The sequence below is a fragment of the Manis javanica genome, chromosome 8, assembly GCF_040802235.1.
Source record: "Manis javanica isolate MJ-LG chromosome 8, MJ_LKY, whole genome shotgun sequence".
In the NCBI taxonomy this organism is placed as follows: domain Eukaryota; kingdom Metazoa; phylum Chordata; class Mammalia; order Pholidota; family Manidae; genus Manis; species Manis javanica.
Genome location: NC_133163.1, coordinates 118,056,584 through 118,200,762, shown reverse-complemented (window position 1 = coordinate 118,200,762; position 144,179 = coordinate 118,056,584). Strand labels below are relative to the sequence as shown.

At 48.9% G+C, this 144,179-nt stretch overlaps 1 pseudogene; it reads left to right on the top strand.

Moving 5' to 3' along the window:
* Nucleotides 1–1,026, top strand: part of LOC108397782 (ER degradation-enhancing alpha-mannosidase-like protein 1 pseudogene) — a 4,363-nt pseudogene extending 3,337 nt beyond the window's left edge.
* The last annotated feature ends 143,153 nt before the right edge of the window (nucleotides 1,027–144,179 follow it).

Here is a 144,179-nt window from a genome sequence, read left to right as displayed (position 1 = left end):
GAGGGCTGTGATGAGAGGCACAGCAGGAGCTGCTCCCCTTCCTGTGGAATTTGGGATTCTCAGCAGACTGTTGGGGGATTGGACTTTGGAGTGGGTGGCCAGACAGGCCCTTTGGAACCTCGGGAGTAGTGATACAGGATTATTAGGCAATGTCGTGGACTTTCAGGCTGGCAGAGTTTCTTGGGTGCTGAACTGGACCTCTTGAAATCTTCCATTCTTTTTGGAGAAAATGAAGACCTGGGAATATTTAATGCTGCATATCAAGTATTCAGAACTACTTAAGAAGAGGCCAGGAAGCCTATAGAAGGAGAAGGAGACCCACCCCTCTACGTCAATGTGAACATGTTCCCTGGGCAGCCGACAAACACTTGGACTGACTCTGCAGGCCTTCTCTGGACTGAAGGTTCTGATAGGACATGGGGAAGATGCCCTTGGCCTCCAGGCCTTTTACTCCATATGCTATGTGGTAATGATATGGGGCCCTTCCCGAGAGCTTTAGCTGCCAGCGACAGGCCCCTGGCAAGCTTACTCTCCAGTGAGACTGGAGTTAGTGAATCTACATATCTCCTCTACCAGGCAACCAACAATCTCTTCTACGTCCATGTAGGAATAGACATTCTACAGGGCTGGAAAAGTACACAAAAGCCGAGTGTCACGTCATCACTACACTGCATCCCGCCATAGACACACCCAGAGACGACCAGGTGGAGAGTTTCCTTCTCAGTGAGACCCGTAAACACTTATATCTGCTATTTGATGAGGAGAATCCAGTACACAAATCTGGAACCAAATACATATTTACAACTGAAGGATACAATGTATTTGTAGACAAACATCTTCGGGAATCATCCTAGAAGGAATTCTTTTCTGAAGAGGGAAGGCAAAGTAAGTGTTCACAAATCTCACAAGTTAAACATCATCAGCTCCAGCGCCAAATGCAGTCATGTCCCTGACAAGAGGAGCTACACCCTGACCTTAAAGAGCATCTACATGCAGCGCATAGACCAGATGGTTGGATTGATTTGATCCGCTTTCCTCCATGTGGCCTTAGGTGAAACTGGATCAAAAAAGCTGAGCATGGAGATCCAGGCTGAGGCAGAAGAGGAGGTCTGGCTGCCCACCCTTCTGCAGGAATTTCTGTCTAGCTCTTTGCCACATCTGGTATATTTTTGCATAGTTTAGTGTTTCTCTTCTACTCAATAAAATGCCCTTGTTTCTTAAGAGGGTGGGGGAGAAGGAATGACTGAATCTCTGAGACAGGAAGTAAGTCTCCAACCTCTGCTCTGCCCAGGTAACGCCTTTACTTGCCTGCAAAGGGTATCTCTGGCCCACCCTGTCACCTGGAACAACTTGGGGTGGCCTGACCCCAGGAGAGACTGGAGGGAAGGTGCCAATTTAATCAGGCATTAATCCTGGTGGGAGCTGCAGGGATGACTGGACTGCTCCCTGGACCTGAGGTGTTCTCAGACAGATAATGGCCATGTGCCATTCTCACAAGCCACCATAACACAAGGCGGAAAGGGAAGTGCACCCTCCAGCACGAAGCATGCATGACGTTTTGTGCAGGTGTTAGCCGTACCATTTTGGCTTTCTAGGCACCTCCTGAAACCAAGCTTCAAAATAGTTCCGTAACAGGCAATGCAATTGCAACCAGGCGTCTCAAAAATGGATAATATAACTACTATTTCTAAGTAAAATTTTTATAGAAAAACAGAAGAGCAGTCCATTTGGAGCAGTGAAAAAGATCAGAAAAGTGGTGTAATTGGGTAAGTCATAAGAATGATCATATGACTCAATTCGGGTTGATTTGAGGGGACTTGAGGAAATGTCTTTTGAGCCTTGGAAAAGGTTTCTTAAAAATGGACAGAAGGGTTTTCTTGTAAGGTAGTAAAAATGCTTGGGAATTTGATATAGGACAACATTATGACTGTACTATATACCACTAACTTGTACCTTTTAAAATAGTTAATTTTATGTCTTATAAATTTCACCTCAAAAAAAAAAAAGGACGCTAAGAAGGGTCACTTGCCCTTCTGGCCTTTTGCTAATGCCATGTGAGCATGCCAGCCTGGAGCTTCAGCAGCCATCTTGTGACCATGAGGGCACTAGGCTGGCAACAATCACTGGTATACAGAAGATGGCAGAGAGAAAGACGAAAACATTTAGCCTTGATTGCATAGAGAAGCTGTGAATTAGTTAACCCTCAAATAGTCTTGTTTTCGGATCTATTATGTAAGATATTAAATAACTGGTTTGCTGTAGCTGTTTGGAGTCAAATTTCACCAAAAAATTTTGTATTACCTGCAGCAGAAAGCACCCCCATTTTATGTGGTTCCAGTCTGTTTCCTCCAGTCCAAGAAGGCAGGGATCTCCTCTCTGCTCAGCACCCTATTGTCACAGCCCCATAGTCATGTCTAGCATAGTGTAGATACTCAGTAAGTATTTGCAGAATGAATGGTAATTTTATCTAAATTATTTCATTGACTTTTTATAACACTGAAAGATAGATGGAACCAGCTGATTTTAAAGCAGAGGACGCTGAGTCTCAGAGAGATTAAGTAAGTTGCCTAAAGTCACAGAGAAATAAATTCAAATCTGTCTGACTGCTGTGTTCCCTGCAGCCTTCAAGTGCAAGACCATGGACAAAGACACGGCTGCAGCTTGTGTCTGTGCAACTGATTATGCAGTTAGATAGAAGATTTAGCTTTGAAAAAGCGCAGGCTCACATGGCAGCTCACATGGTCACCCACCCAGCTCCCACGTGTATGGTCTTGGGACACTTACAGCGTACTCTGACACAAACCTTCTGGGATTCTCCTGCAGCTCTGAAAGGAGGGTGAGAGGTGGAATTGCTTATATTTTAGAGATGAGGGTGATGTATGGAGAGAAGGAAAATAAGATGAATTTCCTCCCTTATTATTGTGAAAGTGGATGAGTAGAAAGAAAGTCATCCATGAGCTGTAAGACACTGTACATAGTAGGTGATTTGCTGGAGCCCCAGGAAAGGGAATTGCAAAGTAAAAGGCTTATGATTACAGTAACAGCAAGCAATTATTAGGCCCCTACTATGTGCCAGGCACTGCATTAAGCATTTTATTATGAATTATTTAATTCTTACAGTATTATTAAGCAAATACGATTATTATCTCAGATCTACACATAAGCCAATGGAAGCCCAGAAAGGTTAAGTGATTCTACCAAAGTCACACAGCCATACTCGGAGGAGCTGGGACTTGGGTCCAGGCAGTCTGACTACAGTCTGAACTGATCAGTACAGTGAACTGTCCACCTGTTCCTGAGTCTTTGATGGGAACTATAATCTCCAATACAACCAACCAGACAGAACATTATATACCTTTTCCATCACCTTCAAAGATGACCAAAAAATGGCCCCAAATGAGGCATGTCTCTATGGAGTGGTTTAGACCCATTATAGCTTAGCTTTTCATTGCTAAAGACAATTAATCATAAGAATTGTCCTATTCAATAAGACAGCCACCTGGGAAGGGTAGTCTTGTTAACTCACATAAGTTATCTCTTTAGTTAATAGATGATGAAAGTGTCACATGAGAGAGTCAAACATCCCTGCTCACAGGTGCACAAAGGCATGAGAGGAAATTTTAAGCATAGCTTCTGCATGGGGTGGATGAGGTGGGGGACTCGTGTGCTCACTTATGCAACCTAGAAATGGCATAAATATAGACTCAGTGGTCACATACGTGGAGTAGATTTTCTCTTCTGTGAAAAGTGGAGGAGGTCTACAAGACCCTCCAATCACCAAAATGCCAAGAGAAAGAGATGGTCGTTCTATACCAGGCACCTGCAGGAGGCCTGACGGCCAAGTTGGCGGACACTCACATCTCCGGCTTTTGCAGCAGCTCTAAATAGGAGCAAAAGCAGGCAAAGCTTTGGAGATGCAGCTGGTGAAGACCCCCCACCCCTCCAATTGTGTGAATTTTGCACAATTCTAGAGTGAGAACTCTTCACTACTGTCAGATCAGCCCTGATGCAGAGGAGTGAACACCTGGTACAGGGTGGACTGTCAGGACTAGAGTCGGGGTGGGCGTGGAGAAGCAGGGACAATCCCTGGCCCGGATGTCAGAAGCCAACCAGGGCAGTGGTAGAGCCTTACCTTACCTAGCTGAGTAAGGGGCTTCTTCCTCACTCATGCCACCCGGGAGGTGAGATTGCCATTAACACAAGATCCCAGAGTAGCTATAGTTACATGCAATTTTTTATTTCAGATCCATATTTAAGCTTAAAAATTGGGCTAGAAACTCTACAGTTGAGTCTATGGCCTGCATTCAGTCCTTAGCCAATTCCCTTGCTTTTTATAAAACCCAACAATCATTCCTGGCACTACTAAGGAGAGGGAATCCATCCAGGCAGACCCTAAAGCCATTGCAGTTAACGATCTGGTGCTTATCATGTAAAATGTTGGTAGACATGTGAATTGCTGCAAGCCAGTTGGATGGCAACTGAACTCCATGGATCAAAGTCTTTCATACTTCTTAACCATACTTCATTCTTCCAAAAATATATACTAAAATCATCCAATATATGGTGATGTTCCATGCATATCTTTTATAACTTCAACAATCTGGAAACAAGTGTAATGTCCAACAATAGGGGAGTGCCCAGGTAAAGTGGTACCTCCACTTAGGGGACTAGTAGGGAGCTGTCAGGAATTATACTTACAAAGACTGTGATAACATGGACACGCTTACAATGGCATTCAAAAGAGTGAAAAACAGCATTCAAAATTGAATGCACACTGATTATACTCAATAAAAAAATAATAACCCTGTATACTGGAGTGAAGTCAGAGCCTGAGTCATATGTGTGAGGATCCAGATGTTTCTAAGCATGCTTGGTCTTCTCGTGGGATGGCCTCCTAGGGGCATACCTGCATGTACTGGCTTGGCTGAGGGCTTGAGGGAGGTGCCCTTCAAATGTATGTATGAGCCCCCAAGGATCAGGGCACTGGGAAACTGGCGTCTGCCTTCAGCATACTGTTCCCTGGTCCGGCTCCACAGGCTAAGAGCCAGGGAGCAAGGGCTGCAGGAGGGACACCAGATGCTCTTTCATGAGGCACCCAGGTGACCAACTGTTACGTAGAATGGAGAACAGGCATGCTCTCCGCCTTCAGGACAGAAACCCACGTGGTGTCTTCGTTTCTGGCTGGCTGCAGCATCCCTCTGGCACCTTGAAGTGTTGGAGGTGATAGTGAGGCACTGTCACCCTGGGGAGGCCTCAAATGTAGGCCGCACCAAGGGCAGCACTGGAGCCCAACAGACGCTGCATAGTTTGGGCTGGCCTGGTTTGTGAGCACATGCCAGGTCCTCCGGGTGACTCCAGTGAGTGTGGGGTGTGTGTGTGTGTGTGTGTGTGTGTGTATGATTGACAGGCGGGACAGAGCCAGAGAAACCAAGTGACTGCTTGATCGGGGGTAGCCTGCAGCCGTCTGAGTGACCCATACCAATGTCTGGAGAAAACCTGTCAAAACGCTAACAAGGAGAGAAGGGAAAAAAGAATTCTGGAACCGAGTAGACAGATGACTTTAACAGCACCCCTTAGAGGTAACACATAGAGGGTCTGTTTGTGTGCTACAAAAGTCCTCGAACTAACTGCCATCCACGTAAAGGATGACCAGTAACAGCTTCCCGCATTCCTCCTATACTCAGCTCCCAGCCTCATCCAGATACTGTCACAGGGACAAGATGACATACTGGCCCACCCTGACCTCCCAGGAGCTCCCGTCCAGTGCAAGCCCCCGCCTCCCTCTCTGACCCCAGCCCTGCCCCTCTCACCCTCACACTGTGCTCCTGTCATTCTGGCTTTCTTCCAGCTCCCTGGCTTCGTACGTACTGTTGCTTTTGATCAGAAAACTCATTTTTCCTTCCTCCTGGTTAGCTCCTTCTCTTGGTCCAGGTCTCATCTTGTATACCTCCTCCTCACAGGGTTCATCCCGGCACCACTCCAGCAGCCCCTCGGCTCTGCACGTTCATCACGCCTTATCATCTTAGACGTAAGTCATCGATGGCATTGGTGTCCAGGTCCCCTGCTGGACGGTGAGCTTCAGTGGGTGCAGGGCTGTGCATGATGGCTCAGCATTGTGTCTCAGAGCCCAGCACAGCACTCACCTGGCAGGCACTGAGCAAATATTTGTCAGACAGATGGATGGATGGACAAATCAATGAGGTGTGAAGGGACATGATAAGAAGAGTGAGAGGTCGAGCCTGACAGCAGGGAAGAGTGTGCAAAATGACCCTGGGGGGTAAGGAGGAGCCAGATTAGACAGTGGCTGGTAGGTCATGCTGAGAACAATATGGAGTCACCAGGAGTTTTAGGGAAGAAATTAAGGGGACTAGGTTAGAGTTGGGGCAGAGAGGAGGGGACAGCCAGGAGACAATGGGGAGACATGGGCCACAGGTCTCTATGTGTCTGTCCATCCTCTAGAACTCCAAGCTGGACCATCTGCAACCCCAGGCCAGGCCACCTGGGACCGATTCCAGGGCACTCCAGACCCCCAAGGCTGGCAGGCCCTTCCTGGCCCTGATGTGTGCCTGAAATGACACCCAGCTCTCGACTCTGTGTTGGCCTGTGGTGCCCTTGGGAAGCTGGCTCAGGGTTCCTGGTTATGCCTACTGGATCCTGGCCTAGACTCCCTTTCAAGATCCTGGGTGGATGCCCTGGCCAAGTCCCTAAAAGCTAAGCCCCGAGGCCCGGAGCTAGTGGACATTGTAGAAGAGAAACCTCTCTGCCGCTGGAACCTTTATCTGGGTGAGTACTGCCTCTTGAACACAGCCTGGGGCCAGAGCTGGAGGACTGGCTTTCTCTCACGGGGGACCTCAGAGCATCTGAAGGCCCGTCCCCCGTGGGAGACCCAGAGCGCATCACAGCTGGCCAGCCCCTGTTCTAGCGTGCTCAGGCCACCATAACGAAGCCCCACGGACTGGCTAGCTCCAACAGCAGCAATCTGTTTCCTCCCAGGGCTGGAGGCTGGGATGCTGAGAGCAAGGGGCTGGCGGGGTCGGTTTCTTCGGAGATGTGTTCGCTTACTTGTAGACGGCCATCTTCTCCACATGGCCTTCCCTCTGGGTGTGTGCGTGTCCAAATCTCCTCCTCTTATAAGGACACCAGTCACATTGGATCAGGACTGACTCTACAAAGCTTATTTTAACTTAATTACCTCATTAAAGGTCCCATCTTCAAATATGGTCACACTCTGAAATCCTGGGGGTTAGGACTTCAACATAGGAATTTGGGGGGGACACAAGTCAGTCTATGCCAAAAACCCAGGATCAGCATGTAGAGGTGCCAGGGCTCCCCCTGATGTAGACGGACCCAGGGCTGGCACCACAGGGCAGGAGGGGAAGGGAAATCTAGGCAAGCTGGGGCTGCCTCCTGCGGGAACACAGTAGGGAGGCAGTCCTGACCCTTGGGGCCTCCCCTCCAGCCCTTGCAGGGACCCGCTCTCCCTGGCGGCCAGCTCTCCGGCAGCAGCCACACTAATTGCTTGGCAGGCGTGCCACAGGCAGACAGAAAAGGCCTCCAGCAGGCTTTGAGCTCCTCCGAGATAGGGAGGCTCCAACCCAGAGCTTATCAGCGCACTGCTGGGGCAGGATCCAATAATTAGAATGACATTCCCAGAGCACTTCGGTGGAGCGTTCGCCCTTCCATTCACGCCAGCCAGACGGGGCCTCTGGTTTGTAGCTTCAGAAAAACAGGAAATTCCAGTAAGGGATTAATGACTTAATTATAAATGCGGCTTGGAAATGCAAAGGTTATTAAGAAGGGGAAAAGATACATGCTAATCAGACACACACTATTAACAACAGAATAAAGATTCATTGTTGGCGCCGCGGTGAAGTTTTCCAAGTTGGGTAATAAAAACCACCTGGCCTGCAGAGGGGTGGCTGCCATGGTGACAGAACCGCAGCCCTGGGGCTGTCTCGCGAAGCCGTTCCGTTCTTCATGCCTCTGATCATGGTCCCTGCAGGACCTGGGCTTCCTGGTAAAACTGGCCAATAGGCCTCACACCACCTCAGAAAGTGCTGGGCCTGTGCCCATTTGTCAGAGGAGCACGTGGAGGGTTAGGGAAGCCTTCAGGTATTGTCAGACCGGTAGGATGTCTGACTCTCAGAGCATCTGCAGACCCATCAGTGGGAGAACCAGGGATTAAAACTGGGATTCCAGGAAGAGACTTCAGCCATTTCAGGTCAAAGTCAGCATCTTCCCATCCATGGTGATGAAGACATCCCCCTGAGCTCCCAACATCACTACTGTGTCTGTGTGTTGGAATGGAGTCAGTCTGTGTGCCGGGGGTCATGCAAGGTGCTGTGTTGCATGAAGTTATTTAATCTTTGCAATCATCTTGCAAAGCATTGTTTTCACGTTTCACTGACAAAGAAACAGAGGTTCAGAGAGGTTAAAAAATTTACTCAGTGTCATGAGCTGGCAAGTGGCAGAGCAGGGAGATTCAAAACCAAGGCCCTTCTGAGGAGGGTGGAAGGAGGGGTTGGAAGGACCCCAGGGCATGGAGCTCTATTCCCATTTGGACTAGAAGCTTCTAGAGGGCAGGAACAGGTGTTCCCCACATGCTCCCCAGACACGGGGCTCAAATTCCAAAACCTGGAGCAACTTCATGAAGACCTGTGTCACCAAGTCAGGCTCTTCTTCCAACTACGCAGCAGTGCTCACGTGTCCCTCTCCAGGGCCACCAGGCTTCCGGCTCGCCCACTGCATATGCTCAGGAAGTGGCTTCCCTGAGTTTCCTAGTGGATTAATTGCTCCAGATAATTATTTGAGGGCTGTCAGGGTGTGGGCAGGAGGAGAAGGGAAGAACAGCTGGTCCTGGGGGGGGGGCGGGGGCAGAGTTTCTGGACCCAGACCCTGCTGGGTTTGAGTCTAGTCTCTGCTCCTTCCAGCCTCTTCTGAGCCTCAGTTTTCTCATCTGTAAAGTGGTGATAATGCTTCATTTGTAGGGTTGCTATGGAGACAAAAGGAGATAATGTTTGTAATTGTCTGGCATATAGTAGATAGTCAACCGATGTTATCTAGTGTTATTGTTATTTTAAATATGCTTTTTACTGCTCCTGCCATCTGAGGGAGGGGACCTGGGGTCTTTGTTTTGTTTGTTTGTTAACCAAGCGGGTTTTTAAAGAGACCTTTAGAACCTGCTGGGAGCCCCAGCCCCAAACCAGACCTCAGTGTCCCTCCCCTCCGGGAGGCGTGCAACCCCTCACTCTAAGGCTGTGCCTGTCCTCTAGCCAACTTCAGACCAAAGCAGGACAACCCTTTGGTCTATCAGCCACCCCAGAGAGAAAAGGGGTCCTGGGGGGAGGGGAGGCAACCCAACCATGAAGGAAGAAGGTGGGTGAGAGCCGCGGAGGGGCCTGGGGAGGGAGACGGCTCATTTAAAATAGGAAAACTAATGAAGAAATCTCCGTCTAATTAAGACAGGCTGCAGTTTTAATCAGAGTTTCCTTGGCAAAACCTGTTTGCATGTTTTCTGTCATTCAGCCAACGTGTTAATTAGGCAAATAATATTAATAATGATATTCACTTTGGGAAAGTTAGGAGGGGAGGGAAAAGGTGGAAGTGACAGGTTGGAGGAGGGAGGGCAGGGGAGGGGAACACGAGATAGTGGAAGGGATGTGGCCTGGAGAGGGCTGTGCCCCGGGCAGGCCCCAGCTGAGCCCTGTCGCCGAGCTCCCGCCCCTTTCTGAAGCTCAGTCTCCCCACCTGTACAATGGGAGTGATGACACGTCGTCCCCTCCTCACCCGTGGCGGGAGGATTACACAGGATGAGGTGTGTGCTGCCCAGAGGCTGTGTGCAGCCTCCCAGAGCAGGTGGGCGGGGCTGCCTCCCGATTCCCGCCCTGCCTGCATTCACGGCCCACCCATGACCTGCTCCTCTGCCCCCTCTGGAGTCCTCACGGCCGCATCGGAGGTGGGATGGGGAAGTGAGGGGCTTTGAGCCCCACTAAACGCCTTGCCTGGCTTCCCGGAGCCCCACATAGGGGCCACCTCAGCCAGGTGCATCCCGTCCCCACAGCCTTAGGCTGGCCTCCGACCCTCCTTTCCTGTCGGATGAGTCCAGGAGCTGGGATGAGAGGCTCCTTGAAGCCTCCTTGCTGCTGCCTTGAAGCCCAGCCTGTCCAAAGTCAGCTTTCTCCCTGGCTCCCCCGGCACCCCAGATCAGAAGAGGCCTGCAGGAATTAGGGGCGGGGCCCCAGCTGCATACCCTCCACACCAGGTTCCTCGGGGGGATCTTCCTCCTGACTCACGATCTCATGTCACAGAAGGAACCTCAGACATCAGCCAGTGGTCCCCCTTCCTCCCGGGACTTGGAGCCCCTCCATGGCATCCCACTCAGTCTATCTCAGACACACCTGTGGTGGGGCGCTCACACCCACTGATGCTGCCTGACCAACAGGCAATTTGGGTACCTCTTTACTTTCGGTTAAAATACTGCTGTTTGTAATGTTTGGTCAACATTCAGAAAGGCCCGGTTCTGCCCTCAGTCCAGCCGCTCTCCCCCATGGTCTTCTCTCTCGGGACTGTGGCCGCGGCCTCCAGGCAGATCCCGGCAGACTCGGTACTGTATCTTTGAGAGCTGATTGAACACCTACTATGTGCCAGGCACTGAGCCCATATATCTACTACACAGTATGTCTGCCATTTAATCCTCCCAGCAAGTTGGTGAGATAGAGCTCCGTACCCCCACTTTACAGATGAGAAAACTAAAGCTCAGAGCCATGAAAGTCACCCAAGGTTTCTCAGTAATTTAATCACCGAAGAGAGACTAGTGCTCAAGTCTTAATATTGTACCCCATGATCTTTCTAGAAGAAACCTCAGGAATGGTTCATGCACAACTCACTTTTCCTCATTAAACCCTATTAGAGAAGCGCTGTCACCCTCCCCATTCTGCAGGTGAGGGAACCTGAGCCTCAGAGAAGTCGCATAAATTGCCCTTGTGCACATGTGCACATGACTGCCAGGATATATAGCTTGTCCACGTCTGCCCCTCTGCACTCCAGGCAGGAAGACCCAGACTATTCTGGGCTTCACAAGGCACCGTCCACCAGTCCACGGCCTTATGCTGGGTCATTACATTTGCAGTGCGGCCATGGGGCTGGCACCCCAGTGGTTAATGCCTCCTACTCCCCATTAAAATCCTCAACCTGTCTTTACAGTTCACCTTCAGGGAGAGGCTGGTGAACCCTTTAAACTGCAGCCAGAGAACTTGGCTATGTTCTCTTGCCTGGGGTCAGACGCATTGCACACCTCCCAGCCAGCCGTGAACAAGGTGATTATGAGCTAATAACCTTTGGTTCCATAACTCCAAGTGAGCACCGAATGGGGGTAACCCCGAAGGTCACTCTCAGGGAGGCATGGGAATGGTGACTTACCTCGCCTCTGCAGCCACAAAAGAGGAATTCTCTTTTTAATGGCAGTGTCCTGACTCCACTCTCGGCATACTGTCATTCCTCAGCAGCTGGAACAGTGCCTGGACCACAGCAGGTCATGCTCAGGCCCCACATGTTGCAGAAAAGGAGACAAGCCCCGAAATGGGATGCGATATATTCAAGGTCTGAGGGTTAGTGGCAGGCAGGGCCAGCTGGAAATCCCAGCCATCCACCAGTGCACCTCTCAGCCTCGCCTTATCAGCTCTCAGAATCTGCAGAGGGTTTGGTTTGTTTGTTTGGGGGTGCAGCCCTCTACACAGGCCACCAGCCTATTGTCATCTTCTTCTAGACACTCCAGGTCTCTTCCTTTAGTAATATTACCTAGAATTTAGATGCCGGCTCTGGTTCCTGAGGGGTGCAGAGCAACACACTGCTGCCTTGGGAGGGCCAAGCCAAGGTGAGAAAGGAAAAGCACACGGTAGGCAAGAACAGGTTGGGGGTGGTGGGGGGCCTGCAAAGGAGCCCCGCAGGCAACAGCATTAACTTGTTATGTAAATACCTATTCAGTTATTCCTCCTCCTCCTCCAACACAGTCAGCTAATCACTCATGCCTGGATAGTTCATGAACATTAAGCCCGACTCCCCCACCAGAGTGCCTAGTGGTGGAAAGCCTGTGGCCTCCGGGGGAAAGGAAAGTGGGAGCCCCAGTCCCATCTTTAGTGAGCCCTGAAGCCTCAAAGGGAAGCCGTGGGCACCTCATTCCACACAATCGTAGCCTACCTTTGGACAATCAGTCCCCCAAGATGCTGAATGCCTGCTCCTGTGGAGACGCTAGGCTAGACTCAGCCTCAAAAGGCTGTGTGCCCTGAGGCAAATGATTCAGCTTCTCTGGGCATCAGTGTCCTCACCTGTCAAATGGGGTAGCAACCTCATCAGTGGTTCTGATTCCTGAACCCATATATGTATAATGTGCCTGTACCACGCATACAGTTAGGAACTCCCAACTGAATCCTCCTTTCATGACACAGACCCCAAGTTCGCCCTCAGGGAGCCCACATCCTGGTCTCCATGGTCATCTGCTGAGGAGGAAGGCGCCCAAGGCCCAAGGCTGAGCTAAGAGAGGACCCACGGCCGGGGTCAGGTGTGGAGGGCTTCCTGGCAGGGTTCGGCATGGCATGGACTGTAAAGATTTTATGCATTCACTCACCCATCCAGTACATATTTACTGAGCAAGGCACTCGGAACAGAGCCGTGCACAAAACGCTCTGAAGACCTGCCTTCAGGAAGCAGTTGAGATGGCCACACGTTCTCTGGGACTCCTCCCACTGAGAGGTGGTCTGCTCCCCACCCTTGAGTGCACGCCGGCCTCAGCGATTTGTTTGGCCAATGGTCTGAGGCAGACGTGATGCTCTGCGGCTAGATCAGAACAAGTCTGCAGCTTCCACTTGAAAAGCTCACTGCAGGAGCCCTGGGCCTCCTTGAGTAAAGCCTGCCTCCACCCACGTGGAGAGGCCTTGTGTGGCGCTCCTGACCTGCTGAGCACAGCCTTCCCACCCTCCTCCATGAGGCAGGCAAGCAAAGAGAGCTCTGAAGCGAGCTTGGGTGCCCCATCCCCAGCCACCAGCTGGAGCCCCCACAGCAGCTTCCAGTGCCAGCAGGTGAGATGCTGCCACACTGAGCCTCAGGGCCTCAATCACAAAAGTGTGAGATGTAATAAGAGGTTTGCTGTTTCAGGCTATTACATTTCTAGGAAGTGTGTCATACAGCAACAGGTAACAAGAATATTATAGTGGGGAGACACACTAAACAAACAATCAAACCAGTAACGAGTGTATGTGGTGGTGGTAAATGCTGAAGAGGAAAATAAGTCAGGGGATCGGGAGTGTGTGTGAGTATGTGTGTGTGTACAAACACACGCAGTATCAGCGTGCCCAAGGCAGCACTCCCTGAGGCTGGCGTCTTGAGCAAATGCCCCTATCTAGAAGAAGAGAGTTGCAGGTAGCAGAAACAGCTAGTGCAAAGGCCCTGAGCTGTGGGCACACCTGGCTCATAAAAGGAGCAGCCTGGGGCCGGTGAGGCTGGCATGGAAGGAGCAGCAGCCTGCCTGCCCACAGAGTGTCTGCCTCCTCAGCAGCGATCCAGCGCAGAGCCTGCTGTCCGGATCTGCATGCGCTGCGAGCACTAGGCATTCCCCAACCTCAGCATTTCCATTCTGCAGACTGGGAAACCCAGGCCCAGGAGACGAGGAGCCCACGGACCACGGCTTAGCGGGAAACGCCGGGGGAGAAGCCCTTCTGCGATTCCGTGGCCAGGATTTTCCAGCTGGAAAATCGTCTTCTGCTCTTGCCAGTCCTTCCAGAAGCCCTCGTCCCCCACCCTGCTCCTCGATGCCTGCGTTCTTCTCTGCCTGCCCCTCCTCTGGCTCCTCAGCCTCCCGAGCAGCCCTGCCTGCTGAAGCGTTGTCCTCATACGGACCCTCTAAGGGGATTCCAGAAAGTCCGCCCTGAACACCCACTCCCACCCGCTACTTCCCCTGTTCCTACATGGAGATTTTAAAGCCATCTGATCACCAAGAGGTCAATGAGAGGGAAGCTGTGAGCATCAGAAGTGAGAGGAAGGAGCTCTTGCGGACTGAGCATCTACCAGAGAGGTAGAGACCCTCCCCTGGGAGGTAAGACTCATCATAGCTGGCACTGAGTGGGCACTGACTGGGTGCCAGGCCAGGCTGGCCCCTTTATATCATTAGCACTCACCCTTCTGAGGTCATGCCATCATGTCCCATTTCAAAGATGAGGACACTGGGCACAGAGAGACTAAATATTTTTTCCGAGGTCATTGAGTGGGGAGGCAGAGGTGGGCACCGTGGGCCACAGTTCGTAGCCGAAAGCCCCTGAAGCAGTTTCCTAATATCAGAAATAAACGTTAATCCCAGTGTAAGGGTTGCTATGAATGGTGGGGTCTCTGTCACCACTAGATAGCAGATGAAAAGATGAGAGAAGACTCTCAGAGCTCTTCAAATTATGCCATGAAAGGGACACGTTCATCCTCCACAGCCATGTGGAGATCAGCCCCCAGGGAGCCCACTGTCTGGAGGAAGAACAGGGAATCAGGATAGACACTTGCAGGACTGTGGGGTTGATAGTTCAGGAGCTGCTGATGCCATTGACCCCAGGCAGTGAGAGGAAAGGGAGAGTGGGAAGGGTCCAGAAAGAACTGTTCTCTGTGCGCCCGCTCTCCAAGAGCTCAGAATGGGGGGAGAGAGAGATTGTCATTATGGTTATGAGCAGATAAATAATTTATTAAGGATGATCATAACATGGTCAACCCTGACTGAACCCTCACCCTGCACCAGCCTTTCAACACAGCTCATTAACTCCTCACCATGAACGGAGAAACAGTAACATCTGCTTTGTGTAGAAGGACACTGTGGCTCAGAGGGGTTAAGTAATCTGCCCAGAGTCACACAGCCAGTAAGTACACTGAACCCAGCTCTTTTCAGTTCCAAGGCCCAAGCTCTGAACCACTGCATTGTGTATGGAACAACTCACAGAAGCCTAGCCCATGCATAAGGGGGTCTGCATCCAGCTTTATGTCAGCCTTGAAGGATGTCGTCTATTGGTAGAATTTCAGGCACCAGCATTCAGGATTTAACAACTTACAGAAGGCTCCAGTTTTATCTGTACATAGTCTCATTTGAGCCTCACAACAGGTCCTTGAAGTTGACATCACTCTTAGTTTCTACAAGTAGTAAACCAATAGCCACGACTACCTAAACAGAATCTCAGAGAGTTAGCTGTGCAGTTGGGACTTGACCCTGGCTGCCTCCCTGCAGCTGGGGAGCGCTGCCCGCGGGCCTAGCCCTGCATTCCCCACGGGGCAGGTGGGCTCCCAGCTGGTGCCTGTTACAGGCACCCTTCACGCAGCTCTGGCCACACTTACCACCAGAGCGATGTGCCCACCGGGAGGCTGAGTGGAGGGAAGGACAGGCCCTGCAGAAGGTCTCCGCCCGGGGTCTGCAAGGCAGGCACTCGCTGTGTCTGAGTGGAGGGAAGGACAGGCCCTGCAGAAGGTCTCCGCCCGGGGTCTGCAAGCCAGGCACTCGCTGTGAGTTTGTTCTAATCTGAGAGCTGGATGGTGCGGAGGCCTATAGTTGGGGCTTTCATGTTCATTTTATACCCTTTTGCACTGCTGCATTTTTAAACCATGCAAATGCCTTCCTTCCCTTTTTTTTCAATAAAAAACCAAAATTACTTAATAAAAGAAAAGAGAAGAATGGGCAGAGGTCTTGATGTAGCACTTCAAAGAACAGTGCCAAGCTGATCAACCTCACTAATAATTAAGGAAAGGAAATAATAAAAAGGTGCTTTCATTTACCTGTTTGGCAGAGAGTTAAAAGACAATACTCAGGGTTGGCAGGGGGATGTTAATGGAGAAACAGCCACTTATGAAATATTCATTGGAGAATAAGCTGGCCATCCATTTGGATGACCAGACTGGCAATATAAGCTAAATGTAAAATATTCATACTCTTTCATCCAGCAATTCTACTTCTAGGAATGTACCCAACAACTGTTCAAATGCACAAGGATATCTATGCAAGGATGTTAGTTGCAGTGATGTTTACAACTGGAAAATTAGGCAGTCCTAAACATTGATTGATGAGGAACCCATTAAATTAGTTCAGTGGAGTAATATATACATAGTTATGGAAAAAATGTGGTTTATCTCTATACAGTGGCATATAATAGGCATGTAAAAGTAAGGGCATGCAACTATTCGCTGCGGGGCTGGGATATGTCACAAAATAGTATATTTGGAATAACTATCCTATTGTTTCAAAGTGTATTTTTTAAAATTTATTTACATGCTGATTTCTAAAACCTAAACTTAAACACATCAGGCTATTTTGCTATTTTGGAGGTGAATCACAGACAAAAGGAGTTTTCTGTTTTCTGTGCTGTTATGTTTGAAAATGTTTACTCTGCCTTCTTTTATATTTGTAAGCAGAAGAAAAATATGGCTAATGAATAAATCATGCATTTAAAAAATTCATTCATTTGAATGAAAAGAGGGTAGGATCTGTGATGCCAGAGAGCAGGGGAAAGGTGTTCTGGGCAGGGGGGAGGAGGATGGGGAAGGCAGGGCTGCAAAGACACCTGAGTCTAGAGACAGCAGAGAAAGGGCTTGTGGGCGTCTCTGAGCACTAGGGACAGGGCATCTGAGAAGCTCAGGCCCCTCTGCACTTTGTGGAGGGACTTCCAGGGGAGAAGACAAGATGGGAAGGAGGGGAAGGGAACTGGCTTCACAGAATAGAGCAGAAGGGGAGAGGAGGAGCCCCCCACCCAGGGGAAGAACTGGGACCAGAAGGGATGTCCCGAAGTGTAGAGTCTTAAGCTTGAAAGACATTCCCACCACAGAGGCCTGGAACAGAGAAGGCAGGACACCTCGAGGGCATGCAGGAAGTCTGACCAGTGTAGCGGAGCAGCCTGCTGGGACCTGGGGTGGTGGTGGAAGGGGCGGGGGTTGGCACTGGATAGAGAGTAAGCCCAAGTGCAGAAGCCCATGATCTTAGGGCCTTAGAGCCCACCTAGACCTTAGATGCAGCTCTCCTCCAAGGAACTCCAGACCCTCACGTCCAAATCATTAAGGGTCTGGTCCCAGAACCTTCATTTTAATTCAATTCTCCCACGAATGTCAGGCACTCTGAAGCTGGAGAACCAACAGTTGAGAAATTATAAAGCCCACCCTCTTTATTTAAAAATGGGAACACTAAGGCACAGAGAGGCTGAGCCACTTGTCAAAGGTCACACAGCCAGTACATGGCAAAGCATACAAGAAGGCAGGTGCTTTGCCCCTAGAGAATCCAGGGCTCTGTCTCTTTCCATCCTTCCACCCTGACAGAAGACTGGGCCAGGCTATGGAATCACTGGGACCACTTGTGATCCCTGCAGCACCAGGTTATCTATAGGCCACCTTGTTATTTGTTCAGCTCGCTTCCCACCAAGCAAATCCTGGGGATAGAGCTCTCAGGCCATAGACTTAGGTCTTGTATCTCAACTGGGTTTCCCTTAAACCAGTATCTTTAAATCAATTTGGAATCTATTTTGGCAAAAATATTAGCTGGTCAGTTCAGAGTCTTCTCAATCGTTCCAGTGTTTTGTCAGCCATGTCAGGGTTTCCCCAGCCCTCCCCACCCCACCTTCCCAGGGGTTGATCTAAGATTGATGAAGGTGGTGGTATATAGACAAAGGCCAGCCAACCTCTACCAGGCCCTCTCCGCACCGCCAGGCCCCACCAGCTGCCTTACCTCTGCTCTCCAAGGCCCAGGTACCGCTGGCTCTGCTGGGATGCTCAGGGCTGGGAAATGCCATGGAATGCCTGGTCCCACCTATTTAGACACCACAGTCAATCACCTCCCCTGCCCCACTGCCCAGCCCACACTTGTGCTGCATGGCTGCAGCCAGAAGTTCCCCAGGCTTATCTGAGGGGTGGGATCCACCATCACTAGCTCCTTTTAGTGCAGAGTTGATTAGAGAGGTGGGCCACCGGACCCCTGCTCCTCCAAGAACCAAAGCCAGCAGCCTCTCACTTGCTTTTCTCTCAGCATCTTCTGCTCCACAACCACTCCTCCTCCCCTACCAACCTCACAACCAGAATCTCTGTTCCCCCTCAGGTGGGGAACAAAAACAGCTCAGCAAGCATCCCCTCCAAATTTAGTGTTTGCAACTCTTGAAGCTCAGAAAGCCAAGACCTGGTCCCTGTCACACACTGGTTCTGCAGCCACAAGCCCACAGCAGTGACCTGACTGCCCTGAAGAATTCAGGCCATGGGGGGAGAAGGAGGGGAGGGACAGATGGACCAAGGCTATGCAAATTCAGCCTTCCCCCAGCCTTCAGGACACTCTAGACCCTTGTGGCCCACTGCAGGAGCAGCCCACTTCTCTTTGCCTGCTCCCCTCCCCCCATGGGACCAGACCAAGGGCTGCATCCCCAAGTTGCTCCTGATTGCTCTAGGAACCCCTCTTCAGAGCTCCTGGAATCCTGGTCTACTCAACGGGCACTGCTCACCTTGTTATTTTATGGTTCCCAAGGTGTCCCAAGTGTGTGTGTGCACACACTTATGCACATGTGTGCATGTGTGCACACTCATGTCTTACCTACCCCACTAAACTGGGGTTGCAGTACTTCCTAATTGTTCTAGAGCCTAGCTGCATGCTATCAGTGTTGGCTGGGGTACAGTGGAGGCACCCAGCCAGGAGATCAGGCCAGGGCTGGGGGTGCCAACCCAGATTCACTGTGCAAATCTGGGGGAGTTGGTTCCTTTTCTGGCCAGTTTCCTAGTCTACAAAATTAGGAAGGTAGACCCTATGTCCGCAAGGTCCCTTCAGGCTACATGATTCATCTAAAGATAGTACCATAATTGTGATATCCTGAATCCCTGTCCCCTCTCACCCCTGCAGCCTCTGTGCTGGGCAATTGAGAATTCAATAAATATTTAGCTGATTGATGTAAGCAAAGCGTTAAAGTCACTGAAAGCGATGGGAAGCTTCCAAGACACACTGGAACCTTCTATGGTATCTCTCTCTTGTGAATTCTCTCAGAGGGCAGAAAGCGTAAATAAAGTAGGCAGCCAATGTCTTTTTCTCTTTAAAGTTAAAGACCCATAAATCATGCATGTGCAAATTCATTTCATAATTAACATCACTGGGTATATGTCTGTGAAAGTTGTGTTTCAGCTGGGTGAGATATTCTGCTAATTAAAGGCTTATTTTGTGATGGGAATCATTTTGTGGAAGCTACTTCACACGCACGAACATAGACTTTTTTTTTTAATGACCCATAGGCTCTGCAAAGTGAGTCAACTGATGGCACTGAGCAGCTCACGGCTTACCAGACAGTAGCACCGCCTGCACTCCAGAGCCTCCGTGTTCAAATGCAGCCAACGGCGAGTGTGTTCTCAGAGTCACAAAGAACACACACGCAGAGATCCTCTGAGCAGGAAGAAAACCTAGCAGGGCTTTGACATAACAGAGGCCTAGAGAGGGAAGCAGAAGGCCTCCCCGCAGACTGGAAGAGTTTGAGAACCCCATTTCTCACCAGTCCCCAAACCTTCATCTGCTCTCCCTTGTCCCCACGCAGGACATGCCCACGTGACCCTTAGTTGTCTTGGGAGCTCTGGATTCAATTGCTGTGCTTGCCTCGCGCTGAAGGGGTGCTCAGCAGGTAAGGCTGCTCACCGCTTTGCTGAGCACCCCCCAGAAGCAAGAAAATTGGAGAGAGACAGCTGGGATCGAGTCTTAACTATTTTAATAATGTTCGCTACCATGGCTGTTGCTGGGAGATTAGGGGAAATGTAACGGTGTATAATTTTTCCTAAGAATTCCATTAACAAAATCAAATGGGCAGACGGAGGTGGGAGTCGGGGTTGGGGAATGGAGAGCTTTCTGGAAGCTTCCTTGGAAGAGAGTTTCTAGTCTCAGGATCTCAGCCAAAGCTCTGGGTGTGACTTACAGGTTCCCGCGGACCCTCTCTCATTTTTCCTTTCCCTGTCTCTCATCCGTGTGGAGAACACAGAGACTGGGTTCAAATCTCTATCCTATACTTTCTCACTGTGTGGCTTTAGTAAGTGGCTTAACCTCTCTGAGTGTCCGCTTCCTCACCTGTGAGTAGGGATAACCATGCACTGCTCTTCTGTGGATCGGAGATGATGCAAAGTGGCCTGGATGAAGGCATGTCATTGGCTAACTCTCCAAATGTCCACTCCCCAGCCCGCCCATATCTATACCACGCTCCGTTCCTGTTCCAGTTTCTATATCTGTAGCATTCTTTCTGCAGGCCAGGGTTGAGTGCCAAGGATAATGTCAGAGAAGGCACAACATGGACCCTGCCCTCTGGGAGCTTACAGGTTGTTGAAGAGGCCAGGTATTTACATCCACTCCTTGCTAGCCTGATGACAAACTCAAGATGTGCTGCAGAGTGGGCTCCCAGCCAGTATCATACAGATCTAGCTCAAAACTCTGGGGAAAGGGGCTATCATGCCCATTTTACAGATGAGGAAACTGAGGCTCGGGTTGTCATTTGCCTCAAGCCACACAATTAGTCAGTAGCAGAGTTAAAAATGCAGCCCAAATATCCATATTTAAAATCCCAGATTCTTTCTCCAATACCCCATGCCTGGATCTGTCCCATCTAGTTTCACTTATTATTTTCTAATTTTCTATTTGGTCTGGTCTTGCACTATCAGTTAGACTGTAACCCCCCTGAGAGCAGACATTTATTAGGTGATTCCAGGAGACATGGCACACAGTAGGTGCTCAAATAAGACATGCAACCTCACAGAGACCCTGTGACACTATTTCTTTAACAAATCCCGACTCTGAGTTATCCCTTTCTCTTGTCCTCCAGTCCACACACACACACACACACACACACACACACACACACACACACACACACACACACAGCTTGCAAAATCTAATAACAACCAGTTTTAAAACATACTAAAAACAGAAAATTTATGTAGCATGACCCAAATTGAATTATACATTACAGCACTATAATTGATTTTTTAGAAGAGAGATTAAATTTATTTTATGCCTCACTAACTAACAGCTAGATTTACCTAATTGCTTGGAGTGCAGAGTTAGTATGATTCATTAAACGCCATACATGCTTGGGTACACTGCACACTGAGTAAAGCTTCCCTGCTCACAGCAATTAACGAGGAGACACCCAGGGCCGCGCCAGTAATTGACGAGAACAATTCAGCCTGAAGTTTGCTCTGGATGTTTTATTAAGTTCTTTGAGCAAAACGCAGATTCTGTGCATTCTGGGAAAGCAGTTCTAACAAATCAAAGACAACTCATTCTGTCTCTCTCTCTCAACTCTGCTGTGATGGAGAGGGAAGGAAGAAAAGAGAAGAGGAGAAAAGGCAAAATATAAGCCTTGTCTCAATTTAATTACAACCATCAGAGCAGTTTTTTAACAAATCTCACCAGCATCTGACAGCATGCAGGCAAAGGCAGCCAGCCTAACAAAGAGAGAGTTTGAGTGGAACCAAGGAGCAGTCAGTAATTATATACACATCATCAAAAAGGTAGCAATTTAGGAAAATGGAAAAAAATATGCTAATTTTTGATAGCAAGAGAATATTAGAACTCTGTGAGCTATTTATTTATTAATTATTATTAATAATAAAGAACATCTAAAGTGGCATACCTTCAAATAACAAGTGTGCTTTCTTTTATTGGTGCCTGCCTGGGTGTGTTTATGGGGTCTGTAGACATCACACACACACACACACACACACACACACACACACACATCCTCCTCATTCAAAGGCACGGCACACTTGGATTTTTTAAACTTGCTCCTGGGCCCTGTGAGATGCGTGTTTCGATGGGTCTGTCTATAAGATGGATGAAATTGCTCTGCCCACATCAGACTTTAAGTTGTAGACTTTTTGCAGCTGTGGAAACAAAGAAAGAAATGCTCTCACACCCCCTGGCCAGATCTTTAGAGCCCAGTGCCTATATTTCAGGGTTGAAGCAATTTGCTTTTCTCTGGGAGAGATGTTTAAAAATATAAAAATATCGGCCATAGCTTTTATCTTCCAGGAATGGACAGTATAACTGGGGAGGCAAGATGTCCTAGACATCAGTTATGCTGCCATGATACTCCAGCTTCCCTCTCTTTGGAATCCTCCCAAGATGCACAAGGGGCTTCCTGCAGCTCCGCCTGACATTGATTGGGCAGGGATGGACACCGCATCCCAGCTGGCCAATTACGTTCTCTCTTCTGGGGATCTGACACTGAATGAGAGCCACGGAGACTGGCAGCTAATTGGAGTCAGGGCACATCGGAGGCAGCACTCCAGAGAGATGTTCCACCAACTCCCTCTTCTGAGGTCCCCAAAGTTCCTGACGTCCAGTGGTTCTGCACATCCCGCAGTTCTGTGGCTGCCCCAGCCTTTCTCCTCCAAACCCTCCTTCTGTCTTAAGTCATCCAGGGTCATTTCCACTATCTGCACCCAAAGATCCTTACCTGTTACCTAAGGTCAAGGAAATAACCACACACGGCAGAGGGGAAGGCTGGCTGACCCGTCAGGCACTCCGCTTGTGCCACCCCTGCCAAAGGATCCAGGAACCGGGAATGCTGTTGCTGACTGGGCCTCAAAGAGCTCTCTTCCACAGGTTTGCAGATTCGGTTCCCAGGAGCAGCCTTCATGAGACTACGGCAGGCCGACTCCATCGAGAGCAGCGATGGCATCGGCTGGTAGACATTTCTGCCTCTGGGGAGTTTCAAAGCATCTGCTGTGGAACACACCCCACTTTGGAAAACCACAGCTCTAAGTGAAGCCCATCATTGACAGATTGTAAAACTGAGGGCAGAGGAGCTTTAAGTGACTTCTTCAAGGTTACAGAGCTGAACTGAGACAGAAGTGACTTGAACCCATGTTTTCAGACATTGACACCATTTTCAATTTTGCTTCCACTGCACCATGAGGCATTTCCAAAAATCCTAGTGCAGTCCCCACTCTAGCCCCATAAGGACATGCTGCCACGCCTGGCCACGTTTCACAGGATATATGCGTGAGCCGGGAGGTCGTCTTCCTTATGTCTTGTTGTCCAAGGGCAGGCCCTCTGGGATCCCCCTCATGCCCACAGTGTGCCCCAAGTGTCAGGGGCTTGGGAACAACTCTTTAAGTTGCTAAGGGACAATTCCCAGGAAAGCCTCCATTAGTCAGTGGCAGGTTGTCCTCACAGTAAAGGCAGGAACATGGGGCATCAGGATCCCTGTCCGCTCTCCTCACAACAGATCCCAGCCTGGAGGCAGCAGGCAAGGGCCCACAAGACATCAGTCTCCCCCAAGACACTCAGTCCTGCCAGGGACGATGCTGAAAGGCATGGGGCCCCAAAAGGCAGCCCCATCAGCCTCATTTGTCAGATGGGCAAACGGGGGCTCAGAAAGCCAAGGCATTGCCTTGGGTCAGAAAGCTAGAAAGCGGCAGAATCTGGGTCCATCTGACTCAAAGGAAGTGCCACTACTTTCCTCTGTGACAGCCATGGACTGAGCGCAGACTCCTGGGGAGCCGGTGCCCCAGGGGCCTGGCCAGAGTTGCCTCCAGGGCCAGGTCCCCGTGGGGCTTCTGGGGTTTCAGCCCTGTCTGAGGAGCGTGAGAGGAAGACCCAGCCAGTCCTCTAGACTAAGCAGGGAAACATGCTGAACGCCCTGGGGCCCTTCCGCCCTGCTGACCACCCCTCCCCCAGCGCATCCACAGTGACCACCAGCCCACCTCACCCAGGAGCTGCCTCCCGGGTGTTCTCACAGAGGGGACCTGTACCTCAGGAACAGTGCATAAAAAGGGAGCTCCCAGGGATGAGAAATCTCCCCCAAGTCCAATTCATCCACTCATTCAGTAAGCATTTGTGGAGCCCAAGCTGTCACACAGGTGCTAGGTGGACCCTGGGGATCCCAGAGTCACCACCTCTGTCCCCGAGGAAGCACAGAGTCCAGGAGAACTTGCACTGGTTGGCAAGGCCAACGCCAAGGAGCCGATAAAGCAGCACACAAAATGCCCTGCACTGGAGGCTGGAGACCCAGTCTGGGGTCCTCTCTGCCATTATCTCTTGGTACATCACCTTCCAGACCTCAGGTTTTCACATCTGCAAACAAAAAGGTAGAATAAGGAGAGGATCGGGTCTAGCTCAAAAGCTGTTCAGATGCACAGACTGCCTAGCAGACCACAGAGGACAGGTGAGGATTTTCGAGAGGAGGCATTCCTTCACTCCCCGTGGTGGGAGGGCGAGCCTGCGGCTCCCCTGAGGAGCTCCAGGTGATTTTGCAGCTACTAAGCTGACCCCATTGCCCCCTTTCTGCCTCCCTCCCAGGTGACCCAGTTCTAGGGCTAAGGATGGATCATTGGTCATGCCAGGGTAGCAGGAAAGCCAGATTAGCACTTTGTTGGACCACCTTAGCATCAGGTGCACACAAGCAGAGCTAATTGTTTCTGGGCCTCGCAGCCTGGCCCTCCTCCTATGAGGCTCCGTCCTTTACTGCTGGGTCCACACACCCTGCCAGCAGCTCATCTGTCTCTGCCCCTGTGCGGTGTATGCTGAGAGCGCCGTTTCAACAAGACTTCCTAGCTGGATGGCTCAGGGTGGTGGGGAGGGGTGCCACAGCTCTGCTTCCTGAATGTCCCTAGATTCCCACATGGCAGTCACCCTAGCCACGAAGACTGCCAGCTGGATCAGATGGTCAGCATAGAATCCTGGCGAAGACCCAGCTCCGACTCGTATCTGTCCTAGATTATGTGACCCTGGGAAAGTCATTTCATTGCTCTGAGCTGCCAGCTTGGGCACAAGGAGGACTAAAATGATTATTTTACAGGGCTTATGTGAAGATTAAATGACACATGTATTTCAAATGTCGAAATTATTAGCTATTTTTAACATTAGTAATCTATTTTTCACAACCTTCCTTCTCACCCCAGAAAGGTTCCAGAAAGCTTGTCAACATACCTGCTGATCAGCAGTGAGAGCCTGTCAGTTTAGCATCTTCAGGGTGTCAGAGATTTCAACACATCCCAGTCATTTATGCTGGAAGGACATGAAGCTCATCTTACGCCATCACTACCCGAGTCTTATCAGGGGAACAGGGAGCTCTCAGCGCCAAGGGCTCCGCAGATATAATCAGTGCTTCAGCGACAGAAACCAGATTTTTGGCATGTCCCTCCCTAAAAACCAGCCAGATTCTGAGCTTTAATGTAACTGACCCAATTCTTTCTAAGGTGGTATCCTTCAAGCCAAACTGGGAGTCTCTTCACCTTCCTCAGAAGACTGGGGGTCTTTCTTCCCCAGGTCCTGGTCCCCCCGGGGCTGCGAGAGATTTCTTTAGTTCACTCCCCCGGGGACCCCGAAGCCTCTGATGCAAATCCTTTGGGAAAAAGGTGAACACACAAACTATGATGTAGTCTTTTGGACAGAAAGAACATTCTGGAAGTTCCTCGGTTCTTCCTGGTATGAACATTAATTGTGATCCAGACTAAAATATCAGAGAAGTGAACAGATGGGAGCAGACAGAGCGGGCAGATGATAGTGACACCTTTCGTCTGTGTAGAGCTGCATAGTTCCTAGGATACTTGCATCTTCCATTTCGTTCCCAGAGCAACCCTGTGGGCAGATGAGGCACTTTGCCCAAGACCCCTTCACCTAGCCAGTGACCCCAAGAGTTCTGGTGTTGAACTCCATGCACTTTCCCTATAGCGATGCCACATTCAGGTAGATGGGGCTGAACACGGCAGAAGGAAGGGACCTCAAACACTGTGTGATTGACTTTGGATTTCAATGAGAAATCACCTGAACAGCAAGGCCTTTGTACTATCGCACACCTGGAAAGTCAAGCTGAATGGGGAGCTTTTCTATGTGAAATCAAACCATGGTTCACTGCACATTAACATCCCCAGCACAAAGATTCATTGGCGGCATAAACAAACCCAAATCACTGGTGAATGGGGGAAATTTCAGGCATAAATTCTGTTTTCTGTTCACAGGCTTGGCATAACTGAAATCCATTTGCTCTGAAAGAGGAGGTAGCTAAGAGTCGAAGTAACATTTAAAGAAAGTCTCAGAAATCTCTTTATTTTGTCCCTTGGTCCTTGGTGAAGCCATAGCAGTAAAGATATCTAAATTGGCCCTATTTATATCCTTCTAAAGGTAGTTTCCCCATTTGGCAGAAACTCCAGCCTAGTAAGTAATGGTTTGGGGGAATCTTGTGGAGGCCTTTGATGACTGCATGGAAACCTGGGGGCGCCACTGATAGAGAATGCAGGGAGGGGGCCAGAAGTGAGTCGCTATCCAAAGGGGTTTGACTGAACTTGTACTAGCTGATGAATGCACTTAATGGGAATAGTGTTGGATGTCAATGCAACATAACGATAATCTATTTGGCTAGATTTGTGTGGCTTTTGAGGAGGAAAGAAAGAAGGACCTGCATGAGCAGTTAATCACTTTGTCTTTAGCCAACTTCATTTAAAATTTCACCATGTTCTCTCAACTGTGCCAAGGGGTGGTGTCACATGTTTCAGTGAATCATTTGTCACCACATTTAAAACAAGCAGGGAACCGAGCTTTTTTTTTTTCCTCTTATTTTTGAGACTGTATTTCTGGTGACATGTGATTCGGAGCAATGGTAGGGCCTGATCAAAAAGTAATGGTGGTGACTTCTATGCCTGGCTCCATCCTAAGCACTCCTAGAGAGGTAGAGATTGATGGGGAAACTGAGGCCCAGAGCAATAAGGAGACTTGCTCGAGGTGGTCGCAGAGACAGAGCGGGGCTCCAAAGCTTACTGTGGTGCTGCAGTCTGACCTTGTTCGCTCCGAAGCTTGTTCTTCCCTCTATAATGCTAACCAGCCCAGGCAGCAGATCCCCAGGGAAGAGGATGACGCTGCCTCCGTCCTTACTGGGAACACGCTCTGCTGTGCCCTCCCTGTTAGCCGGGCCTGCAGCACAAGTGGCGGCTGCCATAGGGAAGCCCCCGCTCTGCCCGCTTTCACTTAAGCGCCACAGGCAACCCTATCCACCTCAGGGTGGGCTCCCAGGGTTGACCCATTCCACATGAGGGGAAAATAGACCCAGAAAGGTAAAGATTTGCTGAATTCAGCACGAGATTTCATCTACAGATTCCAACATTCCTGCTCTTTCCCTCCCACCACATAGACTGTGGAGGAAAAGCAACTATTTGTATTATCTACATTTGACAGGGCAACTGCAGCCCAGCAGGTAAAGAAGCGCAGGCTAGCGCTCTGAGATAATGGATGTTTAAGTAACGGGAAGTTTAATAAGCAGATGCCGCCTGATGAACAATGGCCGACCACAGATAAAATCACACACACTTCCAAATGCACACTTACACTCACCTCCAGGAATGAATGATGAAACTTTAACTAGGACATGGGGTGTCAGAGAAGGATGTGTGTCTTTTTTCTTTCTTCTCTTACTCATTTCTCCTCTCTCTTTCTCTCTCTCTCTCTCTCTCTCTCTCTCTCTCTCTCTCTCTCTCTCTTTCTCTCTCTCAGGAAGCTGAGCTCAGAGATAGTAAAAAATGTGCTTTTCAGCGCTTGTGCTGGGAATGGAGCCCAGGCCGGTTTGGCCGTGGCCTAGAATGCCATTTCCCAAGCTGGGTTCCATTCTTATCCTATGTGACACCCTTGCTATGAGCTCCTGTGAGCTTTCTCCATCCTTACGGTAGCTTTCCACCTGTCTTAAGTGGCATTCGCAGCCCTCGCTGACCAACTCAACCTCATTCTCTCAAAGGGGGAGCCCGACTTCCTACCCAGAGGAAATTCTCCAAATGGAATTTCAAATTGATTTAAAAACCAGATTCCCATGTGGAACCAGGAGTGTCACACTCTGCCTGGCTCCTCATGAGCTAAGTGTTACTTAACATTTGCACTCTGACCCCAGTCTGGTTTTCCTGAGGACATCCGCCAAAGGACACCAGCTGCACAGCCAGGGACCCTTGGACCCTGTCGCCTGGTGACGTTCTTCCAGCCAGCACTCAGAGTAAAGCCAGCCCTGCCATGAACACTTACTTTGAGGGCTGGAGGAGGTGAGGGAGAGGACAGGGAGTAGGGACTGAGGGGGAGGGCAAGAGATCAACACACACCCTCTTCTTGGCACAGAAGCCGGGTGACACCAACAGGTGTCGGCTTTTCTGGGCCTGGAGGCTGAGGAGCCCAGCACAGGGCTTGTGGCCCACATGCTCGCTGCACCGACCTTGTCAGCTCTGCTCTGGGCATGGCAGGTCTGCCCGCAAGGACCCTGACATGCAGCCTTTGGCAAAACGTGAGGGTGGGAGAAGGGAGGCCAACAGAACGGAAGCCTCGACTCCAGCGGTAGGAGTCAACAAGCCTCCCCTCTTAGGAGAAGATGAAGATATATCTACGTATCACAAATAAAACATATGTTTGATTATAAATCTATTTACACATATGAAACGTATATATATATATATATATATTTATATAATTAAGCCAGACGATGCTATCTCAGTGAGGAGGGACAATTCTCTGCCCTCCAAAACATCAGCTTGTTCTAGTGGATGGAAAATGAGGGAGTGTTGACAGAGGCACCCAAGATAGCACTTAACAGGCTCATTGTCATCACACCAGAGCAGGGGAGATTCAGGGCAAAGCAGCAGGTGCTGACAGACACGGAGAACCCAGCTGCAGGGCTGCTTGGACGTGCTTCCATCTGAGGGCTCACTTCTCGGGCCTGTGTGCCACCGGGGACCTCGGCTGTGTTCACAACTCCCCACCCACTATCCTCGACGAAATTCTAGGAAACGGAAGATCATTCTCTACTGACAACGAAGAGTCTCCTTGGTGCCAGGTTCCACCTCCCAGAATTGGTCCTCAGCCCTCTGCTTCCCCCAGCCTCACCTGTCTCTCAAGAATCAGCACCCAGCCTCCCTCCCCTCCCTCAGGAAGCCGTCTGACTGCGTCTGTCCCACCTGGCCTCCTTCTGTGCCTGCTCAGCTCAGCACATTGTGCCAGAACCACCCTCTGGACTATGAAGCCAGTTAGTGCGACTCCCTCCCAAGACTGTAGACGGCTGGGTGGAAGCACATATTTCTGTATATTCTTGATGCTACTGTCAGGGCTGCATCGATTGAGGGAGTCTAGGTTTATTTAAATCCCCAAATGTAGTCTGAGTAACTCTTTTGGCATTATGTTTGAGTTATCCAGACACTTCCAAAACTATGCTCTCCCACTACCTGCTCTGTGACCCTGTATCATGTTTCCCACTCCTAGATGAGGAAGCTAAGATGTGGAGAATCAAGACTTGCTCACAAGTACCTGATGAGGAAGCGGCAGATCTGGGCCTTGAACCCGGGCTGCTCGTGAGCATCAGTGTTTTCCCCACCAGCAGCCTCCATCTGCCATGCACGCACACCCTGTCTGGGTTCAGGCAGAGCACACCCTGTGCACAACTCCCTCCACAGTGCATTCTGAGGAAAGGTGAGAAGAACCTCCCGAATGGAAAGCCAGAGCCCTCATAAACCTACTCCTGGCCCAATGCTCTGGTGAAACAGCTAGTCACAGAGGCCACACCCACATCCCTCTTGGTCCTCTGCTGAGTTCTGGGCACCCCTGGGCTCTTGCTGTGATCTAAAATTATTTCCAGAAGGAATTGTCTAAAGACTAAAACAGCAATAAAAGATTCTTACTTTTACATTTCCACATGTCCAGATGGGCTGCATGGGGCTCCCAGCATCCCTGCCTCAGGCCAAGTCACAGATAACTTAGCAATTTTTCCCCTGGAAGGCCTGGTTTCACATGGAGGTGGCCCATGTCACTGCCCAGAGGCTCCTCCTTGCTGGTCTGCCAGGCTGTCTGGGGCCTTAATGTGTAGAGGAAAAATATGGGTTTTGAAGACAGACTTTGGACAGATGCAGGTAAAGCACCCACTATGTGCCAGGAATGGTATCTGGGGACAAGAAAAGGAAAGACATTGAAATCCAGTGGGGTAGGCCAACAGGCCACTAGACAAGAATGCACAGTGCTGCAGGAGCATAGAGGAGTGGGGGCTGGTAGTCTCAGTGTCCTGGAAGGCTTCTTGGAGGAGGTCAAGTCTGAGTGGAGAATATGGGAGTACTGAATATGCAAATGCATGGAAGCCAGGTTGTATATTAGGGTTCTCCAGAGAAACAGAACAAATAGGACAGATGGGTGGAAGGATAGATAGGTAGATAGGTAGATAGATGATTGATTAATAGATAGATAGATAGATAGATAGATAGATAGATAGATAGATAGATAGATAGATAGATAAAGATAGATGATAGGTAGATAGATAGAGAGAGAGAGAGAGAGAGAGAGAGAGAGAGAGAGAGAGAGAGAGAGAGATGGATAGATAGAAGAGATTTATTATAGGAATTGGCTCCCATGGTTAAGTAATTCAATCTGAGTCCAAAGGCCTAAAAACCAAGAGTGTTGATGTCCAAGGGCAGAAGAAGCTCAAGCTTGACTCTGTTTTTCTCAGTTTAAGCAGAGAGTGAATTTACCCTTCCTCTTTGGTTTTCTTCTATTCAGGCCCTTGGTGATTAGATGATGCCCACCACCTTGGCAAGACTCCCAACCCAGTCTGCTGATTAAAATGCTAATCTCTTCCAGAGACACCCTCATAGACAAACCCAGAGAGACTGTTTCATCTGCTTTGTGGGCATCCCTTAGCCCAACAAGTGCACATATAAAATTAGCCATCAGAGAGCGAATGCTGTGGCAGGTTGAAAACACCTCCACACGGCTGGAACACAGGACAGTGGCTTTACGTGGGGAGGGACCAGTAAACCCAGAACCAGGCAGGCCAGGGTCACACCAGGCTCCAGGAGTCATTCTCGCTGTGACCTGGGGGAGCACCTTCAATCTTTGAGGGTCCACTTGCCCATCTTGACAATAATTCCCACCTTACAGGCTGGAGAGTTGATTCAGCATGACCACGTCATACTAAGTGTCCGCATGGCGCAGGCACACACCAAGGCCAGCCCCAGCCCACTCCCGCCCTCCCAGGTCTGGCTCCGCAGCAGGCACAGAGCCCAGCCTGGCTGCGTCGGTCTGGCCCAAGCTTGACATGCGTGCGGCAGGAGACCCAAAATCAGTTCTCCTGCCCCGCGGTGCTGCTCCTGTGCCTGCCCCACCACCTTCCCAGTCCTGCCCTGTGTTCTGCTCATCTCTGGACCTGGACACCCCTCCACCTGCTTCCTGAAAGTCCCCTGGTGCCCTTCCCAAGAGTCGGCCCTTCCTGGACTTCAACAAGCTTTTACAGAACCCTGCCCCATGCCCAGCCTTATCTGACCAGGATCATCCAAAATTGTTTTCACTGCCCTAAACATTTCTAACAAAGAAGAGACAAAAATAGTAGTAAATGAGGTAGGAGGAGGGATCAGAATGCAGGGTGCAGGGCCTATCTGGGGTCAGCCAGCCCTCCCTTGCACACTCCCCATCTCCAGCCAGAGAGCGGGACAGAGGGACAGAAAGAATTCCCAGTCAGACGTGTCCCTGAGGCTCCCTGTACTCTGCAGACAGCGAAGGTCAGCCAAGCACAGCCCGGACTGTGACTAAGGTGATTTGGGGGAGTTGAAAACAAATTCTTCTGATTCTCAAAGTTACCCACGAGAGGGTAGATTGCGATTTTGCTGACAGAACTCAAATCATCCCTCTTTTGAAGGTTTTGTGGAGTTTCATGGCTCAGTTCAGAGCACTGTCAGGCCCCACACACTGCCCTGTCTTTGGGCTTCCTTCATCACTCCTCACATCCAGCATTTCAATTTATCTGCCTCCGATGTTGTCCCTTCCCGCCACCCCCAAAGCCACCGCTCTCAGCCCTGGCTTCCACCTTTCTCCCTGGATTCTTGCCTCCTAGCAGGCCTCTTTCATTCTCTCTCCCCGACCTTGGAAGGGTCCTCTGTACTGAAGCCAAGGTCATGCCGACAGTCTAACTGGAGAGCTGGGCTTTTGAGAACTCTAAGTCAAGGCCCCGCAGTTGGAAACTCTCAGGCTAGCGCAGGGGACCTGCAGTAGCTAGTTGGGGTTGGAACTTAGGACTCTGTAGGGTAAATCCAGGGAACCCAAAGTTTAGAACCCAACCACAGAAGGCATTGATGTCAGGCTGTGGAAGGCTGTCCCGCATGTCCAGACCATTGGCTGTCACTCTGCTGCCTGGAGCCCAGGGCTTCTGCAGAATCCCCAGGTCTGCTGCAGGGTGAGGGGTGGGGCTGCCGCGTCCTGAACCCCCCCACCCCCACTGCAGCTGCAGAGACTCCACTCCTCTGGGTTCCACACCATCTGCAGTGCAGGGCTGGCACATGGAGACCATGTGAGGAAGAGGCGCCTTTGAAAGTTGTCAAAGACAAATGAGTTGGCTGTTAAAAGACCCTTAGCAGGAGAGGAGGCTGCTCTGGGCTGATTTGGGGGACAGGGTCTGTGGTGGATTAGAGAGGCTGGGTCACTGTCAATAGTTTACGGAAATAGAACACATAAGAGCCAACTGATTCCCGACAAGGTTGGAGGCTCTAGAGAAGAGGTGGAGCCCATACTCCAGAGGCAGAATAAAATGCTGCCACTTGGAAGTAGGTGGGATGCAGACCTTATCTCCCCTGGGTGGTTACTTGAGGATAAGAACCATGGCCCATACACTTTTCTGACTGTCAGAGTGTCAGTATGAACAGTGCCTTGAAAGGCTTAAGTGCTTCCTACGCACCTACTAGGGGATCATAAAAGGGCCCAGGTCCTGCAATCCCCAAATATAACTTCTATGGAAACAAAGGAGAGGGTCATGACTTCCATTCAAGGGTCCCATAAGAATGTGGGTAAGGGCATAAACTCTGCAACAAAGAGTTCAATCCTAACCCCTCTTTCTGCTAGTTGCATGACCTTGGGCAAGTAATTTAACCTCAGGGTGGTTCCATTTCTTACCTGTAAAGTGCGAATAATGAGTATATATTTCATAAAGTTGTGAGGACTATGCTATGGACAGAATGTGTTCTCCACAAATTCAAGCATTGAAGCCTAACCCTCAATGCCACAGTATCTGGAGGTGGGGACTTCAGGGATAATTAGTTTTAGATGAAATAGTAAGGGTGAAGCCCTTGAGGTGGGATTAATGCTTATTAGAACTCACTCTCTCTCTCTCTCTCTCTCTCTCTCTCCCCCCCATGTGAGGACATGGCAAGAAGTCATTATGCAGGCCAGGAAGAGAATTCTCACCAAGAACAGAATTAGTGGGCACCCTAATCTTAGACTCCCAGCCTCCAGGACTGTGAGAAATAAATATCTGTTGTTCAAGCCCCCAGGTCTATGGTATTTTGTTATAGTAGTCTGAGCTAAGACAGACTGCATACATATAAATAATGTGCTTAGAACAATGCCTGGGAGCACAGGTATGTTAAGATTTTAATAAAGGGAATATGGCATGGATCCTGCAGCCAGGCTACGTGGATTCCTACCCGGCACTACTGCTTGAGCTGTGTGTCCAGGGGCAGACTTCCTGACCTCTCTCTTTGCTCACCTGTGGGAGGGGTTGATAATTTATCTGTTTCCAGAACAGGTATATAACAATATTCAACTGCTCTTTACAACAATGCAGCCATGCTTATGGCTAAAATATTGAGATATTTCCCCATCAGTTGGGAACAATCAGCTCCTCATCTCCCTGAGAGCCACCCAAGACCCACCCACACATTCCCCACAATCTAGCCACTGAAGAATTCATAACCAGCACAAGGGACTGCTCTTCTAACTGGGTTCATCATGAATTAAAAAGAGTTCTAAACATGCCCTAAGAGATGACATCATTGCTTTTACTCATCCATTTATTCAGTAAATGTTTATTGACTACCTCCAGTTGTTACAAATGACAGGGCCTGGGGATCTAAGGAGAAAGAAAGCCTGGTCTCTCAGGAGACCCACAACGTAGTGGGGAAAAAATCATCAGAAAATAAAGGGCTGTGTAAGGATGCCGCGGTCTTGGAGGCTCTCACAAGGTGACAGAGACAAACTCCACCCAGGAATTAAGGTGTGACTTTTTTTGGTGGTCCTTTACTTTATACTCAGCCTGCTTATATAGAGTTGCCAGATACAGCAAATAAAAATTCAGGGCACTCAGTTAAATGTGAATTTCAGATGAACAACGGAGAACTTTTTTTTTAGTGTAATGTTTTGGGGCACACTTCCACTGGAAAAGTTTTCCTTGTTTACCTGAAACTCACATTTGTGTGAGTGTGCTGTATTTTTACGTAGCAACCCCATTCCTCTGTCAGTTCTGACCAGTCCCCCTTGAACTGTCAAATGGGACCCTGACACTTCTTCCTGAAAGACCACCTCAGATACAGGTTTGCTTCCTGGAGAGAACAAGAGGACAGAGCAGAGAGGAAAATGACAGAAGGGGCCCAGGAAATGGAGGTGCCACAGGAAAGGCGGAGGGAAGCGAGGGAAGGAAGCCAGTGCCGGGCAGACGGAGGGAGGGAGCGTCACACTGGCTGCGGCTGCCTCCCCCAGCCATGTGCCGGGAGGCGTGGGTGCGATCTGGGAACCTGAGTATGCTCTCTGAAATGTCAGCAGAAATAAACCTGGCTAATCCTCCACGATGGCCCGTCACATTAATATCCCTGAAATTCCAAGCGGATTAAAATAACCACGAGCATGACACCATTTGGAAGGCCAGGGATTTACTTGGAAGCGGCGCCCCGCTGGCAAGCATTCCTCTAATTGCTGCTTCATATAAATAGAGGGTTCTTTAGTATCACCAGCAGCCCTGGCTGACAGATTTAGATGGGAGCTGTCGAAGTCATTAGTGCCCGGGCCGTGGTAAACCGAGGCGCTCTGTTCAGGCTGTAAATGGGATTCTCGTGGGCCGATCAATCTTACCAAAGCCGTCAGCGTTGCCTGTTGATCTGCAAGGTCCTGAGTGGCTACAGCGTCCCAGAAATGTGCTTGCATCTGTCAGAATTATAAGCAGCTGGCAGCTGACACAAAGGGCAGATTTGCTGCTAGTGTGGAAACAGAATCTCCTCAGTACAAGAAATGCTACATTACAGTGTATCAATTGCAGGCGGATCATTAAACGAGGTGTATGCGTGTGTGTGCGCGTGCGTGTGCGCGCATGTGTATGTACTACAGCCTTGGTTGACTGGAACTCACTTCCTCTCTAAGTTTACATTGGGCACAAAAGCAGGTGCTCAGATGAATAGAGTTAAATAACAATTAGTTCCCTGTGAACATTTTAGCATGATCGTCATCTGGCATTTGTCATTCTGCCATCTAACCCGTATTCCTTGAGAGCTCTGCTAACTCAGGCACTGTTTCAGGTACCGTGTAGAGACTGGGTTACGACCTCTCTTATGCGTGGGTTGTGTGGCTCTGGACATGTTGCTTACGAGCCTCTCTGAGCCTCAGGTTTGCCATCTTTAAAGTAATCCCTACTTCACAGAGTACTGAGAAAGCTTGGGGAGGTCAGATCCCTGATGTGCTGGGACTGACCACACTCCGTGTGTGTTAGCCAGCGGTGGCAATGGTAACGTAAGTCAGATGGCCATCTAGGAGGGTGGCAGTGGAGGCAAGGGAGCCAGGAAAGGACAGGCGCAGACCCAGAGGGTGCACACCAGTAGTGGACACTCCATAATGGGTGATTAAAGGTCTAGATCTCACATCCGAAGCTAGGGGGACTCATACTCCGTCCGAGGGGCAGATCTGATTTGGGGGAGGGTTTCATAGCAAAGGTAGTTTCCAGTCTGTGCCTATTCGACCACCATTTGATTGGGACACATCCCTAGTCAAGAATGGGGCCCCAGGGAAGTGGATCCTGTCCCACCCAGGGAGAGGGGCAGGCGACAGGGGGGCCCCAGAGCCTCCTGCAGCACCGGACTCGGGGCAGAGCCCACCCAGGGAGAGCCCAAGCAGTTTTCTGGACTTTGTTTTGGTTCAAATCACCTTCTAGAAGGCTCCTCAGATCTCCAACAAAACTGCAACCTGGTTTTGCTCTCAGATCCCCCAAATTATTGGGCATTCTAGTGTCCCCTCAGTTCCAGGGTGTGGGACATAAGAGTGTGGGGCAGGACCATTCCCAGGGATCCGTGTCAGCGTCTAATTCTCTTTCCTTCTGAGGCCTCCTTCTGTTTGCTCAGAGAAGCACTCATCCAATCTGGGTAAGTGGGTCCCCCCGTACTAGTCCTCCTGAGCTCTGCACGCTCCCGATTCAGATGCTCAAAAAGCAAGATCTGGAGACTCTCAAACTCTTGCCTCTGCCACGAAAACCCGAAAGCTACATGCCCACCTTTTTCCCTCTCTGATTTCTGCTGCAATAAACTGTACCATGAGGTCAGTGAGTAAAGCATGGCGAAGGGCAGGAAACACCGGGGAGGACAGTCTAGGTGAATGTTTCAAATAATTTCAAGATTGTATCCTTCATGATGAGTAGCCACCTATCAAGGACCATGTAGTTAATCAAATCAGGACTTTAAATATTTATAAAAGAGATACTTGGTTGTATCCGATGAACTAGGAGGCAGGGAGTCTTGGTGGAAGACAGACTCCAGGCTTCAGCTGCAGAGGCCAAAAACAGACAGACACCTGACAGCTGGGTGGGGGCACAGGGCCTGTGTTCAGCCCATCGGCTCCTTCCGCGAATAGCACACCAAGCCATGGGTGAGTGTCTAACGCATCGTGGCCCGAGCTGAAGCAGCCTAACCTGACTTTGGGGCCTGGTCTGGTCATGTGCTCTAGCAGCCCACCTTCCCAAGGCTCCTGCTTGTTTTTGAGCCTGGTTCTCCAGGCTTCCCATGGGTATGGCGGGCTCCCTGACATACCCCTATCAACCCTTCTTCCCATAGGTTATCCAGCATGTGGCATCTGTGGTTACAGACAAGAACCATGACTGGTGACAGTGAGTGACTCAATTCCCCTCTGTGGACCTCAGTGGTCCTCTCTATAAAACGAGGTGTTTAAACCAGATGAACTCTGAGATTTTACAATCTACCTAATGCTTTAAATGCTCTGGGGTGAATCACACAGCCTACTTGGCTGATTCACTCAGCCATGCCCCAAACTCCACCATCCTCTAGGTGGCCCTGTCCACATTTGGGGGAGTAGTCACCGTCAGCACAGAGGGCCTCACACCTCATTCCATGCAGCAGGGAGGTGATCCATCCAAGGTGAATTCTGTGATCATTCAGTCAGCCAGGCGCCTTTACCTCAGGACTTCTCAGGGCCTTTAATATGCTTGTGTGCATTGTGATCCTTCAGGACAGGACCACAGGGTACATAAATGATTCCCAGATTAATTTTGCTGCACATACATTTCCTTGCTGCCCATTTCAAGAATTAGAATACAATGAAACACACTTGGAGAAGCAGTGCTGTAGAAAAATAAATAGCAAATGTCACACGAGGAGAAACAGCATCTTGCACGACTTATAAATTCTCTCTGTCTCTCTCTCTCTCTCACACACACACACACACACACACACACACACAGAAATTCCGTGATCCAGCCTGACTTCATTTTCTTTCTTGTATTTTTTTTTTCTTAGCTTCCTGGATGTACAGCTATAAGCAGCGTTAAACGCCTTCAGCTGGAGTCCTCTGCCTGAAGACGCCGTCAGCTCTGACTCAGAGCTTGGGGTTTCCACACCCCACGTGGCTCTTTCCTCCTCTGTGCCACTCCAGATACAGCAGGTGCGGAAACACGTGTGCTTCCCTAAGCCCCGGGGCCCCAGCCGGGAAGTGGCCAAGGGCAGCCGCCTGCCTCACTGGGTCCCTGACAGACAGGCCCCGTGGGGTGGTGAGCACCCCGCCCTGGTGCCCACGCCAGCCTCTCAGGGGGCCCTGGCTTGGCCCCAAGGGAGAGTGTGGGGGCCTCCCCACCACCACCTCACGGCCAGAGACAGCCCCCTGCATACCACAGCCCCTCTCCAGTTCTAGAACAGAATTGCCCCTCAGGAACATTTCAAAACCTTTTGAAACCATTTCTATTTTCAAGTTTTACGTTTTACCCTCTCTGGAAAGAAGGCTGCCCTCACTCAGTGCTGGGGGCGCTCCTCAGGTGTCCATCAAGGGCCAGGGAAGAGCCTGCCTCCCCCCCGCCCCCGCCCCCAGGAACCTGTGGCAGCGCGTCCGCCCGTTTGGCGGGGGCATGAGCATTGGCCGCTATAGCCTCTTTCCAAACGGAAGAAGCATTATTTCAATACAGTATTTATTGGGGATTTTTCTTGTTGATTTGATTTTTTTTTAACAAAGCATGCTTATTACAAAAAGGTAAGAAAATGACATAAAACATATAAAGAGAGAAATAAAAATAACCATAATCCTGCCACCCAAAGCTAATACTGTAAACATTTAGGAATTTACCCTCCTTAGATGTGGTTCTTTTTTCCCAGTCCTGTAATCACACCTGCATAAATGAGAACTCACTGTTCTTCAGGTGACTGATATTTTGACTCAAATGAGATTTAAACATAGAAGAGAATGTACGGGTTCTCACTGCTGAGAGACCCAAGAGGATCCATCTTCAGGCAAGGCTGGACCAGGAGCTCTCTGGCATCCCCAGGATACGGCTTCCTTCCAGTTCCCGGCGTCAGTCTCAGGCTCTAGGATGCCATTCTGGGCTCAGCTCACAAGACTTCAGGCTCAGGTCTAGAGGGGAAACCTGAGCATCCTTTCCGGGGGTTTCCACTAAAGCCCTGAACCTCATTCTGATTGTGTCAGCCTCCAGGGACATGCCCACCCCTGGACCACTCACTGTGGCTAGTGAAAGTGAACTGCTGACTGGTTAGGATCAGTCATGTGATCTGCTGCCAGAGCCTCACACAGGCCACCCAGACTAAGAGAGGGCTGGTGCCCAAGTGGAAAACCAGAAACTGTTGGTGGAAAATGAAGATATCAATGCAGGGGAGGGATTAAACAGTACTAAAAATTGGAGATGAGATGTCTAGCTCGAAATAGTGAGTGGCTCACCAGGTAGCCTCTAAAACTTCTCACTAAATATGTCTAGGAATGCAGACAAACGGAGCATTCCCAGCAGTATCATGTAAGCTACCCAGGATGTCCTTCATCAAGCAGAGGCCCCCAGGAGAAGGTGGAACTTCCCACCACGTCTCTCATCTGCCCTGTCTCAGCACTCAGGGTTGCACCCGCCAGAAATGGGGCCGGCCACTCCTCTCCATCTCTTAAGAACTGATCTTTGAAGCAGGGTCTTGTTACCTCTCCTCAAAGCAGCACCCCTCTTTCTTTGTCACCACCTGTTTACAACCAAGCAAGAAACAGCAAATTACAGAAAATAGAAAGTCAAGGGCAGGTGGGGAAGTGCACTCTGAGTTGCCCTTCTCAGTGGAAGGCCGGGGCTAGACACAGGGGGAAAAAGCAGGAACGGCCAGAGCATTGGGAAAGCACTTTCACCCCCAACAGCAGCTAAGAGTGCCCCAAACCCAGGCAGGGGTGATGGGGTCCCCACCCAGAAGAGCACAGATAAACAGGAATGAGGGGCTGAGCTGGGAACCCTCCCTCCAACGTGCCTGAGCTGGAGACAGGAGAAGAACATTTGCCCACCTTCCCAAGAGCTCCATGCAAGAGAGGGCATGACCTGTTTGAACGAGAAGCAGGAAGTCTTAGGGAGAAAATAGACATTTCATTTCTGGATGAAATAACAAAGACATATGAAAAGGAGTAAGAAATTCAAGGATTAGGATTACAAATAACAGAAAAAACATAATAGCTGAATTAAAAAACACTTCGGAAGTAGGTAGTAAAATATAGACTTCATGACCCAGCAAAATAAATCAGCCAAGTAGAGAAAGAACTCGGCCAGCTCTCTTGAGACGCCAAGAGAAAGGATGAGGACGTAAGTTTTGAGGAAGAAGAGGAGAGACACTCAGGGGACTTGAGAGGTGAAAGCCAGAACTGCATCTTGAGCAGACCAACCAAGCCGACCAACAAACCCCGGGCGAGGCTCCTCAGGAAGACAGGGAGAGGCACAGCACGGCAGAGGAGAAGGGGCATCTCGCGGGGGGCCTGGCATCGCCGGTTTACGAGGAGAGCTGGGAATTCCATGAGCTGTGTTGTGCCTGAGTTTTTCTCTGCCTGGCTTCACCCACCTGCAGACTCAGTTTTTAGTGTTGTTGTGAACTTTTGTCTTTTTTTTTTTTTCTTGGACTATATTCTCTATGCTGCACTTTTATCCCTACAATGAATTTATATTAAAATTGAGATTTTTGTGCCTCTTTATCCCCTTCACCTGTTTTGTCATTCCCCCCAACTTTGTCTCTATCTGCAACATCGTGGAGCTGAGGTGAGGTGTGGGGGGTGGCCTCACTGGGGGGTCCTAATGCCTGTACAAGGTACCAGGAGTTGGGGGGAAACTGGGGCACTGTAAGGGCACTGGCCTGCAAGGTCAAAAGGGAGGTGAGTGTGCTGTGGGGCAGAAACATGGAAAACGCACCATGATTAACTTTTCCTGCCTATGATGAAAAAAACTGAGATATAAACAATATAGTAAGAATAGGAGGGACTTGATCTTAAGGCCAAGATTCCATTTTAAAAACCAGGAAGTTAGGAGGTAAGATTCTTAATGTATTCTTGGTAGTCAGACACTAACCCACCCAATCTTAAGGCAGGGCAAGCAGTCTTAACTGGTATGTTCTCAGTGCTTAAGGGAAACCACTATCTTGGAGAGGAACTGGAACAATAAATTCCTTGTGTTAAGCTTATCTTACAGAATTATCTAGAGGACTGGCTGTGGGTGGTGACATAATGTCTCTCATCAGAGAGAGACGTCATGAGACTACAAGTCAAGACTACACCCAACAACCCCAACCCCTGCCCTTTGCTCCGTTCTTGAAAGCCTTAAAAGACAGAATCTTAAGGCCTTAAGCACACCTCCTCTCTGAGGTTGCCCGCACTCCCCTTTCTTCAAGTGTGTATTTTTCAATAAAGCCTTCTCACTGCTCGACTGACTGTGTTTTGTCTCTGTGATCTTCCAGTGCTAAGTGTGTTTATCACTTCATTATTTCATTCTGTTTCTAGACTTTAATACAAGTCTTCACTCTCTCTTTCTCACTTCAGCTTCTTTGCTCTCCGCTGCCTGCATGGCAGCTGCCATTCCCTGCTACTCTTGCCCTAATGAGTTTCTGACCTGCTCAAGGGTTCAGAGTCAAGAACCCTCCCCTGTCCAGGTTGAGGTTTCACCTGCTGTGCAGGAGAGACCTCCCCAGACACAGCTGCCTGGCAACAAGTGGACAACAAAGACAACCACCTTCCTAATTTTGCCAAGGGCAGGTGCAGGGGGTACTGGTAGCACCACCACCCGCTTAAGAGAAGTGGTCCATGAAGCAATGGTTGTGCCTGGCATACTAATGCATTCAGGACAACTCGGAAAAATAAAGAGTGATCAGCCCAGAGATCCAGCAATTCTGCTGAAGTAGATTCAGCAAGAGGATGGATCACAGTGTTCAGGAGGGGCGGAGAGTAGCTGACGTAAGAGGGGACGTCTGGCTGGTTGGCAGTGGCCCTGCACACTCTCAAACCAGCCCCCACATCACCCAGAGCCCAGCGCCAGGGTGGCCCCCAAGAAAGCTTGCTGAGTCTCAGGATCCATCTCCTGCCCACTTGGGCAGCGGAGCAGGCATTGATTTGGGAGTTGGAATTCTTGAAGTTCTGACGTTGGCGTGCTCCCTGAGTCCCTTACATGTGGGGCCATGGTCTCTGCAGAGGAGGAATCCCCTAGGCCTGGCCCTGTGTCCCTCCCAGAGCACCATGGCATCCCACTGAGACCTTCAGTGAGAGAGTGCTCGGAGAAGGAGAAAATGATCCAGTGATCAAGGTCTGGAGAATTCTAAGGACCTGGAGAGTGGAAAGAGAGAACCTAAGGGAGAATATTCTGGAAAGGGAGGCAGTAATGCCAGAAAGTCAGTATTCTACTTATAAGAAAAAAAGAAAAAAAAAAAAAACCTTTGGGGCTTTTTAGTAAGAAGGAAAGATTCCAAAGGTATAGCTAAGTCCTGCGTCTGACACTAGCTCTGGGACCAGCCCCAAGTCCCTGTCTGTCCCTCTCTCTCTACTCTGGGTGATGTGTGTCATCATCAGCTTTGACATGATTGGATATGAGGCTCAAGAAGAAAATCCCAAAGTTTTATATATATAAATATATGACATTTAATGTATATATTAAGTGAAGAAAAAGGACAATTTTCAAGCAGGTTGAGATGGCGCCCTGTTGAAGGAGGACAGAATCAGAGTAAAAAGGAAATAGTTCTGTGGCTGTACATCTGCTAATGCAGCCCTGTTCTGTCATCTATGTTTTCATTCCCAAAGAATATTTCTTACAGGCAAGAAGCAGCCCTTCAATGTACAGTCATTGGAACCAGATGTCACAGAGAAGGGTCCTGGACCCAGAGACAGGAAATCCAGAAGCCATCGACACTTCCTGTGTGCCTTGCTCACGTGCCTGCCCCTGGGCCTCAGTTTCCCCCCCTGCACTAGAAGGGGGAGAATAAGATACTCATCTGTCCATCACCATTCTTTAACAAACAGAGCTGTAGTAGAACAAATCTGGGAAAGGGAGTTTTTAGAAAAAAATATTTTATTCATTTTCTTTTTCGATATACTCTGCAAATATATTAACTCTTGAAGTGCATAAATGAGGTCTTAGGCACATGTGATCATCTTCGTTTTTACTTTTCCTTTTTGCTTGGCTCTCCTTCCTCTGGAGGATCTTTTATGACATTTCTGGCTCTGTTGGCTCATATTTCTGGGGCCCTAAAAATTCCAGGACAAGGTGAAAGGAAAACAAATGGTGGCCAGGGGGCCACGGCTCTGCCTGGGGCTATGACAGTGAGCCAGGCTCCCTGGGGGGCGGGCCTTGCCTGCCCCAGGAGCACAGTGGGTGCTCCTTTCCTCTGCCTTTTTAGCCCCCTGTCCCCTGCGTCTGACAGTCAGTCACCCCACCCAAATTCCAGAACAGGTCAGAACTCAGATCTGGAAGCCAGGCCATATCTGAGCTTGGCCTCCAAATTCCCAATCTTTCATGACACCTGGGGAGCAGAGAAACCCCCAGAATCCTTTGGTCCAGCTCTCTCTTCAAGGCAAGAAGTTGTCTATTCCCCCTAAAACTCTCTATGGAAAGCTGCCCCGCCTATGTCCCTTCAGGGGGTGGAGGCTGGCACATTCCCAGATCTTTCAGGCTGACTGGCTCCTTTCCTTCCACCTCAAAAACCTCTGGAAACTAGGATGCCCACATCCTGGCTCAACTCTTAGCCATCAGTTCAGCCAGGAACTACTCCTTCCAGCCAAGAAAAAGCAAAAGCCAATACAGAAAGGTCAGCCTGGAGGAACAAGCAATTCACAGAAGAAAACAGAAGAAGCCAAGAAACACTTGAAAATATTTTCGATCTCAGTAAAAACTAAATAATTGCTAAATAAATCAGCAATGATATTTTCATGTTTGGCAAAGATGAAAGGTGAAGGTAATATCCTGTGGGGACAGGGCTGTGGAGAAGTGGGCATCTGTCCGGACCAACAGACCCTCTGTGTGGAGACAGGCACGGAGAGCAACGTCTCTGGGGGAAAACGTGCTTATCAGCTGCTTGCCTTTGGACTTAGCAATTCTATGTCTGGGAATCCGTCTCAATGGAATAATAAAGATTGGACACGAATATCTGAACTCAAGAATGCTCATAGAAATTAGAAAGAACACACTCTTCCATCAGGAGGGGATTGGTTGAATAGTAGTACATCTATGCAAGGGAATTCTCTTAGAATTAAAGCTATAAAAATGTATACATTATCATAAAAAGATGGTTCTGATATATTATTGGATGGGAAAAGTACTTAGCATTCGCAACATCTATACAATAGCATGACATTTCATTTCTGTTAAAAAGTACGATTTATAGCATGACAGATCATAAATAGACTCCTGGATCACTTGAAAGTATTTCAGCTACATTTTCTGATTTTTCTGTATAAACAGGCATTACTTATGGGTCATAAAAAAGACAAAGCCAGTCCAAGGAAAGGGCTCCTTGTCCCAAGGGGAAGGGTGGTCTGAAAAAGCAGCTGAGCTTTAGATCTTTCTCACAAAAACTTCCCATACTGGTGGGAAAGAAGAGGTGAATGTTCAGGCATATATCCTAGAGCCCACGCCTTTTCCTTTTCCCTGCGCTGTCCAGGAGACCCCCTTCTCCCCCAGTCCCCTGTGGCCCTGTTGTTCCCCACTGTTCCCCCTCCTTCCTCCTTCCCCCACCTCACGTGCCAAGAACACAGCTCACTACCTGGATCTGAACTCAGCAAGGCCACTTCCCAGCACTGTGGCCTTGAGCCATCAGAAAATGCCTTTTTATGCCTCAGTTCCTCAGTTATTGTGACTTTTAAAAGTAAAAAGAAAGGGAAGGAGGGAGGGAGGGAGGGAGGGAGGAAAAAAGAAAAGAAGGTAAAAAGCTTATGAATGTGATGTGATATCTTGGACTTTCTCCTGAAACGGGAAAAGGACATTAGTGAAAAAACTGGGGAAATCTAAATAAAGTCCATAGTTTAGTTAATAATCATATACTAATGTTAATTTCTTGGTTGTGACAAATGTACCACATTTGGGCATAGGGGAACTCTTTGAACTCTCTTTGCAACTTTTCTGGAAGTCTAAAATTACTCCAAGATAAAACTGTAATCTAAAAGAGTACAGTGCTTAAAGTAAGGCCTGGTACAAAGTAAATATTCAGTGACTAGTGACTATTATTTCATTCTATTTTAACTATCATCATCCGATCATTAATTATTTTTTGAGGCTTTATTAAACTATTTTGCATATTGTAAGTTGGTTCAAAATTCTTTGGAAATAGTCAGGATATCAATATGAATAAAAACATTCCGAAATGAAATCAATCTATTGGTTGCCGGCACTGCACACACAGGCCAAAGCCTTTATATAAGGTCTTGGGAAGAACAGAAGAGCTATGTTTGTGAGTCCCAGCCCTGCGTCTGTGGGCTGTGTGACAACGGGCAAGTCACACCGGATGAAATGGGGGTTGGGAGCTGCCCCTCCTTCTCTGGGTGCCCTGAGGATTCTCTAAAATAATGCTTGTGAAAGCCCCTGGCAAAGCTCCGGATTACTGGCCACTCTCCCTCTGCAGCCCAGAGTCCAGTAGTCAATTTTCACCCACAGGGACACCCAGGCCTGGGACCAGATCCTGCCCAACAGGACTTGCTTCTCTGGGGTCAACCACTGCTCAGTCACGCATGCCCCCCCACCCCCACCACAGCATCACCCACACCAGGCTAGTGCAGTTGCCTAACACGGGCCAGAAGCCAGCCTCTGTGGCATCACCCTGCCCAGGCTGGCCCTTCCCAGCATGCCAGTGGCCCTGTCAGGCCTGACCAACCCCCTGCATTGCTGTGTGGCTACTCCAACCTCAGGAGAAAGCTACCATCTCACCTCTGCCTCCCTAGGGGATGGCTGCAGCCCCCATGTGCGTTTGGGTGGGGAATGACACATGAGTAAGTACCTCTGGGCTCCAGGGGCTGAGGGAGGAAGGGGCTAGAGATGTGAAAGGAGCCCTTGGGCAAATCCCACCATGAGCTCGGGAGCTTGGGCCCTCATCCCAGGAGAGAAGGAGGCCCAGAAACACCCTCTTACCTGCATTGGCCTGGGCATATGCTTAGTTCATCCTATTTTTGTGGGGGAGAAAGAGGTGCTTCAGGAGGGGGAGAACTCAAGATGAGGTCTTCATCCATCCAAAACTGGTGACCTCTCTGTTTTCTAACCCCAGGGGAATGAGAGCAGGTGGGAAGGGGAAGCTGCCCAGACGTGTTTCCTACTTTGGCTGATGCCACCCATTCAATTCTTGATCCCTCATTTGCTCTCCAAGTCAGTCCTTAGACATTTCAAGTTCAGGTTTACGGGCTCACGTCGTTCATGGGCATCTCCATCATGCTCCTGCTCATGTCCAAAAGCATGCTCAGGTCCGTGCCCATGTTGGCAGCAGCCATCCTACAGGCCTGGGCAGTGTCTTCTTCCACCTGCTCAGGTAACCATGCTCTGAGGGAGGTCAGCAGGCATGCACTTCATTGCACAGGTGAAGAGGCTGAGGCTCGGAGAAATGAAATATTGGCCGTCAACACCCCACCATCTAGGACAGCCCTCTAAATCCAATGTCCTTCCGCGGCACGTCACAGCACTGCCTGTGAACTCAGATGTGTTGGTGCGTCCACAGGTCTCTAAACTGCTGCAGCTCACATGGACTGTCGGCATCAGAGGGCTCCAAAGTCAAGTCCTACCAGGTTTCTGCGGGCCCCTGTGGGGTCCTCCCCAACCAGGAGGCATCCTGCCCAGCTGCTGAGAAGGCACCTCTCTTGTTGAGGTGTCCCAAGGCGGTGAAGATGCTGTGAAGGAGACCCTGCCGTTGGCAGCTGGAGGGTCCAACTTCGGGGCAGGGTGGGCGAGGTCCTTCTTCGGTGCCCCAGCTGCTCAGGAGGGACTCCATGGGGAGGCTGGCCAGGCAGGCCCCCCAGTGGTGCTGGCAAATGAGAACTGTGACATGAAGACCACAGAGAGGACTCTCAAGAAACCCCGTGGGTTCCCTGGTGGGGCCTTCATCTCTCCTCCAAGAGTCTGGCTTCTGTTCCCTGACATTTTCCCTCCTAGAAGACAGATAGAACAGGTCCATTTTTTGTTTGTTTCGATCCTATTTGACAGAAGAGGAGACTGGCCCGGATAAATGAAGTTCTAGCCAGTTAGGAAAGCGCTGCAGTGAACACAGAAGTCTCGCGAGTTCGGAGCCCAGCTGCCCAGTGCTGTGACCCAGCCCTGTCCCCCAGCTCCGGGCCCTGCCTGAAGGCTCTGTTGGCCCAGAGGAGACAGAATGTGGCTCTGAGACCACCCTTGTGAATGCTTGGTTTGTAGACCCTCAGCTTTACCCCAGAGCCTTGGGCTTCCAGAAAGGGTAGGGTTGGGGGATTTCCAAGGCTTTGACCTGGAAGGAATTCCAGGAGATGGGCTGCCTCCACCAGCAGCCCGATAAAATCTCCCTGACACAAGTACTCTCCCAGATCCCACTAGCGAGGATTGCCCCAAGCCACCCCCTCCGTTCCTTCTCTTTCTCTCTCTCCAGTCCTCATGCCCGTCCTGAAGTTTGCAAAGGGCCACAGCAGCCAAATTCCACAACATTTAAATCACAGTTCCATTTCACTCTGGTAAATGGCATTTTCACAGAATGACAGAATGTGAAAAGTCGAATGTATCTGACTGATGGTTCTGGCCCCTTCTCTTTTTCAATAGACGAGGAAGATGAAAGTGGAGAGGGAGACGGCCCGTCCAGGTCAGTCGGCGAGCCAGCATAGGGCCCGGGCTACAACCAGGTCCCAGGCTTCCTAGACACGTCAGTTGCTCTACATGAGCTCGCCTCCCACTCCGCAGCCTGAGTCACGCAGTGCCAGCGCAGGAAGCCTGTGGTCAGGGTGGGAGCTGGGGGCAAACCCGAGTGCCACAGGGGCTACAGGGTCACGTCAAAGGAAGAGGAGAGCCAGGATTCAGGAGGTGACTGCCCTACCGACTATCATCCTGTAGGCCTGGGATCTCTGGACATTCTGACGTTTTTAAGGAATGTCTTCAAAATGCAATTTTTAATGTAAAATCGTCTAACTTTTCAATAAACGATTCAAGTTTAAAAATAAAACACCCAGGACTAACTTGTAATGTTAGATTGCAATAGATGACGAAACTGAGCAGTGGCCCATCAGAGAGCTGTACACACAAAGACCGACATCCAGTGCAAGAGTCGCTTCCAGGGGATGCCACCTCTGGGCCGCCTGTCCCGTCAGCACTAACCACGAGGTGACATTTCCATGAGAGCAAAACCACGAGTACCTGCACCCCAGCCCTGACTCCACAGGCCCGATGTGACCCGCCTTGGGTGACCTTGGCCTTCTATTATGCCCTCCCTGTGGTCTATATTCCCAAAATCTTTTGGAGTAATTTTTCCTTGGCATATCCCTTTAAGACTCCAAAGTGGGCCAGAACATTCTGAGACCCTGCTGGAGGCTGGCAAAGGCTGCAGACGCCCTTACCCTCTGCCAAGCCCTTCCCACATGCCATTCCCCTTGCCTCTGGACATTCTGCTCTTTGTGGCCCGGCTCAAAACAGCACAGCTGACGCTCCAAAAAGAATCTCATAAAGCCGAATTAGGAACATGTCAGCAGAAGGGGAAAATGAGATCATGGCTACCCTGCCACTTTCCCTGACTGGCTAAATCTGTCAGCGGGCTGTCAGTTGTCAAGCCCTCCCTGACCCCTCCTTCATGTCCAGTCCTGTGCCTGAGATGGGGCCTGGGGCAGTTAAGAGAGGAGATGACACACAGTCTCATAAAACCATGGGAGCAAGTCAAGTGCTAAGATGAGCATTACAGATAATAAGGGTTTGGTGAGCTGTGAAAAAGAGGTGGCCAAAAAACAATGGCTTATCAGAGAAAATGGGTCTGGAGCTGTCTCAAGGAATAGACAGAACTGGTTTGAATGGAGAGGAGGGGAGAAGACAGTCAAGGTGCTAGGCGGGCACAGAGGTGGGGCGGGGCGTGGCATGCTGGGAGAGAGTGATGGCTTAGTGGCCCCAGCTGCCCCAGCTCTTGGGTGAGGCCCTTGATTGCTCTGAGCTCTGCTTCCCCATCCACAAAGGGAGGCTTGGGCCAGACGAGCCCAATGTTTTCTTTCTCCTTTAGCAGAAAACCTGTGTTTTGTTCTCCCAGCACCTAGCTTATGCTTCACACATGCACTCTTTGAATGAATGAATCATTTAACATAAAGTCAACCCAATGAGAAAAGTATGAGAATGGATACCCAAGTAAGATACTTGAGTATTTTACATTTTTTGAGGCATTCCCCACCACTGTCTGTGTCATCCCCACACCAACTTTGGAGGCACATAGTGTTGGTTTCATTAATCCCATTTGACAAGGGAACGATGGAGCGTGTTAGGAGGGATCAATGACTTAACTGAGTGACTTTGGGAAGGAATGGAGCCCAGTGGCTTTACCCTGCTGGCTTCTCCCTCTTGGGGACCTGCCTGCAGGGAGCTGCCCTCAGCCCTACTCCTGAGAATGGGGCCTGTGGTCAGCCCATTGGGTCTGTACCTGGGTGGGAAAGTGGCTGATTCAAGAAGTGTGTGTGCAGCCCACCTACCCTCAGACCTGAGCTTCATCTGCACGTGCAGCACTTAACACAGAATAAAGCTGACATTTTTTATCACCATCTGAGTGACCTGCAGCTCAGTGTGATTCAAGCAGGGACAGAGGAGTGCTGTTTATTGTTTCTCCAAAACCCTGAAGGACGTGTTAAGCAACTTGTTCAGATAATCCACGATCGGGATTGCCAGGCAATCGGGCTTCTCGTCTTTCCAGCTGGAGAAACCCTGTCATCAAGGAATGTAAGGCATGAGAGAGGTAGCCAGACACACAAGACTGTTCTCTGTTCATGCGCATTCGGGAAACAGCAGTGGTTCAAAATCCCATCAGGTTCTATTCTGTGAACTCTTATCAGAACCATCAATATGCTTCCATGCTCTCTTGAGGCCCTCCAAGTGGAGATAGACAGGACATGTATCACTTTCCAAGCTTTCCAAGCTTATGTTCTTTTCTCATGGATCAAGGCAAGGGTCTAATGTTCCATTGTTCCATGTTTTGGGAAAGGTTGCTGGAGACACCCACTTGTTTCTTGGGAGGTGGCATGTGGGGAAGACAAAAGGCCTAGCTTCACTACCTGTGGGTTGGCTAAATTGGACAAATTCCCGAGCTCCAGTTTCCCATCTTTCCAACAGGGATAGTATGCTGATCTCATTATGTTGATGCGAGAATAAAATGAGATAACAGGTGCCCACAGCGGATTCCTCCAGCCAAGCCAAGGAGAGTGGGATGAAGCTTCACATGAAAAAATAACAGAAAAGTAACTTTTCATTTGACCAAGGGATTCTCTAAATTGCACAGTGACCCACAGGTTTCTTTAAGTTGTGAGCGCCTGCTGGTCTCTTTCTTCCAAGCTCATTTAAAATAGGGTGCAATTATAAATACTTTGACTTATCAGAAATGGGTCTATTTAGAAAACAAAATTTGGGTGTGGAATTCTTGGAATTCATTCCCAGGCTCACCAAGGTCCCTTAACAGCCTCTGTGGTCTCTGGACAAGATGCCTGATGAGTCTTCCTGGTAAGTAAGGCCCCGTGTCTCCAATGGTCTCCACTAGTTCTCTCACAGTTACCCTTCATGAACTCCTCACAGACTCAGGCCCTCATCACCAAACTCAGGTCAAGTTCATGCCAATCTCCCACTGCCTGGGATTGGCTCCTTTTGGGGACAAAGCCTGCTGGGGAACCATTTCCTGCATGGTCTTTAGTAATAGAACCAAACACTATCCCCAGGCTCACTTGCTGGAGGTTGGTGTGGCCACCAGACAAAGTTCTACCAGTGAGATCTGAGGCCAAGTGTATGTACGAGTTCTGGGTCATGCCTGTCCTTAAGGAAATGGCATTTGTCAGTTTCCACTTTTCTTCTTTCTATAGTCGGAACTCATGATACGATGGCAGGTGCTGCAGCAACTATTTTGGACCATGGGATAAAAGCTGCTGATTGAGAATGGCAGCACAATAAGATAGGTGGATCCTGGGTCTCCAAAACCAAGAAGCTGCCATCTTAGCCCTGGGATGCTTAAATTAATATTGTTACATGAAGTAGAAAAAAACTTCCAGTGTATTTAAGCTCTGTTATTTTGCTTTTTAGTTACAGCAGCTGACTTCACTTGGCATAAGTACTTCTAACCATTCTTCAAAACCTACCTGAAGGCCACCTCCCCAGGAAGTATCCTCTGATTATGCCAATGATATCTGTCCTCACACACCATATCACCTATTGCAGAACATATTGCCAAAACCAAATTTTAATGCACTGAATTCTACTTTATTTAAAATCATTCACTCCAATACAGAGTGTGGCCACATCAGCAAGGCATGGAAAGATAATTATTGAGTTGGCTTGTATGACCTTCCCTTGTTCATGGTTGGTTTGGTGTCTCTTTTGCAGGTATAGTACCTTCCAGACAGTGCTGAATGCCCTGGAGAGCAGGGACAGGTCACAGACCTCTGTCACCACCATTCATGGCGTGTAACACTCAACTGTGACTCAGGGTTTGACCTACATGTTACCAAAGAAACTGATGGAGAAATAAGGCCAGCCAAGGCTAGTGGAGTGTAGCAGGGGACAGTCCTGGCGCCGAGATTTTAAATACAGCCTGATGTCAGAGAACTCTGTGACATGTATCCCAAGAAAAGACCTGCTATAATCAGATTCTTCCGATGTGGAAAAACAAGGCAGGCTGACTGCCGCCACCATGGAGAAGTGACAAATGTTTGACTTTGGGTGCGAGGATGACTGACTGATTCCGTGCTGTCACAGTGAGAAATGTACACCTGTTCCAGCTGGAATACAGTCAACCCTGACCAGCTGCCCCCAGACCAGCTGGAATCCTGGAAAAAAATCAGTCATGCTAGCAGATACACAACAAAGCTATTGAGCAGCTGCCCAAGATAGAATAGATTGCTTCATGAGATAGTGAGCTCCCTGGCACTAGAGGTAATCAAGCCCTATGGCCCCTGGTGGGAATACTTTAAGGGGATTCCAGCCTCAGGATGGGGAAGGAGGTTACTCTGGGTGACCTGAGGTTTTATGATACTGTGATTTTTTTTCAGTCTGTAGTGTGAGTCACCTTTCCATTGATTCCATCTCAATGTTTCTCCTTGGAGCCTACCATAGGACCTAAAGTTTTACTATTAGAGATTTATTCACTGAAAGGAAGATGCTATGATCTCTTGGCAAGGTCAGTTAAATAAAGGATGCTCCATAATGTCATAGTTATTGACTCTCCTTTGTCAATTCACTGAGCAGACCCTTCTCCCAGATGGCTGGAGGCACTGGTCACATAGCAGGGGCTCTGACCATCCAGAAGGCAACAGGAAGGCAGCAGGTGCTTGGTGTGACAGGGTGGTGGGAGAGCTGAGGGTACACTAGGATCTGAGAAAGCAGATGAAGTGGTATACATGCACCACCAAAACCACTTCCATCCAGTTCCATCCAGTTCACAACGGGGCTCCGGCTGGCTCTGCCTGGTTCCAGAGCCCAGCACTGCACAGCACCTTCCCCTTCCCAATGGGAGCAGCAGGGGCCTAGGAGTCCAGAGGCCTGGCCCTGACCGTGGCTGGGCCACTCCCCAACAGTGGGCCTCGCCTATGTCGCCATGCCCCCTGCAGAACTCAACCCACTCCCCTGCCAAGTTAAAGGAGGCATGTGCTGATCTCCAAGGGACCTTCCCACGGATGGACTGTGGGGCCCGGACCCCAGACTTAGTTACAAGGCCCAGCTCTGCCTTTCCTATTTTATTTGAGGCCTTGAGCAAGTTACTTAAGATTTCGGAGCCTCAGTCTCTAACTCTGTAAAATCGGGACAGTAATACTTGCTTCACAGGTTTGTTAAGAGGATGAAATATAAGATGACTGACTTGCAAAGTGATGCCCTTTATTCATCATGTCATTTTATAAGTTAATGCCCCTGTGAGAGATTGTAGGCTTTGCCAGTAGAAGGCCAGTGGGACTGGGATTCAGACCCAGCTGCCAGACTTTGTCATCTTCCCAGGAAAGCAGGGAGCTCTGAGCTCCTGTGGGTTTGGACACTGGCTGTCTTTCTTCCTTCTGGCAGAACTGTTCAGAAGAAGCCGTGGTTTTAACGGGCCTTATATGCCTCTGAGCTGCAGGCATGGGAAGCCTGGGGTCTCCTCCCAATTTCCTTTTCCCTCACTGGTTGTCCTCACAAAGTGGCCTCCACTGGCTGGGCTCTCTACCCATTCAGGGCCCAGGCCTCCAGCCTGGGACCAGATGTTAAGGTTGGCATGCCCACCCATGCTGTCCCTCCACTGCCCCGGAGAGGTGGGAGGGAAGCTCATGTGCTTAGAGGTCAGGCAGCTGCGGGCTTGAAAGCCTGCCCAGCCACTAACCACTGTGAGCTCTAGACTGCATACTTTGGATCTCTGAGCATCAGTTTCTTCATCTGTAAAATGAGCATAAGCAGCTCTATTTCTTGAGGGCCCTGGGGACATCTAAACATGCCAGTCAGTGGGCAGCACATCGTGGGTCCTTCACCAGCAGGTGGGATTGCCTTTCTCCCCCGTGGCTTGTAAGTGGATGTCTGTAAGCACTTGTTCTTATATCTTTATAGAGAAATCGTCAAAGGGCTTGTGAGCAGAGGTTCACAGAGAGGAATCCAGACAACTTTGAAACAGATGGAAAGATACAGAGCCTCAGTCATAATCAAGAAATGCAAAATAAAACAAGTGATATTTTTCACTTGCCAGATTAGCTAAGGTCACTTTGGGTGAGAACCCAGGGAAGCGAGTCCGCCCCACTCTGCGGGTGATTTGTAACATCTATCAGAACGGAAAATGTCTGTGCCCTTTGACACGGCCACTCTGCTTCCAGGAATTTATCCTCAGATATAATTGTGCATTGTTCATATGCAAAAAGGGGCTGTGTGGTGTGTTTATTGTGATGTTACCTCTCTTAGCAAATGATTAGCAGCCAAGTCTTCAGTAGGAGGCTGATTAAGTAAATCATGGGGCATTCCTATGATGGAATACTCTGCTCAAAAGGAGTGATCTCAAAGACATATTTATAAGTTATAAAGTCAAGATGAAGAGCAAAGTACATAATAGCTTATTGTTGTAAGAAGAAAATGTGATTTGTATGTATACCTCTGGTGTCCCTGGGGAGAGAGATTGGGATAATGAAGATCTGCATTAGAGTCATATTTTGTTGTTTATACTGTTTTACTGTTGGGTTATTTAATCATGTTCATGTTCATGTGTTACATTTTCAATTTTGACATGGAATTAAAAAATAAATACCCATTGAATTAATCATTGGAGTAGGAAGCCACAGAGAGGCATTTGGATGTGATGAGATGTGCCCTAGGGAGCCACTGCTGGTTCCTGAGTAGGGGAGGGCAGCAGGAGAGTGGTTCTTACCCAGGAGCACCCAGGAGAATGGCAGGGAGAGGCTGAGAGCTGGAGAAGAGTGACCAGATGGATCAACAGAGCCGCCAGCCATCAGGTGGACAGGTCGCCTACAGGGGCATCTAGCGGGCTTCTCCATCAGTGGCCTCTCATTCTACTCAGTTCCCACCCCCAACACATTCCACACGTTTCCCAGGTGATTTATGGAATGACGGTCAGTCTTTCGACAGTGTAGATATTTACTTACTTAACCTAGAGTTTCCTATTTAACCTCTCTTGGGTTCCCCTCTAGCGTCACCTGCTGTGTTAGTTCCCTGGTCCTCCTCTCTCTTACACTCCCTGAGCTCCTGTCAACAACTGTGCTTGCTGTCGCCCTGCATGCCGCCTTTCCACACCTTTTACCTCCCCCATCTCTTAGCCACACAGCCCCCCTCCCCCCAAAAACACACACAGCGCTCCACCTCTTACCTGGCTCAGCCACTCTGGGCCCTGGCTTTTCTGGGAGGAGCCTCCCAGCCTCCTTGCAGTGTGTCCACAGCCTGCTGTGAGAGAGGTTGCAAACAGCCTTCTTCCTCAAGGCTTTAAAGGGTCTTAAGCCCCAGGAAGAGGGTTGTGGGAAGGGGAGTGGGAGGGAGATTAGGATTTGAGGGGAAGGATAAGACCCTGTCCTCCCTTATAATACTGCCCTTACTTTCATACTAGATACTGTTTCAATTATCGACCACAGAGTGAAATGAATGCTCCTGGAGATGCCCCAAACGGATCCATTTAACCCACAGTCCAGGATTTCTCAGCCTCAGCACTATTGACATTTTGGGCTGGATAACTCTTTGTTGTTCTGTGCATGATAGAATGTGGAGCAGCATCCCTGGCCCCTTCCCTTAAGATGCCAGTTGCACTACCCCTTTCAGTTGTAACAAACAAAAATGCTACCAGACTTTGCCAAATGTTCCCTGAGGGCAAAATCACCCTAGGGAGCCACTACTGTGGTTTCATGTGTCCCCTAGTATAGTACCATGTGCCAGTGGGGGAGGCACTGGTACGCCTTTATTGGTCTTCGCCTGAATCATAATGGGGAGTTTTCAGCATTGTGGGGAAGGCCACTTGCTGCTGGCTTGATGCCCTATTAATCACAGCAGAGACAACCTCTACTTGGCCACTTGTCCCCTCTTAGAGCACTAACCTGGAACCCCATCCTGAATCACTTCCCAAATCCTGAGATTCTCAACCTCTGTCTAACCAGATTCTTTTTGGTTCTTGAGTTTTTCACCCAGAACCACCAATAGTTTGGCCTCTTAGACTCTTTTATTGTTAGGTCTACAAGAGCAATAAAAAGCCTGAAAGAGTTTCTGGGACATCAAATAGCTCCTTTTAAATTAAAAAGAAAGAAAGGGGAAAGGGAGACCTCCAACTTTTGTATTTTGTTACACAAGTGAATTAGACACATATGGAATATGTTTCCTTCTGGCTGGGCACTATTTTAAAAACTAAGGAGATTGCCCTTAAAATATTTCCCAGCCTTTATTACTGTCTAGGATTTTAGAGAAATTGGTCTGGGTGTTGCCAGTTGCATAGGATGTAGCCCAGGGTTCTGGAGGGGTTGGCTTGCCCGTGAGGAGGAGCCCTGGGCAGCATGGCCCAGGATGGATATTGTACTGTGAGCTGAAGTGGTCAGAGAGGACTTTGAAAGAAAACAGTCTGGATATGTTTACAGTTCTCAACATTTTCTGAATAGGAGATGCATTTTCAGCTTTATGAGTCTTTGCTCAAGCTTCTCTCTCTGCCTAGAAAGCCCCATCTCTTTTATGTATTTATTGTTGCCTTACTCTTTCAAAGTACCTCGAAATCTCCCCTTTTCCTTTCCTAATATAATAACAGACAAATGAGCAAAGATACATATAAATCTATGTATGTATGTATGTGTGATGAATATATATATACATTTCATTACAATGTGACTTATAGTGATTTAAAAAAGTGGAAATAGGCTAAAATACACAGTTATAGGGGATTGGTTAAATAAATTATCATATAGTCATGCAAAGTCACTCAGCCATCCAAAATTGAAGACACAAATGACTATTGATTAGATGAAAAGAAATGAAAAACAGCATATATGATCTTATTTTTAAAAAACATACTACGTAAGGAGGATTCTGAGAATACCTGGGAGTAGCAAGCATTAGGAATTGGTCTCACCACTTAGGCAACAACTGCAGAATCTATCATGGAACTACTTTGGAACTCTGGAGGAAATTGAATGCCTACAATCTCCAGGGGAAGGCAGGAATGGTAAACTTCAGTTAATTTTAATCACCTCCAGCTTTCAGTTGCAGCTACCCATCCCCTACCCCCGACTGCATGGCAGACAGCTGTGTACATGTTCACACAGCTTGTGGAAACAGGGCTGGCAATGAAGACCTGTTCTCAACCAGGAACCCTATTCCTGCAAAATTGTCCTTCAAAACTGAGGGAGAAATTAAGACATTTATAGATAAATATAGACCAAGCATCAAGGACCTGTGCTGTGATTGCAGAACACTGCTTTTGATCACAGAGGTACAGACAATTGTTGCACCTGCCCTTGTTGTTGCAAGCCCCTCCACTACCAGCTGAAGGAACTTCTAGGGAATTTGAAGGATCCAAACCCTTTTCCTCCCCCTGCATTTTTCTTTTCTCCCTGTTTTGCTAACTAGACATTAAAGATTACAACATTCAAAACCAACTGTAGTCATGGGGGAAAGGAGAAAGTCACTGAAGCATACCAAAGGAAATGCAAAGGACTAGACTTTAAGTTTATACCTCAGACTGATCCTCAGTGCACAGACAGCTTAGAACCATCAAAACAAAGATAAAAAACAGTAAATCCTGGAGGTAGGGAGATCTGATTTCCAGAGTTACTACATTACTAGATTTAAATGACCACTTTTCAACAACAAAAAAATCACAAGACATTCAGAGAAACTGGAAAATATGGCTCATTGAAAGGAAAAGATAAGTCAACAGGAGCTGTCAGTGAAAAAAAGACCAAAAGGTGGACCTACTAGACAAAGACTTTAAAATAACTGTCTCAAAGATGACCAAAGAACTAAAGGAAATGTGGAGAAAGTCAATAAAACTATTTGTGAACAATATGGAAATATCAATAAAGAGAAAATCTAAAAAGAAACCAAAAAGGAATTCTAGAGCTGAAATTAAATTTCATCAACTAAAATGAAAAACTCACAAGGACTCAAAGACTTAGTTGAGCAGGCATAAGAAAGAATCAGTAAACTTAAAGATAGAAAAACTGAAATTATTGAGTCTATAGAACAGAAAGAAAAATGAACAGTCTAACAGTCCTCTGGGATGCAATCAGGTACATCAATATATGTGTTACGAGAGTCCCAGAAAGAAGAGAGAGAGTGAGAAAGAGGCAGAGAGATTATTTGAAGAAAGAAATTGTCAAAAACTTCCTATGTTTAATGAAAAAAAAAATGAATATAAACATCCAAGAACCTAACAAACTCCAAATGAGAAGAACTCAGAGAAAGACTTACACAATGACATAATCAAACTATCAAAATACAAAGACTAAACAAAAGAGAATTTTGAAAGCAGCTAGAGAGAAATTACTCCTCACACACAAACAATTCACAGTAAGATTAGCAGTGGATTTCTCATTAGAGACTGGAGACCAGAGGCAGTATACTGATATATTCAAAGTGCTAAAATAAAAAAAACTGTCAACCAAGAATCCTATATCTGGCAAAACTGTCCTTCAAAAGTGAGGGAGAAATTGAAACATTTTTAGATAAATGAAAGTTGAGGAGGTTTGTTACTACAATACCTGCCCTGTAAGAAGTGCTCAAGGAAGTCCTGCAGGTTGAAATGAAGGGTCACTAGATAATAACTCTAAGCTGCAAAAAGAAATAAAGATCTCAGTAAAGGTAAATATATAGACAATTATCAAAGTTAATATTATTGTAAGTAGTTTGTAACATCACTTTGTTTTTTACATGATTTAAGAGAATAATACATTTTTTTAATTATTAGTATAAAGCTAATATTGCAATTTTGATTCATAATTCCATATTATGTTAACCATATAATTTAATAATGCACTAAAAATAACTACTAGTTTATGTTTTTGGATATGCAATGTATAAACATGTAATTTTGTGATATCTATAAGTGAAAGGGATAGTAATGTTGTTATGAAGGAGCAATGCCATTATAAAATTTTTGTATGTTATTGAAGTTAAGCTAGTATCAATTCAAATTAGAATATTATAATGTTAGAATGTTAATGTAATCCCCATGGTAATCACAAAGAAAAGAGGAATAGTATATTTACAAAATGAAATGAGAAAGGAATGGAAAGATTTCACTACCAAAAAAAGAAAAGAAGACAGTAATGCAGGAAATGAGGAACAAAAAGCTATAAAGCATATGAGAGAAGTAAATCTCATTTTAGCAATATTAAATATAAATGGGTTAAACTCACCAATGAAAATACAGATATTGGCAGAATGGATTAAAAAAACATGATCCAACAATATGCTGTCGAGAGGAAATTGACTTTATATCCAAAGACACACAATAGGTTGAAAGTGAAAAGGTGGAAAAACATATTCCATGCATATAGAAAGCAAAAGAGAACTGGGGTGGCTCTATTAATAAAGGGCTCAATATGTCAAGAAGTATCGAGAAGATATAATATTTGTAAGCATTTACACACCTAATAACAGACTATCAAAACATGTGAGGCAAAATCTGACACAACTGAAAGGAGAAATAGAAAACGTTACAACAATAATTGGAGGCATCAATACGCTACTCTCAATAGATAGAATAACCAGACAGAAGATAAATAAAGAAATAGAGGACTTAACCAATACAATAAAGCAACTAGATCCAACAGGCACAAACAGAATACTCCATCCAATAATAGTATACGCATCCTTCCTATGAGCACATGGAACATTTTCCAAGATAGACCATATGTTAGGTCATAAATCAAGCCTCAATAGACTTATGTATTATATCTTTATAAGATCTATAACGATAGATATTATACAAAGTCTCTTCACAATGGGATGAAGTTAAAAATCAGTAACAGAAGGAAAACTGGGAAATACACAAACTTGTGGAAATTAAACAACACACTCTTAAACATCCAATGGACCAAAGAAGAAATCATAAGAGAAATTAGAAAGAATATTCAGACAAATGAAATAAAAAACAGCACATACAAAAACTTATGGAAAACAGTGAAAGCAGTGCTAAGGGAGAAATTCAGAGCTATAAATACATGAAAAAAAAACAAATAAGAAAGCTACTAAGTCAACAACCTAATTTACAACTTAAAGGAACTAGGAAAAGAAGAACTAAACTCAAAGCTGGCAGAAGGAAAGAAATAATAAAGATTAGAGCAGAGAAAAACACAACTGAGAATAGAAAAACAGTAGAGAAAATTATCAAAACCAAAAGTTGGTTCTTCAAGAAATCAACAAAATTGACAAACCTTTAGCTAGAGTGACTAAGACAAAAAGAAGTCTGAAATTACTAAAATCAGAAACGAAAGTGGGAATATTGCTACCAATTCTATAGGAAGAAAAAGTATTCTAAGATACTACTATGAAAAATTGTATGTGAATAAATTGGATAACTTAGATGAAATGAATAAATCCCCAGAAATATATAATCCTCCAAGACTGAATCACACTGAAATAGAAAATCTGAATAGACTTATAACTATTAAGGGAGTTGAGCCAAGCTAAGAGGGAATCTAGGACAAGATAACCCTAGACATGGTCTGCACTGTCTGATCCCTGGAAGCCAGACCATGAAACAGAGCCTGGACCTCAGCCAGGGCTATTCCCTCTCTCACTGGGAAGGGCTTCACAAGGCAGGAAGCACCCTTCAGCCCCTGCCCTCTCTGACCCCCATGTCCCTCCCCTCTCCCCTTAGCCTAAGTGTTGGTACCCTGCCTACACACAGATTAAGCAGCTCCTTCTTGGGTGTGAAATGAGATGAAGCCATACATTTCTCCATCCCAAGCCCCGGAGTTCCCCATTGTCAATGTACCGAGTAGAGGTAAGCATTACCCTCTCTAGGTTCATCTTTCTAAAAGCACGTTCCCCTGGGAAGAGAAAGCATGTTAATGTCCATGGATCCTAGTGTAAATAACCTGAGCTGTTGGCTGGTTCTGTTCTGTGCTCTGTGTGGAGGAGCCCATGGAGATGAGAGCCCAGCACCTGGAGTCAGACAGCCAGCACAGGACAGCTGGGGAAGGACAAGGCGTGGGGCAAAACCACGGATGTCATGACTGGATCAGGTGCCAGCTCTGTCTAGGATCTCACTTCCTGAAGATTCACAAAACCCCAAAAGGACTCTTGGGTCCAACTTCATCACTAGACAAATAGAGAAACTGAGGCTCACAGAGGCAAAGGAGATTCCGTGGCTATCAATGGCATAATTGGGATTAGAACCTGGGTATATTACTCCAAGCCTGGAGTTTTTCTTTTTTCATGAAAGATTTCTAGAATTCTAAGTCTGGGAGAGTAAGGAACCTTAGCGATCATCTAATTTAGACTTTTGTCAAAGATGGGTACGTTCTAGAACTCAGCCACCCAGTTCAGATGACAGGCCTGCGCTATGGCCATCTCTGGAGAACAAACCTGCTGTGAAATTTGCATCCAGCTGCATCCAGGTGATACCAGATTAAAAATCTGACCAGGGTTATTGAGGGACTCAAGGCCAGAAAGTTGACGGAAATCACTTCAATCTATATTTTGAACTGTCCATTGAGAACCATGATTGTCCACACCTAATGATGGAACACGCTGAGGATCAGAGAGGTAAGTAATGCATTTAGAGTCAGTAAGCTGAGAATATGGGATTTGAAACCAGGTCTATGAGACTTGAAAGATCATTAACTCATCATGGGCTGTTCAAGCGTGTGTGCGTGTGTGTGTGTGTGTGTGTGTGTGTGTGGAGAGAGAGAGATTGAGTTTTAAAAAAAAGGGGAAAGTTTTACCCTGTTACCCTCCCTAGCCTCTCAGAAAATGAAGGTGATGGTGCTAAGCAGGCTGAATGTACAGTCCTCAGACTCACTCATATTTTAGTATTAGCCCCTGAACGCCCTCCTGGACTACCCCAGGCTCTCCTGTTGCCTGCCTGCTCTCAGAGTACCCCACATCTTCCTCCACAGTGCTTGTCACAGTAACAATTCAGTTACCCACGTCATTATTGGTTCAATAGACTGTAAGTCTCTTGAGGGCACGGACAGTGTCTGTCTTGGTCACCACCTTATCATTTTGCACGTAGCACAGGGCGTCATATTGTTGAGCAAACAGATGAATGGTTGGATGGAAGGATGCGTGGATGGATGCTCAGATAGTGAGATAATTGAATCTCATGTCACTGGAGATCTGAGATGGGCCGTGACCCAGAGCCCTAGGCCTGGGCTCTTGCCTGAGAGTCACAGCAGACCAGGATGGTATCTGTTCCCAAACTCTGCCTGTGTGGTGAGTCACCCAGTGTCTGAAAACCACATGCTTATTCCACAACAAGGCTGCCCAGAGGGGCCTCCCAGCCTCAAAGAGAGTCAGGAAAACTCCGCTCACACACACAATTCCTGCCCGCCCCTTATCGTGCTGTTTCTTTGATGTGCTCCTTGTGAGTCAGAGCGGCTGTTACCTCAATGCTGTTCCTGTTTCAGCAGCACTCGGACATTTTTAAAAGAAAAAAGTCCGAAGTGGCAGACTCTGTCTTTGGGCTTCGGCTGCACGCAGCCCTTTGATTTGATTATTCCTTGATTTAATCATAAACAGACTTGGGGCTGAAGGGGACAAGGATGTCCAAGTGGAAATGGAGGGCCCCTCCCTCCTCGGGTAAAACAGAGAAAGGCTCCCAGCTCTGGAAGAAACCACCCCCACCTCCTCCTTTTCTCCAGCAGATCCACTGTATGCACCCCATTCTGCTTAGATTAGGGTATTGCTGTTTCCTGACACACCTGGAACTCTCTCACTGCCTTTCTGACTTACACGTTTCCTCTTGCCAAGAAAGCCACCCCTTCTCCCAAACACCGTGCTGCCTCTGGGGTGCCACGCACTCCTCTCTCCGGTCACACAGCCGCTAGCCTCCTGGCTTGCCTGCTCTCTGAGCTCCTGTAACATTCACTTGCCATGTGACAGTTACTATCTATTGAGAATGAGCATTTTCTTCAGTGTTCTGTGGCAGCTGACAGGAAGAAAGCTGTGGAGTCTCAGGGACAATGGCACTCTTGGGGTCAAAAGAAAGAATCTGGGACCCACCGCAGCTACTTTCTTCCTATGTGATCTCAGATAGTTATTACTGTCAGTTTGTTCATCACTAAAATGGTGGGGGGGTTGTTTTGATAACCTTGAATATTACGTAAGATAGACAATGGCCACAAACATGCTTTGTAGACCGTGCGCAGCGCTATGCCTGACAACCAGCGTATCACCGTTCCCATCCTTGCCATTGTCTCCAGCGTCATCACCATCACCGTCACCACCATCACTGGACTGCTCTTTCACTTCCCACTCAGAAATGTGTGACCTTCCAAACTGGACAGTGAGCCTCTCATGGTTAGGGACTCACCTCCTTCCACACTGAGCACGGGCCTGGGGACACAGTTGGTGTCCAGTGACTATTTCTTAATCAACCGATGAATTTAGAAGAGAATAAATCAAAGGGAGAAGGTTGCATTTGACAAAGATGTCTTCAAGAGATCCTGTTTGTTACTTCCTCTGTCTAAACAGATGGAACAAAGCAATATTTGTCTAGAACCAATAGAAAGCAGGGGTATTACAAAAGTCAGAAACCCGTCTACTTGACAAGGATTGTCTTGGACATTCTTTGCCATGCTCCAAAATAGCACCAGGGCACTTCCCATCCCATAGTTTCATCCAGCCTTCAAGAGAATCCTAAGAAACAGGATAGGGAAGCACAGGTGCTTGAGCATCCCATTGCACAGTCAGGCAAGTTGAGGCCCAGCAAGGCCCCGTGTCCCGCTCACTCCAAGGTGGGACAGTGAGTCATTGGTAAAACCCGGCCTATGATGCAGACTCCTGACCCCTGGCCCCTGGATCTTTTCAGGGGGACACTCATTCCACTGAAAGAGAATTCCTACCACTAATTACGAGCTACTTTATAAATGTTACATGGTTTATTCCTCATGCTGTGCTTGCCAGTGACCCATCATCACCCCCACTTCATGCATGAGGAAACTGAAGCTCTGAGAGGTGAAATGACCGGCCTAAGCTCAGAGAGAGAAGGTGGGGCCAGGTCCTCACTTCCCAATACCCACTGAGCACATTCTAGGCATGTGGGCTGAGCCTACTGCTGGGGCAGATTCAGAACCTACTCTCTGGTTCCCCCATTCACAGGAAGTTTGGGTCAACCACATCCTACCACGTCCTTGCCGATGAGATAATGATTCCCACCGCCACCGTCCTTTGTTCCGCCACAGCCCAGCCCAGCCCAGCAAAGGCAGACGGGCTTCCTTCACTCTGCTGACAACCACTGAATGTCAGAGCCGGAGGAGACCCAATTCTGTGCTCCTGGGCGTGTCCTCCTTCAGAATCATCTGGGGCACTTGTGAATACCCCAGAATCCCCAAGAGTTTGAGACATCCTTAGAGTTTGACCCAAAGTAGGGCTCTAGGGACCTGCAGTTTAAATAAGCACCCTGAGTGTCAAGTTTGGAAAACCACTGGTCCAACCCTCTCATTTTAAGAGAGGCAAACCAAAGCCCAGTGGGGAGGAGGGGCTCTGCCCACCCGCCCAACGGTGCACGTTAGCTGCCTCTTCTGCCTGCCTGCTGAATCTCTTAAGGACCCCTGAATGCTCTTCAATTCATGCTTTGCCATTCGGGAAACAGGTTGGGAAAGTTAATTAAGCCAGCTTGGGATCTAATCCATCTAGCTCCACAGAAGCCAAAGGCACGATGCTAGGTGGAGGGTGAGAAAGACATTTGGAGACCCTCGGGAAGAACTCCTATATTCAAGGCTGAATCCACAAACAGTTTGAAGGTGCTCTCTGGGAGTCATCTGGAGCTGACGTCCAGGCCGGAAGCATTAGCACTTTCGCCGGCTACTGCCTGCAGGTCAAATCTGGCCCACTGCCTATTTCTGTGAAGTGTTTCTGGAACATAGCCACACCCACTTATTTATATGTTGTTTATGGCTGCTTTTGTGCTACAATGTTGAAACCCTAGACTATTTACTCTGGCCCTTTACAGGAAGAGTTTGCCAATCCCTGCTTTAGCACATCAATCAACCAGGAAAACTTCATTCCTGCAACTATTCCAGGTCTGTGGTTTTCCCACTCCTGTATTCCTAGTAGCACAGTGCTGGGCACATTATAGGTACTAAGAAAAAAAATTGTTGAACAAATAAGCCACCGCAATGCTACTTTAATTCCAATTAAACAAATGAGAAAACCACAGTTTTTAGAAAAAGAAAGTATATAGTGCAAGTTCTCAAATTTAGAAAGTGCTAGAATTAGAATTTGTTTTGATTCATGGCATAGTATTTTCCCCTTGAATCAAGAGTCGGGTAGAATCTTGCCAGAAATCTTCAAAAATGGAGCCAAGGGTACATCTTTAGGAAGAAGGGGCTGGATCAAGGGGTTGGGACAGGTGCAAAGACCCTAGGAAACCAAAAGGGATTGGCTGAAGGGATAAGAAGACCTGGTTCTGCTGGGAAAACTGATACCTTGCGATTATACTAAGCTAATTTATACTACAGTGTCAGCTTCGTTCTGGACCTGCTTTCTTCTAAACTAATGGTGAGTAATGAGCTTTTGTCCTCTAGGGAAAGGAGGGCTCTTCAAGAAGCATAGAAAAGGGGAGATGAGAATGAGGCAAGCATGCTAACCAGAATACAATTCAAAATGAGCCGGGGTCTGGTCTCAGTGGTGTTGAGTCGCTGGGGTATTCACAGAGAGCCTGGGCAGCCATGTGGCAGTGGGGCTGTGGTGGCCATGCCTCTTCAACCTCTGGAAGGTACTAAGAATTAGGCTCTCACCCTATTTATGTGGCTTGATTCAGCCCTGACACACTCCTCTTCTAGTTCATAGAAAAATATTAAAAGTACAGAACATGCCCTATAGAATCTGATTAGATACGGCTTTATCAGGGTCACTTGGCCCAAACAGTCCTAGAAAGTGGGATGCATTTGAGTTAGCTCATTGGAATTCTTTGTTATCTTTTCCAAATAAACCACACCCACAAAGTATCATTGACAATTTCTAGCCTCTGTTTCTTTAAAATGGGGAACATAAAGCTAAATGCCAAAGACGCAGTTTTCACTTTTTTCTTCTAACCTTTACAGTCATCTCACTTACATCCAATTCCCCAGAAAGTTGTTTAACTATCCATGTATTTGATTCTCTCCAAAGCATTCAACCTGGCATGCAAAGAAACAACTCTGTTTTTTTGCACTCCTATTTCATTGCATTACAGAGTTATAATGGTATTATTTAGTTAGAGTCATAGCTACAGATTAAGAACAAACACAAATAACACTTGAGAAGCATGCACAGTTCAACTGATGGGAACAGATGAGCTCAGGAAAAGTGGAGAATGGCCTGCTAGCTTCAAGGATCTGGTGTGTCCCGGGCATAGGCACAGTGTTTGCCAAGGGGCACAGAGAGCCTGCAGCAATCTCGTGAGCTGGTTAATTGAAGATTGTTTAAGAGGGTTTCTGCTATTCAACCACATATGCCACAGCCCTTCATCACGTGCAAAGCACTACCCTGTGTAAGCCTCATGACCCTCTGAGGCAGACAAAGAAGATTTTCATACAGGGAAAATGAAGCTCAGGGACATCAAGTGACTTACTCAAGGATAAATGTGCAGTAATATCTCCCTTGTGTCTGTACTGGAGGACAGTCCATACTGAGCCCAGCACAGAGTGGACAGAATAAAGGACTGTTTGAAGGGATAAGAAAACCCTGTTGTGCTAGGAAAATTGATACCTTGAGATTATACTAAGCTAATTTATACTACAGTGTTAACTTCTTTCTGGACCTGCTATCTTCTTAACTAAAGGTGAGTAATGGAGCTTTTTCTCCACTGTTTATGTGACACAAGTGGTAAAGCTAGGCCCGAACCCAGGAATATCTGTGAGATCCCAAGTTCTTCCAGTTTGCTTCTAAAGCATGTGTGAAATGCACACCCAATGACAAGCTCTGCTATGCCTATGCCAGGCTTGGGTATCAAAGATGGAGCCTGTTACTTCTCACCTGCTTAGGGTCTTGTGCTTCCTAATTCTCATTCCTCTCCCCCACCTTTCCTCCAGGGGAAAAAATAGTTTAATTGTTCTGTGTCCTTTGGTGTTACTGTTAGATTCTCCTGCAAAGTGGTGCAGGAAGAAACAATTGAGTTGCATGAGGATTATGCCAAAGCTCTCCAAGCTTCCCACACTCATGCAAACGGTCCTGCCCTGTCTCTTGTGAGCTCTAGGGGAAACCCTTAACCTCAGAGTGAAATTAAGGGACCCATTTGCCCAGGGAAATTAGACACAAACAAGCCTGGGGTGAACCGCTGGGCCAGAACCATTCCTCCAGATTAGTCACAGGGTTACCCACTCACGAACGTCCCTCCCCCGGGTCCCCTTCAGCCCCAGTGAATCTGGAAGGCTGGCCTGGTTACAAGCATGGCCAGAGGAACAGGAGGTGAAGAGGGGGACCCAGGGGAGGGACATTCACCAAAGAAACCACAGCGACCTTCCGTCTGGGTGGGGCTTCTCTTCTTTTAACCTCCAGCGAAACTGCTCTGAACTGCTTGTCAGCACCTCCGTTTCCTGCCAATGCTGCCGGGAGAGCTTTACAAATTTAATAGGAGGGGGGTGGTGCCCCATCCCCATCTTCACTCCTCAGAGAAGGCAGCAACGTTCGTGGGGCTTACATCTCAGAAAATATTTATTAAAGCTTGTTTTCTGCCAGGTACATGTTAACCATGGAGCTGACGGTCAGTAAAGCAAAGCCATCAAATAACCCCTAAATAATATGCTCACTTCTCTGAGGGTGGGGGTTTCTGTCTATGCAGTTCATGGATATATGGTCAAGGCTAGGGAGAGTGTGGCCTGGAACAGACTCTCAGGAGTCCCTGCTGAGTGAATGAAAGACAAAGAATTGCAGATGTCACACCGAGTGCCAGAGTTCAAAGTACCCTGGGCCGTGAAAATGTGTCATGGGATTTTTAATCTCCTTTGAGTCCAGGGAAGGTTTCTTTGCAGAAATGATGCCCCGGCTGAGATCCAAAGGGTGAGTAGGAACCTGCTAAAGGAAGGAAAGATGGTAGCGGGAAGAGTGGTCCGGGAAGAGGGAAGAGCATGTGTGAAGGTCCTGAGGCAGCAGAGAGCACATTCATGAGGGGCTGACTGAAGGAGGTCTCTGGAGCTGGGGGATGGGTGCCAAATGGGGGTGGGCAAGGTGACTCTGAAGAGTACAGCAGAGCAAGCCTAGAGGGCTAAGTGGGGGATGCCAGCTTCTTCCTCATAAAGCTTGTTCAGCAGGAATTGATGTGGCCATATTTGTATTAACGTCACGAGTTCAAATGCTTCTGGTTCAATATGTTTGGGAGTCTCTAGGTACATATGACAATGGGGAGCTGGTGAATTCACCTCAGCTGTGGCCCATGCACTTCCAGTCCCCTACAAGTTTACCTTCATGTCGCTAAGCAATGTATTTTATTTCACAAATACCAATATTGCATTACGGCATGCCAGATGCCACTCTAAGGGCATCGCAAACATTCACCCATTTAATCCTCACAGTGACCTTGTGATGTTGGTGCTCGTATCATCCTGTTTAAAAGATGAGACAACTCGGGTGGGGCATGAAGACAGACAACAGATGGCAGTGCCAGAATCTTCCTCAATTCCCGTGGGGCATGGAAGGCTCCAGAAATCTCCACTGCTTTGTGGAGGGACTGGGAGAGACTGGCCCAGGAGCTGCAGGGGGAGTGACTCAGGAAGCCAGATAGCGCTGGAACCAGAGTCAGTCAGCTGTCAGTCAGGGCACTGGCAGCCCCGGCCACAGTAAGGTGGGGCCTCGAGGGCAGGAAGAGACGGCTCTCTGTGCCTGCGTGGGTCACGGCTGCGATCCTGGCATCTCTCCACGTCATCTTAGGGACCTCTTCACCTTCTCCCCTGCTGGATTAGCTGTGTCATGGACCCCGCATCTGCCTCTTTTCTTGGTCGACTCCCTCATTTTAGCAGAACACTCCCTCCCTGAGAATTCTGAGATAGGGAAAACAGAGGGCAAATTTAGGAGGAACTTGCATTTAAAACATGTCTTCAGAGCCTCTGCTCGACTGTTATTTGGATGGGTACGAACTCTACTTTGCCAATCCCTTTTCTTCAGAATTTTGAAGATGTGGCTTCTTTGCCCACAGTTGATTAATAGTTTGTCTGGATAGAGAAGTCTAGGCTATAAATCAACCTCCAGAACTGTTGTTGAGGTATCCAGTGCCATCCTGTACCCTGAGCCTTTATATATGTCTGTTTGGGATTTTGTTTTGTTTCTCATCCTGCCTTCTGGAAGCTTTCAATATCTTCCCTTTATCCATGGTATATTATGAAATTGCACAATAATTTTCCTTGATGTGGGTCTTTTTGTCATTTGCTGTGTTGAGCATGTGGTGGATACAGACATGGAAACTCATGATTTCAGTTCTGGGAATTTTATTTTTGTATTATTTCCTTGAATAGTGCCTCCCCTATGTCTTCACCATTTTTCTCTTTTTGGAACTCATACTATCTGGAAGCTGAAGATCCTAGATGAATCCTCCAATTTTCTTATCTTCCCTTCCTATTTTTAGTCTGCTTTATCTTTGTTTTACTCTCTGAGAAGCCTCTTCATATTCAAATGTTGTGTTATTTAAAATTTTCCTGGTCTGTAAATTTTAATTTTCAAGAGCTCTGTATTGTTCTACGTTTGATCCCCCATTGTGTTTTTTGTATCTTCAATTTTGGGTTTTTTTTGGATGCAATAACTTGTCATCTCTTTGATAATACGTTTTTGAAGTCCATCCTATGCAAAATGGGTCACTAAAGATCAAATGAAAAGCTCTGTGGGGTTGAATGGGGCTTGTCGGTAAATCCACTACAAGGTGATCATGTGGGGAACTAGCCATTTCACTGAAAGACCTCCAATCATCAGGGATATCCCCATTTTGCAGATGGGAGAACAGTCACTGAGAAAATAAGTAACTCATCCAAGTTCACCCAGCTAACTGGTATAGCCGAGATTCACACCAAGGATATCTCACACCAGAGGTGGGGTTGGAAACCTCTATGCTTCACTGCCTCCTGGGGCAGCAACAGCTGGCATTTATCAAGTGCTTTCTGTATACCAGGCATAGTTCAGTGCCCCTAAAAACATTACATTAATTTAATCCTCACAACGACCCTTTGAAGTAGGTACTGTTACTAGACCCAGCATTGACAAGCAATCTGAGACACAGAGATGCTAAGCAACTTGCTCAAGATCACACAGCTGGTAAGTGTTAGTGGCAGGACAGACTCCTAGGCTCTCTGGCCCTCCAGCCCTCCCCTTTAGTCCCCCAGTTTCAGGCTCCCTGCCTGATGAGTGGCAGTGTGATTCCTAACTCACAGTTATTTTGACACATGTAAGAAACATGTACATAATCGATTCTCAACAAATGTTATTTTCATTAAGAAACATTCCTTCCCACCCCCACCTCCCCAGCGCTTCAATTTCTTTAAAACCAGGAGCAGCAGACTGGGGCTCTCTAAGGTTCCCCCGTACTGTGAACTTGCATGGTTCCAACAGCTGCGCTGCAAAGTTAGGGGAATCCAACCTGGAGGGGCACGCTGGGGTGGGAGCGGGGGTGAGGGCGGGTGGGAGGCATCAAACCTCAAGGGGTAGCGGAAGAAAAAAATCAGAAGGCAGCAGCAGCGAGTGTGCCATGTTCCAGATGGTGCCGTTTCCCAGCATGGGCCCAGAGCAGCACCCCTGTGCCCCCAAATAGCTGCGAAGTTCAATAACAGACTCCAACTGACGCATAAAAAGGAACACATGTAACCACTTACAGGCCAATTAATATTGGGGCGGGGAGAAACCACGGGGCTGGGGGCCACTGCGGGTGAAGCCAGCGCAAGAAGGATGGCGTGCTTCCGGCCCTCGGGCTGAAATGGGCTATTATGTGTCATCAGGAAACTTAAGAAGGGGGGGAAACAACCTCTGATCAAAGTCCCTTTTGTCAACTTCTAACAGATTAATAGATGACAGATTTTGCACTTAAAGCTCCACTGCAAGGTCAAGGGCGGTGAAATGGGACTTACAGGGACTTTTTTCTTCTTTCATTCAGCTGCTAGGCGGCGGGACTCGTCATCCTGACAGCCTGGCTGCCTGCAGTGGCTCAAAGAAGGTCTGCTTTTGCCAGGGCTTTTGTGGGTCAGAGCGGGGGAGGGGTGTCCTGCTTAGTTCAGACAAGCCGGGCTTGTCCCCTGCCCACTGTCACCTCCCTGCCCAGGCTCCTGCTTGGGGTCTCTCTCCCTGCAGCCCCAAGCTCATCACACCACTGTCCCCAATTCTCCCATTACGGCCATGTGGTGGCCCTCCACAGACCACTGAAGTCTGGCTTCTAAGTGCCTCAGTGATTTGGCCTCCCCCCCTTTTACCCCAGTGCATTTATATCCATCATCCTGGATTACCTGCGGCTGCCTTGCTCTGCACCCTGCCTTGCCCTCTGTCTCCACATCTTGGCTTTCTCTGCTCCGCTTTGTATCTTTCCGCAAACATCTTAATTATTCATTACGTCTGTGCCAGTTTTCAACTCCTTTGGGAAGCCCCCCGACACCCCTGCCCTGCCCTCCCAGCCCAAGAAGAGGCTGTCCTGTGTGAATCGCAGATCCCTCAGACAGGCAGCCTTTCGGGGGTAACTTACTGTAGGGCCATTTTCTGCTGGAAGCCTCATCATCACCGTTCAGCTGTCTGCAGAGACCAGTGTGATATATGGCATGCAACAGGGGCTTCCTGATGTGTAGAGGTGGGGTGCATGCAGAGCAAGTCACCAAAGTGAGAGAGGTTCTGGAGGAAGATTCGAAGGTCACCCTAATAATTCCCACCCCCTGGCACAATCTGTGACTTGTTTCTAATCAACAGACCATGGTAAAGGTGATGTGATGTCACTCCCATGATTAGGTTATGTTATATGGCAAGGATGATAAACTATCAATTTCACAATTACGTTGTTTTCTATAAAACTCCATGTTGGCCGACTAGAGTGAGAGATTCTCCTCACCTGCCTGATTGTCCCGGCCCGCGGGACGAACGTGGAGTGTGCCGGAGACGCCTGCAGAAATGAGACAAGCAAGAGACACAAAGAATGACCAGCAAGACAGGATGTCTGATCAAGCTGGCGCAGTTTATTTGCAGCAGGCTTAATTTATACAGATCAGCAAGGAAGGGGAGGGTCGGAAGATGATTGGACACCAGGTGGTGCTAGCAGGAATGTGTACAAAGGTGATTGGGTCTCGGTGGGCACTGGCGGGAATAGCAAACCCGGAAAAGAAGCAGGAAATCCGCCATCTTGTGGGTGTGGGCCCTTTTGGTCTCCGGCACCTGATGAAGTTGGCGGCAGTGTGGAGGAAGTCCTCGAAGCAAGAAACTGTGGGTCAGTGACTTCTAAGACCTAAGGACAGCTTCTAGTTCATAGCCAGCAAAAAGCTGGGGCCCTTGGTCACACAGCCACAAGGAAATGAATTTGGCTGCAGCCTGAGTGAGCTTGAAAGTGGATCTGCCCCCAGTTGAGCCTCCGGATGATAATGCAACCCAGCCAAGACCTTGACTGCAGTTTTGTGAGATCTTGGGCAGAGGACACAGCTAAGCCATACCTGTTCTTTTGACCCACGGAAACTGTGAGATGATAAATGTGTGTGTTGTGTGAAGTTGCTGCATTTGTCCTAATATCAGCAGTTAACAAACTGATACAAAGATCCTTCCTAAAGATGCATTCCTTGGGGTCTGGAAGACCCAAATAGTCCTGAGGAAGTTCAGTTTCTCTCTTACCAGTTGATAGATTAACAAGAAATTTTTGCCAGCCAACTCATAGCAAAACTTCAGAACAAGGGCCTGGAGAGTAAATGTGGGGTCAGCACCTGGGGCAGAGAGACATAGGAAGATGCGAAGCCACAGTCCATCCAGGGGCAGGAAGAGCCCTGGGCTTGAAATCAGGTGTTCACGAGTAGGCTCTGCAGATGATTTGCTGGTAGACTTCAGGTGAGGCAGCCCGGCTCTAGGCCTCTGTGATCTTATCCATGACCTGTGTCATGAATAGTTTGAGCTCCACAGCTCTCTCTGACTTGGGCCTACTGGTCTGATGATGGTTCAGTTTTATCAAGGACTCTGTGTTTTAATGATGCATAAAAATGAGTTACTTCTACTTTCAACAATTTTGGGGATTGTTTACCATGAAAGGCACATATTTGCTAATACCATGAAAAGAAAGAGAGAGATAAAGTGAATTATGGGGGTGGGGGACAGAAAGCTATGCCAGAATCCTAGGCTAAAGTAGGTTACCACTTGCCTAGTTCCCCCACCCTTTCCCTATATTTCTAATAAAGAATATATTCCACATGCTTACGGTGGGGTTAATTTTGCCCCTCTTCCCATCTATAGGGATGGTCACGTGACCTAGGTATGGCCAGTCAGAGTACTCCAACCTCTGGCCACTGTGATTGGTTAAAAAATGAGCTCTGTACCAAGGAGGTCTAGCCAGAGTCCTCCACCTTTGCTGGCAGAGCTGATGGAGAAGATTGTCTTTCAGCTGGAGTTGCTGAACTCCGAGGATATGAGTTTGGAGTAGTTTGGGGCTACAGCAGATGCCCTGTGGAGAAAGCCCAGCTAAGATCTGGAAAGGGATCCCTGGTAAAATTGAGCTCCTGAATCCAGACATCTCTGAAGCCATCTGTACTTTCTTGACCTGATAAATTATTTTTTATTTAAAGTAGCTTGGATTGAGTTTCTGCCACTTCTAACCAAAAGAATCTTAACTCATGTAGAAAGCTATTTCAACTGAGCATATAATTTAGCTCTGGGTCTCTTGGAAGCCAAAGCAAAAAAGGAACCACATTGCATCACAACGCTCTAATCCTCTAATATCACAAACCCAAAGTGCCAAGAAAGAGAGCCTTTTCTCCAAGGCCCAGGCCTGTTTCTCATGGTCTTTCACACTGGTTGCTCAGAGCAACATCTTTCACAGCTGTTTCAGAAATGACGCAAAAACATTCCTCACGTGGCTGGCTGCCTTTTAGACGGAACCTCGACAAAAGACAAGCAACTGAAATCAAGCGTCAATCAGCGCTCGTGAAGACCTCCTAGGCTATCACCCAGAGAGGCAAATGGGCCATGAGGCCTGGGGCCCGGCCTTCAGCTGTCCTTGGCCCCTCTTTGTAGAGCCTCTCCGGGAGCATCTCCAACTGCCGCCCTGAGGTTTGACGCTGATCCGTCATCTCTCTGGTAGGAAGGTTGGTGTTTCTTTGCAAGGGACCGCAAAGCCATATTACATTCAAAGTTAAATAAACAAACGTTTGAATCTGTGTTTTATTGGTTCCATACCATCTGCCATCTGGTTTGGGGGAGCAAGAAAAACTGTGGTTTTGTTGTGTGTGTGTGTGTGTGTGTGTGTGTGTGTGTGTGTGTGTGTATGTGTTGCTGGGTTTTTTTTTCTTTTCCCTGTGAAAATTCTCTAAGGTTGAACCCTGGCAGCAGCATGGACTGGTTAAAAGCCACCTAGCTTCCCACGTCTTAACTTGAAACTAAATGTTGGAGGCTGGTCTGGGTCCCCATCTGCTAAGCAGCCTGTTGTGTGAAAATGAGATCTATACATACGCAGAGCTCCACAGCCTGGCTTCCAAGAGCGAAAGAATTGTTATGAACTAACCACAAGAAATGCTTATTTAATGTTGACAAGCTGCACCCAAAGGCTAGAGAGGGGCGTGTGGAAAAGAAACAGAGGAAACCTGGTGTCTGAGCGCCCCGAGCTGTCAGGAAAGGCAGCTCCACCTTCGAGACCCTAGGTTGCGAGTGATGTCGGGCTTGTAATGACTTGAAGGAGAAAACATGCCCCAGACACTGGGTGGGAGATATGCCCCAGCTTGCCTGGAATCTTTAATCTGGAAAATACAATGGTTGAGGGGAGAGGGAGGGGGGCACATTCCACAGTGGGGGCGGGGTAACGGCCAGCATCTCAGCATCTCCTGGTGGCTCAGATGTTTTTGGCCAACAGAGCCTGGAGCTGCTTATAAAGTGAAGGACAGGGGAGGGGAAGTACTCTCAGAGCTTCAGTTTCCACAACTCTTAAGCCAGTTTTCAGCTTCCTCTTCTACACAATAACGACAGACAGATGCAGATGCCACAGGGCCAGGCAGGTGATGAAAATGAATGCGCTGAGGGGGTGGGAACTGAGACAAACACACTTTTGGCTAAACAGAGCAGAGACTCAGCCAGCACCAGGGATGGTGGCCATGTAGGAATCAAGCCCAATGTGGCCAGATTTCCCAGGCTTTTAAGAAAGGCCAGAATTTCTATGTGAAAAAGCCCAGTGTGGCAATGCTAGCAGCTATTGCAATCCTTGGGGAAAAAAAAATCCAACCACATAAACCTGTCTGCAGCCCACATAAGGCCCACTGGTCTCCAGCTGGTGACCTCTGTGGAAGAACTCAGGAGACAGTCTTTGGGAAAAGCCAGAGACAAGGACCGTCTCTTCTCTTGATGAGGGGCAGGAAGGCCAGTCAAGGAATGTTGGACCTGCTCACACCTGCATGGGCCTTGGGCAGCACGGGCATACTCTCCAGGCCCTGGGTCCCCCCAGGCTTGGTCCACAGATGCTGGGAAGGGCCCACCCTAAGATGAGATGCCCACCCTCCCAATTCCTGAGCCCCAGCAGGTGGTGAAATTCCAGCCCAGGGCCAGCTCCAGGCCCTCTGTGACACAGTGACTGCTCTGGGCCGAACTCTGAATATCTTTGCCTTGCAACTCATTGCTGGGAAAGAAATGGAGTCTGTCATGTACACATAGGATATTCCTGCTACACGTACCCACTGTGTCTCCAAAATTTGGCCCCTCCCAGCCACCCTTTTGTAGTATCACGAGGCATAAGTTGGTGATCTGCACAAAGTGAGACACAACTGTATGGGTAAAATCGTAACATTTCCAGAATATCTCACCTGGTTTTAGGATATCTGCATATCAGTAGGCATTCAGAGGTGGAGGGAAGTATGATTTTAGTGCATTTGCATTATTCCTCAGGGGTGGAGAGAAGTTCATCTCCATATCAATGGGTAATTACCTGGGCAACAGAGGGCTTATCTGTACCTGAGAGGGGAGGGGAGGGCCGGTTTTGCTTCTGCTGGAGCAGGAGAGAGAGATGGGCTGGACTGCAGTTTTGTAAGCAATAAACGAGTTTTAAACTTTATTTCTCCCTTAGACTAATTTCGGTTTTTAAAGGTATTTTGCCCTGGAATTCCTCTCCCCAGACTTACAACCGTTTAAGCTCCTACCAGATGTCATCTCTCTTGGCATAATGTGGAACAGTCCTTACTGTCTCAGCAACCAGAGAACTTTTGCTATTATATGTTATCAGATGGGTCAGAAGAGGGGAAACAAGTAAACTGTAAGTCTACTTTGTCTGGGGTTTTGTTGTGTTTTCTTTCTAACTGAGGTGTGAAAAAGTCCTAAGCTCAGTTGAAGTCCTTAATAAAGAAACAATTCAGATTTTTTTCAGTGATAAAATCTGCATATTTGTATTTCAAATAATGTAGCCAAAACAATGCAAATTCCTCCATTTTTTTCCTTTATTCGCTTACTGAATATCATTTATTCAGTATGAAATCTTTATATTGTATGTCTCACATATTGAGAATAAATGTACATTAAATCTTGATAAGATGTTAAAAACAAAACCAGGAGCCCTAATCTCCCAACGGCCACCATCTTGCTATGGGGTCTTGGCGACTCATTTATTTCTCTGAGACTCATTGGTCTCAGCTGCCACGTGGACAAGAGGGTGTACAGAGGCCCCTCCCGCTCTGCATCCCTGCAGAGTGAACATGTGGGGTGGGGAAAGGGAGAGCATTGCAGGACGGAGAGGAGCCAAGCATGGCAGAACCCCATCACCAAAAATCATGGGCAAGAAAACTGTATGCCACACGGGCACAAGAAGCATGCAGACTCCAAGCCCACTACTAGGAACAAGAGTAGACGATGAGTTCCTGGGGGCAGAGGGTAGGTCCTGCCATCTCTGGATCCTGGAGCCTAGCATAACACTTGCATAGACTCTGTACCTGGTCCTTGTGGAATTCCAGAATCCTCAATTGGCATTTCACAAGTCTTCCACCCCCTCAAGTCTTGTATCAACCTGTGAAGTAGGACAGGGTAGGCATTATGGGTCTCCAAACAGAACTGGGAAATTAAGGCCCAATTGGGTTGGTGGAGAAGAATACCCAGATTCAAAGTCTCCCACCTCCTGGAGAATAATCTTCCTTTTTGAGCAGTAACTCTCGGTGATTCCCAAAACTTTATGGGGGCAGGTGGTATGGAAATGAAGGTGCTCTCTGAAAGACCTAGAGATAGCTCAAGAAAATAATTAACTCATTGATTTGATGTCAGATCAGATATGGACTTTTACCAGATTCTAATATAATAGATTCTAATAATAATATAATATAATATATCAAAGATTTAAGAAAACCTGTGGAAAATAAAATAAAGATGAAGAGAATTGTATTGCTTACCTGATTTTGTTATGTATGATTCACAACATTATTTGATTTTCCCAGGGCAATCCCCCCACCTGTCCCAGCCTGTATGAGGGATGCACCCCATTTGCACAGACCGTGGTCTGCCCAGGCATACCAGAGTGTGGCTGGGTCCCAGAACATCTTGGCATGTTGGGTAGATCTGAGAGTCCTGGGCTCTCAGGTGGACATGAACCCTGGGGCCAGTGAAAGGCAGGTAACTCACACACATATACTTGCTCACACACACAAAGAAAGGAAACCACAGTTGGTCTGGGCTGGCCCCAAGCTGAGGAAGAGACTTTGAAAAGTGACTACCCCACTCAGTAAATCAAGATGTGGGATTCAAACCACTTCCTCCCCCAGCTTGTGTTAGGAACATCACTATCTGTTCTCGGTGGGTGCTTACAACCCCAAGAGGAAGGAGTCACAGTCAGCCATTATGCAGTTCCAAAAACCTGCTCAGATGCCAGGTGACTTACCCGCACACAGGTAGTGAGAGGCAGGCTCAGGATAGGCATCCAGATCTGATTCACCTACGAGAAGAAACCCCTGCATGCTCCGGGCCATAGCCTCTGGTCCGTAGAGAAGTCCCAGCTGCTGCCCAGAACTGAATGCTCCACCATTTCCTGGCCTTTCATCTGCCCCATCAATTCCAGCCGAGTGTCTGGGCCAATCCCCACCCATTTCCCCAGAAGGAGGTTTTGTAATATCCTCTATGTGCTGTGGCCTTTTATCTACTTAGACATCCCCTCGGGGACTAAGGTTAAACTGCAGGGCCCAGATGTACATTTCAGAGAACATACCACAAAATCTGTGGTTGATGGTCAACAATGAAACCTCTTTAGGCAGAAGGCTTTTCCTATCACTGGAGCCACTAGCACACCTCTCCCTGCTCTCCCAGTTTCCCAAATGGAAAGGAGGCGCAGATCTCGGGACCGTGGGCTTTTGGGGTAGGAGGTTGACCCTCTTCAAGCTGATTACTACTTCACACTCTTGGGCGTCTTACGCAGCTTCTACTTGGCCGTCTCCTGCCAGGGGGAACTCACTACCTCTCAGACAATCTTCAAGCAATTCAGACAACACTGAGCATTAGAATGGCCTTCTTCAAATGAGCTGTCATCTGCCTCCGATTCATGAGGACCCGTGGTTCTCATTCTTTCACTTGAGACACACAAGAAAAGGCAAATGGCTCCTCAAAACTGCAACCACATCTTGCAGCAAAGCCATCAAGTTCTAGTCTTAAAGTTGACCCTCATCTCCTTGTGTGCTTGCATTATTATTAGCCACTTCAATCCTTTCTGGGCTCAGTGTCTCAAATGTAAATGGGGAAGGTTGGATAGAGTGAGATCTCCCTCTCCAGGTCTGTCCTTGTGCCCACGCCAGGACAGGTGGGCAGGGACTTGAGGCTCCTGCAAGCCAGCATCATGGAAACTATGAACAGAATCTTCATTTCCTGGCCCATGATGTGGTGTCCTATTTCCACCCGCAGAGATGAGGGAGCATCACCGAGATATAAACACAATCTGAGATGAGGAGAATCACTCCCCACCGCTGAGGTGGAAGTGACTAGACGTGGTTCGGTAAGTTTCCGTGGAGAGAGAGCTTGCAGCGTGAAGGCAAACGAGGACAGAAGAGCTTGAACTGAGAGGTAAGAGACAAAGATTCATTTCCCATTCAGCCATCAACCAGCCAGCCTGTCTGGGACATGTTGCTTGACCTCCCAAATCCTTCATTTCTTCCCCTGCTAAATGAGAGGCCTTGGAACAGCTGATCTCTAAGCTCAGGAAGTCAGAGAATCAATATAAAACATAAAGGTGGGTCAATAACACAGCCTGGAGTTTGATGAGTTTTAGCAAAGCTATCCATAAGGCTGGTGGGAAAACGGCGCGCCATACAAATACGAATGAAACTCTACGAAGATGGAGATCACGTGTTTGTTAAAGCCTGGTGCCTAGCCAAAGGGGATGCTCCCTAAAGAGGGGAGGGTGCAGGGGCTAGTGTGGCAGAACAAAGGCTAGAATCTGGACCGAGGCTCCTCCCCGCTGTTACTAACCAGGGGCCTTAGGCATGCCTTTCCCAGCCTTGGTTCCCTCATCCTTAACACAGGGGCAATCTCATCTACAGTATGGAGTTATTGTGAGGCTTAAAAGGATTAAGTGCCTGGCCCATAGTAGGAGCTCAGCTGCAGGCTGCGCCTTATGTGTAACTGCGTGGAAGGAATAAGCCTTAGCAAAATCCTGGAATCTTCTTTAATTATTTAGCAGCCTATAAGGAACCTGATCCTGCAGCTGGCTCAGAAATACCTCTCTCTTTCTCTCTCTCTGTTATTCTCTCTCCCAGACACACACACACACACACACACACACACACACACACACACACACAGGATAAAAGAAACAGAGCCACAGTCAGCCTGGGGTGTCCCCAGGCATAGGAAAAACATGTGTGGAACAAGTACTCAATGCAATAAATCAAACTGTGGGGTCCAAATCCGAGCCGCGGTCCAACCCCCAGCCCCAGCTGCATCAGAGGCTGGGTGCTGCTCTCCGTTCCTGCAGCCAGTGATGCCTGGAGTCTCTAGCCAGCTCCTCCAGCCCCTCCCGCGGTAGTTGATCCCTCCTAGGAGCTAAGAGTACCTGCAATGGGAGGGAGAGGGGACATCCAGGCTGCTGGCCCTTGGGATGTTCGGCTTGCCTGAGCCGAGGAGATGGATATAAAAGCTGGCTATGGCAAACTGCCTTGATTCCCAGAGTGCCAATGTTGGAAGGGACTGTAGGAAAACATGGAGGTGTGCACACAAGAGCACCCAGGGTTGGGGGGGGGAGGGTGGAGACTTAAGCTCTAGATATCCCTAAGCCCCTAATTGCTGGGTGACTTCAGGCAAGTCACTTGCCTTCTCTGGGTCTTGGTTTTATCATAGAAAATGAGGGGCTTAGGTTAACAGAGAGCCTCTAAGAGCCTTTCCACAGTATGATTTTGCTGTATTTCTCTGATATCATTTAGCTAGTCTGCTTCTCACTGGCTTCAATTCATTTCAAGAAAGCAGTTACTAAATGTTGATTGCATGCCAGGCACTTGTGCTGAGCATTGGTTGGGCCAAGAAGTAAAGACATGGTTCCCATTTTGCTGCTGCCAAGGAGCTCACAGTCTTATGAAGCAAAGCATATATTTAATCAAATAAATGTAATTCAAGACAACACACACTGAAACAGCAATCCATCCTCCAGGGAGCTTGGGGAAGGTTCCGTAGAGGACAAGGACACCAGAGTGAGAGTTTGAGAGGTGAGCAAGAAATTTCCAAAATACTAAAGGCTGAGGCACAGCAGAAACCAAATCAAAGGGAAGTGTCAGTGGATATGAATATTCGTGTATGTGGTTGTAGCATGGAGAGGGATGGGTGGACATGAGACTAGAAATACAATCTGGAAACAGAAGTGTGGGAGATCATTAATGTCAGCCAAAGAATCAGTTCTTTCTCCTGTGGGTAATGGGGAGCTACTGAAGATTCCCTGGCAGAAGACTGACAAGATCAGGGCTGCATTTCAGACCATTCATTTTGGCGGCAGCAACGTAGAACCTTGGGATAAGCAAACCAGAGCCCATGGACCAGATCTGGCCTGTGGTTTGTTTTCATATGGCCTGTGAGCTAAAAACGTTTTTTTATAACTTTTTACTACTACTTTATTGAGATAGAATTCACGTACCATATAATCTATTCACTTAAAGTGTACAATTCAATGGATTTTAGCATACCCACAGAGTTCTGTAAGCATTACCACTGCCAATTCTAGAACATTTTTCCTCTCTTCCAAGAGAAACCTTGTCTCCTGTATCAGTCCCCACCCCCTTCCTCACCCCCAGCCTGACTCTCTGTGTCTATGGATTGCTTATTCTGCATATTTCCTATAAATGGAACCTAAATATAAATGAATCCTTTGTGTCTGCCTTCTTTCACTCAGTATGTTTCCAAGGTTCAACTGTGTCGTAGCATGAACTAGTACTGCTCATCATGGCCAAATGGCTCTCCACTGAATGGATAGACCACTTTGTTTATCCATTCATCAGCTGGCGGGCTTTTAGGTTGTTTCCACCAAAGAATAATATGCAACATAGATACACGTGGCTCACGAAGCCTAAATGTCTACTGCCCGGCTCTTCACAGACTGAAGTGTGCTCTCTACAGCAGAGAAGCAAGGACAGGAAGTCTGACAGTTTCCAAATGAGACATGATGGAGGCCTCACCTAGGATGAAGGAAACATATTTTGGGTGGGAAAATCAGCTGGATTTGGTGACCGATCAGATGTTTGGTTGAAGGAGAGTTACTGAGGAAAATTCATTTACCATAAAGAAACTGAGGTTCCAGAAATGGGGTGAATCGTTTTCTGTGAAGCTGCTGGCTGATGGCAAAGCTAAGCTAACAATCTATCTCCCTCTTGACTACAGCATAATCTGGAAGCAGACTGAGCGGGTGGCCTGACCTCGCTGCACCAGGCTTCCACCCCCAGGCTCACCCGCCATGCGTGTGCCCCTCGCACCGGCATGGTCCCTCAAGAAGAGCAGACGGCGGTCCCTGGAGCCACCTGGAGTGTCAGTGTCTCATGTATTCCTCACAACACCTTCATGGGCGTCTCTGGGGCAACCCGCTTCTTCCAGGTGAATGGACAGTCTTACCTCCACTTCCTCAACTCCCTCCAGTCCTGCGTCCAAATTTGGGAGCCGATGCTGTGCTTATCACAGGATAAAGCAGACTTTGGGGCTGTGGGGCCCTACCAAGTGTGCCTGGGAAAGCCAGGCATGTGGCTCCCGCACGACTTCCCAGGTGCTGGGCCAGCACCCCACGGGTACCCAAGGAACCAAGTCAGAGTCTCTGTGCACTGCTGGTTTCTGGTAACGGTGGTTCTCAATCTCCTTCAACTTCTCTGGATCTCAAAAGAATCCAAAATCCACCTTGGCAAAGAAGGCTCTCCCCACCATGCCTCAGCCGCACCCCTTTCATCCCCACGTCTACAGTCTACACTCCCTGTTTCTCTTGCACTCCTTGTTCCCCGGACTCACCATGCCCCTTCCTGCCTCTGAGCTTCCTGTGTGCTCGTCCTTCCCTTAGCATTGTCCTTCCCCACTCCCTTCTCCAGGCAGAAACTCCTGTTCACCTGTCAGAGCCTATGCAAATATTCTGCCGCTGGGAAGCCTCTCCTTCCAGCTCTTGTTCATAACTGAGTTGTGACATTCCTGTTTTTGTGTGTCTCTCCCCCACTAGGCTGTGCCTTCTGTTTATGCCTTGAGGGTTTAAGCAAGAGCCTGTCCCATAGTCTTCACCTTCTAAATATTTGCTGAGTGAATAAGGGAGCTGGAAAATATTTTTTCCCCTTGTCCTTAAATTTCAAGGGGAATTTCATTACTGAAGCCCTCTGGATATTTCAGAGGAAGCTGTTACCAGCCTCACTGCTTTCCTTTCTATTGATCCTGGGATTTACGGCACTATTGTTTTCTTTTATTAGTCTGTAATGGCCTCTGTTAAAACACGTTACATGGAAATAGGCTAATTAAGTGTGTCAGATAAGTCAACATCCCACGCAGTGGCCAGCCCTTCCCAAGCCGGGCAGTGGGGCCTCATGCTGGAGGGGGACAGGTCAGGTGCGGAGGTAGCGTGTCCTCCTTACCCCTGTTTCTCAGAGCAGGGGAGGCCCCCACATGTGTCAGAGGGCTCACGGTATTGCTCTGCGCACCTCTTGGAGTCAGTGTGAGATGCCACTCCGAGCACCTTGGCTCTCCCACACAGCTGGAGCTGACGGCACCCACACTGGGGAACTTGCTTCTTGCGCCCCTGCCTGTTCCTAGTCTAGGTCCTACGAGGAAAGAGTTCACGTCTCCATTCCAGGGGAACTTTTGTTAGCAGGCCTGAAATGGTCAGACTCATTTTGGGAAACCTGTTTCACCCACCTCTGTCTGTTTCCAGTCTAGTAACACCCAGTCCGTGTCTGCAGGAAGTCCAGCTGGCGGAGACGCTCCTGCCCTCAGAGGAGAGGTGAGTGCCTGCCTTTTGAGGAATTTCCAATAGGCTCTCAGCTAGTGAAGTCCAGTCTCCAGGACAGTTGTGGTAGCTCTTTCAGACAGCAGCTTCTCAGTCCTTCTTGTCCATTTGAGAATGGCATGTTTGATAAGGTTCTCAGGAGAAAGAGTCCCTGTAACTCATGACCAATGGTCAGTTTCACTGTACCACTGCTAAAAGTCTTATTATTTGCTTAGTTGAATCCACTCTCCAAGGCCCTGTCAAGTCCATTGCTTTCTCTTCCCTCGAACTTCTGAGATGAACTGCCTACAGGAGCATATTTCAAAATATTAATCCTGCAGGAAGACAGGATTCTCTGCTTAAGGAAGTTTGGGGAACTCTGTGTTAACAGTTAAATAGGCTTATTTACTACCGAACTTCTCAGAGCCTTCAAGATGCTAATACACATGATGAATTTTCAAGAAAAATGTGGCAGGTCCCATCTCCTACTACCCCTCCCCAGTATTAGAATCATACATCCTCGCCCTTTGCTGTGTGACTTTGCAGTACCTCCCCCTAGACTAGGTCACATGCATTTCCAGTTCCCACTGACGGTCAGCTTGACCACGTGACTGACTTTGGCCAATGGAAGGTGGGCAGAAGTGGGGTGTCTCTAAGCTGAAATGACAGCAGGCACTGCAAGTGTCTGCTAGTTTTCTCTCCATTTTTGCCATTGCCATGGAAAGAACACAGCCCTGGCAGCCATTGTCCCAGAATGCAGCTGGTGAAGATACTCAGAACCAAACAATGATCCAAAGCAGAGCTGCCCTACCCAACCCCTAGGCAGGGATGAGAAAGCAGCATTGAGGAGGTTTGCTCCTTAACAACAACTGACTGTACGGGGTCTTATTGCTGCTGTAACAAATTTCCACAAACTATGTGGCTTAAGGCAACGCACATTCACTCTCTCACAGTTCCAGAGGCGAGAGGCTGGAAGTCCAAAGTCATCCTCACTGGGCTAAAGTTGAGGTGTTGACACTGCTGTTGCCTCTGGGGAATTCAGCAGGGAGCCCGTTGCCTATGCTTTTCCTGCTTCTAGTGGCCGCCTGTGTTCCTTGACTCACGGCCCCTCTCTCCATCTTCAAAGTGCAGCACTCCACGTTCCGCTCCTCCTGTGACATCTCTGACTCCTCACTTTGACCCTCCTGTCTCCCTCTTACAGGAACCCTGTGATTATATTGGAGCCACCTCAAATCCAGGATAATCTTCCCATCTCAAGATGCTTCCCATCGGCAAAGGTTTTGTGCCATATAAAGTAACATTATAGGTTCTGGATATTAGGATATAGATGTATTCAGGGGCCCATGATTCATTACCACACTGACAGGAACAAGAAAAGGATAAAAATATATAGGATCTCCCTGAAGTATTTGGAACTTTTTTCCACAGGGCATCTCAGAATACCTCCTCCTTCCTCTTGAAGATACCACTTGAGGAAACTGGGCCTTGCCCCTGTTATGAGGCATTTCTGTTGCTAATCTGCAGTTACTGGGTAAACGGATATCCCACTGCCTACCGTAGGATTCCAAATTCCTGCATATTCAGTTCAGCCACTTTCTTTGCTTGGAGGCCTCCTACTTTCCTAATCTGTAAAATAGAGACAACATCTGTCTGTCAGGGCTGAACTGATGCTCAAACTATGAGATGATTATGAACACGTCTATGCAGTCATTAGCCTTAACTTCTCAATAAACAGTACCTGCTTTCATTGCCTGGCAGCCTGTGCCAGAAGAGGGAGAAACTACATCCATCCTATGCAGGATTGGCTGTCATGGCAGACGATGCTCTTTGCTGATGGAGACGTCACCCTGATACCCAGATCCCCACTTTCCCCCCTCTACCTTGCCCTCTTCAGTGTTAGGCATGCAGCATGCCCTGTCCTGTCTATACGTGCCCTGTTGTCCTCTAATATGTGGGAGTCCCTGGGGGAGGTGGGCAGAACTGATCACCACTCAGTAGTTGGATGGCTTTGGGACTGTTCCTGGTTTTCTCAAGTCTTGCATTTCCCCACATGCAAACATGAGGTAGATTAGGGGCCTGTGGCCTCTCCCTACCAAATCTGAAACCCTTGAGTCAGTCTGTGACTCACCCTTCCTCACCATTTTACTCAGCAAAGGCTTAGGACCCCAGGAGTACTAAAGAAACATTTGATGAGTAAAACATTAGCACCCCTTTTTGTGCAATCTTTTCTTATTTTGCATTCTAATGGGCTGTTTAAACTAAAATACCTTTCGAAAACCAAAAGAAGAAAATGGCAAATTACTCAGACTCCAGAAGGGACCACTGAGACATATTTAGATTATTGGGCCTTTCCAGGGACTCGAATCCCCTACACAAAGCCGATGCTGCAGAAATAAAAATGCCACCAGTGAGTCCTGTGTCACAGAATCGCAGGTTGCAAACCCACTGGGAAGCTTTGGTCCCCCAAACCTACAAAACCCTTTAGCAGCCCCTGATCTTTCCAAGGATTGAAGAAAGATCTATTTTGTGAGAGGAGGATGACCAAAAAAAGGGTTCAGTCCTAAAAGATTCATTCCCACTACTGTGTCTTCTCTTGAATCTGGGGTGATTCCTGCCATTAATATTTTAAGCAACTAATTTGACATTTTTCCATTTAATTAACTTGCATACACATATGACAACAGGGTTTTGAGAGTACCATGCATGACATTTAAACAAAGTCATTTAAGCTTTCCCATTTCTGCTTTTTTTTCTTGGCCTTTTTTCTTGTTGTTCCATTTCTGTTTTGCATTCCTGACACTGAAGCTGGCTTATTAGCTCAGAGAAATGACCAAATTTCCCAAAGCAAATGTGCCACAGCCTCAACCTAGGTGACGTGGGTGGGCCCGGAGCTCTGGGCTACAGCTCTTTTAAAGTTGATCCTGCTCTTTTTTCCATTTTTAACAAATGGCGCTCCGATCACAGCAGGCCCGCGTCACAGGCTGAAGCTTCCTGTTGCCATGCCAACCCCCCCCCCCCGTGGGAGTGGGGGAGGGGCGGCGGGAATGGAAAACATTTATCAAATGTAACCATCTCCACAGAGGAGCCGGGGTTTCAAGAGGGTAACAATAGCTCCGTGACGATTTTCTCTTCCAAATGACAAATAATTGTTGTCATATCATCAAATGATTAAGAAATAAAAGGAAAATAGACAAATGATGTGTATCCACTGAGGAGTGGCTCGGGGAGATGGAGGAGAAACTCGCTCAGTGTTCCGTAATTGAAAAATTGCACCCTAATTAGCTCCCGCCCCAGAGAATTCACGAGTTCTCCCTGCCATCCAATCCACAGCCCGCCAAGGCGCAGAACTTGCAGCCATTAAAGTTTGCGGCTGATTTCAGAAGGCGCGGTGCATCTCCAAATGCATTCAGAGAGGGAGACTCCTCAGCGTGCCCAGCCCTCAGAAAGGATTCATTACTTCATACTTTCATCTGCCATAATTAATCACAGATTTTCTCTGCCTATCAACAGCCCCGGCTGCTCTCCCCAGATGAACCTGGGCACTCATGTCTCCAGCTTTTCAGGGGTGGCCAGCCCTGCGCAGACAGACCAGAGCCGCATTCCCAGGATGCGGAATGGCACCCCCTAATCCCAGGCGCCCTGGGGGAGAATGGGGCCTGCGTTTAAAATGAAATCCCATTGCAAGCTGAGCTCATAGGACTCTGGAGAAATTCCATGTCTTCATTTCTGCCCATGCTCAGGAGATTCTTTTGGGATTTCTAATGAGGCTGTCAGACTTTAGAAAGAATAGCACCGTAAGAGAGGTGGGTCCCTGCTCTTCACCATTCCCTCCCCCTGGGCCTGGATTTAAATCTCAGCTGCATGACCTCAATAGCTGCATGACCTTGGAGAAGTGACTTCGTCTGCCTGAGCATAAGGTTTTGTTTTTGGAGGTAATAGTCCCTACCTTTCAGAAATATGGTGAATGACAGATGCCATGAGTAAAGGCGTCCTCATAACATTTCTGTGTTATTATGGTTGCTAGCAGGGCCTTTTGATCCTTATGTGTAAAGTGGGGATAAATAATCTCACCTCTCCACTAGAGTATTCATGAGAATTGAGTAGAGAATGCATTATGTGTGTGTAAAATGCCTTGCACAAAGTTGGTGCCCAGTCAAAATGTGCATTGAACTGAACTGAATCATACATAATTAGTTCATTCCTCCATTTAATCCATCAGTTTATAGTTGTTAAATGACCACTTTTTGTCAGAAACTTTGTTTGGCATATATACCAAGGGGAATAAGACAGACTTGATTAAAGCCCTTGGGTGCTTATATTCTAGGGGAAAACAATAGAAAACTAATTTTAAATACACACACACAAGTTGTAAAAAGTTCAATTAAAAAAATTGGCAAGAACACAAAGAAAACTAACAGTTGGGTGGTGACTTTCAAATGAAGACCTAAAGGCTAAAGAGACAAGCGTGTGAAGAATAGCAGGGAAAAGCATTCCAAGCAGATGGAAAAGCATGGGAGAAGCAGGATGAATCTTAACTGAGAACAGGCCTTGAGTCAGGATAAGTAATCTAGCTGCTGGAGCACACAACTCAAATCTCAGTAATTTCACACAATAAAAGTTTATTCTCCTTCTAGTCTGAGCCAATCAGATGTCTGGTGTGTAGTTTTTCACTCAGTTATTCAAAACCAAAGCTCTTTCTAATTAGCTGCTCTGCCACCCCCTAAGGTCTCCTTGGAGTTGTCTGGTTCATCCTCTGCATGCAGCTGAGAGCAAAGAGAAAAAGCTCCTGGGACGTTTGGGGGCTAAGCCTAGAGGTGGTGAATGTCACTTTCCCTCATATTCCATTGACTGAAACTCAGATATAAGGTCCTGCCCTCTGGTAGAGGACCTGGGAGAAGGAGTTAACTCTGTGCAGTGGAGGGCAAGAAACATAGTAGGAAAACACATAGCAACTTTTCTGCCCCACAAAGTGAGTAAGGGTAGCATGGCATGAGAAATAGGTGGCCAGGTTGTGCAAGGCCACGTAAACCAGGGGAAAAAGTGTGAGGCTCATGCAAAGAGAAAGGGAAGGTATTCGGCAGTATCTCTTACATACCAGTTTGGGTTTTATTCAGTGATCACCGAGAGCCAGTCAAAGTCACCTACATGATCTGATTCACATCTTAGGAGGACCCTTGTGGCTGCTAGGAGGAGAACATGTCTGCAGAGGGCAACAGTGGAACCTTGACAAGTCCTTGGGTTGGAGTGATGGAAAGAGGATGGGGAGCGACCGGGCAGGAGACTTCAGTCTCTCTGGCTGGCCAGCATGCAGACCGACCCCTGCTGAACAACTGGGAAAGGAAGCAAGGCTCCAAAAGCTTCAAGAAAGCAGAAACATACTGGGACTGAGTGACTGGCTGGCTGTGCAGACCAGAGTAATTCCAGAAACTACCCCCTGGTCTGAAAGCTGGGGGTCTGTTTCCTTGCTGGCCTCTGGCACAGTGCAGCAGACCCTCTCCAAGCTTAGTTTTCAATAGAGATATTAAGATTCAACCAGGCTGGTTCCACTGGTCCCAGTGTAGGGGGCTGCAGGGCAGCTGGGAAGGGCGGACAATTGCCACCGAGCATGACTACTCACAGAGCACAGTCTGCAAGTTGTTCCGTGTAATCCTCCCAACTGGGCCGGCAGGATGCAGTTACCACTGACCCCATTTGACAGACAAAGGAACAGACTCATGTTGCTCCTGCGACTTGTCCAAGGATACCTATTGGCAAAAGCACCAGGTTTGAACGCAGGTGACACATAGCAGAGTGCTCCCCTGGCAGGATTTGTCCGGGCTCACTTAGAGGTGGAAAGGTGAGTGAGGATCTGCCTGGGACTCTTTGCAGGCCATGCTTCCAGCCAGCATGACAGTGGCCTCCCAAAACTGGGTGCTGTCCAATCCCCCGGTGCACCAGTTGTCCCATTCAGCAATGCCTTTGGACACATCACTGGTCTTCAGAATTACCTGGCAGCCTTTAAACAACACGCCATCCTGGGCTACTCCAAATGTATGGAAGCACAATCTCTGAGTGGATGGGAACCAGTCAGCTGTATTTTTTAAATCTCCCCAGGCACACGGTGATGGTGCTCAGATGAAAGCCTGGTGACATTGTCAGCAAATGTATGGGTGGGTTAGGTGAGCCTCAGGAGAAACTGTGAGTAGGTAATGAATCAGCTGCAGAGCCAGGAGCAGAAGACAGGTCGCCTGCCTTTCCTGTCTGTTTCTCCGCAGGACTGTGCTCATGTTCTGCAAGGGGTTATGGGAAAATCCGTCCTTATCGATGATCTGAAAATGCCAGAGCTGGGAAGTAGCTTATCTTTCCAACCCAGTGGTTCCCAACTGCCCATTGGACCAGCCATGCCAGAGTTGAAGGAGGTTCTTGTCACAACACGGGTTCCTGGTCTCACTCCACCTACTGTATTAACACTGCAGAGATGCGACCTGAGAATCTATCCTTTTTAAGGTATCTCTGGTGATTCTGATATCAGCCATATTTGGAAACCACTGATCCAAACCTTCCCATTTTATAGTCCGTGACACTGAGACCCAGAGATAAGTGATTTGTCTGAGATCACATGGCCTAGAAGCCAAGTTTTCTGGCTCAGTCTGGAGCTCTTTCCACTACCCCTTACTCTTCAGAAAGCCCAGCCATTCAGGGGAGCAGGGGAGGGTGGTCAGCCAACAGCAAGCTGGGCCCTCATGGTGAAAGGGCTCTCTTCAGAGAGTCAGCTAATTAGCTGCTTGTAGCAGGTTTCCTCCCCCAGTTATCGATGCCTCTCCTCCCTTTTCTTCCTACTACTTGCTCTGGCTCATCCTAATGTGATCAATTACTCACAGGAATACATTATGCACACAGCCTACAGTCTATTAGGCCATCACTGCGTGCAGGCTACCAGGAAAGACAGACTGTCTGGAGTGAAGGCCAGCAGAAGGGACTGTGAGGGCCCAGTGGATGGAAGACTCTCTAAATGGAAAAGCTCCAACCCTCCAAGCAATCATTGAACATTCTGGGCCCCCAGAGATGGACTTTCAGGCCAAACTTTCAGAACAACTGCTGCTCTGCTGGGGCTGCAGCTACGCAGGCTATCCACCCTCCTGCCCCCCACCCCACCCCATTGCCCATACCCCCAGCCCCGGCAGAAGGCCTGCCTCTGATCCAATTGGAACTAGAGCCTGCCTCTCAGACCTTGGTATGCATGTGAATTGCCAAGGATCCTATTAAAATGGAGGTTCCAATTCAGGGGGTCTGGGGAGCCTGAAACATGATTCTGACAAACTCCCTGGTGATGCCAGTCTGAAAGTAAGGGCCTAGAGATGGGAGCGGGGAGTGGGGAGCGGAGAGTTGCATGGCCAGCCAGCTTGTTTACTCTGTATTCTTTTCCAGGCCAGCCCCTTTGCATGTGCTGCTCCCTCTACCCACAATGCACTCCTCCCTCAGGCCTGCTTAGAAAAGTTTGCCATTCATGCTCTGGCCTGGGCAATGTCTGCTCTCCAAAACCTGCACTGACCCCTGCAGACCCAAGCAGACTTAGGGGAGATGATATCTTCACCGTACCCCACTCCCACTCCATCAAGCAATACTTCCTCTTCTGTGACAGTAGTTTGTCCATCTGCCGCTCAGTGCTGTCCACCCTGTACTGTCCACCCTGTACTGTCTTTCCTCTCCAGACCCCGCTCTGATAGGGCTCTATTAGCCACCGGGAGACCTGAAAACTTTTCAGAGATCCGTGAAAAAGTTTAAGACCCAAAAACAGAGCTATTGGATCCAAAACATGAAGGAAAAGCTTTGCAATGGAAATTAATAAAATTTTAATGAGACGACTACAAAACAAAATATTACATCGACCCTATTAATGGTTTGTTTAGTAGTCATAAAAATTCATAAAAATTTCATTAGACTGGAAAACAATGTGCAGGTTAGATTTTTTTCACTTTGCAAGAATTCTTGAGTACCCCAATAATTGCTGAGAAATCAAAGCCAGCCATAAATCAAATGAATGACTTACAGCCAAATAACTTCAAATGCAAAGTTATAAAAATAATCCTTATTTTTGTTTACAGAAAAAATATACTTAATACAGAATCTGGGTGAATTTATGTTTGATGTGTGGGAGGGGCTTCCGAAGCAAGTGTGTCTAGGTCTCCGGAAGTCTGAAAGCAATCTTGGTCTGACAGGGGAGAAGCACGCAATTAAGACATATCTTTGAATGAATGGATGAATGACAACCCAGAATGAATCTGAAAAGTGTAAAGGTGGGACGAAAAAAAGACTGGAATAAAAAAACAGGTTAGAGAAGTATATAAAATAGGAGCCAAAGTTTGAAGACCACAAAGGAAGTCCTTGTTAGCAAGAAGTCTTTGTTAACTAAGTCCCAAAAGGCTGGCAGGGACAGGCGCTATCGCCCCCTTCTGGCGGGGGGAGTCCTGTATCGTCCACTGACCGTGGCTTCATTTATTGATCTGCCATCGCTGCTTCTCCAATGCCAAGAACATCAAAGCCCCTTGGAATTCCCTCAAAGACAGAAATCAGTGGTCCTGAAGGATGAAACTCCGCCTCTCCTCCGAGAAAGGGACTCCAGGGGAGCTTTATAAATGATTCTGTGTCAGACACCCTGAAACGGATCCAAACCCATCTTGAACCGATTTCTACCTTCCTCTTGAACCACCCCTTGGTTAACATGTTCCATATGTTTCTTTTTCTGATGGATAATAAGCTGTACTTTTATTTCAAAGGGCATTATTGAAAACTCTGGTGGACAAGACTTTGTTCTAAGACAAGCAAAATTTGGGGAATTCTTCTAAGGAAGCAATCTGAAATAAACAGAAAGATTTATATACAAGATGTTCACTGTGGCATTGTTTGTGATAGTGAAAGGTTGGAACCAGCCTAATGCCCACCAGCAGGGCATTGGTTAATGATCTACCCACATGATAGAAGGCTACACAGTCATTCAAAGTCATATTTTTGAAGATGATTTTCTTCTCATAACAGCCCTATGAAGAAAATACTATTTGTGTGATCTCCATTTGACACACAAGCAAAGTGAGGCACAGACAAGCTAAGGCCACAGAGCTGGAGGTGTGCCTTGAACTGTCCCCTAAAGCTGTGCTATGACACACTGCATGAGGCTCCCTCCCTTTATTGGGGATGCAATGAAATTCCGGGCTTGGGAGTAAGAAGGAAGTGGTGAGGTCTTTCCCCGAAGGACCACAGGCTGCCGTAAGGGAGGGAAGATCTCAGCTGCCCCCTGAGGAATGATGAGGTCTTGGTCAGGCAGCTCTCACAAGAAGTGTTTAGACAGAGAGAGCCCACGTGAATCGCAGGGGCAGTGATACATGGGGGGAGCTCAGAGGCCACTGGGAGGCAGGGGTAGCCAGTATTGCCACTGTCCACTGAAAACCAACATATTGGCCCCAGGACTGGCCTGAGGGCCTGTGTGCCAAAGCAGAGACAGCGATCATGGGAACATGTTAGCCCGTCCAGACACCACGCCCAGTGCTTTCTCCGAGTGTCTCATTGAACCTTCAGGACCTTTCTATGGGCTATCATTATCCCCATTTCCCAGGAGAGAAAATTGCGGCTTGGCAAGGTTTAGGTGATCTGCCTGGGAGCTTGTTTGGTAAGCAGCAGTGGCTGCAGTTGCACTGGGTGGTGCAGCGGACCAAGGCCAGGGCAAGTGCTGAGCCCCTCTGAAACATCTTCTCCCCCTTGGGTGGGCTGCCATGATCAGGGCCAGGAGCCCACGTTCATCCCTCAGCAGCCGATGCTGTTTTCCATTCCATCAGCTGCAGCTGGCCTCCTCTGCTATTCAGGGAAACCATTCTACACGAAACAGTTGCAGGGCCTCCTGGGTTTAGGAGAACCCCTGGGAAGCCCAGCTTCCGGCAACATGTGAGAAGGGAAACCGGAAAGATTCCTCCGTGTTTAGGGAAAAGTACCAAATGGCTTCTGGTTCCTGAAGCTGGTGCTGTGTGAAGTGAAGTGGGGTGGGGCGGGGGCTGCATCTGAAACGAGGGAACCCAGCAGGCCCACCCAGAAGTCCTGGGCCCCTCCACAGCCGGGGTCGCTGGCTCCTCACTGGTCAGCTTCCAGCCCCGGCACCGTAGCTGCCTCTTCCAACAGCGGCCGTCTCCCGAGGGCCCCTGGCCTCTGCAGCCACTGGCCGGCAGCAGAGGGGCCCAGCCGTCCAGTGCCCTAACCGGCCCAAAGTCACCTCTCAGACTCTTCAGTTCTCTGAGTTCACTGTCAACAGTAGCAAATATGGGGGCTTTTCTGGGTTTTACTTTCACAGTCTCCATCCCCTTTCCTGGAGATGTAAGTGGACGTGACTGTGTCTCTTGAGAGCAAGCCCACCCCAAAGCCCTTGACTGTCTCAACTGCCCCAGGGCAGGGGTCTACATAGAATAGACAGCCTCCAGGGGCCAATCCAGTGCCAGCACCCCTCCACTAAGTACCACCCCCACAACAGTACCACAGGGGTGGGCTCTGGAGCCATGCTGTCTCTGAGACACAGCCCTTCCTGGCACAGGGGCCCCTGCCCCAAGGCTGTCGGTCTGCTGCCTCAGCTCAGCCAATCAGACTGTGCCCTGAGAGATTAGCACCAGGACCAAGATTCTCTCTGCAGCCTTTGACACACTTGGTGGTGGGGTGTAGGAGCCCATGCGGCTGTGTGCTCCCTCTAACAGAGCTGGACAGAAATGGAGAGAAGAAAGAGGAAGAGAAGCTGTGAGAGAGGGGAGAAGAGCCACCAGGCACGACTCTGCAGTTCCTGATTCTAGTTCCTCAGAGGCAGGCAGGGCTACATTTTTGCCCTTGCATTTGTGAAATACCATCATCTCCTTTCCACCAAGGTCATCATTTTGCTTGAGCAAAAGGCTGTCCCATGCAGGAAAATAGGCCCCAGCTAGAGCAACCCCAACTAGACCAGCGGGCTGGAGGAGGCCATGCTTGCAGACGCTGCTCTGAAGACCTTGGGCCTGAGGAGAGTTCTCCCAGCCCTGGGCCCCCCATCCTCGCTGCAGTGAGGGAGGGATGTGGGGAAGCTGTGTGAACTTCCCGGCCCTGGAAGCGCAGTGGTGCTCTGGACTGGCTCTTTGATGGTCTCAACCTCAGAGATGCGCCTTTCATGTTGGCCTCCAGGACTTCCGCGACCTGCCTCCCCTTGGCCCACTAAAACTACCGTATTTGTGGCAGAGCCTGATTATTCCTTTTGTACTTCTAATTCTTAAATTATGTTCCCCACAGCCTATAGGATAAATGCACGTTCCCTAACACAGCCTTCAAGTTCACCGTCTACCTTCTGTAGCCTCAACACTCCCCATTTCAGATTTTGTGTGTGAGTTGGAGAAAACACTCCGACTTCCACCCCCAGGCCTTTGCCTATCCTGTCCCCTCGGCCTAGAATCCCCTCTGCTCCCTGCTTTGCCTTGTGAACTCCCACCTGTCTGTCAGGAAGCCTCCTAGCTCTGCTCATAGGGCCCCTCCTCTGGGCTCCCCTGTCTCCTGGCCTTGCTCAGCCTATCAAAACTCAGACTGGACGGCACCGCAGTGGACTGCTTTCTGGTCTTCCACTGCTTCGTGGACCCTACAAGGACCGAGGTCACGACATATTCTCTGGATCCCCCCAGTGCCATGTTCAGTGTGAACGGGCCCCTATCCCATCTGTTTCTCTGTGACAGTCCCTGGCGGCCACACTGCCTACCCATTTCTTATGGCTCTCCTCTAGGAGACAGTGACCACCATAGTATTCAGCTTCTAGCCCAAACCCTGGCTTAGAATAGGTGCTTAATTAAGGTGCATTAGAAGAAAGAGGGAGAAAAGGATGATGTTTGCAGAGCATTTCATGTGGAGAAAGCACACAAGCTCCATGAGGGGGAATAAGTTCTCATTCCACTTGATTCCTCTATGGTATCTAACTAAGGGCTCGGGGCAGAGTAAAGAATCAGCATTTTCTAACCATATTCTACATACCACAGCTTTCTTCTGTATTTGTGCTGATATTTACAAAGTACTTTCGTACACATTGATTTATTTCATTTTCATAATAATCATGAGGGCCTTATTTTTTTCTTAATTTGCATGGAGGAGCCACTACAATCAGCCTCTAATCCCAAGCCTTACCAGGTGACAGCGTTACCCCCCAGCACACACCTGGTTGAGGTCAGAGACCTACCGTCCAGACATATCCACATATGTTGCAGGCCTCCTTGTCCACTCACCATGCTCCATGCACAGCGTGGGTACGTACTATTTATGGACACAGGCTAAGAAATGGTCACTTTTCCAAACTCAGTGGCCCCCAATTAGATAGCTCAGCCACTTTCAGCCTTGTAATTCTGTGATTCCCTCCCCTTCCTAGCCTCCCGCCAAAGAGAAGATCCCATGCCTTCTGAGTTTTTGGTGTCCCGGGGCACAGCGCCAGCCTCTCTAAGATGCTGGGAGGCAGGCATAGCCAGCATCGCATCCCATCTTGCCTTAGGCATCCAGTGCTCTGCAGGCTGTCACCCTGGGCCCTCAGTCTCCATGAGCATATCCATGCTGAGCCATCCCAGCCACAGCAGAGCTCCTGCTCCTGAGGTCCGCTCCAGAGAAGGCCTGCCAGACAGACAAAGACAGGGACCCCACTGCCACTGCCAGGATCAGTGCCCGGGGGAGGAAAGCACAGCAGACTGGTAGGAAGGGTTAAAGCCAGAGGAATGTGGACACCCTTGGAGGCTCCCCTCCCCCAGCTCATGTCCAGCTTTCCATGCCCCCACTGAGCAATGAAATAGCAATGCCCAAAGCATCCACCACTCCCAATCCTCTTTCTCTAGCTTCTCTTGGAAATGACTGACCTCCAAGTTACCCTTCCCAGAAGGCCAAGGCGTAACGTGCTAGCTCAGTGGTTGCCGCCCCACCAGGAGCTGCAGCTCTCTGCATCACAGATGCTGACCTTTTGTCAACTGTTTCTTTTAAGAGAGAAACCAGAGTGGCCACCCGCAGAGAGAACAGGACAGGTAGGTAGGGACCTGAGTTTGAGGCACGGTTTTGCCACCAAATTGCTGTGTTTCCTTGGGCCAGTGGCCCCATCCCTCTGGGCTTATTGATGCCTCCCCTCTCAGTGAGGGTAATGGCTGCAGTGAACTACCCATTTCCTCTTTTCTTCCAGTCCCCACACTAACCAGAAGCCATAGATCTGGGTTAGGGATAAAGCTTAGGGCACAGACGGTAAAGGTTCCTCCCTTTTGCAAAAATAACAAAACAATTTAAAATAGCAACATTTCTATTTAATAAATCCATACTCTGTGCCAGCCACGTTTATATACATAATCTTATATAATCTTCACAGCAATACTAAGAGGTAGATATTCTTACTGTTCCCATTTTAAAGATGGAAGATAAAGCTCAGAAAAAATGCGGCATTTTGTTCATGGCCACACCGCTGGAAAAGATTAGAAGCAGGATATGAAACTGCGCGATTTATTTGCCAAGCAAGGACATTTTAGAACTCCTTTCTTTTCTGCGTCAGTTTAGCAGCTCAGCTTTCCCTTCCCTATAGAATACTTACAAAATTTGATCCCATACTTGGACACAAAGAAAAAATTCTTCATTTAAAATTAGAGATTTTACAGGTCACAATCTCTTACTATAACCCAAAATTTTTAAATAAGAAAAATAATGCGCCTGAAAATACTCTTAATTACTTGGGAATTAATAAACATACTTCTAGATAACCCATGGATCAAAGGAAATAATAAAACCAAAATTAAAAACCATCCCGAAACAGACAACAAGGGGACTATTTTATTTCAAAACCTACGGGATCCCAAAAAAAGTTTGACTCAGAGGAAAATATGTGGCCTTAAATGCCTCCATCATTAAAGAAGAAAGGCTTAAAGAGCTGAATGCACATCATAAGAAATTAGAAAAACAAGTAAACAGAAAAAGAAAGTATAAAATGGGGTGAACAAATAGCTGAAATTAATAGCCTAGAAAATAAGAGAAAAGGCGGGGGAAATTCACAGATTTTTGGAAACTAGACTTGGCTAAAGAGACCAGTGGCATTACAGGGGCAAAGCTCAGGTCTTGGGTTTCCTGAGCGTGTCCCTTGTGCCAGGCAGGCCCCACGGGTCAGCAACAAGGGCTCCTGGTCTATGTGTCCCTTGGTCTACGGGCCCCTGGGCCAGTGGCTTCCTGCCACCTGGACGGAGCATTGCTGCATCTGGCAGTTTGACTACCCAAGCAAGACTCCTTGGACTAGAACTTTAGCATTTCCTCCCAGAAATAAAGCTCCTCTGTCTGGGCTTATTAGGAAAACGAGTCAGTTTTGTGTTTTTCAGCAATGAAAGCGGCTGCGGTCTTGTTTCCTCTCTGTTGCCAGGAGTCAAGAGGAAGTCTGTGGTTAGACATCTTCGGGTGGAGACGTACACAAACACAGCGGCTAGAAATGGGCTCCTCGGATTCAGCTCTCCCAGCCTCATCAAAAATGAACAAATGGTAAAGAGGGAGGGAGAACGGAGAGGCCACAGAACCTTGGGGTGCCCGCAGCGGCACCCGCCGTTCCCTCGGCCTCAGCCTGCCTCCCTTTCCCATGCTGACAGTAGGAGCCCGGGGATGCATTTCCTCTCCGAAGGAAGAGGTAACTCGACTTGCCTTCACCAAATCCAGAGACCGAATCTAAAAGATCCCTGTGTGTTCAGAGCCCCTCTGAGCACCACCACCTGCACCCATTGTGGATCCTAGCCTCTCCTTGCCATCAAAACCCTGGATGTGTTCCTGGTGGTCGTGTGCCAGGCCACAAATACTCCCCTCTCCGGCCTCCTGTGCCACGTGATGACAGTTCTGGCCGGTGATCTGTTGCATGTCTAAGAAAACTCTCACATTCCTAAAAGAGGTGCCAACTCTTCTTCTGGCTCCCTTTTTTGTCCTGCCTGGAAGTTGATCGCCAGGCCTGGAGGTGCAGCACCCATCCTGGGTTTTAAGGCAGCTGTGTGAAGATGAAGTTAGAACAGAAAACAGCAAGAGGCCAGGCCTGCAGTGGCATTATTATGTCACCTCACATTACTGCTCTGCTCGTCCTCCCCACCCTGGACTCCTTATGTCATGAGCAGAATAAAGCCTCGGCTGTTAAAACACTGTAGCTGGCCGTTCTGTTCCTTGCAGCGGAATGCATTCCCACTGGAAACAAGAACCTTAGCTTTTGTAGGTTTTTCCAAACATTCTCACCCCATCATCTTGGGTCCTCATAGAAGTTCCTCAAAGTAGGTTGATGTCTTTCTATCCAGTTTCAAATGAGCAAATGAACTTTTCCTTTGATGTGAGTTGGGTCAAAGAGTCGGGTTCTGAACTCCAGGACTCTATCCCCTAGTTCATTGCTTTTCCCATGGAAACCCTTTCTGGCCTCTCCCAGCAATCCCTCCCCCACATAATCTTACATGCAGAAAGTGGAAGTTCCTAAGGAAGCAAGGAGCATGTGAACTGATTTCAGTCCTAGCTTCTACTGCCAGGAATAGACATGCTCTTTTAAAATCCATCACTTTGCGTCAAAGAATCTGGGTTCAGGTCTTGGATCTACCCTTACTTTCTATGTGATCCTGGGGAGGGAAATCTCTGAGACTCTCCTGCCCATAGGATGAGAATGGCAGCTCTTCTCCTCCTAAGGCTATGATAATAAATTCAGAGATACATAATAATATATGATAGATGACAATAAGCTCAGAGATAGTGGTCTCTGAGCACGCAGGACTTTGCGTGATGAAGCGCTGGTGTCCTTATGATGGGGCTGTTATCATGATGGCTTTGGTTGGCCTCAAGGCTGTGACTCCTCCCATAGCTCAGCCCTCCTTGTGGTTGGTGTGTAAATTAGAGATACGCTTCATGAGCGCTCATGGCCATTTGTCAACCTCATGAGAGCTGAGAAGGTTGATCTCATGAGACTGTACCTTGAAGAAAGGATAATGTCAGTGTCACAATATTTATTTGTTCATTAAGCCAGGCTATTTCATTTCACAAGTTCTTTCATTTCTTAGTGACCAAAATGTACCTATTCATCCACTTTCAAGACAAAATTGTATAAGACTCTATGCTGGGGACTCTCAGGACTGGATGGGACTTAAATATCATGTAGTCCATTTGGCCCCTCCTAGCCCAAGCCCTCCACATTGAAGGCTGGCATTCCCTCTTAATGCCCCATTCCATCTAAATCCCCCATGAACATCTAACACCCACTTGCTCACCTTAGAGACAAGGAGTTTACTGCCTCCTGAGGAGTCCATTTTGCCCCCAAACATTCTCTGCTAAAATGTTCTTCGTCCAACAGACACTCGCTGGCAGACACAAGGATATGTTCTTGGCAAACCTCTAATAGTGTGCATACTTGACTGTGTAGGATGGGGACTGGCAGAGCCCATGGGGGACGAAGGAGCCCACGTGAGGCGTCACCAGACAGGAAGTGCCATCTGTGCTGCATGGTGACAGGGAGAGAAAGCATCAATCAGCTGCCCTGACTCCAGAGACAGCTTTTTCCTTCATCCCGTTAAAGAACTCAAGGAGAGCGATTATTCAGTTGATTCTGACATTCTGGGTATTTACTGGGATAGGCCAGGCTCTGCGGTAGTAACACCATTGAAGTCACAGGGCTTTAATATAACGGAAGTTTATTTCTTGTCTATATAAGGTGCAGTATGAGTTGAGAGACCCTTCCCCATTTTGTGTGCCATCTGGAATGCAGGGCCTCTGAAGTCACTAAAGGAAAGAAGGAAAGAAGGAAGCTCTTAATCGCCTGCCTTAGCCTGTTGGTCAGAATGAGCCACAGGGCCCCAACCTAGCTGTCGGAGAGGCTGGGAGTGCAGTGGGGCATGTGGAGTATGTGGTGAGGGCCAACTCTCCTGCCGTCTGCCTTCTCCCAGTACATCTCGCGTATGTCATTAAAGAAACAAGAGTCAACTTTGCAAAAAAAGGAGTCCCGAGTAATGGAAATGAACCGTGCAAGGTGATGGGGCCCTCAGAGGTGCGGAAGAACCTCTGCCTGCGGCTGTTCACTGCAAGTATCTGTCACGGGGCAATCTGTGGTGGGTTTGTATGCATGGGTGGCCAGGCTCTTGCACCCACAGTAGCCATGTGCTAATGCAGTGAGGACAAGCTTCACATACAGTGTCCCCAGTGTCCCTAACGCCCCTCTCATTGTCATGTTTGCCATACACACCAAAAATGCAGTCCTTGCCTGCTCTGTTTCCCCCCCCCCCCAGCTCCCAGAGAAGAGTGCTGTCTTGACCACCCCAGATCCCAGGAGGATGTCGGGAGGCAGCCAGCACTGGAGAACTTGGAGGAAACGGATAGAACCCTGGCTTGCAGAACTGGTTCCTGGCTTCTCCTTTGCGGGTAGGAATCTGGGTCAGCAGTACAGTGGAAAGAAAATAACGAAGAATGAAGAGAGGGGAGAGAAGGAGACAAGAAAAAGTAGACGTGGATGTTAAGTCCATCTCTATAACAGAGATACGGAAGTACAAAAGAGAAATGGACAAAAAGAAATGTCTGAGTGGACATCAGGGGGACTTGAGGTGCCTTGGTTAAGGAAACAGCTCTAGAGAAGACGTGAAGCACGAGATAATGAGATGGGGGCCTCCTCCTTTTCCTCTCTTTGAGAGAAGTGTATGAGCACTGAACACCTCTTTCGCTTGCTTGCTGGGTTGGGCTTTTTTCAATGCGACTTAATGCAGAGTCTGGGTCACAAGGAATCCCTACATTTGCTCGGGTTACATTAATAAAAAATCAAACTGAATGAGTAGTGTAGTCCCAAAAGCAAATTAACAAAAGTCGGGAAGGGCCGATAATTGCTCAGAAATATATTACTATGCTTTGGTAATGACAAAAGGTGAAGACAGCGACACAGCAGCAGCAATACAAGGAGCCTCCTCGCAGCTAGCCTGGCAGGTTGTCAGTGCCCCTTTCCCCCTGAGGTTTCCAGGCCTGAACCCCACTTTCTGGATGCAAGCTGACTTGGCAGTACCTCCTCCCTCCTGTGCTTGTTGTACCGCCACTCGAGGCAACGGTGACATTAGCTTTGCTGGCTGCTGCCTCCCACTATTGACTCATCTGAGACTTCCTGTCAACCAAAACCCCCACATCTTTCACTTGTGCTGTTGACCCAGGTATCCCACATCCTGCGTGTGCCTGGTGGGTGTTCTGAGACCCAGTGCCAGCACAGATCTCCATTGTCCTTCATCTTGATATGCATTCATTTTGGCCCGATGCTGATTTCAAGCTTGTTAAAGCCTTTTTGGACCCTGCCTCTCACCCTCCTTGTATTGTCCATACTTCCCACCTTCCCACATGCCTCTCAGTGACAAGGCTGATGCAGCTGGATTCATCCATTCCATCTGCACATGCAGATATACTGTGGAAAGAAGGCAAATTCTGCATGAATTTTTAAACACCTTAGAGTTCCAAGGTATTACCTATCATTAACATAGGACCCTCAAACCTGCAGGTACAAAGTCACTTTCTGCCCTTTGAAAGTCACCCTACTAGACTAAAGTGGCCTAGGAGGGTATTTGGAGGCACAGAGAGCCAATGGCTCCTCTTGGCCCCCAGCACACTCCAAGCCACCTCCAGCTTCAAGAGTTGCGTCTTCCGCTGGAGCTCTCTGCCCTCTACCACCTTCTGTCCAACTCTAGGAGCTCTCCTCTTCTAGAGGAATATGTTCCCTGTCAAAATAGACAGTCAAAATTATAGTTAGCTGGACCTTGATCTTGGACCCCATTTCTGGACTGGAAATGCAGAAAAAGCACAGGGCTGAGTGCCAATCCTGCTTTCTTACACCAGCTAACCATCTCACACAAGTTCCTACCTGTCTAAGCTCAGGTTCTGCAAAATTGCAAATTGGGGTAAGAAGACCTACCTCCTTAGTGGTTGGGGGAGTTATGGGAGAGGGTTTGGTCCTCAAAGACCCTCCTGCCCTTCCTTCCTCCCTCCCTTGATTCTTCCAAAATGTTAGATTCTCTTTCCTTCTAATTTTTACTGCACAGATCACAACATAATGAAAAATAAAATAATTGGGCCATCCAGAGACCTAATTTTGAGCCCACCCAAGTCACAACATGACCATCAGGTCACTTACAAAAACTGTGCTTCCATTTCTCATCTTTAAAATGAGAGGGCTGAGTAAGAGATTAACAGTATCAACCTCCACAGATGGCATGACTGCTATATGCCAGTCACGTCATGAACGTCATTTATTAACGTTATCTCAATACCTCCAGGAGACATTAGTACATGGGAGAGAACAGGTGCAGCACTCAAGAGCATGTCTGGGACTAAGGCTGCTCACCTTCATCTCCCTGCTCTCCGTTCAGCTGCTTTTTGAGATAAGATGAGGAACTTAACGTCCCCGTGCCTCAGTTTCCCTTCTGTAAACGAGGGCAGTGGGGAAATCTAGATCAGATCCCCCCCACAGGGGCTCCATCCAGGGCCTGGCACAAGGGACGCCCTGCATGAGTAATCACCCCAGAGGATGCAAGGTGTCAGAGACCTGCCCAAGGCTACCCAGCACGGGATCACACCGCTGCAGACCACATGCTGGTCCTCGGCAGGAGGTGGTCTCTTTACATGACCATGGAGAGACCCTCCAGGGGCATTCTTGGTGTTGACTCAAGTTGATGGGCTGGTCGTCTGGTACCCAGCAGGGAAGGATATCAGGGGCAGGCATGAGTTTCTGGGAGGCTAAAGCTTCCCCCACATACGGCAGACCACGAAGATCCCAGCAGGCATGCCCAAGGACCACACCGCCCACACACACATCCTCACTGCACGAGCCATTTCTCCAGCTCCACCAGTTGATTGACTAGCAGGGATGAGTAGCCATTGAGTGGAGTTAACTGAGGACAGGCTGGCTTTTTCTTTAGCCCCCAGAGAAGTCAGGATGGAGGAAGTAGACTTGGAGGAGCTGACAGGATGGAAGGTAGGACCGGTGAGCCAGGCTGGGTCAGCTACAGGGTAGGTGGAATCGGGGGGAAGCCGAGGGCCATGGTGGAAGGCCTGGCAAATGCAATTCTTAGGAGTGACCTAGTTTCTCTCAAGAGCTTCACTTTCCTCCTGACCATTTTTGCCAACCCTTGTAACATGAAGTTGATCCTTGCAGGCAGGGAAACCGGTAGCAAAGTAGCAACTGAGCAACTGAGCAACCTCGCTTCTCCCTACGGCCGTTTCTGCTGCCGCTCATCCCACCTGGTCTAGCCAGTCAGTACTTGCTGCTCTTGGCTAAAAATGCTCTTTCAGATGCCAGGGAACATTGTCATGATGGTCACGTGGGAATAAGAGAAGAAAAATAGAGCTAGGGCGTCAGGTCCCTTAACCAGGCATTAGAATCCATGATTCTCAAGTCTTTAGAAAGTATCAGATTCAATCCACCAAAAACTTTCACTGTCCATGGGACCCCTTAGGGTACTTTGTAGGGGAGGGCCAGGTGACACAGCAGCCCCTCCCAAAGGCCCCTGGCTGTTCTGTGACTCAGGTGGGGAGCTGTGGGGACAGTCAGGCAGGCCACATACTTCCTCTGCTGGGAGCCCTAGTCCTGGAATCCAGGAGGCAGAACCCCCATACGGGAGGCTTTGTTCGCCGCAGGGGGCATGGAAGGTTGTCCACCTGCCCTCAGAATAGTCCTCTCGGAGAAAGGACCCCAGGCCCCCACCCAGGGCAGCATGGACAGTCTGCCCATAGTACATGTTCAATACACGACAGTTGAATGCCTGAACAAATGCACGAATGACAGCTGAATAACCTGATTCCCCAGCTGTGTTCATCAGCTCAGGCAGCCATAACAGAATATCAGACTGGGGGGCTTCAACAGCAGAAACTTATTCTGTCGCAGTTCTGGAGGCTGGAAGTCCAAGATCAGGGTGCCAGCACGGTCAGGTGCTGGGAAAACCCTCCTCCTGGCTTGCAAATGCCCGCCTCCTCACTGTGTGCCCCCCTTTCCTCAGTACAGATTAAGACCCCACCCTTATGAACTCATTTAACCTTGATTACCTCCTAAAGACCCCATTTCCAGAGGCAGTCCGTCAGCGGTGAGGGCTTCGACACACAGATTTAGAGGGATACAGTTCAGTCCAAAGCGCCAACCAGGGAAAGGATCTGATGATAACGCCATGACATCATGAAAGGCCTTGAGCATTTAGTGTTCTTCGCCAGCACACCTAGCGGAGGCCTCACCTTCCTTGCTCCACCTGGGAACCCTTTTAGGAGTAGTTTCATTCTTCTAAGGCTGCCATGACCAAGCCACGCTGCAGAGCCTGCCAAAGTGGAACTGTCCCCTGGCTGGCAGCGGGAGCCCAGAGGGCTTCCTGCAGAAGGGCCTGTGAGGGACTGGAGAGACGTGGTCCGCCTGGGCCATGGGGAGAGTGCTGACCGAGGGCCCTGGCCTTCTTGTGTCCAGCTCCTCTTCCGCGAGGCCTTGAGACCACTCTCTCTCTGGGCTTCAATTCTGCCATCTGCGAAACGAAGGGCTGGGTTGATCATTTCCAAGAACCTGCTCCTAGTATCGCTTTGCCTGTTCCTAGGGAAAAACACATTCAGGGGGCCAGAAGTACATCAAGAGTAAAGCTAATAAAGAATCCCAGCTTCATTGCTAACTGCTGAGACCACTTGGGCAAATGACTTAATCTCTGGATTTCCCTTTCTGCATCTGGATGTCAGGATTACAATAATGTGGAGACAATGAAGGGTCTCGTGGCCGGGAGTCTCACCTGGCCCTGGTCAGCTAGTTCACTGCACACGTGTGGGCAATACACTGTTACTGACTCTGTCTAATGAGCTCTACCCAGTGCTCTGGGCTGCTGCACGGCTGCAGGAGAGCAGAGGCTGCAATGGTGGCAGCACCAAGGACAGAGACTGAGACGGCTGCAGCGGTGGGGAGGCCCAGAGGCCAAGACCTGCTTGCTGCCTGCAGACTCACTCTGAGTGGACAGTGTTCTAGTGATTGACCTGCCCCAGGGGAATAAAGTTAGGTACAAACTCTTTCACCCCAAGAGTGTTCCACTATCATTAGTGTTTGGTCTCACTGAATCTATAGTGAACTTACCCAGGGCTTAAACCCATTGGCAAGACAATTGGCAACATCGGCAGGATTCATTGTTGACCGAGGAACAGAACAGGCTGCCCTTATGGGAGGGGTGCTTCAGCGGGCTGCCCCTGTGAATGGGGAGGCAGTTGAGTGTCCCCCAGTGGGCATGTGGTCTGAGGTAGCTTCCTTCCTAGAGGGCTGGGCCCCACCCCAGGACTGGAGGCAGGTGGAGGTGACACCTGAGGCAATAGGGGTCTTGGTATAGTAAGTAGGTCCTTTAAGAGACAGAGTGCCTGGGAGGCAGCGGGGACTGTGGGTTGGCTGCTTCTCACAGTATTAAAAAAGTCTATGGATGAGAAGAATGTGCTGCTGAAGGAGACACAAGAAATGGCAGCACAAGAATGCTGCCTGTGAGGTGCTGCGGAGGAAGTAAAAGATTTGTTAAGGAATGACACGGTGTTGCTGAGAGGTACCGTGCAAGAGGTGAAGGCCGTGAGGGAGAAGGACGGACCCCTGCAAAAACCACTAGAAGAGGCAGTGCGAGAGCGTGAGCTGCGAGGCCCAGGGGAGGAGGTCAAAGATTCTTTACAGAATGAGACGGCAGCGCTGCCAGGTGCTCTGAAGGAGGCAGAGGCCGTGGAGGAGAAGGAAACACTCCTGAGGGAAGCAGGGGAAGAGGCGGCATGAGAATGCCAGCTGTGAGGCACTGAGGTGAAGGTAAGAGAGCCGCTGAAGACTGAGCTGGCATTGCTGCGAGGCACTGTAGAAAACGTTGTAGCAGGAGGCACTCGGGGGAGTGGGGGAAAGGTGCCCTCAGCCCCGGAAATGGAGGAGCTGGGGAAGGATGAAGGGGTGGTGCTGCAGGCACTAACTCCTCCTCTATTGAAAGCACACCCAGTGGTTGTAAAGAAAATAAAGACTTAACAACTGAGGGTCCCTCCAGGAGAGGAGCAGCCCCCTCCCCAGGTCATGGAGCTCTCTATGCTCTGCTCCTATACTCAGGCTCAAGCAGTGAAAGCACAGAACAAAATACAATCTGTTACTCGAAGGAAGAATTTAAAGGGCCCTGTGAAGGTCACAAGGACCCAGATGTGGGATGATTTGATGAAGACAGGAGCAGACAGAGAGAAATTGGATGGAAAGTCAAAAAGAATCTTACTGGAAATGTGGCAACAATTGAAACCAGAGCAGCAGTTCTGGCCACTGAGGACGAAGCAGAAGCTAGAGACAAAGCAGCAAGACTGGCCTGTGCGTCTGCAAGACCTTCTGCTGCAGAGACTAGAGAAGGCAGGTGTTGTCAGGCCCACCCATAGTCCTTTTGGTTAACTCATTTGAGTAGAACTGGTTTGAATATAGCCAGGGTGACTACTTGGTGGCAATGGATCTCCTTAGGCTTGAGAGTTATTATTAATTTGTAGTAATTTTTGTTATTTGTATATATTGTCATAGCCTCCATTGTTACTGCAGAATTTGGTTACAATGTTCCAGCTTCCTTGCACAGGGACCATTGCAGAAGATTGAAGGCGAGTAGACTGAAAGATGAGAATCCTGGAGGGGTGGAGTGTGGAGAAAGTGAAGGTTCCTGTGGCCAGGATTCTCACCTGGCCCTCCTCGGCTTGCTCACTACACACTCATGGGCAATACATTCTCATTAACTCTATATAAAGAGCTTTGCCCAGTGCTCTGGCTTCTGCTAGGCTGCACCACTGCAAGGCTGCAGGTGAGCAGAGGCTGGAGTGGTGACAGAGCCAAGGAGCTGACAGAGACTGAGACGGCTGTGGGTACAGAGAGGCCCAGAGGCAGACCCGCCTGCTGCCTGCAGACTTGCTCTGAGCAGATGGGATTCTAGTGATTGACCTGCCTCCATGGAAATAACGTTGGGTATAAACCCTTTCACCCCAAGAATGTTCCACTCTCATTTTTTTTCAGTCTCACTGAATCCATAGTGAACTTGCTGGGGCTGAAACCCACCAGCAAGACAAATAATTACTTTCTTCATGGGATTTCCAGTATGACTGTGATAGGTTAATTGCATTAAGAGGCCCCTCCCTGAATCATGTGATTTTGTTAGAAATTCCTCTCACCATAAACAGAGTCTATGCCCCTCTTCGTTTCAAAGGTAGGCCGTGCCACTTGCTTTGGCTAATGGGATGTTAGCAAATGAGAGGCAAGCAGAAGCTGGGGAAAACACTTGAATGATCAGGTCCACTTACTTTTGCACTCCGCCGTCAGCATGCAGATACGCTTGAGTTGACCTGGCAGAGGATGAGAAACGTGTGGGGTGGAGCTGAGCTGCCCCAGTTGTCCCATATGAGGCCAGCCAAGCTCTTTAAAGAGCTCAGCTAAGGTCAAAAGGATCTCCCATCTGACTCAATCAAGAAGATAAAAAAATGGTTGTTTTAAGCCACTGAGTTTGGGATGGTTTGTTATGCATATTATTTTGGCAATCAAGAACTGATACAATCACAAAACGGCATACCATAGATGCCCAATATGTGTTTATTTCCTCCGTTTCCTCCGTAGCTCTACCCACCCCCAGAGCGCAACATAGTGCAACTTCAGATGCAAACCTAGTTCTTACCGAGATAGTTGGGAGGCGTCAATCATGGTCTTGGTAGATTCTGAGCTTCAATCTCATTGTTACTCCCACTTCAGATTGATTACAGACGCTGACTGCTCAATTTTGATTAAATACTAAATCATAAGCTGCTTACAAAATGCCTGCAAAAAGCTGACATTTATGAAGTCCAATAAACTACTTGTAAGAACAGGAGCGCTAGATCGGGAGAAAAAAATAAAATCTTCATCCAAACAAACATCGGTTGACAGCAGACAGATGGTCAGAATCCCTTACTTGTAAACTAGAAAAATTAAGATCTGGCAAGGGTTGTCGGGAAGTAACTAGCAAACATCAAAGTTTCCCCTTTCTATGCTGGTGTTTTTCTGGGCCCGACTTCAATATTTTCACAGGCTACTGCACGGAAAAGGTGTTGCAGGCCTCCGCGTTGTTGGCAAGGAAAGGCTAAGAAATACCAGCAACGATTTATAGGAGGCAAGGTTGCCAACATCCCAAAGAGTGAGCGTCTCACAGCCAGCAACTGCACATGCCCACAAATCCCCACAGCTCAGCATCAGGCCTTCCCTTAATCTGCTGAGGTGTGAGGGGAGGGGGAGGCAGCGTTTTCGAACTTGATTTTCCACTCAGATCAGCTTTCACAGGAGTGACTGTGAGTTAATCTTATGGGACCAGCAGTGATCTTAATGGAAATGGAATCCACCTTTAAAACCACAGGGCAGAGCTTCCCTCACCTTTGTTCCATCAAGGAATGAGGATGCTGAGAGGGGCTTTGGCTCAGGCTCCCAGGAGCCCCAGAGGTCCAGTAGAGACACAGGCTGTGGCTGCTCTGGTTCTCTTTTCTTCCTGCCCTCTCCACGACCTCTGAAAAGTTCAAAGAGTGAGTTTTTGTGCTGATGAAGTGGGCTTGTGTGCCCGTTTGGCTATATACAAGGATCGGCAAGCGGACATCATCCTAAAGATGGCCTGCATGGCACCCCTTGGGGCTTTGCTGCTGGCTGAGTTACGTAACTCACATACAAGCCCGCACCCTCACAAGTCATAGAATTTGGGGCCCCTGCTAGGAAAGCAGCAATGTCTTGTGGTAGAAAAATAGTGGACTTTGGGCTTGGGCACCACACCAGCCATCTCTGCCTCCTCCTGACTTCACACACAGGGCCTTTAGCCATGCTGAACCTCAGATTCTCCACCCCCTGCAATGCATGGTGAGTACAATGATTATGATATGCCCAGGGCATTATGGGAGCACAGAGGATACCTGGTGTAGGCTGCAGTGGTTGCGGTGTGCAGGGAAGGCTTCCTGAAGGAAGTGATATCTGAGCTGAGACTTAAAAACTGAGTAAGAGTTAATCAGCAGAAAAGGAAAGGGAAAAACATTACAGAAAGAAGTATCCAGCTGAGCAAATGATTGCCAATCTGCTTCAGTTTGAACCCCTCCAGTGATGGGTGTTTGATGGGTGTCATGTTTGAACCCCTCTGTGAATCAAAACCTGCTGAAGAACGCATTCTCAATCAGACAGCTCAGGCTATTGACAAATCCTTTCTAATAGAGAATCTCTCTATGGCTCCCACCTATTGTCCCTATTCCCCCTACAGTGCATGTACTGAAGTTAACTCTGTGCCTTTACTTCTCCAGGGAATAGGGCCCAGCCCTGTCGGGTACCAGGGCTGCATCAGGAAGTCTGCACCATGCTTGTTCCTTTCCTTACCTGTGTCATGGCCTAACATTTCAGGAGAACAGGGGTCATAGTCCCAAAGATGCTCAGTGAACCCATCCGGAAAGTAAGTGAATTTTAGGGAGGAGGAGGGCCCAGCTCAGAGTGGAGGGCCTGGCTCAGGTCTGCCCCCTACAGCCCAACAAAACCGTAGTCTGAGGCCCCCACTGGCAGCCAGCGATAGCCTTTCCAAGCTGATGGCCAAGAGGAGGGGGGCCATGAGGGAGGGTGATGCCCCTGACCTTTAGGGCCCCGATGCCAGCTGACCTATGGGAAGCCCCAGGCAGTCTCCCTTCAGTGGACAGTGGTTAGGCCAGCCACGAGTACAGGCCACACATGACAAGCAGTGGGCGGCATGCCTGGCCCACAGGAAGGACTCTGCACGTGTCTGCTGTTGCTATTATTACCTCTCAGAGCTGGAGGAGGTGAGCCTGTGTGATTGAAAGGGTGTCTGAAACAATGCCTAGCCCTGCATTGTCTTCCCCACCTGCCTGAAACACACTAAACTCCACTACAAGTTGTCCCTATGTTCAATACAAATAACAATCATCCCAGCAGAGCCAGCTCAGCGCCTCAAATTCCTCCTTCAGACAATGGAAATGATAGTGCCTCACTTCGAGTGCAGTGCCTGGCATATAGCACTATATGTGTGTTTGTTAACTATTATTATTGTTTCCATTATCATCATTATTACTACAGGTACACAATAAATGAGTGTAGCGAAAAAGAGGAAATTGCAGTCTGTGACAGCTCAGAGGGAACCCTGTGGTTTGCTTATGTACCATGTATGTGAAAAACACTGAGATAACTCTATGGAAAAACAAGGTTGGTCTTCACATGACTCACAGCTTAGTTCCAACCTGACGGTCACTAGAATCTCCTGCCTATTCTTTGCTTTCCCTGAGAGTTGCAGCTGAATGCAAGGGAGCAGAAGGGCTCAGCACGGTGCCAGGTGACTTCCATGTGAATCCCAGCTCCACCCCGGCCCGCTAAGGCTCTGCTGCTCCCAGGCCTCCCAGCCTCCTGCATGGAGTGACAACTGGTGGGAGGTAACATTTAAACGCTTGCATCCTGCAGCTCACCTTCCAAATCCCTCAGTAAACGTTTTCTAATTAATCACTCTGTGTACTGCATTCTAAATTAATTAAATTAAAAGTCATTAAATCCAGGAAATTGAAATTAGTCTAATTAGATTAGACGTACATCGAAAGACTGTGGTGAGGGGCTCCATGTAAATTGGCCAATTTCAGTGTAAAAAAGATAAACTCCGATTACAGACAGGCTGTTAAGAGGGAAGGGAAGCCTTAGGAAGATGCAAGGAATGCTGCCAGTGAGAGTAATATCATACTAGTAACAAGTGCTGCCTTCTTTAGGGCTTCCCCATGCGGAGCCTGCCTAGTTAGTCCCCATGACATCCCTCGACAACAGGTGCTATCATTACCCCCACCTAGGGACAGGTGGAAAAACAGGCTGTATTCCAGGAGATCATGGGACCCACGTAGTTTGACCCCAGAGGCCCCTCCTAGCTCTCTCCCCTCCCTGGTATGCATGTACAATTGGCTCTGGGGACTGGACAGAGAAGCATGTTAGATGGGGACCCCCACACCCACCAGCGTGCAGTCTGGCACAGGCCAGTGCAACAGTGCTTTCAGACTTTCCCCCTCCCCTGATGCACATGATGGTTAGTGTTCACAAGTCCACCATGCTCAGTGGTAATCCAGGCCAGACATCAAGAATTGTGAGATGCCCAACATTTACCTTACTTGAAAGCTATCAAATTAGCTTACCATACTCTCATAGCAGCTGGCAGAAGACACAAGGCTCCAGGGTCAGAGTAAAAGGATTTCATTACTCACAGAAATAGCAAGGGCCAGAATAGCAGCATTTTCTTGCCATGGTACCCCAAGCCCCAAATCCCACCAGGCATCACAGAAAAGGCCAGATGACACCTGCACATGCAGTGGGTTGCATTATAGGAGAGAAATGCCAGGCTTATGGAAGGTGAATCTTTTATAAGGGACAATGAGACTGCCTGCCCTCTGCTTCAGAGAAGGACACTTTCCTCTGAAGCTATTTGCTATACAATATTGTTAAAAAGACAGTCCAGAATAAAGGCAGGCAGTGCTTCTGCTCACAAAGCATGAAGAAACTCCAAAGGTCCATAGAGAATTGCCTACCAACAATATCCACCCCTTGCTTTTAGTCTCTGTTTCTGGCAAATTTTCTCTTGAGTATACCACTCTGCCAGCCACTCTAAATCTGACCAGCCAAGAGTAGGACCAAATCTGTTGAACTAGTCTCATGTAGCATTTAATTAAGTCAACTATCAAAAGGACTCCAAGCAGCAAGATGAGACCAGCCTGCAGCATTGACCTCAAACATGCCTTTCTAGAGTCCCAGACCCAGCCGTCTAAACATAGGCCATAAACAATCAGGGATCCTGAGAAAGCCAGGGGGATTCTGCCTTACATACTGACCTTTCCACTTGGCCCAGGGCAATGATCCAGGTAGAACAGGATGCATTAAGGACTACACAGTCTCTGCCTAGGACTGCCAAGAAAAAGTGTAGGGCAATTCTATGATCTATAACAACCCCGGCCAGTAAGCTGAGGCTGACACAGTACTTTCCAGGGTGTAGGGTGAGGCGAAGTCAGATAAATTCAGGGACTAATTTTGTATCACCATTTCTAAGCAGAGGACCCCCATTATAGGAATAACTGGCTACAGGGTACACACAAGTAATGAGCCAGTTATCCATCTAGGAAGCTCCCTGTCTTGCCAATGGATTTCAGCCCTGGGCAAGTTCACAATGGATTCAGTGAGACCAAGGAATGACAATGGAACATTTTGGGGGTAAAAGGATTTATTACCAGGCTTTATTCTCCCGGCAGTAGGTCGAGCACTAGAATCACGTCTGCATCTAGCACTCTGCAGGTCTGCAAACCCCTTTGACCCCACCTCTGCTCAGAGCACTGGGCAGAGCTCTTCATATAGCAACTCAATCAATTACAGCTTATCGCCTGCAGGTGTGGAAGCAGTAGCCTAGCAGCAGGCCAGTTACATCACCAAGTAGTTTAGGGTCAGGTGAGGATCCCGGCCAGAAGAACTTCCATTTTCCCTACACTCCCCCAAGTAGCTGCAGTCATCTGGGGGCTGGGTGATGTAGTAGTGTTGTTTTCTTAGACACTTGATGGTCTCTTTATGGTGACTCCTAAGATGCAGGTCATTGGGTTTTTAGGAGGGTGTCAAGTTAATGTGTGTCTTCCATACAAGAAGTATAGTCCCAGGGGTGCTTATGGAGCCTCTAGAAGGAAAGTATTCTTTATAATTGTTGGGCTTTCCCAGTGGGACCTGCATCAGTCAGGGGCACAGGTTCACAATTCCTCCACTGGCCCAGCCCCTCAGTGGGTGGTAAGCTGTAGGGTTCCCAGTTCAGTTAGAATAATTGAGTCTACAGTCCCTGATTTTAGAGAGGCTTTCTGAGGGCAGCCTGCCTGACTCCTCCTGTTTGTCCAAACAAGAGAATGTGGGTGGTGAATACATCCAGAGGGGTGGTAGGTGTTTTGTACAGGATGTGCAGGGGCTGGGCCATCCCTGATGTTCCTGTAGGCTTCTCAGTAAGGTTAAGGGGACCAGGGACCAAACCACAGTCAGAGCTGGCCAGCAAGGGATAGAAGACCTGCAATCTATTAAATTAAATTAAGTTTGAGAGCACTGCATCATGTCATTTTCTTTTGCAAGGACATCTCCAAGGGTGGTTCTGAAAAACAAATCTCAGTAATGTCCCTCCCTCCCCCATATCCCTGAGTACAAATCTAAGATACTCCCTCCTCAGGGCCAGGGCTGTTGCCTTCCCTCTAGGGCCATTCTAGTAGGTAGGACATCACCCTGCTCCCAAATATCTCCTCATGCTCAGACCTTTGGTCCAGAAGGTTCAGGTGCAACAGCGGCAAGAGCATTTCCATAAACAGAGAGAGACCCACTGTATCTCCCAGTGCAGGAGGACTTGGTAAGCTGTGTTCTTGCCCAGGTACCCATTATCCTAATGCGCTAAGATTACGGCAATCCAGCAAGCGAACCCAGGTGGCCAAACTGGAGTGCAGTTTGAATCCCCCCATGCCCTCCAGGTCTCTGTTGGGAAAGAGAGACATCATGCCAAGGAATGGTAGGACAGAATCCTGGGTCTCCAAAATAGATCCGAGTAACCCCCTACCCAAGCCCTCCAGCCCCACTACTCAGGATGTGACCAAGGGAGATGATTCCCTTCTGGGTTGGCAGCATTCAGGGAGCAGACCTGCCTGGCTTAGGTGTGTGGACCAGGGGGAGGTGAGGGAGGCACGGTCAGCAGGGAGGGTGGGGGGTGGGGAAGAAGACCAAAGGAGAGAGCTCGCTCTGGTAAAGCCACACACAACAAATTCATCCCCCACATACCCTGCTACAATATCTATATTCAGGTTGTTTCTCAGTTTTTCCCGGAACAGTGGGAGAAAACTCACTTTAGAGGCCCAAGTTCCATTACGATCATTTCGGCTGCCTTAAAGATGAAAGTCTCCACCTCTATCAAGAGAGGAACCACTTGCTGCTTTGAAATGACAGTTTTTCCATCTTCTACCCATTACATGGTCAAGCCCCTCCTGGGTTCCCCTCTTGGGCAGCTGGCACCCCACCAGCATGCCGCTCATCCGAAACCGCAGGGCAAGGTCCCCAAACAGCACAGGCACGCTTCCAGATGACTGCTGACGTGTGACACCAAGGTATATTTTCTACTTTCCACGGACAAGTATGCATTTCATATCCTTCAAGGAAGCCTCCACGATATTAATTTTTTTTTTGAGAGGGCATCTCTCAGATTTATTGATCAAATGGTTGTTAACAACAATAAAATTCTGTATAGGGGGGTCAATGCTCAATGTACAATCATTAATCCATCTCAAGCCTAATTCTCGTCAGTCTCCAATCTTCTGAAGCATAACGAACAAGTTCTTACATGGTGAACGAATTCTTACATAGTGAGTAAGTTCTTACATGGTGAACAGTACAAGGGCAGTCATCACAGAAACTTTCAGTTTTGATCATGCATCATGAACTAGAAACAATCAAGTCAGATATGATTATTCATTTGCTTTTTATACTTGATTTATATGTGGATCCCACATTTCTCCCTTTATTATTATTATTATTTTTATTTTTAATAAAATGCTGAAGTGGTAGGTAGATGCAAGATAAAGGTAGAAAACATAGTTTAGTGCTGTAAGAGGGCAAATGTAGATGATCAGGTGTGTGCCTGTAGACTATGTGCTAATCCGAGCTAGACAAGGGCAATAAAACATCCACGGATGCAGAAGATTTCTCTCAAAGCAGGGGGGATGAGGTTCTGAGCCTCACCTCTGTTGATCCCCAATTTCTCACCTGATGGCCCCCCTGCGACTGTGCCTGTCTTAGGTTGTTCCTCCCTTGAGGAATCTTACCCGTCTCTGGCTAACCAGTCACACGATATTAATTTTTACATAATTGTTGATGATAAGGCTGCGGCTTCATTCCCAGGCATTCCCTGCACTGCTGATGTTGCAAATTAGGAGCGGTGTCATAGGGCAGCTCCACATGGGTGGTGAGGTGTGCTGCCCCTCTAGTCCCTGCTTGGGCAAAGGGACCGTTTCCCATCGGCCTCGTGTTCCCCCAAATGCCTAGCCTGGTGCAGGCACGCTGGTGGGGAGAACAAGGGACCTCAGTTAGTAATGAAAGCTGGCGTGGGTGCCTGCCTTTGAAGATGCCCATGAGACACTGTTAGGAGCAGGCGGGAGCAGGCGGGAGCAATGCGCCCCACCTCTGTTAGCTCCTAACCAACGATCAGCCTGACCTTTTCCTCAGAAATTACACCAACTGCAACTTGCACTGCTGCCTGATTTGCTTCACTGCTGGGGGGAAAACAAGTCCCGAAGGGGAATAAAAGCAGCTGGTTTCTTTCGACCATCAAAGGCAAAACTGGATGCTGCATGGTGATTTTCAAGGCAATTCAAAATCAACTTCAAATTACCAAGAGCTGACTCCCTCCCACCTCTCTCTCTCTTTCCCTCTCTCCCTCTCTCTCTCTCTCATCTTTCGCCTGACTTGTCCCCAGCCTCCCTGGGCTCTGCTTTGAAGCCCACCCATGTCTTTCCCCTACTCCCCTTGAGCTATGGGACATGGTTCCCACCCCCTCCAAAGAAGCAGTGAAGAGGCTCAGACACCAACTGTTCGCTTTTTCCAAGAAGAGGCTCCAACGTGCCGGCGCGCTTCACAGTCAAGAGATCGCATCTGGGGTGTGCTTTCCGGAGACGGTGTTACATGCGCCAGGCAGGGTGACCTCCAGGGGCCTCCAGGGCACAGAAAGGCATTCGTGAGTGCTCCCCAGCCAGAGAAGGAAACGGTGGGGAATGGAGGCAGAACAGCAGAATTGTGCTAGAGAGAAGGGGTTGATGGCCCAGTATGTCAACGATGCCCAATCAGAGCCCACAGTCCTGTTGGAGCCAGTCCCAAGCCACCTCCTGCAGTCTGTTAGTTAGGAGCTCTGCATGTATGTAGGCCTCTGACACAGCTGACGCAGCGGGGTCTCATGAATGTGTTCCCATCCCCCTTCCCTCCACCCTGTCTCCCCTCCTAGCAGTAAGCTCCAGGGCAAAGGGGACCATGTCACACTCCAGTAGCCCCCGTGCCTAGCCCAAGTCCTTCCGTGTCTTCATCACAGTCAGAACCCAATAACTGCTTGTAAATTGGATGACGGCTTCCTTCAAATGTTGCAAGAGTTTGTTTTTCCCCTTTAATGACTGAAAAAAACAGGCGTTAAAAATGTTTCCAACCTCATCTCCGGTCCCTGCTGGCCCCAAGCCTGTACACAGAGTAACCAAATTTCCCTTCAGTGTTGGACCAAAGGGCTGGGTTGTTTCCGGTGCAATTAAAAATGCAGTGGCGAAGGGGCTCCTGTCTTCCCCTTGGCAGCTGACTCACTTGGAAGAGCTAGGCCACCTTACACCCTTTTGAGTCCCCCCTACTCAACACCCAGTTTGACTGTAGTAACCAGGCCAACAGGGTCCCCAGGAGGCTCTGGGCTCCTGAAACTAGACCATGTGAGGACGTCTCTCCAAAGGAGACACCCTCTGCCAGGTCATGTTATGCAAAGGGAGTTTGGATCGGTGGCAGACGTCCCCCAGGCTACAAGCAGGGTACCTGGCTTTTTTAAGCAGGCTGGACTGACGTCTTTAATAAGAATTTAACTAAGGGTAGTCATGGGAGGCTTAACTAGGGAGGTGACATTTGTGCTGAGCCTTGAATGACTAGACCATGCATGGCAGATTCTGGGGAAGGTCACTCCAGGAAGAGGGAACAGCTGCTGCAAAGACTCAGGGCAAGAATGAGCTGGATGTGTTCAAGGAATTGAGAGAAACCAGTGTGGCTAGAATGTGGGGGGCCAGGGAAAAACAGAGGTTGAGAAGGAGATTGGCTGAATGCAGGTCATGCTGGCTGTGGTGTGGGGAAGGATGGCAGGGCAACCAGGGTGGGAACAGAAAGGCCTGTTAGGAAGCCGATACAGTTGGTCAGAAAAGACCTGATGGCTCGGGCCAGAGTGATGGGAATGGAGGGAAGTGGACAGATTCAGGATATGTTGGAAGGGTAGTCAACCCATCCTACTGATGGACTGCAGTGGGGTCAGGGAGACAGGAAACGATCAAGGATGACCCCTGTGATTTTGTGTCGGGCCACGGGGTTGGACATGAGTGCTCCTACTGGGATGGGGAAGACAGGGAGGATTGTAGGCAAGGCTTCTAGCTTGGTGTAGGTGCTCAGCAGATGTCACCTCATCACTACTGTAGGAGCTGTGCTGCTTGGCCCAGATCCCCTCTTCAGAACCAGCACCCTCCAGCTGAGGGAAGCTCAGAGCTCATCCCTCATGAGAACCTGCCTTAGACAACAGCAAACTGCCTTCCCAGTGTTCCCCCTCCTCCCAAGGGAGCAGGCCAACGACTGGCTAATATGTGAATACATGGCCTAGCCTTGGGTCCTCAGTTGGAGACCACCTGAAGGCCCTCCAGGCTCCGGAGCAACCCCTGGTGGGATCAGCCGGGGCCTCAGTCACCGCTGCCCTGTGGCTCGGCTTCTCCCTCTGCCCGGACGGCCTCCTCACCTCTTTCTGTGTGTGCCTCTGGTGAATACTTCCTCCCCAGCTTCTCACACAACCCATCTCAGAGTCTGATTCCAGGAAACCTAATCTAAGACAACTGTTATTATCATCATTATCATTATTACTAGCTCATTTCTAGGATCCCATTCAATTTAAAGACCCTATTATGAGGAATTCTGAAATAACCTCTCACACTTGTCTAGTATCTTTTATCCGAAGACTTCCAACTTCCCCATCTTGGGTCACCACCAATTCACAGTCCCTCAGAAACAGCTTCCTGTCCTAGGTTTGTTGAAAAAACGTTTATATTTGTTTTGCCTTTGTCTTAGAAGTACAGTTGTGTAATGCAGACCCTGGATCTTTCATTGAGAAAGGGCAGGTACCCAGTGAGCTATGACACCAGCAATCACAGGGGCCTCTTAATAAGCCATCTAAACCACTGGCCCCCACAGAGGGTGGGAAATATGAGGGCGACAGCACTGAGAGCTGCCTTTTACATTCAGGGCAAACTGTCTCAACAGCTGCTTCTACCATCAGACATATATTTTATCTGTAAAAAATTGTGTTTTCATCCATGTGTGTGTGTGTATGTGTGTGTGTGTGTGTGTGTGTGTGTGGTGTGGCGCCCACATGTAACAGTGCACAACATGCTGATAGCCAGACAGATGTAGGGCCTCTAGACATGACAGCACGGCTGTGCCCTATACAAGTGCACCTGGCCAAGAGGGCAACGAGGGGCTAAAATCCAAGCCGTATTTTTCAGCCCCGCCATATACCTTGGAATGGTGTGCATCTACCTGGAGGCACCTCTTCCTGATTCTGCTCCCCAGGCCATGCACCCTGACACAGGTGTCCCAAAGCAGGTGCTTTATTCTAATTTGCACCAAGGCTGCAAGTCCACAGAAACAAGGGGTCCTGGCTATTACCCTCTGGTCTCCCAGTTCCAAGGCCACCTTTCCATTCCTTTGTGATGCTGGGCAAGAAACTCTCCAAACCACATCTCCCCTTTGCCTGCTGCTCTCTGTGAAGAGAACAATGGGAAGCAGGAGGCAGAAGGAGGCAGTGGATCTCTCCCGTTGGCTTCCTATCACCCCAGCTGTAAGCTTTCACCCGGCAGCCATGGCTGATTCCAGTTCACCTCCATCGTGACCTTCTCAGAACCAGCCATGGCATGTCCCCCTCAGAGGCACCAGCACTAGTCAGCCAGTGCCCTCTCCTCTGAGCTGGAGGTCCCAGCTCTGCACAGTTGCTTCTCCAAGCTTCTGGGTTCTAACAACCCTCATCTCTTTCTCTACCCTGCCCCCACCCCCACCACCCCCACTAAGGGCAGCTGCCTTTTCACAGTAACCATCTCTGTTTTCAATGACCACTTTCTGCCTTTCCAGTCTTCCAATCCCTACTTAATCAACTCCTATTAAAATCGCTCTGTTAAAATACCTTGGGCAGACTGTTTTTTGACTGATTGTCGTGGATGCTGTAGGTAACAGTGACCTCCACCTTTCTAAGTCTCTCAGAACTCCCCATGTGGTTTTAGGCATTTATTTACTCATTCAACAAACATGTGTTTATGCTCTAATCCCTCTATAGTGTATGCATTATGAAGGATGTCATCTTATTTATGTACACACACATATATTGATACCATTTATGCCTTTGGGGATATGTATAGAGCGTAACTGGGAGAATATTCAGAAACTGAGGGCTGCAATTCACTTTGGGAATTGGAGGTATTAGATAGGAAGGAGTACTTTTCACATATCTTTCCGAGTTGTTTGTTTTTTAAACAAGCCACTTATCACTCTTTTATTTGGAGAAACTGGTCAATCCTCGTGTATTCAGCCGAGGGGAAGGCTGCGGATACAGATGTTTTTACCCTGCTCTGCCCAGGCCAACACCACCAGCCAGCAGGGCCGCATGTCTGGGTTTCCCCTTCTCCTCAGGTGTAGATTCTTAGAGGAACATTCTTGGAAGATTAGAAGTTGATGGTAGAGTCCCCAGGGTGGAAGCAGCCTCCAGACAGCGTGATGAGACTGAACTAAGAGTGCTGTGGAGAAACATTGAAATGGGAGGAAAGCCTTTGCAACCTCATGTGCATGGGATAGAAATCTAGAAGCAGAGACAGTCTGAGTAGGAAGAGCCCTCAGAGTTGGTAGAAGATACTGGTTGTACTCTTGCATACAACCCCAAAACCTCATCACCACCATCCCTCCTGTGGTAACCGTGCCATGTGAACAGAACTGACCTCAACCCCAGCGTTAGGGTTGGGCCTGATAGTTCCAAACCAACCAGAGAAATCTTATACCCCTGCCAGGGGGATTGGTTTGGCCTTATGCCAATCAGCTGGAAATGCTAAACTTTTATTCAATGACTCGTAGAAGTGGCACTCTATCCAGGCGTGATGCTCAAAATATTTAATAACTTTTCCAGGTCAGGATCTGCCCCACTGCAACCAGTGTAGGCTCAATCAGAACAGACTTGGATCTAAGCAATCAGTTTGATACCTATGCTTAATGCCTTAAATAGTACCAGCTCTCTCTCCTGGGTTATGAAGCATGCTGTTACAGTTGATGCTGGCAGCTCTTTTGCGATCATGAGTCAAACCACTCCGAAAGATTAAAAGCATACCCAGAGGAGGGCAGAATTAAGAGCCCTGGTCAGACTATGCCAAGGCCTACACTCCTTTGTTGTTGAAGCCTATTTGTGTGAGGTTTCTGTACCTTGTGGTTGATGCATTTTTGTTTATTTGTTTGGTCTTTGCATCCTCCTGTGTATTTCCTTACTTTACACACTTCCAGAGCAGGGAAGGGCCGTGTCCAAACTCTGGAAGCACCAGATCTCTATCTTTTGTCTGTCAGACCAGTTGTGCTTCTAATAAACCACAAAACCTCTTATACCATGCTGCCAGCAGGAACAGGGGACTCAAGAAGTATTTGTCAAATGAATTAATTACTGAGCATAGATGGGATCAGAGGGAAGTGCTCACAGGGGCACAAGATAAGCAATGGTTTTGGGCAAGGGAGAGATGACACAAAGGGGACAATGAGGAGAAATGCCCAAGAGTCTATTCTGCGTCAGTCAATGAACACATTTGCAGTACGAAAGTCTTCACTGAACCCCAGGCTTTCTGTGGATAAATCTCCACTTGCCACTATGTCCAGAATCAAAATATCCAAAGCACAGACAGCTTTTGAAGTTTATTATAAAAATAACTGAAAGGTTTTCATACAAATGTTAAGAGTACCAAACGCAATCATGGACTGTGGTTTAGGGGGGCAGAGGGGTGGGCCACAGAGTCCCAGTGTTGGGTCCCAATTCTCCTCAGAACAAGAGGGTTTGAAAGGCTGTCACAGCACAACTAGAGAGCAGTTATTCTAGCCTCTGAAGTCACACACCTTTAAGAAGTGCAGGGCCTGTTTCTGGTGGTTGAAAGTAGGATGGACTGTCAGAGAGCCCTGGGTTCAAGTCTGTCCATCACTTAGGAGCTATGTGGTGTCAGGCAAGATAAATTATTCTTCCCAGAACCTCCATTTTCCTTATTTGTAAAATGGAAATAATACAGGCCCACTATTGTTCATCTTAGCGCCAAATTTTCAACATTCAGAAACGTGGGATTTTAGGGAAGTTATATGGTGCCTAACAGTATATTGTGTAACACCAGTAGGTTCTGGGGGACACCCTGTAATCAAAACACGTTAATATTTCTGTAGGGAAACATATACAGACTTACAGTAAATGGAGTCATAACTAACATACAGTAAATGAAGACCATAGCTAACCTCACATCACTTTAGTCCAGGACTTGCCACCAAGTGAGTTATGAAAATCTTTTGGTTGTCAGGACATTTGGGGGTTTGGGAATTGGGGATAAGGGATCAAAAACCTGAAACAGCATGTACTTCTCCAGGCCATCAGAGCACCCAGTGAGCTAAGACCCCCCACCTAGCACCCAGGGGCTGTTGTTCCATCAGGTAATAACAGAGCGGCAAGCGCAGGACCAGCGGCACCAGCTGGTTCAGCCTGGCTCCCTCTGTCTCCCCTGCAGGTGTGTTGCCAGATCTCAGGGCTTCCTGGAAACCCAGCCTGGAACCTCTTCAGAGCCGGTGCCAGAACACTGTGCTCATTTGAGCATCTCTGAGCTCGGTCAGTCCAGCTGTCTTCCCCAAAACGCCTGCCTCAGCACCGGTTGCCTCATCGCCCCCAGGGAACCCAGAGGCGGAGGAGTGGTGGCTGTAGACAGGATGGAAGGGGAGCCCGCTGCCCTGCTGTCTACCTCTTACTAGCTCTGTGGCCATTATGAACCAGAAAGAGAGGAGCCCACCTTCATTTCCTGCCTAAAAAACATTGGCAGTGCTCGTGGATTTCCCTCTGGCTTCCCACAGCCAGGGGTGTCAGCGGTGTGAAGAGGAGAGAGCCCTCCACTCCATTCTCAGCAAGGAAATTATCCAGATTTAATTTCTGACAATCCCATCAGTGAAGAAACACCTTCCTGCTCTACTGCTTCAATTTACACTCCATTTTCTGAGCAAGTTGAGCATTTTTTCTGCACATGTATGATGATCAGCCACTTGCCAGTTGCTCCCCCTGCTGTGACTGCAGCCCCTTGGTTTCCCTGTGGAAGTGCAGCTTCTCCAGGCAGGTCTGACCAGCTGGAGTGGAGCAGGACTCTGCACTCCATTGCTTTGCCCACTGAACTTCCCTTCATCCAGCCTCATGCCTAGACACTGGGCATGAAGTCCTTGCAAAGTAACGCCCAATGCTGCCATTCCCCTGGGGTATCTAATGATGTTACTTGTCATGGAGGCATGGCTAATGGGACCTATTTTAAGTTGGGGCTAAAGGTCCTCCATTTCTCAGCAGGCTGGGTGGGGATGACACAGCAGAGGGAATGCAGGGAGCCTATGGTAGCTGGAGCCTCACACAGGCAGAGTGCATGGTGCAGGGCAGACTTGAGAGCCCTCAGAGGAGGCACTTACAGAGCATGTGCAGAGGCCACTCAGTATCGAGGCCAACAAACCAGGTGCTTAGGTCAGACCTGGTGAGGCAGGTAAGGCAGCCAGGTGCTAATTTAAAGGGAGTACTCCCTCTTGGGGAGCACCCTGCACTTGCACGATGTTAGGAGAGAGAATCTCCTTAAATTTTGCACCTAGGTGTCTCTGTTTGCTAACCTTTGAGACAGGGACAGGGAAGGGCCCAGAGCAGAAGGGACAGCCCCTTGTCCACAAAGCTCTGAGTAAGAAAGAAGCGCTGACTGCAGCCAGACTTACTCTCTTTACTGTGATTTTTGAAGTGTGTGTTGGTTCGGTGATTCTCAACAAGTCCTTTGGTGTCTTGTAAAGTTATGCATCAGTCAGCAGGAAACAGAAACCAGTATAGCTATTTTAAACAGAAAGGGATTTAATACTGGGATTTAAAAAAAAAAAAGGAAGGGCTGGAGGACTGGCTCTTGCCTAGGCCTCCAGGACTATCTCTCTGATGCCACAGAACTGATCCCTGGGGAGCTGCTGCCTCTGACCCAGCCAGGAAGATGGAGAATCAAGGAGTCAGTGTGTTCAAGGACACAGCCCCATCACTACAGTCCAGGGATCAGAAGCCGGGGACACAAAGCCATCACTACTGCTTTTTTTTTTTAAGCTCCTACCACACAGAAGCTTAGATGCTAAAACATTGCAGCAGATGAGCCCCACATCTCCCTATCTTGTTTGCCCACAGAAATCAGCTAAGAGCAATAGGAAAGTGGCATTTGCCTTGTTTCTGCTTCCAAATCTCAGCTTGATGGCATCTAATTGGCAGAACTGAGCTCACTATGGTGACTTACTGACAATCCCTTGAGCACCCACAGGAGGATCAGGCAGCCCAGAGCAGCAGGTGACTAAATCACACCACCCTTAGCCCCAATCCCAGACTCTGGGTTCTTAAGATATTGAAACTGTAAATATGAGATTAATCTAAAAAACTTGCTTCTCTTGAATTTCCAGCCTCATTACAACAGCTGCGTCTAGAATCTCCACTTAGTGAATTTGTGTCTGCCTCAGAGCCCGTGCCTCGTTTCACCTAAGTACCTCTCTAGTATCTCCAGCACCAAGATTCAGAAATAAATTAGCATCTGGTCTAATCATTTGGTGGAGTGCGTGTGACATCACGGCTGTCAGCTGGAGCTCCCCAGCCCCCGTAAAACCTAGATCAGTGTGACTGCGACCATGAGTCCTTGCCTATGGACGGGCAAGGTCTCGCCCAGGATTTCACCGTGTTCCCGGGTCAGGGCCTACAGCCCCACCCTGCCTCTGCTGCCACCCTCCCTCTCCGCGCTGCCCCTGTGCCTCACACTGCTGTGGATGCCACGGGGAAGCCCAGCCTCTTCCCGGGCTGCACAGAGCAGCTCACCAAAGCAGTGAACAGAAGAGATGTCCTAATATGGTTCTGAGCACATTGCATGACAAATATCCAGGGCCACGTTCTTGTGCTTTTTTTTTCCAACTTGGAAAAATAACAAAGTAGTGCAGAGCCACCCTTGATTCCTAAAAGCCCTTCCATTCTCCCCCACCAGACATGTCAGGTGGGCTCTGCCACCCCACGAAGCATCTCAGCAGCTCACTGTGTGAGTCACCTTGTCTCCATTTCTCATCCTCTTTTTAATTTTTTTCCTACTCCCCCTTCTCAGAACCAAAAGTTACACTCCGTCTGCTTTCCTCAGCAGGCCAGCTTGTGATGTGGGGGTCCAGCTGAGGAGTTTGCCTTCAGCACCCCTCTTTCCAGTCCAGTGGCTTATCCAAGGAAATTCCTCAGACAGTGCCTATTCCACACGGAATGTGGTGCCAGCTGTTAGGACTGTTTCATCACATGACACATGTGTGTACAAATTCATATACATATATAAATATGTTACATACAGCTATAAAATCATGCATCTTGGTGTCTACATATACAGACAAACCATGCCTATGCAGTTCTTTGGGGCAATGATTTAAATAATATGCTGCTAATACACAGCTCTTCATAAAACTCTAAGATGACTTGCCCTCCCCCTCCCTTTCACCTTTCCACAGGTGCAGCTTCCAGCCCAGGTGTGCCACACAACACGTTAGGTGTAACTCAATAGCTGTCATCATAAGAAACCAGTGGGACAGCAGCACCTGACTCCACGTGTGTTCTCAGGTGAGAACCTCTCACAGAGGCTAGGTCTCCTCAGGGCCTGGGATGGGCCTTTCACTGGCTTAGCACTTATGGGTTCTTCTAGATGAGTCAAGATGGGATGTTATATGAATCAAGCAGATGTGACAATGATGCTCTGACAAAAGGTGCCCGTCTCCATGTCCTCACACACACACACACCACCCTCAAACTCCTGCTTCAGATGTGCACCTATGCCAGGATCTCTCAGCCCCCAGTTGGGACAACCAAAAGTGTTTCTCAACACTGCCAAGTGTTCCCTGGGAAGCAAAACTGGCCCCTATTTGAGAACCAGTGTTCTATGTCTATGTAGACACATATTGTGTATACAGAAATGTATATATACATACAAACAATGAAATATTTACATGTCCTTATTTTAAGTTGGCATCTGGTATAAACTTTTCATTCAATCAGCATATGCACAAAACAGAAATGTGACATATTTTCTTTTTCTCTTAAAAATTAATGTCATCTGTCATTGGTGACATTTGTGGTGATTAAACAAATATAATTATCTTATATCTTTCTGTAAAGTTGGCATTTACCTTAACCAGCAATGACAAGGGGGTCTTTGGGATCCTCAATTTATTTCTCATGGTCCTTTCTGTCAGGTCTCCTGACTCACTGAGCTCTGGGACCCTGGAGGGACAAACCCAGTGTCCAATACCATCTACTTTTGTCTCTTTCTAGCTGAGACATCCTGAAGATCCCATGGAAACCAACTGAAAAGGGAAAAGAAGACAAGTTGAGATTCAGAAAACCCCAATTACATAGGGTTACTTTCTAAACCAGCCCAAATACAGTATATTAGTCAGGATAGGATAGGCTATGGTGCAATAATAAACACCCATTTCATAGATAAGGCAAGTGAGGCTCACAAAGATGAAGTGACTTCTCCTAACTGTGTAGGAGTTAAGTGGCAAAACTAGGACTAGAATTTGGGTGCCCTGACTCCAAGATTGGTGCTTCCTGGTCCCTGGCAAAACCTTAGGAAGGCTTCAAGGAGCTGAGAATATCACTGATGCCATGGCAGGATGACTGTGTTTCCCACACCCCTACACATTTCATCAAAGGAGGCTGCCTCAACGAAGATTAGGATTATTATATCAGGAAAAGGAAATGCAAAGAGAAAGGAAACAACCAACTCTTTTCATTTCAAAATCGAGTTTTGATACTCATAATGGAGACAAGTTCTTGAGAGCTAAATCTTTTGATGTGCAGGAACAGTTTTTAAGTTCTAAATGCTCCATTTTTAGCATCAGAAGCACAGCTCTGAAGGAATTGGGGCACAGAGTGTAGATTGGAAAAGGGATAGATGGAAGCCAGAGATTAGCTAAGGATAAGCAAGGTGAGGTGCTGATGGGCAGAGGCAGAGCTGAGAGCAAGGGAAGGCACTGCCAGGAGAGAATCCACATCGTTGAGTCCTCTGGGGGAATCAAACCTCCATGGGAGAGCAAATAACCATACCAGAGCCTCTGAAAAATCTGGGGTGCTTTGGGATAGTAGCAAACCTCAGAGGGGGACACCCACCCAGTGGAAGAGCACAGCTACATGGGCCCTGAAAGTCCCACTCAACCCAGCCTGGTGCAGAGAATAGATCGGTGTTTCCCTGCCTGTAGAGAGCAGGCGTTACCTGAGAGGCAGAGCCTCCGGGGAGACTCAGCAGCAGGAGAAGGTGTCCTGTGAGTTCAGTCGAGGACACAGTTAGGTCCCAGCTCATGTCAACAAGGAAGGGGAAGGCAGTCCTAAGACCAGACTGGATGGCAAATGTCAGCAGACACCGGCAGGAGCCTATACTGACAAGTGTGCCTCACCGGAGCAAGGAGGCAGAGATGGATGACAGTAGGCACGGTGAACATGGCCAATGTCCAGAGACCCGTTCTGATTGGACCAGCTCATGTCACATGCCCAAGACCTGAGCCAATCACTGAGGCCGGAGGAAAGCATGGTCGATTGTATGAGCCTTCGGGTGTAAGACCCACTCCCCCAGCTGAGGCTGAGTCTCAACCAGACCTGATGGCCCAAAGTGGGGAAAAGTAGAACCCTAAATAAAATTAGGGCTGTTATTAGAAGGGGATATGGATCATAGGGCGATGAACAGGTGCCCATGAAAGGTCTTTGAAAAAGTCTCAGGGGGATGCAGATAGTATGGTTGCTTAGCGAGCATGCATTCTGTGTCGCCCTCGGCTTGTATTAACCCTAATCAGAAGGACTGCGGGTGCTTCTCACCGTTTTCCATCGTAACACAGAGACAAAGTGGAGATAAAATATGTGTCTGTCAGATTTGCCTAGATGAAAGTTACATTCCTTCACAGGTGAGCTTCCCTTTTAAGACGAGCCATCTCGGGGCATACCCATTCTGTGTGAACGCGGGCTTTGACGTCGGCCTGCCGGGACTTCACACAGGAGGACTGGCTGGGAGGCCCGGGCAGGAGGCCTGCTCGTCAGTGCTAAAACTGCCGCGGTCTGATCCGTGGGAAGCTAGCTCTGTGACCCCAAGAGGAAAGCAGGACAACCAGGCCGAGCCCTTGTCCTTCTCTGGAGACTGCCTGGGCTCATGCCCATTGGTCACCCAGCCAGTGTCCTGATTACTGAGGCTCGGGAGATGAGCCCAGTTACCCAAGGACACACGAGTACCAGAATTTGAACCCACAGCCATGTGTTTCTCTTTCTAAAGCGGCCGTTTCCTGGGGCATCATGCAGCATATCTAAATCCTAACCCTGTTCAATTTTGTGGAACCCCCTAGCACCACCCCCTCACCCCACAGCTGGCACATGCAGATGAGGAAATGGAGCTACGGCAGGCTGTTTAATGTCACACAGCTGAGGAGTGGACCAAGTGGTCCCATGAGAACACAGGCCTTCTCCTGACTCGTGGTCCAGAGTTCTCTGTGGCACTGGTCCGGAAGCAGACATGAAGCCATGAGCCAGGTGTGGGCATTTCTATGGTCCCATCACAGTGACTGAGCCCCGGGCTTATATAGACAGAGGTCTGAATGCACATCTTCTTGGAAGAATGAACCTGGCCGAATCTTTGCTGCACAAAGTGCAGAGCTTGGACCAGCAGCACTAATGTCACCTGGCCCCTTTTAGAAATGCAGCCTCTCAGGCACTTCCCAGAATCAGGGTCTTTGTTTTGACAAGATCCCCAGGGGATTCTTGGACAAGTGCTGGTCTACACACCTTCTTCTGAGCACTGGGACTTATTCCAGCCTCAGAGGTTTCCAATTCACAGGCTATTGCTGCACTTTGCTGCTGCTATGAATCCCCTCACCACTGCCCCACTGGGTTTATACAAGGTTCCCAAATACAACTGGCCCTTGTGTACAGGAAGGTGCCACTGGCTCTCCAGAGTACAAGGGGTGAGTTAGAGGAGCCATGGTCCTTTGCTGTCATCCGTGGCCAGTCCTGTTTCTGTTCCTCCCTTGTCCCCTGACTTGTGATGTCTGCCTGCCTTTCCCCTTACTTACTGTTTTTGTGAACAGACCCACCCAGAAAGGGGAGCTGATGTGGGAGCCCCACGCTGCCAGAACCCAGCAGCTGTGTGTTTTACGAAGCCCTGCCCTCCTTGGTCAGAAGAGAAGTCCTTCCCCACCTCCCCTATGGTTCTTCTCCTCCAGGGCAATTTTTTTTAAAGTAGATGTCAGTTCCCATTTTTTGATAAATGTCACCTAGAAATACCAAAAATACTAGAAATCTCTTTCCTCCTTGACTGAGCTTTTAACAACTGGTACTCACATACTATAGAGAACAGCAGGTATCAGTCATATAAAGTCCTGGTGAAAAATAAGAAAGAAAATATCAAAGCTTACATCTTCTATTTAGCACAGGACTGTAATATAGGAACACTTTCAAATCCCTCAGCAAGGGGATGCTCCCTCGCCACTGTGAGCCCCTGGGGAAGTATGCTGCTGTGCAGGGGACATTACTTGGTGGGGGTGGAGGGTGTGGGCAGGTGAGGTGGGGGGTAGATTACCCCCTCCCAGTATTACCTGGCCAGTATTACCAGATGTGGTATCACTGAAAAATTAAAATTAAAACCAAAATAAAGTACGGTGCCCCCTCACCCTTTCTTTATTTTTTTGTTGATGGGATTTAACATGAAATACTGCTGACCCAGCTGAAATCTCCAAAATTTGAAGTCAACATCAGATCCCCACGTGCCACGTTTTTGACTTGCAAATGCCTTCCGAGAATAGCTGAAGTGTCCTTATTAAGCCCGGCTTGTGATGCATCCGTATGAGGCGCAGTCTGCTCCGGCACTGTATAATTCATGGACTTGCCTTATGAAATAAAGGGGGATCGAAACTGTGGCCAGCCTGTGAACCCAAGCTGACACCTCCGTCACTTTAAAAGGAGCACAGGGAACGCTGAAACCTGACCGCTCAGCCCCATCTGGCAGGGATGCCAAGCCCACCTTCCTTTAACCAGGTACCCAGGTGCTGGGTCCCCCTCCATGCGGACCCTGGGGCCATCAGATGCAGCAAAGGGAGACGTAGGCCCATTCGATGCTGGGAAATGAGGAAAATGGATATGCAGCAGGCTGTCCAATGTCACACAGTGGACTTGCCATCAGTGGAGGTGACGGGCAGTACAGAAACAAGCCTAGGGACCCGTGGTATGTGGAGTTGCATTTCATTCATTTAAGCAAGAGAGGGGAGCCTAGCAGGCTGACCATCCCCGCAGTGACCGTACGGGAGCTCTCCCAGCCTACCAGGTCCTGCACCAAGCACCTTCCTCATTCAAGCTACAGAGCAAAGTAGGAATCGTTATCCTATTTTACAGAGAAAGAAACTGTCCCAGAGGCTAACCTAAAGCCACCCAGATAATAACAAGAAAGGCCCAGGTTTAAACACAGGTCTGTTGGGCTCCAAAGCCAGTGTTCTTGTCAGTGGTTCCCAAAGGCTGTGCCTAACCCTCAGGACTGGACAGGGCATTTGGCCCATGGGAAGAAAATAAGAGGAATGATAATTACATTTAAAATCTCATTTCACAATGTATATTTGTACATTTTCATGTATACATAGTATATTATTACATTTGGATGTTCGTGATAAATTAACAAACATGTACATATTTTGAGGACCATGTGGTATAGGGTTTTCTTGATAGTGAGGCAGAAATTGAGAAGTTTAGAGACTGGTGCCCTTAGCTCCTCCCCGTACTGACCCCTGCCCAGGGGCTCCATAAAGGGGTCCAGGCAGCCATGCCCAGCCCTCTCTCCTCCAGACCCTTTCCGACATCCTCACCTGAGACCCCGTTAGCACCGTGCTGACATCTGCTAGCTTGACCTCCCTGGCCTGCCCACCTGGCCTGGCAAATGAAGAAACTGATGGATATGAAGTCTGAAGACCACTTCTAATGTGCAGTGTGCCCTCTGACCAGCCACAGCACCTCCCTGGGTTTTAGCTCCTTATCTGTCGAAAGGAAGAGCTTTATTATAGGGGCCTTGCACCCTCGGGAGTTGCAGTCCTGAGATGAGAGCCTGAGGCTGCATTCCAGGTGGAAATGTGCCCCCTGGTGCCTGATCCAGTCATAGGACAGGGAGCCACACTCCTGGTGCTGCGCCTTCAGCCAGCTGTGCCATCTGGACCACCATGCTTCCCCTCTCTGCACCTCAGAACCTCTGCCCGTGTGCGGAATGGCCTCGGTCCTGCTGTGGGCTACCTGAGGATCTGCTGAGCTAGGGGCCAAGAACACCCTTGAGAAGTCAGAAGAACTTTCTAAATGAACCTCGTATTCCTCCTCTCCTGTCGTCATGTATCCAGCCTGGCAGGATAATGAAGGCTTCTCTTCATTTAGAAGATATTTTCTGAGCACCTTCAGTGCCAGGCGCTTGGGTCTCAGCACAGATTAAGCACGCACCATCTCAGTAGGGGAGTTTCCACTGCAGTGGAGGAGATAAAAAAGAAGCAAGAAACAATCTAATAAGGGTCATTCCTGTTGGAGACATGTACTCGCAAGATCCCAAAAAGGGCCCCCTGCCCCAAGGACGGGGACCCCGCGGGAGGTGAGTGGTCATAAGAAGGAGTCCCCTGCACAAAGAGCAGGTTCTGAGCAACTGCCCACCCGCTGATCCTTGGCTGTGAGAAGGGGCTCCTTGCCCGCTCAGGGCAGCCCCCCTGAGTTCCTTGCCTCCCTCTGGACACCTGGAGGTGCCAAGGAGCTGGCCTCAGCTCTCAGGATTAACAGGAACACACTTGGAGTGCAATTTTCATAGCCTCCACCCACAGCTAGTAAGACAAAGGCAAGAGCCCTTGCGTGCCCACCAGCTAGAGGCCCCCTCCACACCTGGGTCCAGGAGAGGTAGGCTTCCTCCAGGATGGGAAGGCCAGGTTGCAGTCGGGGGCCAGAGGCACCCCAGAGATGCCTCGTGTAATGAGTGAGCTGATGAGAGCAATCACTGGTTCATATTGTGTACCTACTATGTGCCAGATTCCATGCTGGAAGCCTGACACTCACACCTTATGCCTAACCCAAACTTCACACAGTGAGTCTGAGACTTGGGGTTATTACTATCCCCATTTTATAGATGAGGAAGCTGAGGCTCTGAGAGATGAATTAAGAGCTCAAGTCCACAGTGCTAGGAAGTGGCAGGTGGGGGAACTGAAGACCACCTACCTGCTCAGGGGCCCACGCTGCCTCTGCCCCATCCCTACCTTCTCTGGGCCTTGACCCTTTGCTGACTATGCACACCCTGTATTAGCTGCAGGGCGCACACACAGGGACAGGCTTTCTACAGTCATTGGACTTAGAACTGAATCACAGAGACAAGACAGCACCTATAAATGACTGTAGAATAATAGAATATGGGGCTGCATAAGGGGAAACAGTGCATTGAACATGGGAGTCAGACAGAGCTGGGTTTGGAGCAGAGCCCTCCGAATTCTCCATCTGTAAAATGAGTCCTTCCCAGGCTGGTCCATAAAGATCCTCTGAGCGCCTGCACAGGAGTTGGCAAGGAGTGGGCATTTCATGAATGTGCCCTTCTTTCTTCTTATCCTTTTTTTCTTTTTCTATCTCTCAAAATAAGTGCATTAAGACTTCAGAGAAGGAAGCACTATGCGTGGGCTTCCTGAAGGAACTGGGACCTGGGCCTCCCAGGGGACTGTGGCATCTGATCTCAGCAGAGATGAAGGCATAATATCCACCAAGTTTGTCACTGTCCTGAGCTTCCGTTTCCTTATCTGTAAAATGGGATAATGACAGCTACATTATAAATAATCATGCATATAAAAGGTGAGAGCAGAATGTTGTGGAAGAGAACTAGAAGCTAGGAGCTCTAAAATATGGGTTCCAGGCAGAGCTCTGCCACCATGGGGTGGCCTTGGGCAGTCACATTTCATCTCTAAGATTTCATTTCCTCATCCACAAAATGGGAATAGTAAGTCATTGAGCGAATCACATAGGATTCTTGGATTCCTGCTTCCTTGGGGGTTAAATGGCCTGGTTGTCACTTTCCAAGGTTTCCTCTTGAGTTTTAAGCCCCCTGAGGCTCGGTTTTGAAGCAAAGGCCCACCCATCCCCATGTCCTCCCCTCCCAACATGCTGACCAAGACCCTCCACCCAGGGGGAACAGTATTCATGTCCGGGGTGGGAAAAGTAATGCTTCTAGGCCGTATCCACTTCCCAGATGGCCAGAGAAAAACAGAAGAGGGACGGACAGCAAACTAAGAGGAAGAGGTACACATCGACAAGAATCACAAGATATAAATCAAACTCTCCTGGGTAGCTGATGGCAGAGCAGCTCTGTCACCTACTGAGGCACCTCAGAGTACCTCCTGCACAGGCTGGGGGCAGCACTGGCCAGGATGTTGGTAGAAACCAGCCTCAGCCAGGGTAGGGTCATCTGACCACATGCCTGGTCACTCGCAAGGGTGAGCAGAGGGCTCTTCCTGACCAAAGGTTAACAGCCTGCGGCAGGTGACAAAGCCAGGTGAGGGGGCCACAGATGGGCTCCTAAGCACAGAAAGTCTCCCCACCTTTGGGTTTCCCACTTCCTGGGATGCATTTCTCTCAACAACCCTCACACAGTGGCCAGCGGAACCTTGTCCTTCCTAGACAGGCAGGAGTCTGCAACTCACACGCCTTCAGTGGGGCTGGGGGGTGGGGTGGTTGGCCAAGGACGGGGTGTAGGACGCTCAGCTTTGAGTACCTCCGGCTACCAGGAGGGCTGGGGAGCTGCGGCGGGGTTTCTGGAGTCTCTGGGACGGAGCCCCGTTTTGCTGGGAGCCTCCTCCAGTGGCCTTCCCCACCATCCCTTCCATCAGGAGGAGCAGAAAATGCCACGGAAGGAAAGTAGAGGAGGGCTGGGCAGGAGCCAGCTGGGTCAGGAGGGACTAGACAGAGGGCAGAGCCGGCTGACGGCGCTGTCCACCCCAGCCCGAGCCCACCTGTCCCTCTCCCTCCCTCCGTCTTCCTTTCTTCCTCCACTCCCCCCCCCATAGGCATTCACTGAGCACCTTCTATGTGCCAGCCCTGTCTAACTGCACACACTGTGGGGCCGGCTCTCCTGCTGAAGCAGAGAGACATTCAGAGAGGGAAAGCAGGCAGGGTTCTTCATCCTATGAGCCTGACCCCCCGCCTAGTTCACAGATGTGGTCACTGAGGGCCAGCAAGGAGCCCTGCTCCATGGCGCCCTCCTCAGGACCCAGCCTCCTGCCTGCCAGGGCTGAGAGGGCCCTGGCCAAGCACGTGCACCCCATCCGGTGGATGTCCCTCTCTGTGTCAGCCCCCAGGCCTCTGGGGTGAGTCAGGCCTGATCTGTGGGTTCAGGTGCAAATATACAGAGAGCTGACTCATTCGGCTGGCTGGTACCTGGGGCTGGGGAGGGTGCAGAGAGAAGCCCAGATGCCCTGCTGCCCCAGCCAACCTTGAGGAATGCCCAGTGACCCTTCACCCTGCAGAGGGCATGAGGAACTAGAGGCCTGGGTCATACTGATCTCTTTCATCCCGCACCCTGCATGCCCATGACATGGAGCCAGGGGTTGATGGGGCTGGGCTGGCATCTGCTTATGAATCATTCATTCCTGAGTTGAAAGAATTGAAGAGGAGGGGGCTGGGACCAGAGACACTGTCTGAGCTGCTAGGCTTTCACTCTCTGCACCATCCTGGGCTCCAGTTTATTCAGGCAACAAAGGAATGGGATGCCAGCAGTTGAATTCCAGGATGGCAGAGCAGAAGAGGGAGTTCAGGATAGAACAAGTCTTGCAAGGTCTTCCCTCGCATGGCAAGCCAAGCACTGACAGCACTGTCAGTGAGCATCCCGGTGCGGAGGCCCAGAGAGGTACAGCACCTTCCCCAAAGTCACACAGCAAGCAGGGGCAGGACTTGGCCTGGTGCCCAGGTCTCTGCAGTCATCTCAGGACCCAGTGACTCTTCCGAGTGGGTGGTCCTCCTGCTGGCTCGACTCCCGGACTGGATGTCCAGGCCTGCTGTTCGTGTAGCTCAGAAAGAGAGCCTGGTGGGGAGTGTACGCTGCAGAGGGGAGGAGGAGAAAACAGTGCCAGCTGATTCACATTTTGAAATGTCATGTTATTCCAGGCACATTCTTGCTTTGCCACCACCTTCAGCCACCCCCCCACCACTTGCCATCTTGAGGACCGGCTGCAGGCAGCTGCTGGCGGTGAGGACTGTGAGACCCGGAGGCAGGCAGCCGGGACCCGGGTTCTAGCCCTGGCTCTGGGATCGCTGCTGTGGGAGACTGGGCCTGCCTGTGCTTTGTTTGGGTCCTTCTCTGTATAAAGCGGGAAGGGGCTGTGTATCCCAAGACTGGCTGCATATCAGTATCACCTCAAAGCAAAACAACCCCAAACAGCTTCTTGGGCTGCATGCCTAGAGACTCCGCGAGTCAGAGGTGAGTCTGGAATCTGTATTTTTCAGGCATTCCCAAAATCCACACCTGGTGGTTCTTGGGCAACCAGTCTGCACAGGGGTACTTGGAAAGGTCCATCGAGGTGTATGTTTCCATCCAGGTTCTAATTCATCTTCAGCACTCATTTACCTCCTCCAAAAGGCCCTCCCTGATTTACCCACCCCATCTGCCGCCTCCAGTCCTCATCACTCCTGGCCCTGCCGCCCTTCCCAAAGCTCATCGACTGCTCCCAATAGGCATTTAGTTATTTGTGGGGTCGGTGGGTGGGTGGGGGTGTGTCCTATGTGGGTTCTGCAGGGTGACCCTCCCACATGGCACAGAGGAAGGGGCGTGGCCCTGGGCCCAGCTGGCCCCCAGTGGGAAGCTGTGCTCTGCTGCCTAAGGATGGGTGGCCCTGGGCAAGTGGCTTGACCTCTCCAAGCCTCCATTTCCACATCTCTTAGATGGGCATAAATCATCTCCCTGGGCCACCATGAGCTTCCCCACAGTGAAGTGGGCAAATATGTATCACAGAGCCTGGTGGGGTAGGGACAGTCAGAGGCTGAGACAGGACAGCTGGGTCAATGGCAGAAGGCTGCCAGAGGGCCCCCAGCACCCTGGGTTGCTACAGGAGATTTGGATGCTTGCCATCCCATGTGTGCCTGTAGAAAGAGAACTGGAGCAAGGATGGGTCCTCAGTGAAGAACAGATGTCACTCAGGGCCCCCGCAGGACCTGCCAAGTAACCAGGTGCCATCTCTGCAAGAAACAGAACTCCCCCCAGATGTTCAGCTTTAGAGACAGAAATGGAGAAACTGTTGGCAGAGGCAGGCAGGGATAAAGGTATCTAAAAGGGTGGTGAGACTCCTAGGGACAAGTGACAAGCTGTTAGCACCCTAAACTTAAAATGGTAGGGGCAGGTAGCATTGCTAGGGCCCCGCAGGAGCTGGAGCCATGGAAGAGGGCCCACCTAAGAGTGGCAGCTGCAGAGGAGAGGGAGCCATTCCCAAAGCCACAGCCTCACCACAGGGAGAAGCAGAGAAAAACATAGCTGGATCTCTCTCCTTCTAATTTCCCTTCTCATTCTGATACCTTCCATTGGCCAAGCCCAGGCAGCAGTCAGGCGCATCAGCAGCCAGCCCCTTAGAGGTCCTTTCCTGGGGCACAAAGCAGGGCAGAGAAGGCAGAGAGAGATTTGCATAGTAGGTGGCAGGGGGTAGAGGGACATACAGAGAAAAACCAGCTACACAGGCAGCCTGGCAATCACCCAGCTCCTCCACGCCCCCAGCCAGCTTCTCAACTCCTCAGGCTGGAGGAGGCAGCGTGGGCCTGCTGCATCCAGCAGGAGACCAGGGTCTCAGCCCGTCTCTGCCACAGACACACAGGGTGACATCTGGAAGTCCCTCCTCTCCAGGCCTCAGTCTCCTCATCTGTAAACACAGGGGGCTAAACTAGCTGTTCCTGGAGTACTTCTTCAGTCCTGACCTGAGATTTTCCTTTCCTGCTTTTTCTAGAAGGGAGAGAGCCCTGCTTGACAGGAAAATGAGCTTGGAGAAGAAGGAAGCTTAGCAAATGGAAAATTAATTCTGGGCGGTAAAGAGCAGAGGCTGTTGTTTGTGATGTATAACTTACTCTTCGTGTCAAACTGTGTACTGTGAATATCAGCGGGATGGCAAGAAAACCGAGATCTATTACTTAGAGTTTAATCTGTTCCCCGTGTTGGAGCAGGGAGAAGGAGGGGGGGAGAAGACTGTAACTTTAATCACAGGCCCAGCTCGAGATGTCAAGCTGCTCTCGGGTGTGTTAGTAAAATGATGTTGTATTACAGGCTTCCCAGACAGAACCTACTGCAGCTTTATCTGCTGAGCTGTAAATTAGCACACCTACTTTACGCTCTTCAGGTAAAACCAGTAATTTAGCTGAAAAATACATACACACGCACACAGAGCCTGTGGGGGGAACTTGGAAGAGGGGGCTGCCCCCCTTAAGCAAGAAGAGCTAAAAATGTGCAAACGAGGATGAAAATGACACCTCACTGCACCTCCGTCATTAGCGCGTGGGCTCCTGGTGCAAGCCCCGAAGCCAGCCCACCTTCCTTTCTACCTGCCTGGGTGCCTCCCCCACCATCACCCCCTTTCTCCATGAACCGTAAATTACATGCTGACACCTTTAATTTGTGCAAAGCATGCCTGGCTGCGCCTGGCACCAGCAGCCGGCTGCTATAATAAGGTCAATCTATATTCATTGTCGCGGCACTTGATGTGCCAGATAACACAGGGAGGCAGCACTGCGGTGGCTCCTCCGGGCTGGGGGGTGGGGTGGGGGTGCCCGCTGCCGCTCATTGTAGCCTGGCACCAGTTGGTTCATCACTTATGCATGGCGTGAGCGATGTTATGATTTAGCTAATCACCATCAGTTATTCATCCTATGGCTGCCTGGAGACGGCCGCTAAATGCACCTGCCTGCCTGAGCCAGAGAGGGAGCCCCTGCCCCCTGAGAACACCACCGAGAGACCACCCACTGGGTCTGATGGACCTTTCTGGGTAGTGGCCCCTGGTGCTGTATGGCTCAGAATGATAGACTCCCTAACCTCAGGGAGGAGAAGCTGTTGGGTGCGCCTCACATCAGGGCAGGGGCACTGATGTAATTTGTCTATCCTGGGGCCCAGCCAGGGACAGGCATCTCAGTGGTACCATGCAGCATGAGCCCAGGCAGTGAAGTCACAGAGTTTTGGGTTCTAATCCCAGCTCTGCCTCTTGCAAGCTGTGAGAGCTTCATCAAGTCACTTAACCCCTTTGGGCTGCTGAGTCTTCATCTACAGAATGGAGAAACACCTCCACTCCTGGCAGGGCGCAGGCAAAATAATATATGAATGTGGTTCCTGGCATGTCTGCACATAGTAGACACTCAGTCAATGGCAGCTCCCATCATCAGAGCCTTACTGGGTCCATCGCATGTGCTGTTGGGTGAATTTCTGTTTTAAATGGGGAATTCAGACTCTAAAGGCCCCTAATGGATGGGGCTGAGATCATTGCAGGACAAACCCCACTTGCATGGGGCTGTGCTGAGACAGGTCTCACATCCTGAAATTTTTACACTGGAGAAGACTCAAGAAGCGTCTAGGCCATGGCCAGGGAGGGTCAAAGAGGCAGAGATGAACCGAGTTCTCAGCATCAGACAGGCTCCAGGCAACAGATCAAGCACATGTGGCCCCGGCTCATAGAGGTGAAGGAGCTTAGGGATAGCTCAGCCCAGCCCTGTATGCTAGAGATGGAAGAACGGAGGCCAGGGGAAACTGAGTGGGCCACAGGGACCCAGCTGGTGAGGAGCAGAGCTGGGGTTCCAGCGGACTTCTGCCTTAATAGCTCTTCCCACTGCCCCACAGGATGGTCCCAAAGAGAGACAGATGGCCGTCAGCCTCCAGAGGGCTGCCCTCCCTTGGGGTCACCAGGTACCCTCTCCTTTCCTTATGGCGCTTAGCCAGGGGTATATAACCCGTGTTCCCAGCATCATCCACAGCCACACAGCAGTGGGAGGCACAAGGTTCAACCCTTAGACCTTTAGTCCCATTTTCTTATTTGCATAATGGACCACTAGCATTTACCCTTCTGGGCTGATGAGAAGATTAGTGAGCCCGCTTTGTGATGCCCGGAGCGCCTGGACAGCCAGATCCAGGCTCGTTCCTGAGAGAATAAAGAGCCGTGGCTGAGCTGACACCAGCCTAAGGCATCACCCGAGAGCAGCCGCAAGCAGCCAAGCTAAACAGCTAATTCTGTGACCTGGAAACAGGCCAGCTTAGCCCACTGCCACAGCTTTGCCCTCACTGTTCCCTCCCCCAGGAATGCCCTTCCGTGTCTACCACATTCCCCGGGTCCTGGTCAGATCTCGCTCCCCCGAGAAACGCCGCCTCCTTCTTCAGGGTTAGGAAGGCCTCCGCCTGCCCACGGCCCCCACCGCGCTTACCGCCAGCCTGTGGGCTCCTTCTCTGTCTACTAGTGGCTTGGCCCCAGACGGGAAGCCCCAGGAAGGTGAGCCATTATGTAAGAGCTAAGCAGCCTCAGGTCTCTCTGGGTCTCCACCAGCTCATCTGCAGGCTGGACTGGCAAAGGTGGCACGGGGTGCCCTTGGTGGCCCTGGGCATCACAGTCCGAGGCAAAGCTTCCATCAGAATTTTGGCCCTTAAGGTACTATAAGGGCCAGGCCAGTGACCATCTCCATGGAAACCAGTGCCACTAGTCTGGGTTTTCCCCGTCTCCTTTGGACAGGGACTCAGGGTCAAAATTGATCGAATTTTAAGAGATGCAAATGTTCTCTCCCACTTAGGCTTGTGCCCTGAGAGTTCTCCCCACTGCAAGGTGAAATTCCCTGCCCTGCCCCTGCTGGACCTGCGCCTGCCCCACCTCTGGCCCACCCTCTCTGCTCCTGCCCGAGGCCAGCCCAGAGCTGCATGTCCGCACTGGGCCCGTGTAGCACAATTACCCACACACCTGTGCCGAGAGCACCTGCCAAGCCATCACACTGGTGTTCAGTCGCCCTCAAAATGTGTTTCATCTCTTACCCACAACATTTGGGCAGAGCAGAGGGCAGGGCCTCCTCCAGCAAGCAGGCCCATCAACTTCCCACCACCCGCTGGTGGGTTCGCCTGACTGGACACCTCCAGGCCCAGCAGCCCTGAGCGAGACCGAGAACTCCAGCCTGGCCAGGCCTGGGCTGGGCCCACACCATCATCCTAAAGCACCCTATCATCCACCGGCAGGTGACTGTGATGCTGTTTTGCTGCTGAGAAGCCAGAAGCTAGAGATCATGGGGCTGGTGCATTCTTTCACAGAGTAGGATGGGAGCCCCCACAGAAACCAAGGTATCCATTCCCTGTGAGCACCTGCTCTCAGGGCCGGGAACTCAAGACCCATTGTTACAAACACCCCATTTTCTCAGTGTCTTTTCTGAAGTTCTTGCTCTGACACCTGGCTGTCCCCTTACACACCAATTCCCTGTCCCCTCCCAAAGGGAAGCTGTTTTCTCTTCTACCTTCCAGCCATCTGGGGCCAGGAGGAGAGGCGAGCACCCTCCCGGCTCCCCGTTGCCCTTGCCAGTGTTTATCCCTGCCCCTTCTCAAGCCCTGCCTCCTTGGACGTCCACGTCAAAAGATTTTATCTCTTACCACTGTCCTTGCTGCAGGGTCACCCAGATGCACCCTGGGCTGCACCCCTCATTCATTGCAGACTTAACTGACCCCTCACCCTGTCTTCCTCTGACCCCGATGCTGTCACCGTTTGGGTGACCTCAGCATCCACTCTGAGAGCCCACCCAGCTTTGGGGCCTTGCTGGCCCTCCATCTGGCCACCTCCACCTGGCATTCCCCACCTGCACCATGGGCATCATGCCCTTTACCTTGCTAATGTGGCAACCCCACCAGCTATACAGTTTCCACCTCAGTGAACTGCCGGGTGCCCACCTACTGCCTGTTGTCCTTCCAGATCACACTCTGTCTGCTCATCCAGCCCTCCATGCACCCCTGCCTTCTCCGGGCCTACCCCTACTGCCCACCCAGCCCTCTCTCACTTTCTGCCCTTGCTCTCCCTTCTGCATACTTAGAAGCTATGCCCAACCTTATTTAAATCCAACTGCATGCCTACGCAGTGCCTGCACGCATGCAGGAGAACACAGCTGGGGAACAGCAGACTTCCCCCCAGATTCAGAGCCTCAAATCTCCATGGGCACTGTCACTGCTCTGCAGCACTATGACAGATGCCTGGCTGCCTCTGTGTGGAGACTGTCTCTCTCCCCACTAGCTGGGATTACTGCATGGCCAGCTCCCCCACCCTCTCTTTGTTGCTGGTGTGGGGTAGGCACCCAGTGTGCATTCAAGGAAAGGGTGAGCCGTGCAGTAGTGAGGAGGGCTGGGGAGAAGCAGAGGCCCTGGATGTGGAGGTGCAGATGCCAACGTCAGAGCTTGTGTTATATCCTATAGGTACCAGGGAGGCACTAGAGAGTTTTAAGTACAAACATGACATGGCCTGCTCTGTATGTGAGACAAATCTGTTTGACAGCAGTGGAAGATGAATTTGAATAGGACGAGACTAGAAGAAGAGGGCGCAGCCCAGAGTCAGTCCTGACGCTCCCAGCAAGGGAGGACCAGGTCGAAGCTTGGAAAGAGGAGAAAGAATAGAGAAGGATCAGCCTTAGAAATACTGAGGAGATAAGACTGGCAAAGTAGGATGACGGACTGGAATATAGTGAATTGGTTGGTGGCTCAGGAAGCTGGGCAGATGGGGTCACTTGCTAAGATAAGGTGTGGGGTTGGTGCTCTAATGGACTCCCCATGTTGCATTTAAGGTGACTGTGGACCATTCCAGGGAGAAATGACCTAGACTGGTTCTTGATTTGTGAATGTGACATTCAGGGTGAACTCTAGGACCAGAGACAGAGATTTGGGAGCCACCAGCAGAGACGCAGTGATCACAATGGTATGAAGATGGGGGGTCACCCGAGAAGGTCTTGTCGAGCGAGAAGAACAGCACCTCCATGGGAAGGTCAGCAAAGGACAAGGACCCCACAGAGAGATAAAGGAGCAAAGGACTGGGGAAAACCAGGACAGAGTGGTATCCCAGATGCCAGGGAAGAAGGTTCAGGAAGGACTAGTGGTCAAGGGAGGCAATATCAGTGGCATGTAAGAGAGGAGCCAAAGGCCTCCCCTGGGTCTGGCAACGTGGAGGTCACGGGTGACCTTTGCCAAAGCAGCTTCCTGTGAGTCAGGGGGTGGAGGGAGTCACATGGCTCTGGCCTGAGGAATGAGTCGGGTTAAGTAGAGGCAGCCCTATTAGTTAGTTAGTGACTTTGTTATAATTGCTACTCTGCCATCTTCCAAAAAGAAACAATTTCTCAACTGTAAAACAGAGATTACAACAGATCGAAAGAGAACAGATTTAAAGAACTGAGAACTGTGGCAGGCATACAGTGCTACTCAAAGCAGGTTAAGTATACTTGCTTCTTTATTAATAGGCATACAGTCAATAAAGCTGTCAAAATAGGAACTTAAAAATCATATGCAGATATATACTAAAAATGATTGAAAGCAGGAAGTTGAACAGATATTTGTACACGCGTGTTCATTCATAATAGCCAAAAGGTGGAAGCGACCCAAGTGTCCACCAATGGGGATAACCAAAATGTAGTATATACACACAGTGGAATATTATTCAACCTTAGAAAGGAAGGAAATTATAACACATGCTGCTACCACATGGAAGAAACGACGTCATTATGCTCAGTGAAAGAAGCCAGTCACAAAAGCACAAATAATACAGCGGAATACTGTACGGTTCCACACACGTCAGGTGCCTAGAGCAGTCAGGTGCATGGAGACAGAAGGTAGAATGAGGGCTGTCAGGGGCAGGGGCAGGGAGGGGACCGTGAGCCAGTGTTCAATGGGTACCGAGTTTCAGTTTGGGAAGATGAAAACGTTCTGGAGATGGATGGTGGATAAATGTCTGTACTGAATGCCACTGAATGGCACCCTTTAAAGTGGCTACAATGTCTTATGTTGTGTCTATCTTACAATTAAAAAATTAAAAAGAGAAAGGAAAATATGTATTACAGTGGCTGCTGATAAAATGACTAGACTGAGCATTTCATTGTGTTCTGGGCTTCCTGGTAACTGAGATATGAAGGGAAACTTTTGAATCTTGATGTTTAATAAATGAAAAAATAGTACTATTTCAGGAGATGTCAAGTCCACCCACCCCCATCCCTGACCAGAATTGGATTATAATAGGCATTTGCCTTCGAGAATCTTATAAGGGGCATTAATAGCATAAAGGACAACGCAGAATACCAACAATATACAAAGACGTGTTCATTACATAACCATTTCTGGCAATGATTCTTGAAGAAACATGAGAGAAAAATCAATAAAACCTATCTCAAAAAAGCCTTTCTGGTAGAGGTGAAGTTAGTAAGGCCTACAGATGAAGATTTCTAGGATGGGACTTGGAATTCCCCAAAAAGCATGCTCACTTACAGGTGCCTGTGGGGTGTCCAGGGGGAGGAACCCCGGAGGCGGTTGGCACTTTGCCCCCGGGCTCCGTGGAGAGGCCCGGTGAGAGGTGGGGGTCGGGGCAGCATCGTACAGGGGCGGTATCCAAAGCCACAGGTAAGAGTGCAGATGTCGGGGGAGCGTGGGGTCCTAGGAAACGCCGTCTCGCGAGCACCTTCATTTCCCCAGGACCCGCCCAACTACACGGAGCAGCAGGCAGCAGCTGGCAGGGCCGGAGAAGAATTCCTATCCTCTGAGTCTCTCGGCATACACCATATCCCAGAGCACCTCCCTGCTCAGGAGAAAGAACACGGTGCTGGACACTGGAAGATCTGGGGGAGAATCTCATGTCAGCCCTTCTAACGCTGTGGACTCCGACAGCTTACAAAGGTTCTTGTAACCTTGGAGTCCTCAGGTGTAAACAGTGGCAACAATGTAACAGTCCCTTCCCTACCTGCCCCCCGAGGTTCCTGGGGGCAGAGCGGTGGCTGAAGGAGGCCTACCTAGCCAGTGCCCGAGTCATTTCCCTCCTTCCTCCCCGCCATTCCAAATAGACATCAGTCCAAATGGAAGCGGTGAACAAAGGCAGCTCCACAAAGCCTCCTTTCTGGCTCGCTGCCCCCAAGGCCCATCTACAGGGATGGTCAGGACCTGCCCCTGGTTGGAAGATCAACTACGATACGCCATGTGACGCAGAATGCCACCTACAGACCACTGGCATGCCTGGGTGATTGCGACTGTGCCTCAGAGCCGATTCCAGCTATGAAGGCCATAGCGATGCCCTCTGCCAGGCAGGGGAGCGCGGGAGGGTGGGCAGTGGGATGGAAGGGTGGCATCTACAGTTCAAGCATGCTGCATTTCATGAGCCTGTGGACAACACAGGTGGAGAAGCACAGGAGTTAAACACAGAGGTCTGAGACCCCCAGTAGGTTTGGGGGAGACAGAAACTTGATAATCATCAGCTTATGGGTAGAAGTGGAACGCAACAATGGGACCCTTTCAAAGGGAAGTTTGGAACTGAAAGTAGTAAAACCTTTAATAGTGGGATGATTATTGGGCATTAAGAAGGGGCTGGGAAAATTAAGATCCGGAGGTTTCTACACATGCTGGAATCTGTACCACAGCCAGTTGCCCATGCCAGGCCTAGTTGGACCCTCACCAGGAAGGGTTCAAGCCACTGACAAAGTAGCCTCTGCAACAAGCAGCCTTCCATCAGGTTGGAGGGACTTGCTGGCAGGACCCTTTCAAACACATCATCTCTTCAAACTGCAGCTTGGATGGCTGTGCCCAGCAATCATGTGTTTAAAAAACAATAAGACTAAATGCTTTTCCGTTTCCCCTTCGAGAGACCATGTATGATAAATGATAGGCAATTTCATGGTTGGAGTTTCAATTTCCGAAAATATTAGTGCTATTCCCCAAGCTCCACTTCCGAGATAAATTCTTGTTGGCAGCCTCTTCTGTTGTCTCCTAATTCCCTGATTTTGAATATATTTGGAAGTCTGGTATAAATTTCCTCAGCTCAGCCCCAGCATTCACCTGTCTGGTCTGTGTTGGAAAGAGTATCACCCATCTTCCAACTCTTCCAGATTTTTACATTTACTTCAAATCAATGGGTACTTAATAAGTGCCTTCTGTGTTTCTGGCCCTGTGTTAAGTAGGTTATGGTGAGAGTAAGGGAGCTATAATCAATCGTTCAATCAATAAACATTGATCATGCATCTAGTCCCTTCAAGCTCAAAGCAGCCACAATAACTCTACAATGCTTCCCTAAGATCTCATGTTTGTTTCACACTGAAACCATTTTGTTGTTGAAGAAACTGAGGCTCAGA